The sequence below is a fragment of the Rhinichthys klamathensis genome, unplaced genomic scaffold (assembly GCF_029890125.1).
Source record: "Rhinichthys klamathensis goyatoka isolate OS25496 unplaced genomic scaffold, OSU_Roscu_1.1 h1tg000486l_1, whole genome shotgun sequence".
Lineage (NCBI taxonomy): Eukaryota > Metazoa > Chordata > Actinopteri > Cypriniformes > Leuciscidae > Rhinichthys > Rhinichthys klamathensis.
In genome coordinates this window covers 252,908-366,241 of record NW_026606973.1, presented here as the reverse complement: position 1 = coordinate 366,241, position 113,334 = coordinate 252,908, and the positions used below count along the sequence as shown (strand labels likewise).

Here is a 113,334-nt window from a genome sequence, read left to right as displayed (position 1 = left end):
AGTCCCTTCATCTCCATCACTAACCTCAGTGAGAAGTCCCTTCATCTCCATCACTAACCTCAGTGAGAAGTCCCTTCATCTCCATCACTAACCTCAGTGAGAAGTCCCTCCATCACTAACTCTAACCTCAGTGAGAAGTCCCTCCATCACTAACTCTTAACCTCAGTGAGCCTATAAGCTCCGCCCCTGACTGCCAGTCTGAGACCATGTGCTTCAGATGGCTGTAGTTAGATCTATTGGGCTTCATAAGAATCATCTAAATACAGAATGTATCTGGAGCCATAGTACAGCAAATGTAACCGGTTTTTACAACACCATTTTATAAAAAATATGAAAAGATATAAATATAAAAAATATAAAAGACAACACAGAAAGGGGTGAAAGTGCACATTTTAAAAACAAATAACCCACTAAATAAACATCTGTAAACACCAGGTGTCATTTTTGTTTAATAGACGTGTGACTTTAACTAGAAAAATCATCCTTGCAATTTTTCAATTGTTCATTCTGACTCCAATTCAATTACTTCCTGTTTCTAAAGTCTCTAAAGTGCGACATGACCACAAATAATCAAACCTTGATTTACAGCTAAAAAAAACCCAAACAAAACACATATCGTACTTTTACCAACAATCCGATGCTGCTTAATGCTACCAAACTACTGAACTAGCACTAACATTTCCATTGCTTACCTGTGAGTGAATATCAGATCTTGTCGTTGATTTCAGAGTTTCTGTAATTGCTGTTTGATGAAGCTGTTCATCTGTTTAGTTTTACTTTCACTGAAGCCTTTTATACACTTGCAGTGATGTCATATAGCTCCGCTCATAATCATAATTATGGAACAGATTGTAATTCATCCCTGCTGAGATTGTAACAGTGTAAGGAACTTTTAGAATATAAAGTTATCACAGTTTACACAATTGCAGCTTGATAGAAACGACACACGCAAAACATGTTTCACAGTAAAATCTTCTGTGATTTCCTGGGTCTTGTACAAAGGTAAAAAAAAACAAAAAATATAGTAACGAGGTTCAGATGTTTTGGAAAGGAGACAGGAACCGGAGAACAGGTTGGGAGGTACAACCGAGATGGCACTCTCACCGACCTGGGTGGGACCGGAAACGGTGGCTGTGGTACCTGGGGGTATGGACAGACGAAGCGAGAGAAAAAGAAAAGACGGAAGCATGAGGAGCGAAAGGGGAGGAAAAAAAAAAAAAAAAAAAAAATCTTGGTCCGGTTCCCTCAACACGCTGCCATTTGGTCCTCCACCAGCTGGGCGATCTTCTCCGCAGTGCCTGGATAGCCCTCGGTGGACGGTTCGACACTCCTCCGCCGCCTGGTGGACGGCGACGGCTCCTCCGGGTTCGGGCAGTCGGCAGGAGTCCCCCGTTCCCTGCTCCTCCCCATCATGGCGGATAGTGTTGTGGCAAATTTAAAGTCTTCAATTCGGGTCTCAAAGAAATCTTTCAAGGGTCGAAGTTCCAGGTTTCAGAAGAAGTAACTTTATTGAAAAGCAACAAAGTGAGACTTGCAATGGTCGAACTTCAGGTCTTATACCTTACCTTATCACTAGGTAGCCAATCAGCTATCAAGCTCAGGTCACATGATTCCCTGCACCTGCAGTGCTCTAGTGCCATCCATAATTTTTAATTAACATTTTTAGTATCATCTTATCAGCTACCTATACACATCTTCTCTCTCTGATCTTGTTAGGTACTTTTCCATCCTTACAGACCCTTTTGACCTGATTTAACCTGATTTAACCTGGTGTCTGTCTGAGATACAGCAATACAGTCTTTTAAATGAGACAAAGGAAAATCTCCAACAATGGCAGCAGGCTCCGGCCCACAGACGGCAGCCGCCCCTCCAGCACCCAGGCGGCCGGCAGCGAACTGGACCGCCAAACCCCACTCCAGCCAACCCCACTCCAGCCAACCCCACTCCAGCCAACCCCACTCCAGCCAACCCCACTCCAGCCAACCCCACTCCAGCCAACCCCACTCCAGCCAACCCCACTCCAGCCAACCTCACTCCAGCCAACCCCACTCCAGCCAACCTCACTCCAGCCAACCTCACTCCAGCCAACCCCACTCCAGCCAACCCCACTCCAGCCAACCCCACTCCAGCCAACCCCACTCCAGCCAACCCCACTCCAGCCAACCCCACTCCAGCCAACCCCACTCCAGCCAACCTCACTCCAGCCAACCTCACTCCAGCCAACCCCACTCCAGCCAACCTCACTCCAGCCAACCTCACTCCAGCCAACCCCACTCCAGCCAACCTCACTCCAGCCAACCCCACTCCAGCCAACCCCACTCCAGCCAACCCCACTCCAGCCAACCCCACTCCAGCCAACCTCACTCCAGCCAACCTCACTCCAGCCAACCCCACTCCAGCCAACCTCACTCCAGCGCACTTTTTTTTGTTAGACCTAAAGTTGTACAAAGATGTTATTTAATTAGGTTCATTGTAGTAGCCTAGTGTTATTATTAAGTGTACTGTTAAGTAAGTTTGTTCTAGTAGACAAATTTAAACACACACGCGAGTCAAACATTGTCCTTTTATTTCAATAAATCTGTTTTTGAACAATATCATATCGTATGGCATCCATTTTTACTTCTTTTGTCTATTGTTACAACTTACCCCAGCATGTGTTACAACCTACCCCAGTAGTGGTAGTAAAAAAGGAACACCGTGTATTTGACATCAATCACGAGGTCTGTGATATTCTTGTAGAGGGTTGAATTGGTTCCATTTGTAGTAAACGAATGTGGGTACTTTGTATAAAAGTTTGAGAACTCAAGCTAAAAAATTCAGCGATTTATAGGTGCTGAAGCAAAAAGTGTTTCAACCATCCCTGGTCTCCCCTACCCTAATGTGTCCTGACCCTGCCCAGTCGTGATCCTGCCTAGTCTTGCTACCTGTCTTTGTCCCGCCGCTTTACATATTTGCCTCACATTCACTCATTCACACACCGACGGCGGTGTCTGCCATACAAGGCGCCATCCAGCTCGTCGGGAGCAGCTGGGGTTAGGTGTCTTGCTCATGGACACCTCGTCAGGTGGAACCGGGGATTGAACCACCATGAACAACCTACATGAACCACTGAGCCACTGCCGCCCCATGTAATCATCTAATAAGATTATTAAGTGTCTATATGTTCTTTTATCAATTGTAAGGGTTTGTTCAAAGCTAAACAGGCCAATAAGAGACTATTAACTACCAATATTCATTTTAATTATACGGTCTAATTAAAATGTCTACAAATATATAAAACTGACCAGAGATCAGGTAAACCCCACAGACACTTCATTGGTACTCTGTCAATCCTCATGATTCATGGGTTGACAGAGATCATCGCCCCCAGCGTTGAACCATTGAAATGTCAAAGTGTTTTGAAACAGTTATGTACAGTAATGTAGTAATGTAACAGTAATGTAGCCTCGTTTACTTAAGTCTCATGACTCTGGCAGTTTGACCACTGATTCGGAACAAAAGATTCAAAAAGGCTTCGAAGCTTAAACAACCCATCATTCCTCACTCCCTCTCTGACCACAACACACCCGTTGCTTATCCTTCCTGTCAATATTACGTTTTTTCTCTTGCAGGTTTAATTTGGCAGCGGTTAATGACAGTGATGTTGGACTGAAAACAGATCTGATAACCATCAACCCAGTCAGATTTGGTCAGTGCTCGCAAACACACACACACACACACACACACACACACATCATTCATAAAAACAGCTTTAATTAACATTTTAATGAAGACATTTCAGATTCAGTTTGTTCAGGTATGAGTTTAGATCTCAGATTCTAGTTTTTATTGAGTGCTATTTCTAAATAACATAATTCTAACTACAGCTTTTTTTCAAAAACACATTCATTGGTCATTACTGGCATCCCATATATACTCAGTTTCCAAATTCAATCAATTACATGTAGGTGCTTTTCAGACTGTATTGTAAATTTGTTAAAGTTGTAATCTGGTTAAATATATTTTATACTTTATGGTTATGATTTGACTTATCCATCAGGTTGTAAAATAAAACAAACAATAAATATAAATGGGAACATTGGGAAACAGATCTGTGCCATCTCGTGTCTCCAAACTATGTTTTGGATTACAGTAATAGTCCTAAAGTATGATTAATTTTCTTTATGCACGATGCATTTCTCTTTGTTTTTCCTTTTACTGATGAGGAGACGTGACCTGACATGTTAGTCCTGTTGTGTGTTTCTGATGACAGCAGGGTTTTACTACGGTATTTCTGCTCATTTGTAAGCATTTAAAACAAGTACATTAATAAATCTGTTCTTTATGTGTATATAAATTGTATTGTGTAAACTCGTTTATTTATCACATTAACAATATGGTCAATCTAGCACTTGTGAAGTAATGTGAGCAGTATTTTATTAATCTTGATTAAAATTAATGGATAAATGTAGGGATGAGCGGGGCACAAACTAACGCGGGCTAGTTTTAACACACATGGTGTAAATACTTCCACACATGCAGCATGACCAAACTTACTGTGTTTACTATTTACTATATCAACACTATATAGAGAAATACTAAATACAAAATTAAAAAAATCTTTGCAAGATATCACTAAACATTTATTTAACCATAAAGATAAATGTCTTACTAAAGTTAATGTTTCATCTCTGTTTTTTGTTTATTTAAAATGAGACAAATGCTGATCTAACCAGCAGAAGACACTCGCCAGGTTTAAATCCCAGTTGTGCCGGTGGGGCATGTTGTCACGCTGCGTTACAATGTGTCCCTATTAGAACTACGCTATTCTATTCTAGACTGTTATTAATTCTATTGAGAAAACATGAGAAAAAGGTGAATAAAGACAGAGTCAATGTTCAGATATTATTAATTATTCTGTATGTTACGATCTTTAAAGGTCTAGGAGATGGAACGCAAGGTTCAGATATCACACTACAGCCGGTAAATTGGATACAGCAGAAAGAACCATGAATAGAATAAACAAAGTGTTGGAAACTTGTTAATTTAATACACAAAGCCGAAGCCACTAGATACAGTGGCTACATAGATACATTTCTGAACAAATAGGCTGTTCCCAGAGTGCTGTATCAAGGCACTTCAGTGGGAAGTCTGTGGGAAGGAAAAAGTGTGGCAAAAAACGCTGCACAACGAAGAAGAGGTGACCGGACCCTGAGGAAGATTGTGGAGAAGGACCGATTCCAGACCTTGGGGGACCTGCGGAAGCAGTGGACTGAGTCTGGAGTAGAAACATCCAGAGCCACCGTGCACAGGCGTGTGCAGGACATGGGCTACAGGTGCCGCATTCCCCAGGTCAAGCCACTTTTGAACCAGAAACAGCGGCAGAAGCGCCTGACCTGGGCTACAGAGAAGCAGCACTGGACTGTTGCTCAGTTTTGCATGTCATTCGGAAATCAAGGTGCCAGAGTCTGGAGGAAGACTGGGGAGAAGGAAATGCCAAAATGCCTGAAGTCCAGTGTCAAGTACCCACAGTCAGTGATGGTCTGGGGTGCCATGTCAGCTGCTGGTGTTGGTGCACTGGGTTTTATCAAGGGCAGGGTCAATGCAGCTAGCTATCAGGAGATTTTGGAGCACTTCATGCTTCCATCTGCTGAAAAGCTTTATGGAGATGAAGATTTCATTTTTCAGCACGACCTGGCACCTGCTCACAGTGCCAAAACCACTGGTAAATGGTTTACTGACCATGGTATTACTGTGCTCAATTGGCCTGCCAGCTCTCCTGACCTGAACCCCATAGAGAATCTGTGGGATATTGTGAAGAGAAAGTTGAGAGACGCAAGACCCAACACTCTGGATGAGCTTAAGGCCGCTGTCGAAGCATCCTGGGCCTCCATAACACCTCAGCAGTGCCACAGGCTGATTACCTCCATGCCACGCCGCATTGAAGCAGTCATTTCTGCAAAAGGATTCCCGACCAAGTATTGACTATTGAGTGCATAACTGAACATAATTATTTGAAGGTTGACTTTTTTTTTTGTATTAAAAACACTTCTTTTATTGGTCGGATGAAATATGCTAATTCTTTGAGACAGGAATTTTGGGTTTTCAAGAGCTGTATGCCAAAATCATCAGTATTAAAACAATAAAAGACCTGAAATATTTCAGTTGGTGTGCAATGAATCTAAAATATATAAAAGTTTAATTTTTATCATTAGATTATGGCAATAATGAACTTCATCACAATATGCTAATTTTTTGAGAAGGACCTGTAAATGAGTGACCCCAAAACATTCTTGGCTACCTTAAGTAATATGTTTATCTCTGTAAAGCTGCTTTGAAACAATCCATTGTTAAAAGCGCTATATAAATGAAGATGACTTGACTTGACTAATAACTTTGACATCCTTAAAAGCTTTTCCATAAATTTATAGTAATTTTGTTGATCTGGACTGTTTTGATTTTTCCCTTTAGATGCAGTCGTCAATGCACACAACACAACCAGTACAAAAGTAATGGAGAGGAGACCATGTCCAAATATTTAAAATATGCACCAGAGAGGATGGGTGGTGGTGGCCGTAAGAAGACTCTTCCTTGAAGACACTTTTTTTTTTTTTTTACAAACTTTCCTTACTTTTACTTGGATTCTTTTTCACTTAAAGGAGAACTCCGGTCAATTTTAACATTGAGCTCATTTTTTTGTAAATTTGGAGTGCTGTCAGTACAGATAACAACGACAAAAATTGGTGTTTTCTTACACCGTTTTCTCCTCTTTTTAAAATTTGCACCCTGTTGACTTAAACGGGGCAAGTTTTAAACCTGCTTTTAGCATCTTAACAACCTTAATGTGTCATTACAAGTGCACAGCCATGTGAGTGACTTTATTCGGAGTGAACACGGTGAATCTGACTGCAGTAAATGTGAAAGATATGAATAAAAATTGTTTATTCAGCCAGCTCACATACCCGTATTTACTTCCTGTTTTCGGCCGAAGTCCACAGTAGTCGATTGTCGAGTTCGCGCGCGCGATCAAACCTCCTCCGTGTGTTCAACATCTGATTCGGATGAACTATCCATTTGAGCTGATATTCTCAGAACAGCACACAGCACCGTCATCGGCTGACAGCTGACAGTCTGAGTCTCCACTGTTGCTTAGTTACCAATGATCGCACGCACGCGACAATCGACTACTGTGGACTTCGACCGAAAACAGGAAGAAAATAGGGGTACGTGAGCTGGCTGAATAAACAATTTTTATTCATATCTTTCACATTTACTGCAGTCAGATTCACCGTGTTCACTCACATGGCTGTGCACTTGTAATGACACATTAAGGTTGTTAAGAGGCTAAAAGCAGGTTTAAAACTTGCCCCGTTTAAGTCAACAGGGTGCAAACTTTAAAAAGAGGATAACACGGTGTAGGCAACACCGATTTTTGTCGTTATCCGTACTGACGGCACTCCAAATTTACAAAAAAATTAGCTCAATGTTAAAATTGACCGGAGTTCTCCTTTAATTGTTGAGATTTTAGAATGTTACGAAATGAGTACATATGTTTGTTACGAAATGAGTACATATGTTGGTCACACGTTTGGAAATGGTAAGATTTTAGTGTTTGTCAGTGTTACGATTTATGTATTTTTGGTCAAAAAGACTTGAGCAAGTTTCCAAACCATATTTGTAATTTTTTATATATAGGCTATTGTGTGAATATTTGCATTGTGTATGAAATTAGAATTAAAAGCTTTTTCCCTCTGTATTCTGATATCATTAAACCCTTAAGAAAGTGCTTTGTTGTTGTCACGAGAATTTTTTCAATACATTATGTTAAAGTGTAAATGTACAATATAGATGTATTTAAATTCTAAGAAAATTATTTTTCCATTTGGTGTAATTGTTAAACTTTTTCTTTAGAAAATGAAGCATCTCATCCCTGCACTGCAGATTTATGAACATCTAATTGTTAGAATGTTCTTTTTCTTTTTATGCCATCCAATTGCAAATCATGTACAAGTTTTATTAGTTGCTGAAAATACTTAATATGCACCGAAAATCATAGTTTACATTTCAGTGTTGAAGTTTAAGCAAAATTACAGGTAGGCTACGCCGGGTACAGGGTTAAAATATCAACGTTGATTCAATTTGCAAAATCGAAAGGTGATTCAACGTCGACAGAAGACCATAACCCGAAAGGTAAGAGTGAAACGACGTCGCGATTTCAACGGTGAATCAACGTTGTTTCTTCCGCGGTGAAACAACGTCACAATATCAACGTTGATCCGTTTAGTAAAAATCGAAAGGTAATTTACCGTTGATTCAACCATGGTACCTGACGTTGTTTCAACGGTGAATCAACGTTGAAATGCCGGCTGGGTAATTTCCTGTAAACAATCTATAGACGTTCAAATCAAGAGAAACGAAGCAACACTTATTTTTGTATGTGACAGTAACAATCGAATCACACACACTCTAACATATCACCGATTTACACACGTGCATAAATTATGCTAACGACCCATTAACAGCTTCAAATGATAACGAAACAAACACTTTAGTCTCTCAATTTAGTATACAACATAAAATTAAAACGGTACCTGTGCCCTTCGTCAGCCATGAGCTAAGAGGTATAATAAACCTTTTTAAAGCTGTATTTTCACACACAGTTTGGAAAACTCATCTCACTTTTCTGGAAGCTCTAATCAGAAAGACGCGTCACATAGAAAGTGCGCCAACATACACACAGCGCGCCACTGCACTTCCTTACACGGACTTCAAAATAAAAGCATGTGTGGTAAGTGACAGACACTCTTGTAAAACAAAATAGAAAATACAGTGTGAACATTTTGTCTTCAGCAAAAAACATTAATAAACTAAAATATAAACAAATAGAGTTTTTTAGTTCAGGTTTAATAAGAGTCCCTTTTTTGTGAAAACCTTTAGTTATTCCATGACCACACCGCCCTCTATGGCTGCAGTCTGAACTCGGCATTAATTAGGGGTGTGCAGCACGGATAGACTCATAGAAGTCGCGCTATCCCCAGATAGCACAAGTCTATTTGATGTGATATTTACATCTGGAAGACGTATTTTTAAGAGTGTTTGCTCATCTACAAGACGTCTATAGGACGTTTCCTGTCAGATGTCAAATAGACGTTTAGAAGATGTCTTTAAGATGTAATGATTTAGAATGCATGTTAAACTGACATCTTCTAAACGTCTATTTGACATCTGACAGGAAACGTCCTATAGACGTATTGCAGATGAGCAAACACTCTTAAAAATACGTCTTCCAGATGTAAATATCACATCAAATAGACTTGTGCTATCTGGGTCATGATAGAATGCTACGTAATGCCGAGGTCAGACTGCACGATTTTCAAAATAATCGGGTCACTGTTGTTTTCACACTGCATGACTATCTGGGGTAACATTCAGTTGGAATGTTCAGTTGGAATGTGCAATATTCTGTTGGAACATATAAGAATCACAGGTGTTTTTAGCAAACCTTTTCCATATCTGCCTGGTCCACAAACTACGCTTCACAACCAAACAAACGCGAGAAGTGATAGGAAATTAGGGATGGCTGCCGCGAAACAGTCGTTCCGAAGCTTTGCGAGATCCCGAAGCGCAGATGTTTCGAAACACTGATTCGAAGCGTGATTCAAAACACCCATGTCACGTGACTATGGCCAAACGAAGCCTCGAAGAGTGTTTCATCAGGTGTGATCCGCCGAATCAGCGTTTGATTGACACGGTCGGGAACAACAGACCACACAATCGCACATCTGTATAAAAGTGAAATCAACGCATATTGACCTCGTGGGTTTTTGTGAGAGGAGTTTGATTTTGAGATAGCGGATTTTTGGTGATAGTGACATTTATAGTGCGATTTGTTTAGTTATATTTAGGCTTATGTACACAACACATTGACTGATAGGCTAGAGACACAGAGTAGCCTATAGTGACACATTAATAGATACATAGATATAAATATAGACAGCTAGATTAATAGATAGATAGATACAGATAGATTAAAGATAGGCTACATAATATAAATACATTGATAGATTATAGATACATATTATACATATCTAATTACATAGATAGATTAGAGATACATATCTAGATAGATTTGGATAGATAGATAAAATGGAGGCTCCCCAGAAGAGATGCCGTACATCTGTGGTGTGGGAGCATTTCCATTTAGAAACCCCAAATAAAGTGAGATGTGTGTATTGTGATCGGCAGCTCGCCTGCAACAATACATCATCCAGTAGAAACACAGGACAGTTTATGGGAACTTTTTGATACTCGTATCATCAAACCCAGATGATACACAATGCTACAGCTGATGCCACAGTGGAAGTGAAAAAATACATCAACGATGCGTATTTGCCCACAACTCATGATCCACTAACTTACTGGAAAGAGAGAGCAGTAATCTTTCCTCATTTGTATGTATTAGCTAAAAAATATCTTTGCATGCCAGCAACAAGTGTCCCTTGTGAGAGGATTTTTTCAAAGGCTGGAGAAATTATCTGTAAAAAAACTAGGCTAAGTAAATAAAAATATGTAAAAAAGTGAGACATTGTGGCTTGATTTATTTTATTAATATTCATTTTGTAGGACCAAAATAACATTATGCACAATGAGGAGTCTATAGGTTACAAGATTCACATATTAGAAAAGTAAAAAAAAAAAAAAATAAAAAAAAAAATTCATGGCTTGTCAAGGTTGTTTCAGATCAACACCTGCAAGTGACAACTAGGTGTCACCGTGGAGACGGGTGTCAGATTGATTCGAAGCCTCGAAACAATATGAACCATTTGATTCAACTGTTTCATTGCTTCACGAAGCCTCGATCTGCCCATCACTATAGGAAATAACGGAAGATCACGCGTGCGTGAGACCGGAGTTCTCGCGCGACACTGAATTTGTTATTAAAAATGATAGCCTACAAATTGTCTGTGCACTGATTTGTAGCGAAAATGAAAAAAAATAATAAACAGTTTATGCAGGAAGTGGTTGGGAAGACGAGGGGAGCAAGGACTGTGTTTTGCAAAGAGAGTTGGGGGTAAATAAATAATTTTGCAAATGTCCTGCTGTTGCTGCTGGTCATGAAAATGTTTTTGCTTTGTTTCTGTTTGATATAATTGTAAATATAGGCCTATCTATTAAAATACTGATATTCTGGTCTATAACTACTCCTCCTCCTCCCTGTATCTTGCTCTCTCATTGGCTGTCGGTCATCGCCGATGTAGTTTTCAGTCAGAACACATTCACACAGCAGGATTGTGAATCGCCGACAGGTCCAGATATTTAGCATGCCAAATATCTCACGGGCGTCGGCGACTCGTCGGCGATTCTCTCAGATCGCGTCTTTGCTCATTCACACTGCGTGATTGACACTCGCGTGAACGAGCACCGATTTGCCTGTGATTTCGGGCATTTGTCGGCGATTTCTCAAAACCTGTCGGCGAGCCAAAATCGGGGCTAAAATCGTGCAGTCTGAACTCTGCATTAGCAAGTCACTGAATGTGAATTATGCCGAGTTCAGACTGCACGATTTTAGCCCCGATTTTGGCTCGCCGACAGGTTTTGAGAAATCGCCGACAAATGCCCGAAATCACAGGCAAATCGGTGCTCGTTCACGCGAGTGACAATCACGCAGTGTGAATGAGCAAAGACGCGATCTGAGAGAATCGCCGACGCCCGTGAGATATTTGGCATGCTAAATATCTGGACCTGTCGGCGATTCACAATCCTGCTGTGTGAATGTGTTCTGACTGAAAACTACATCGGCGATGACCGACAGCCAATGAGAGAGCAAGATACAGGGAGGAGGAGGAGTAGTTATAGACCAGAATGTCAGTATTTTAATAGATAGGCCTATATTTACAATTATATCAAACAGAAACAAAGCACAAACGTTTGCATGACCAGCATCAACAGCAGGACATTTGCAAAATTATTTATTTACCCCCAACTCTCTTTGCAAAACACAGTCCTTGCTCCCCTCGTCTTCCCAACCATTTCCTGCATAAACTTTTTTTTTTTTTTTTTTTTTTTTTTTCGCTACAAATCAGTGCACAGACAATTTGTAGGCTATCATTTTTAATAACAAATTCAGTGTCGCGCGAGAACTCCGGTCTCACGCACGCGTGATCTTCCATTATTTCCTATCACTTCTCGCGTTTGTTTGGTTGTGAAACGTAGTTTGCGGACCAGGCAGCCCCATATGGAAAAGGTTTGCTAAAAACACCTGTGATTCTTATATGTTCCAACAGAATATTGTAAGGGACATATATGCTGCAAAATCCACATATATAAATTGCATAATATTAATGTATTTTTAATCATATATGTCATATACTTTATGTCCTACGTACAAAAGCCATATAGATTTTATTGATTTAAAAACGTAGGAAAATAATGCTAATTTAATATTCATGTCCAGCATATATCTTAAAGTATTAAAGTATTAGCTCACTTTCAAACTCACCCTGATGTCATCCAAGATATCCATGTCTCTCTTTCTTAAATTTTTTATACACAGAATGGACTTCAATGGCAACCAACTATTCAAATGTTCAAAGAAGTTTCAAAAGTTTCAAATGTAGATATATATATTTATTTTTTAGAAAATGACCGATCGTTTCACTAGATAAGACCCTTATTTCTCGACTGGGATCGTGTCGAGACTTTGAAGCTACATTGAGACATTTGAACCTTCTTTGAACATTTGAATATTTGGTTACCATTGAAGTCCATTCTGTGTAGAAAAATCCTGGAATGTTTTCCTCAAAAACCGTAATTTATTTTCGACTGAAGAAAGAAAGACATGGATATCTTTGATGACATCAGGGTGAGTAAATTATCTGAATTAAAATTTTTTTTTTTTTTTTGAAAGTGAACTAATAAAACACAGTGCAGTTTACCAATCAGTGTAAGGCTGCAGTTCACTCATGCTCTTGCTCTTATCTTGTGGAGCCCTAAGAGGAGCCCTATGCCTAGTCAATCATGGTCATACTGTATAATTCAACATTAGATGAAACACAATATTTAAAACTACACACACAAGCACACATTTTAATTACAAAAAATATTTATTAGAGTGTATTCTACAAGATACCGTTGAATATTTTACATATCAATAGGTTTTTATTTTAAATTCTGCATCACCAGATTTCATTTTCATTTGTGACAATTTCTCTAAACTTAATCACAGTACTATACTATTCTTAACCCAAACATAAAACTTTCCTTAATGTCGAAGTGATTCTTATTCATATCACCACCAGAGTTCATGTCACATATACAAAAATATATTCCAGCCAATTTTCAACATTTTATTCACTGTTCTAGAAACATATTTGACTCAACTTTGTTAATTTGCCGCACCCTCTGATCTAAATAACACTGTGATGAGTCACATCCGGGACATTTACGCGCTGAGCGCGACGAAACGAGCAGAGACTTTTTTCACAGACGCCATTTTCTTTGATTCGCGATGCAAGGCATACGATGAGGGAAAACGCATGGATTAAGTGTTTTATCGCATTTATATATGCATTTTATAACGACTTATTGTTTTATAACAATGTGTATGTGCTGTGCACGGCTAAACCGCTCTCAGGGGGGCATTTCCGTTGACGCGCGATGCAGATCAGACCAGGATGAGTTTGCTTTTTAACAGGAAAACGGCGAAAGTAAGTGTTTTATCTAATTTACAATATGTATTTTATAATATATTGATTTATAGCGATATTTAAATGCTTTGCGCGCTTAAACGAGCCGAAACTTTTCTCAAAGGCGACGATCTTCTTTGACTCAAGACGGAGCCGACGACGAGGAGGTTTGCTTGTAACGTTAACAGGAAAAACACCGAAAGTAAGTGTTTTTAACCTAATTTACAACATGTATTTCATGGCATTATATTGTTTTGTAACGATATGTATGTGATGTGCGCACCTAAACCTTTCTCACAGACTAGGCCCACAGACGATTAGGCCTGCATCTTCTTTGAGTCGTGACGCAGTGCTGACACGGAGTTCTCTTACGAGAGGTTCTCTCGTATTGCGTAAGCTAGCTTACGCTGCGGAAAAGATTCATCTTTGCTGAGATATTGAAGCCAAAAAATTATTTCATAATTTGTATCCATACACAACGCAGTTCCTCTGCGGCAGACCTAGAGCAGGCTAGCTAGCAGCTCATTGGTTCGCTCAGAGAGAACTGCTTAAGCCTATGGGAGAGCGGGGCTGAACCCGCTTCCAATGAGAGGCGCCCGCGCGCTCATTGCGTCATGGCCCGCCAGAATGGGCGTGGTCATGGTGTATATAACAGTCTCTCCCAGGCTTATATGTTGATTCATTTCATCTTCAGCAAGCTGCACGCTTCTGCTGTCCTGAGAAAAGCCGTCGCCGTCGAGAAGGCATCTCTCTAGCGAGCTCCCGGACCCTGAAGAAGCCGGCCGTCTTCGCCACCTTCAGCCGCCCTGCAAGCTAGCGCCATCCGACGACTGTATCCTTCTCTTTTCTCTATTATATCTAAAAGAGCCGAGCGTCTTTTTAAAGATGTCTCGTTTTTCCTGCGGCTCTTGCCGCGCTCGTCTCGAGGACGGAGACCGCCATGTCATCTGCGCTCTCTGCCTGGGACTCGAGCACGCAGAACTCGCCCTCGCGGATGGAAGATGCGACTTCTGTGAGAGCCTGCCGTTGTCGTCCCTGCGGGCACGACTTCTGGCAGCAAAATCCGCTCCCGCGCCGCCTTCCTCTTCGCCGCGTAAGAAGAAACGCCGCTCCCAGAGGCCGCCGGAGCCCCCAGCGGAACAATGCGGGCCGCCGCCGCCGCCTCCCGCTTCCCGCTCTCCCTCCCCGCCCCTGCCGGACATACAGTTGCCGCCGAGTGGCCGCTCTGTCGCTTCCGATGACGCCGCGGAGGAGAAGGACTCCTGTTCACTGCTCGCATCAGACAGTGAAGAATGGTAATCTCTCGGATCCACGAGAGAGTCGGCGGGGATCCGCGCCGGGATAGAGGAGGAACTAATGCGCCTCCTCTCACAGGCCGTCGAACGCCTCGGTCTCGAGTGGTCTCCTCCACCCGAGCAGGCCCCGAACCGGATGGACGGCAGCTTTTTTCATCGGCGCTCGACCCCCGCGTGCAACCGGGCCGCTCCATTCCTGCCTGAACTTCACGCAGAGCTGACGAAGTCCTGGAATGCCCCGCTCTCGGCTAGAAACCGCTCTGATATATCCGCCTCGCTGCGCTCGGTGGACGGAGCCGCCGAAAAAGGCTACTCAGCCATGCCGCCCGTCGAGGACTTGGTCGCCGCACACCTCTGCCCGCCCTCTGCTAGATGGCGCTCTTCCCCCACGCTTCCTTCGATAGCTTGCAGAGCGACCTCGAGCTTTCATGCTCGCGCCTACGCCGCCGCCGGTCAGGCCGCCGCAGCGCTACATTCTATGTCTGTCCTCCAAGTATTACAGAGCGATATTCTCCGTGAGTGGGCCGAAGGCGGTAGAAACCCCTCCCCCGCTGTCACGGATCTGAGAAGTGCTACGGACCTCGCCCTTCGCGCCACTAACGCCGCCGCACAAGCTCTGGGGAGATGCATGGCCAGCCTTTGTGTTGCCGAGAGACACTTATGGCTCACGCTCGCCGACATGGGAGATTCTGAGCGCGCCGCGTTTCTTAACGCGCCCCTCTCCCCGACGGGCCTTTTTGGATCTGCTGTCACGGGAATCGTCGATCGCTTTTCTGAGGTTCAGAAAGCTACTCAGGCGATGAATTTGTTTCTGCCCCGCCGCGCTAGCTCTTCCGCGGGCCGCTCTCGCGAGCCTCCTGCCAGAGCTCCACCACAGCGCCCCCTCCGCAGACTCAAACAGCCCAGCGCAGACAGGGCGGCCGCCCTCGCTCTCGCTCTGACAGCCGCCGCAGACCGCCGCCCCCACGAGGCCCGCGACCTAAGATCACGCTGAAGCCTGATCATCAGAAGTCTGCCTAGCAAAGTCAAGAAAACGACGGTGCTCTCCCGCTGCGGCCGGACCGCCGTCAAAGCTTCGCCCTCTGCCAGTCCCCGTTATTTCGCCGACTACTGTAGTGTTGACCGCCACAAACAAGCCGGTGTCCCAGCCCGCTTGCGAGCGACAAAAAGCCGTTTTTACGGCTACCCAGAGAAATCTCAAAAAGAGAAAATTTGCCAGTTGTGTAGAAAATGTGCCCACAATCATGTGCTCACCCATACACACAAGCATAACATATCCCGTGTCTCTATCAGAGCCCCATCACATGAAACGGGCACAGCCCGCTCTAATATCAGAGAACATAAACACGCCCACGAGCTCGTGCGCGTGTCCCCTCTCTGCTCGCTCTGTTTCACGGCCCATAGACTCCTCTCTGAGTGCAAATCCCGTTGCCACACACATTCAAAGCGCGCCCACACACTGTGTCCAGCCCGCTATGTGCAGCAATCAGGGCGATATAGCCATTCGGCCACTAGCCGCATGCTCCAAAGCGTGGGAAGCCATTCCAGGCATTTCCCCGTGGGTACTAAGCATTATAAAGAACGGCTGTCTGTTACAGTTTCGCCGCCGCCCGCCTCGTGCGCGCGCGCGGCTCGAATCTACTGTCAGCCCACTGGCCGCCGGCACGCTCCGCTCAGAAATTGCGACGCTGTTGCAAAAGGGCGCCATAGAGAGAGTCCCACCATCTATGACCGAGTCGGGGTTTTACGGCCGTTATTTTCTGGTTCCCAAGAAAGACGGCGGCCTCAGACCGATTTTAGATCTCAGGTCTTTGAACAAAGTGCTCATGAAGAGACCGTTCAAGATGCTCACTACCAGGAAACTCCTCGCGCAGGTGCGCCAGGGGGACTGGTTCATCTCTCTAGACCTGAAAGACGCCTATTTTCAGATCCAGATAAATCCCTGTCACAGGCCATTCTTACGTTTCGCCTTCGAGGGTCATGTTTATCAATACGCCGTTCTCCCGTTCGGCTTATCTCTGGCGCCCCGCACATTTACGAAGTGCATGGATGCGGCGCTCGCCCCCCTGCGGAGCCAGGGGCTGCGCTTATTGAATTATCTGGACGACTGGCTGATTTTGGCCCAATCACAGACGGAGCTTCTGTCGCACCGCGCAGTTCTCCTCGACCATCTGAAAACGCTGGGCCTCTCTGTCAACTGGACAAAGAGCTCCCTTCAACCCAGTCAATCGATTTCCTTTCTAGGAATAGATTTGAACTCGGTCACGATGACGGCTCGCCTGTCTACGCAGCGCGCGCGCAGTGTACAGCGACTGGCCGCCTCGTTTCAGATGGGCACCCGCTCACCTCTGAAAACTTTTCAGAGGATGCTGGGTTACATGGCCTCAGCCTCCGCTGTACTTCAGCTGGGCCTTCTGCACATGCGTCCGCTTCAGCTTTGGTTAAACAGCCGTGTACCCCACCGCGCGTGGAACACGGGCCGCCAGCTGATCAGAGTTACGCAGACATGTCTCACGGCGCTGCAGCCATGGACAGTAGCAGAATGGTTTCGACAGGGCGTCACGATGGGGACCTTTTCTCGCCGAAAAGTCATCTCGACGGGTTGGGGTGCAGTCTGCGAGGGCTCACCGGCCTTCGGCCATTGGTCGAAACAGGAAAGCCCTTTACACATAAACTGTCTGGAAATGCTTGCGGTCGAGAACGCGCTTTCGCGCTTCCTCTCGCTCATTCGGGGACACCAGGTCCTGATCCGTTCGGACAACATGGCTGTGGTCTCCTATCTCAACCGTCAGGGCGGTGTCAGGTCCAGGAATCTCTTCCTACTGACACACCGCATTTTAGTTTGGTCTCAGAGCCGCCTGCTCTCGCTCAGAGCGACGCATGTGCCGGGCCATCTGAACGACGGTCCAGACATACTGTCCAGGAACCTCATCTCCTCAGGAGAATGGTCCCTGAACACACAAACGGTCCAAATACTGTGGCGGCTATTCGGCAGAGCAGAGGTGGACCTCTTCGCGTCAGAAGAGAACGCTCACTGCCCAATATTTTTCTCAAGGAGCGAGGACGCGCTAGCCCAGGAATGGCCTCGCCGCCCGCTCTATGCATTCCCTCCGATCGCTCTGCTACCACAGGTAATTCAGAGGATCAGGGACACACGCCACTCGGTGCTCCTCATAGCCCCGCGTTGGGAGAGTCAGAATTGGGTTCCGGAGCTCACTCAGCTGTCGCAGACAGCCCCGTGGCCCATCCCAGTCAGAGCAGATCTCCTCTCTCAGGCTCGCGGCACGATCTGGCACCCCCATCCACGGCGCTGGGCGCTACATGCATGGGTGATCAACGACTATTCGTTGATTTGCCAGAAGGAGTAAGAAACACTATCATAGAGGCTAGAGCACCTTCCACGAGAAGGCTCTATGCGTCTAAATGGTCTGTGTTCTCAAAATGGTGCACCGACAAACATCTGGACCCACGGTCATGCGAGGTGCCGTCTTTGCTTGTTTTCCTTCAAGAGATGCTGGACAAGGGCAGGTCCCCCTCCACTCTCAAGGTTTACGTGGCAGCCGTCGCGGCGTTCTCTGAACCCCGACGCGCTCAGTCCCTGGGCAAAGACGAGTTAGTCATCCGCTTCCTCAGGGGAGCTAAGAGAATGAACCCTCCGCGCCCCCCTTCGGTTCCTATCTGGGATCTTTCTATAGTTCTCGAAGCAATGAAAGCACCCCCGTTCGAACCGCTCGAGTCTGTGGACCTAAAATACCTCTCGCTCAAAACCGTTTTTCTGACGGCTCTGTCCTCAGTAAAACGCGTGGGGGATCTTCACACGCTCTCATCCAGCGCCGCGTGTCTCGAGTTTGGTCCGAATGATTCTGTTGTCATTCTCAAATCTAGACATGGTTATGTCCCGAAGGCGATTGGTACCCCGTTCAGGGCTCAGATTATTTCCCTATCGGCTCTGCCTTCATCCGATAGTGAGCGCGACGCCAATCTCCTCTGCCCGGTGCGGGCTCTGAGATTGTACACTACGCGCGCTGCCGCGTTCAGACGCGCTGAGCAGCTTTTCGTGTCGTTTGGGGGGCGCACCAAAGGTCCGGCCGCCTCTAAACAGACACTGTCTAGATGGATAGTAGACGCTATCGCCTCTGCTTACGCATCTAAATGCCTGCCCTGCCCTCTGGGCATCAGGGCGCACTCCACTAGAGGCATGGCCTCATCGTGGGCATGGTCCTGTGGAATTTCCATTCATGAAATTTGTGTGGCCGCGGGATGGGCCTCCCCGTCCACTTTTGTCAGATTTTACAACTTGGAAGTTCCCGCCTTGCAGGCAAAATTACTAGCTGTCTAAATGACCAGCTCCCTAAGAAGCTGCATTACTGGGAGTCCCTCACACAACCGGTTCGCCCCTTGTGCTCTCCTTAAATGCTTATACACTTCATGTGCCCGCTCTGCCGGCCTCATACATGCTTATGTATACACTTCATGTGCCCGCTCTGCCGGCCTCATAATACATTCACTCCACGTTAAAAATCCCCCGGTATCACCCTGGGATTCATGAGTGGATTCATAGCGCGCACGGCGTTGACCAGGTGTTCCCGCAGCGTAAGCTAGCTTACGCAATACGAGAGAACCTCTCGTAAGAGAACGAATCAGTTACCTAACGTAACCTCGGTTCTCTCTAGAGAGGGAACGAGTATTGCGTTCCCTGCCGTGCTTGCGCTACTAGCGTTTCGCTTCACGCTGAAATAAATCAACATATAAGCCTGGGAGAGACTGTTATATACACCATGACCACGCCCATTCTGGCGGGCCATGACGCAATGAGCGCGCGGGCGCCTCTCATTGGAAGCGGGTTCAGCCCCGCTCTCCCATAGGCTTAAGCAGTTCTCTCTGAGCGAACCAATGAGCTGCTAGCTAGCCTGCTCTAGGTCTGCCGCAGAGGAACTGCGTTGTGTATGGATACAAATTATGAAATAATTTTTTGGCTTCAATATCTCAGCAAAGATGAATCTTTCCCGCAGCGTAAGCTAGCTTACGCAATACTCGTTCCCTCTTCTAGAGAGAACCGAGGTTACGTTAGGTAACCGATTCGTTTGCTTTTAACAGTAAAAACATATAGTAAGTGTTTTAACTCATTACAACACGTGTTTTATGACAATATTTGTGAAGTGCAAATATTAAAAGTATGTATTTATCCTCAAACTATCTTTTACTCTCGTTTACCAGCACACCTAGTACAAGTTAACTGAAAAACAGAAGAACTCCACAGACTGCAGACCAACAATGCACGTGAAATTGTCACTTTATTTCCTTTTTTGGAGGACCAATTTTCTTAGAATGGGTAACTAATTCTTTCAGATTAAATATTTATGCAAAATGTACTTATCAGAATAACTTTTGATTGATGTTTGGTGGTTATGCTTTCATGTTTAAATGTATTGATTTAGCTATTTGTGTTTGCTAGGAGCATTTCTATGATGCACTGAGTGGCTAAGGCTAAACCAGGCTTGGTGTTTAAAGACTGTACAGACTAGAACCTGGTGATATTAAGATTTAACAGATAACATGAGAGAATCATGGGCACAAACATAAAAAATAATCATAGCTTTGTTGCTATTTGGTATAACTAGATTTTCTGTGTTTCTTAACACTCATTTTGAATTTGTCCAGTCAAATTACTTTACAAAAGTCATTTTTATTTTTATTTTGTACTTAAAATTAGTTTTCAAACCAATTGTTTTCATGATTTAACAGGTAGATGTTTTCTTGCTGTTTAATTTTAGACTCCACTGATTGGGAAATATCTGCCCATCACCTGTCCAACATCATAGCCACAAAAAGGGAACACAGATTCTTCCGGCGGCTGACTATTAGTGAGATTTCTTAAGGTGGGTGTCTTAATTTATTCTTAAAGGGTAACTAAACCCCTGGTCAGAGCCTGACTCCACCCACTGGCAATATTTGAAAAATGCTGGAAAAGTGGGCAGAGCCCAGCAGAGATAGAGGGGACGAGCCGAGGGCGGGGCTGAGCGGGGGGCGTGCACCTGAGACCCGCAGTGACGGATTGATTGACAGCTGCTGTCAGACTCTAAAATGGAGAGTGACTGGAGTGACGCAAGTAGCTTTGCAACAGAGCGGTCATTTGAAGTCGAGGACTTTTCTCCCCCAGCTTCACCTGAAGTGGAGGAGGGTGAATTGTCTGTGGACACAGGGCCATATCAATTCGAGCCGCTGGCTCAAACTGCGGTCTTGACTCCCGCATCGCGATCGGCCTCTGATGAGTTTTGTCGAGTTGATGTCAATAGCGTGCGCTCTCTGTAGGCATATTCATATTCTGTCGCTATGTGAAAAAATGCGCCATCGCGTTTGTCGACCAGAGGATTAACTTGAGCCTAACCATAAATTGTGATTAAAACATACATGCTCACTCACATCAAGACGCGACTGCGGTGGTGGAGTCCGTGCAGGAGGAGCAGCGTTTCGCTTTTCAGCGCCAGCTGTGTGGAGAAGCCCATGTCCACCTCTACTGCATTACCATCCTGACCACTGTACTAAATACAGATAAATCTAACGTTACGCTAACTTGAAGCTATCCTAACTGATGCAATACTATACTACTAACTAACTATGCTTCTAACGATACTACACTAACAACTATGCTAATTAACTACATAGGCTACACGAAATAATCTAAATAACTTTATAAATGCTATGCTAAATAGATGCTAAAACACTCTATCCTGATCGTTTTAAATACTCGCAATTCCAGCTCCTGACTCACAGTGGTTTTGACGAAACAAGATGGTTTTTATACTGCCAAGGGCGTGGTAGCTCGTACCAAGGGCGTGGTGAGCTGGAACCTGCTTACGTCACCAACAACCGCTTACGTCACGAACCACCGCAAACATCCAATAGGAAAATTCAACTGAATCAAAAATTCAAATTCAAATCTGAGAGCTTCCTGCCCCTCCATTGACAGTCTATGCAACTACCACTTTCAAGCCCTATAAAGGTACATCATTATGCTGCGTTCACATCAGGCGCGAATAGCTCGTCAAATTCGCGCCTACCGCGTCTAGTTAAACGCTTGATGATTGATGTTAGATGTTTGAACTTTTTCCAACATAAACTTGCTGTATTTATAAAACACAAATTGTATTAATTGTAATCGGTCTGATTTTGTGTTGTGTTGTCTAGAGAACCAGCACTCCAGGATTTTTCGAGAAAGTTGGATCTGCGCAGCCATTCCTGCTCTATGAAACTCTACTGTTAGCAACTGGACACAACTGATCCACTCGTGTCCTGCAACTGATCCACTCGTATCCTGCAACTGATCCACTCGTATCCTGCAACTGATCCACTCGTATCCTGCAACTGATCCACTCGTATCCTGCAACTGATCCACTCGTATCCTGCAACTGTTCTTCATCTGCTGAATGTTGTTGACTCGAGCACTGCTGTACTGTTGCAGAGTCAAAGGTACTGAATCAACTTCACTGACACAGGACTTACATTCACTGACATGTTCAGGATTTGAAGTATTACAGACCATTTGATAAGCAGCTTTCATATAATTCTGATGACAGAAATGCCTAAAGTGTGCATTCATTGTTTATTTTAAAGGTTAACCTATGATGTAAAGGGGCTTGTTCGTTAATAAAATAAATAGTTTGTTAAAACCACTGTTTGCATTTTGCCTTTATTTTTTACTTTACAATGAACAGAATTCTGCTATAATCCCAGACTAAGGTTACAATTCAACTTTCTGGATTGTTTTGAAATAAAGTTTTGAAAGAGTAATATAGAGTGATGTGTTTATTTCAAAGTGAATTTATTCTTTTCAGATTAAATGATTTGTCAGTTTATTTTACAGTTCTTTAAAGTAGGTAATGCAGAACCCTAATAAGAAAAACTGGTAACTCCTTTAGTGTTGTTTTTCTTTGTAAAAAGGTGTTCAAACACCAGGATGGTGTAATACTCGACTCCTAAGGCTGAGAAGAATTCCATGATGATTTTCATCTTCTTTTAAAGTGTTAGGTCGACACCAGAACAGTGTAGAATTGTAACTCTGCCAGTGTTTGCCACAAAGCTGCACCCAGCTCTGCAACAGTGTTGTTGTTGTCTGCATTGGTGGTCATATTTTACTCTTAGTGTTCATATTGTAACACTGTGTCAGTGTTGCGAGAGGAAACACTTTTGAAAGTGTTGAGATTTCCAGATTTAAAATTTACTGTCCAAATCCTGAAGGAAAATGACCAGTCCTCATAAAGGTCAGAGATATTTTGACACTACATCCTCCCACCAGCTTCTGCACTGTACAATTTCCAAACTTCATATAAGTGATGTAGGTCATCTAAACATGTAATCTGTATGACACACTTTATATAACACGTATAAAAAAATGACACAAAATGTGTATAAATCCTATAGGACTTTAATTTGACTAGCATATGATTCAATATAAGAACTTTAAATGATTTGTATATGAATTTAAGTTATTTTCTACTAATACCATATACGATTGCATATGTTTGTCATGTAAAACTCATATGATTCAATATAAGAACTTTAAATGATTTGTATATGAATATCGGGTGTTTTCTACTAATACCATACACCATTGCATACTTTTGTCATGTACAATTCATATAAGACTTTTAACAGTATTCATATATGACGCAAAAATCCCCTATAAGTTGTATGTGTGCTATTTAGTATGAAAGGGGCCATAATCGGTCTGATTTTGTATAAGACATGTATTGGTCTTACATGAAGATATATGGTTGCTGTATATGAACCATGCAGGTTTTTTTCATATGGGAGAAGTTGTCGGCGATTCTTTCTATTGTAAAGTCATGCAGTGTGAAACCTCCTGTCGCCGATACATCGTGCAGTGTGAACACAGCAGCAACTGAATGTTACCCCAGATAGTCATGCAGTGTGAAAACAACAGTGACCCGATTATTTTGAAAATCGTGCAGTCTGAACTCGGCATTAGCCTACCTTAACTTAGAATCACTTGCAGTCATAAACAGTGGATCATCTGAGACATTTTTCGTTTCTACATTCTGTTTATGTAATGTATTTGTGAGTGTAGCCTACTTGCTAGACACATGTGCTGGAAAAACACGTTGGCAATGTTAAAAAGGCAAAAGTTAACACTGTTGGTTATTCAAATATAATGAATCATCCCCGTCCCCGTCCCCCACCAAAGCTGAGACCAAACCTACGCCCATGTTTACAACATAAGTATCGTATCGGATATGATGACATTACAGTATTAGAGTGAGACCTTAATAAAGTTTTATTATAAATAATAAGTTATTTTTATTTGGGGGTTGTTTTTCCCCAATGAAACATAGAGGGATTGGGAATGCAGAGCGTCAGAAAGATCCTGTATGTGTTTCACAGCAGTTTTAATTTCAGCTGTGACGTGTTCATGCACTGTAGATATGCTTAAAAACATAAATTGTACTGCATTAAATATGATATTTAAAGAGTGAAGCTTCCAGAGAGTTGATATTGTGTTTGTGTCTGTCAGTGATGTGGAGAAGCTTGCGACGGTTACTCTGATGGAGAAGTTTGTTCCCACCGCCTCCGGCTCTCAGAAGCTCCTGGCATCGATGGACTGCCGTCAGCTCACTCAGGTGCACGGATTCGCTGATATTGTGGTCAAAGCAAAGCATGCCTGTCAAGTTTTGGATTTGAAAATAAGGGAAATTTTCCGGCGCCCACCGCGAGCAGTCCCACCACCCCGACCAAGCTCCAGTATCCCTTACATTTTAAGACAGGTGTTATAGCCTAAATGAAAACACACACACACACACACATATATATATATATATATATATATATATATATATATATATATATATGTGTGTGTGTGTGTGTGTGTTTTTTTCATTTAGGCTATAACACCGGTCTTAATAGGCCTATGTATGGTAACGTTATAGGGTATTAAGAGCGTTTATTTGAAGGCTTATTTGCATATTTTCTGTTCATTTAACATTGCTTGTCTTTACATTTACATTTTATTTTCATTCCACACATTTTCATTTCATATTGCTTTTCTTTTACAGTTTTCCTTTTCATTTGCAGTTTTTCTTTTTATTTCACATAACTTTTCTTTACTCTTTTAGTGAGTTATTGAAAAAAAATTGTTGCAGACTTTGTATTAACTGTTTTGGAAGGAGTGTATTTGTGGACTGGGCCAGAGTGGTTAATTTTACATGAGAGTAGACTAGAGCAAACAGTTCTGTGTTGTCTAACGTCATCCTATTCTGTGTAACAATCTTTCGTACCATATAAAACACCCTTTCTCGTGCTGATCGAGATACATTCCTTCCCCGTGTGAGATGCTAAAGTCGCAGTTACAAAACTTACAAAACGCGTGACTGTCCCCCCCCCGCTGCTCCTCTTCAGAAAAGAAAATTCGCTATCCCATTGATCGCGGTATTTAGTACATGCGGGTTTTGGTTTTTTGGCAGGAGTGCCTTGCTCTGTCATAGCGTCCATCATCCGTCTCTGTTTTTGTTTGTTTTTTGTTTCCCCCGCGTTGTCACTCATCATCTGACCTCACACTAACATCGCGACAACTGCCACCTACAGTACCTGGAACGTTAGTTATCGCGAGGCTAGTGACAGAGCTCAGATTGGGAATGTTTTTTTTTGTTTTTGTTTTACTCCGCCCAGGGTATTATTATTTTTCAATCACGCAGGTTAAAATACGGGAGATTTATGGGAAAATCCTAATACGGGAGGACGGCGGGAAAGAAGGGTTAAATACGGGACTTTCCCGGCCAAAACGGGATACTTGACAGGTATGAAGCAAAGTGAAAAACACTGTCATTGTAAAGCCTTCTAATGCTCTCGCTTCTCTTGAAGAATGTACTAGATTTAAGGATCATGTGCATTAAATAATTTAGTATTTTCATTCACAACTGATGTAAGGCAACATTAAAGATCCTCCGTTTTATTCATATCTTGTCTGTATGTTGTAATGTTTATGTGAGCAGATGTTCATTGTTCTACAATGTGTATTTGCATAACAATTAGAGAACGTTTTTTGGTTTACAAGATATATCAGTTACAGAATTGAACCATTTCAGATGATGCGGTTATTAAAATATAAACCAAAGACCACAATAATAGTAATTCAATGTTAACAGCTGGAGAGGAGAGAGATAAAATGGTTTCAGAGATTTCCTTACAAAATAACATGTAGAAACCCTCTGGAAATTTAGCATATTATGTAGAAATTCAACATATATATTTAATCATATAAAATTTTAAAGCAGATTTAAAAAATAAAATAAAAAGCATTATTATTAATAACTATTATTAATAAGTATTAATGACTGACAAAAGCAAGTCATTGTGTTGACTAGAAAAATAGACTCATAACAAATCGGCCATTCCAATGTACATATAACTATAATATTTTATTAAAGGTCATGTTTTATTTTTTCTGGGGGTTTTTTCCATTTTAACTGACAGGAGTGATGATCAGTGGGTTTGAGTTTTTACATTCCCCATTATCGCATTCACATGGGCTGAAATATTGATATAGTTTGTCAGTGAAAGTCTGACCAGTGAAAGAGTAGATATGAGATCTGGACTCCACGTCATAAAAAGAGACCAGACCCTCCTCATAATCCACAAACACACCAACCTTCTCAGGTTTCACTCTGAGAGAGATAATAACCGCTGGATTCACAAGAACTACATTTTGATCATCAATTAGCAGCATCAGAACCCAGTATCCATTCTCAGGACTCGGGATACTGTTAATGTCCCCCTCCCTGTAAATGGATTCTCTGGTCACTCCTAACCACCACTGAGTCTTTCCCTTCACCTGCACCTCATAGTAAAATCTCCCTGAACTGAATCCCTCCTTTGCCAGAACACAACAATCCTCATCAAATCTCTTTGGGTTTTCTGGGACGTCCTGCTTAACGTCTCCATGACTGACTTGTTTTCCATCATCAGACAGGATGAGATGTGGATCCGCTGTATCAGGATCCAGAGTCACATCCACTGAGAGAGATCAGACATTATCAATCAACCTCAGAACAAACATTTTCAGATTTACAGTATATAATACAGAATAACAAAGTATTGTAAGTGTATTGAAGAAAATTGCATCAATCACACTTTACCTGCAAACTTCTGCACAAACTTCAACCCTGTGGACACAGAGGACAATATAATGATGAATTATTTATAGAAATAATTTAAGATTAACAATGAGTTTCTCTCCACTGGCAGCATCATGTAAATGTTGCTCGTCCCTTTGTTTGTAAAACAAAATGCAGAATGTGTCTACAGTAAATATACATACAATGGAGGTTTATGGGAAAAACATGAGGAGGATTTAGGAGAAGAAATTTGAAGCGTGTATTTTTTTAATCAATACTCTATTATTAACAATTCAGTAAAATGTGTCATTTTAGTTTGTACACAGATAGTTACACATTCAGTTCTAATATTCCAAGTAATACTGCTTTAAATGGTTATGACATGAGTTAAAGTTGATATATGACAGGGTTAGTTGGGCAATGATTATATTTTTGAAATAGTGTGATCCCTTACAAACTGAGACTACATATAGTTTTGCTGATCACCAGCATGACACAGATGGTTAAAATGGATTTAACCAAGAATATTCCTTGAAAGGAAATATTTTCATAGTTACTGACAAAAAAATCTATACAGTGTTGTGGCGAAGGGGGCTTGGTTCAGCGAGGTCTCCAGCAGGAGAGAGAGTCGGGAGATGAGCATTGAAGTGTGCAAAATGACAAACACCTGTTACCCCTTTTCCACCAAGGCAGTGGTGGTGCTGGTTCGGAGCCAGAGCCTAGTTTCAAATTGGTTCTTTGTTTTTCGACACCCAAAGCACCAGCTCTGAACCAGTAAAAGTGGTTCTTAAGTAGCACCAAAACATTGCTGGGCTAGAAGTAAGAACCGCTTGCATCAGGGGCTGCGGACGGTGTTACCGTGACCAACAAGATGAACAGAAACTTGTGACAGCCATTTTGCTAATAGCAGCTCGATTGTAATCTCCGTCTATGCAAGTTATGGCGAGCTACACGAGCGCGTTGGATTCTGCGTGTTTTCGATGCCGATGTAGGTTCGCAATGCCATGAGCATCAATTGTAACGCTACGACCGCCATTGTTGATGGAAGGCTTGTTCGAGGTGCATCGGAGCGGCGCGGACCGATCGGAGCAGCGGGAGTGTTTGGAGAGCTTTCGCAGTGCTTTGATGTCATGCGCCGATCGGTCTGCGAGAAGCCGAACCATCTCAAACAAGCCTGGTGTGTTTGTGTTTGGCGCTGCCAAACATGAGATGTTTACAGTGACGAAAGATCTGGCTGTGGTGGCTCTCTGGCCTGTGGAAAGACAAACCGGTTCTTAGAAAGCTCGTCAGTCGAACCAACTCCCAACTGGCAATAGCTCTGGCTCTGAACTAGCACCCGGTTCTTGCTGGTGGAAAAGTGGGTATGTGTCTTGACATGTCTCGTGACAGGAGGACCGCGAGCTGTTCTGGAGCTGGATGGACAGGGAGGTTCAGGCTGCAGACGTCGCTGGACCTGGCCATTCAACATTCAACCAGATGGTGGCATCCCCTGGGGTTGGTGAATCCTTACCATCTCTCTCACCCCTCCCCTGTGATTTCTCCTTCTCTCTCTTCCTCTAGACTTGTCCCTTTCCCCTAGGTCCCGTTTGAATGTCCCTCCTCAAGCTTATGAACATCCAGCTGTCTAGAAAATACCACCCAGGGGGTGGCCAGTGCTGGGCAAAGCGTCAGCTCCTGGACCTCCACTCTCTCCACATCAATCCCTTGACCCACTTCCTGCCACTACGGCGGCGTGGAGGTCTGGCCTGTCCTGCTGGTGTTACTGGGACCCGGGACATTTTATCGATCGGAGCAGCGGGAGTGTTTGGAGAGCTTTCGCAGTGCTTTGATGTTATGCACTGATCGGTCTGCGATCACAAGCCTAGTGTGTTTGGCGCTGCCAAACATGAGATGTTTACAGTGACGTAAGATCTGGCTGTGGTGGCTCTCTGGCCTGTGGAAAGACAAACCGGTTCTTAGAAAGCTCGTCAGTCGAACCAACTCCCAACTGGCAATAGCTCTGACTCTGAACTAGCACCCGGTTCTTGCTGGTGGAAAGTGGGTATGTGTCTTGACATGTCTCGTGACAGGAGGATCGCGAGCTGTTCTGGAGCTGGATGGACAGGGAGGTTCAGGCTGCAGACGTCGCTGGACCTGGCCATTCAACATTCAACCAGATGGTGGCCCCCTGGGGTTGGTGAATCCTTACCATCTCTCTCACCCCTCCCCTGTGATTTCTCCTTCTCTCTCTTCCTCTAGACTTGTCCCTTTCCCCTAGGTCCCGTTTGAATGTCCCTCCTCAAGCTCATGAACATCCAGCTGTCCAGAAAATACCACCCAGGGGGTGGCCAGTGCTGGGCAAAGCGTCAGCTCCTGGACCTCCACTCTCTCCACATCAATCCCTTGACCCACTTCCACTACGGCGGCGGGGAGGTCTGGGCTGTACAGTAATGGAAGTGGGGACCCTAATTCGAGTCCTGGACACACCACAGGTTGCCTCTGATCAAGCTGGATTGTACCAAATACCTGTGAGTATTAAGAGGGGTACTTATCAGGCTATGGTGGATTCGGGATGTAACCAAACCTTGATCCATCAGAGCCTGATTCAACCCAAGGCATTGGATAAGAGCTGCATGGTTCAGGTGCGGTGTGTGCACAGGGATGTGGTGAAATATCCAATGTCTGCTGTTGTTCAATTTCGGGGGGAAAAGCATACTGTAGAGGTCGCAGCTGGCCAGCTTTTAATCATTTATTGGGGTATTTGTGTGTAGATGTCTCTTGGGAGAACAGAAAGCGTGGAAGGAGGGTGGTCGCTCAGTTGGGAGAAGCTGAACCGGGACAGATGGGACCTGAGTCAGGGGACCAGGGGCCGGTTTCACAAAGCTATTTTAGACCGGTCTATAGTGTTAGACAAGTCTGAAATTAGCTCATAGACTAGTCTAATGCAAGTTAGACTGTTTCAAAAAAATAAAGACTGACTTAATTTAGACCAAAAACATTAGACACCTTTCCCCCAGGCTAACTTAGGTCTAAGACTCTGTTACCTTGGCAACCAGCAGTAACAATCAGTTACATTACAAACAGCCGAGAGAAAAGGGAAAATGGCTCAAAATTTGTGGTTTGCTGACGACGTTATGGAGAGAGCAATGAGAAGGGAAAGGGTTTTTAGGGACCACAGTAACCTACTGGAAATATATTTTTGTATCTTTTCTGTACGTCTTTAACGCTCCGCTCAACGGTCGGATTAACGCTGTCAACTGTCTGTGGCGAGCAGGACGAGGTCGAGGGACGTGAGAGCGGCGCGAGGCCGGTGGCGTGAATGATAAAGAGCGACACCTGTGAGACGCACCGGTCTCGTATCTCTCACGGAGGAGCGGAAGCATAAAGGAGGAGCGACGACTGTGAAGATACGAGACCGGTGCGTCTCGCAGCCGCAGGTGTCACTCATTATCAATCACGCCACCGGCCTCGCGCCGCTCTCACGTCCCTCGACCTCGTCCTGCTCGCCACACTGTCGTAGCAATCTTTGTCCAAATTAAACTTTTCTTCTTGTTACTACATTCTCCGCTAAATTTCCCAAGTAAAATGTCCTTGTAACTGTTATACTCCTCCAACAAACACATATTTTCCGCTGGAGTAAACTGCACTGAGCGGTTGAATGCGCTTACTCCATCCGGCATGTTTTTTGTTTTGAAAAGTGTCTTATTTTACCCAGAATGCATTGCAGTGTAGTCCAACTTAAGATAGTCAGAGTCTTAAGTGCTTTGTGCAACGGTCTGATTTAGATGTCTATCTGAAGTCAGACTATCTACTATATCTAAGCCATAGTCAAAGTCTATCTTTGTGAAACCGGCCCCAGAGCGCTATTGAGAGGCTAATCCTCATGAGTGTGATGATATTCCCCTGGATCAGTCCCAGGATGAGACATTAAAAATGCTTTTGAACAGGTCTGTTCTATCGATGGGCAGCTCGGCTGCTCTCCTATCCATATTTCGCTATTTTAAAAGATAGGTTGTATCGAGTAACCCAAGCCGCTCAGACAAAGCCAATACAACCCAATAATAAGTACCTAAAAGCCATCGGGAAATGCTTTTAATCCTACGGCTGTAATCCTATGGCAGGACATTTAGGGCAATCAACGACACTAAATCATCTCATGACCCGATTTTTGATGAGAATGTGCGCAGGTGGTGTGCGGGTTTTCATGAAAGCCAGTTGGTGAATCCACCGGCCTCTCCTAAAGCGCCTTTGCGTCTTTTTCCTCTAATGCAGGTCCCCTTCAAGAGAATTAGTATGGACTTCATCGGGCCATTAGAACGAGCCGCACGTGGGCATTGCTTTGCATTAGTGCTTGTGGACTATGCAACATGATACCTCAAGGCAGTTGCACTCCGCAGTATTTCCACAGAAAGCACAGCGGACGCACTGTTCCATTTAATTTCCTGAGTGGGAATCCAAAAGAGATCCTCAGTGATCTGGGCACAGCGTTCATGTCACGGACATTACCCCAAACTTATGAGTTTGTTGGGCATTTAATTGCCCAACAATGGTACGATAAAACCATGATTCAAAAGTTCTTTCATGAAGACAACAAAAATTGGGACAAATCGCTGGAGCCCCTCTTGAGCCCATCCTTAGAAAAACTTGGAAGGACGGACCTTTCGATAGCAGAAACGAAATTCAGTATGTGCTGGACCTGTAAAATAGGGGCTCCAGACTACGTGAATTTACACCGGCAGATAAAGTACTTGTATTGCTCCCTACGTCTAGTTCCAAATTAAGTCCCAAGTGGCAATGGCCCTTTGAAGTCACACGGCGAGGTACACCCTAACCCTAATCTCAATTATGAGAATTCAGAAGTGAGCACCAAAATCCAATCTCTCGCTCTGGCCCCAGGAGGAGATCACCTCCTGCCCTCTCAGTTCACTGATGTAGCCAGGTTACAAGTCGAATTTACAGACGTGTTCTCGCCCCTGCCTGGTCGAATGAACCTGATTCAGCACCATATCGAGACCGAGCCGGGCGTGGTGATAGGCATAGCGTCTACCTGAACACAAAAAAGCTGGTTCAGACTGAATTAGAGGCAGTAATTGGCATGGGGAGACCGGATAAGAGCCAAAGGGAAACTGGAAGTAATGAGAGAACCTGGACTTAGGACTCGTGCTGTTTGAACCTGCGATACTGCTTGAGAAACTGGTGTCACTTTGTTCAGAAGTTTGTTGAGAGCGCAGAGAGCTCATTTGTTTTATTTGTGGAAATAATAAAAGGCATGAGCCTCAGTAAGCAAACCCTGCCTTCTTCCTCACTCTGAACTTTATCACGACTGTATTTAAAATTCACATACCAGTTTGACTGAGTTTTTCATTCAGTGTCTCTTGAGTTTTTTTCAGTTCAGTCAGAGCTCTATACAGAGAGTTCAGAGTCACATCAGAGTCAATCCTGATCTCAGTCCAGTTCTTGGTGCGTGGACAACTGTCCACGGATGAGCTCATCTATAGCAGGAGAGACAAGACAGTTGAATACTTTTTTTTAATTATTATTATTCAAGTTAAATATTTTTTCTAATTTGACAAATAATACTGTTTCGTTCTGTTTAATTTCTAAAGACCTCTCCTGTAATATTGTACATATTGACTGAGAGATGTTGACAGACCTGTATGAGATGGAGATGATCTTCAGTGTGTGAGAGCTGCTCCAGCTCAGTGTTTCTCCTCTTCAGCTCAGTGATTTCCTGATGTATCTCTTTAATGAGATCTTCAGCCTGTTTCTCTGCTGCTTTCTGCTGTTCCTCCATCATCTTCATCAGATCAGACTGACATCTCTCAATGGAGCGGATCAAATCAGTGAAGAGCTCCACACTGGCTGATCTCTCTTTATCTGTGTTTCTCTATAAAATAAATAAGCAGATTCATTTCTCTTACAAAAAATAAGTATACTTCAAGTTAATTTTATTAAGTATCCTTAAGGCCCTGTGTCCACTAAAGCATTTTTTCACGCGGCTGGCGTATTTTTCCAATTGTTTTCAATGGGAACACCGCGTTTTTAAAACGCCATGAGCGTAACGAGGTGCTGAGCGTCTATTTCACGCTGAAGTGTTTTACCGGTCGCCGAGAGTTGAAGAATGTCCAACTTTGGGTAAAACGCAGCGTTCATCACTGTCACTTTTTACCCAACCATCCAATCACAGTGGAGGAGGGGCGGGACAAATAACACACCGACCAACCATCACATTCTGCTTGTACAACGTCAACAGATGACAACAACAAGCATAATAACAGAACAAAATCATTTCAAACAAGAGCCAGAGCAAATACTTTATAATCTATCGTCATTTTTTATATAGAAACAAACGATCTGTGAAATGAGATACTAGTAACTAGTTTTCAGCTGGTTAAAAACGCTTTGGTGGACACGTGGCCAGTAAAGTTCAAGTATATTTAAAGTATACTTTATGTAGTAAGTATACTAATATCACTGTTCTAGAAGTATTAATACTTCAGACTGTAATAATTAATAATTATTTTAAGCGTACTGTTTCAAAACTACTTGGGAATAAACTGACCCACTTTTTACATTTTTCGTTTGTACTGCAACTATACTACAAGTGAACTTATAGGTCAAATACATGTAGCACATTTTTTAGTTTATGAAAGTACACTTTGAATACTCTCAGTAAACTACTTGTTGTTACAGGTGTGGTGCAGGTTGAAGGAGAAGCAGCAGTCAACAGGTCCAATTCAAATATACTTTACTCAATAACAAAACAAGGATCACGGGGGACAGTAACACACCATACACAAACGAGAACCGACAAGGAGTGAAGGAGAACACAGGGTTTACATACACAGAGAACAGATAGGGGAAACAAGGCACAGCTGGGGCAAATTAACCAGACACAGGTGAAGGAACTGAACACAAACGAGGAGCGGGAAAACGAACACAGGACTAAACCAAATACACAATGAACGGGGGGAAACTCAGGACACACATGTAACATAACGCCCCCTCCAAAAAGGCGCGTCCTCGCGCCGTATAACTTCAATAGGGGTGGGGGGGCAGGCGCCCTGGAGGCTGACGAGGGCGTGGCCTACCCTGAGCAGGAAGCCTCCAGGGCGGAGCAGGCTGGTCAGGGGGCCATGGCGGAGTAGGAGACCACCCCTCGGGCGGTCCTGGCGGAGAATCCCCTTCGGGCGGCCATGGCGGAGAATCCCCTTCGGGCGGCCATGGCGGAGAATCCCCTTCGGGCGGCCATGGCGGAGAATCCCCTTCGGGCGGCCATGGCGGAGACGCACCTACGGGCGGCCATGGCGGAGACGCACCTTCGGGCGGCCATGGCGGAGAATCCCCTTCAGGTGGCCATGGCGGAGACGCACCTTCGGGCGGCCATGGCGGAGAATCCCCTTGGGGTGGCCATGGCGGAGACGCACCTTCAGGTGGCCTATATCCCCCCCCCAAAACTTTCTTGGGGGGAATCACAGGCTCTGGGACAGGCTCTGGGACGTGGAAAGTCTCTGGCTGGGCTAGCGGTGAAGGCCCGGCTATGCTGGATGGAACCAGTGGTGAAGGCTCAGAAGGGCTGGACGGGACCAGCGGTGAAGGCTCAGAAGGGCTGGACGGGACCAGCGGAGAAGGCTCTGAAGGGCTGGACGGGACCAGCGGAGAAGGCTCTGGCTCGGCAGGCGTGACGAGAAACTCTGGCTCGGCAGGCGTGCAGGTAAGCTCAGGCTCGGCAGGCGTGCAGGTAAGCTCAGGCTCGGCAGGCGTGCAGGGAAGCTCAGGCTCGGCAGGGCTGGACGGAACCAGCGGTGCGGGCTCGGCTGGGCTGGACGGAACAAGCGGTGAGGGCTTGGCTGGGCTGGACGGAACCAGCGGTGCGGGCTTGGCTGGGCTGGACGGAACCAGCGATGCGGGCTTGGCTGGACGGAACCAGCGGTGCGGGCTTGGGTGGGCTGGACGGAACCAGCGGTGCGGGCTTGGGTGGGCTGGACGGAACCAGCGGTGAGGGGTTGGCTGGGCTGGACGGAACCAGCGATGAAGGGTCGGCTGGGCTGGACAGAACCAGCGGTGCGGGCTTGGCTGGGCTGGACGGAACCAGCGGTGAGGGCTTGGCTGGGCTGGACGGAACCAGCGATGAAGGGTCGGCTGGGCTGGACGGAACCAGCGGTGCGGGCTTGGCTGGGCTGGACGGAACCAGCGGTGAGGGCTTGGCTGGGCTGGACGGAACCAGCGATGAAGGGTCGGCTGGGCTGGACGGAACCAGCGGTGAGGGCTTGGCTGGGCTGGCTGGGATCAGTGGCGGAAGCTCTGTGTCCCAGTCAATAAGCTCCTCCTCTTCCCCTGGACCGATGGTGAAGGGAGAGCCACAGCTCGCCAATACCCACTCAACAAAGGCAGCGAAGTTCCCCCGAGGCCCATCTCCGGGCAGGCATGCTTTGGTCTCAGCGTTGAGGCCTGCCCAGAAGAACACACAGAGGCTGGTGTCATCAAAATGAACTAGAGGTACCAAGTCCAAATACCTCTGTGTGTGGGCCTCGAGGGACTGATCCTCCTGGGACAGGAGAAGGATTTGGACTGCTGCATCCATCGATGTTATGGTCGGTTCTTCTGTTACGGGTGTGGTGCAGGTTGAAGGAGAAGCAGCAGTCAACAGGTCCAATTCAAATATACTTTACTCAATAACAAAACAAGGATCACGGGGGACAGTAACACACCATACACAAACGAGAACCAACAAGGAGTGAAGGAGAACACAGGGTTTACATACACAGAGAACAGATAGGGGAAACAAGGCACAGCTGGGGCAAATTAACCAGACACAGGTGAAGGAACTGAACACAAACGAGGAGCGGGAAAACGAACACAGGACTAAACCAAATACACAATGAACGGGGGGAAACTCAGGACACACATGTAACACTTGTTTAGTAGTTTTATACCGCAAGTATACATGTAAGGTTTCTTTAAGTGAACATAACATCATACTTATAGTTCATTATTTATATATTATTTGTGCACTTTTAAGTATACTACTATGTTCCCATTTAGGTATTAATTTTTTATACTTGAAATATATATTTTACTGTACTTCAACTCTTTCCATTTAAAAAACATTTTGTATAAAACATGCATCCTTTTTTAATCAACACTTGAATGTGGGTAAGTTTAATTTTTTTAAAGCACCATTTTTAACAAAAAGCTGAGAAAATCGTGTTTTTTTCCCCCAAAGACTTTGTCCGGATGAGATTCAGAACGATGATCAAAACAAAGATTGAGTGGATCGAGTCCATCAACACCCTCAAAGCTTCAGTCGTTTTCTCTTCATGGGTTCGACATTTCATTCGGTAACGTTAGGCAGTTTTGATTTATGCTGTTTAATGTTTGCGTTATTTTACATTTGCGTAAACAATCTTCTATCGCTTGTTTCTGCCTCTTCTTCACCTGTGTTTTGATCAGGAGATTCAGTACTCTTTCAGAAGATGCCTACAGCGCCCCCTACCGTATAACAGAGGAAAACACGGATATCTGGAGAATTCAGTCAGTGATGGGAAAGAGTAAAGTAGATTTGAAGTAATTGCTTCTGTACACTACCAATAGTCAGAATAAGGAAACATTTTCTTTATAAATCAATATTTTCAAATAATTTAAGTTCATATGACAGTATGTAAAACTATTTGGATAGGATAATCAATCAAAAGAGTAAACACAACTACAAGCCAAATGTACTTGGAAAAATTAGTTGTAAGTATATCTCGATCAAAAGATTGAGTACAGATATTGGCCAAATATACTTTTCTGTCAGTACAAGTCATTTATTTGTAATTTTAGTTATATTTAGTTATATTAAGTACATAAAAAGTAGACTGAAAGTATACTTTCTTATTTTTTAGTTTAAAATAAATATACTAATAGCAGACTTGAATAAACTTATTTTCCTCAAGGGTTATTATGTATTTGCATGTTTAAAGGAATAGTTTACTAAAAAAAAAATAGAAATTCTCTCTTCATCTACTGGCCTCATGTCACTTAAAAGTTGTTTATATTTATTTAATTGAGAACCTTTATTAAGCAGATTGAAATGTTATAATGCAATATTAATTTAGCATGTTTACTTCCACTCACTTTTCTCAGCTCTACTGAGTTCTGGATCTCTTGAATCTTCTTCATTCTGTCCTGGATCATCTGATGAACGTCTGTCTGTGTCTGAACCAGCTGATTCTACATACAGAGAAACACACAGATAGCTTACATATTAATTCCATATTAGTCATTTAAATAATTATTTTGAAAACCATTTAATGACTTCAACATTTAGTTTGGTGGCTTTTAGTCCATGTCTCTAAGCTGTGTACTCTTGAAAGTTGACAACATTAACCTTTGGCATATAAACAAATTAAATATGTTAATCTTTCTTTTCTGTAAAACACTATTTCAAGACTCATCTTGCACCGCTTGTCCAATCAAACTGGCTGAAATAAAAGTTACGAGCCCTTCAATATGACCTACACCAACATCAACATGTGTCAAAGTGTGTTTAAGGTGTTTAGTTTGTAACTCTTTACCTTCTTCTCTCGACTCTCCTCCTCTATGGGAACAGTGTTGTGAGTCCTGTGATCAGCAGAGGACGCCATGGCTGACAAAACAATGAAGAGAAGCAAGAGAGCAGTTTTGATAATACTAATACTCAAAGATTTTATGTATTATTTCTCCACTGACGGCCCTTTAAAAGTAGCTGAGAAAATATTTTATCTTCAAGTGACATAAATCACACATTTCACAGTAACTTATCTGACATCCACGGCTCATGCAGCAATAGTTAAGAAAAGTGTTTGGAAATCTCTCTTTCCAATTCAAAGTGTTTGAAAAACTCTTTCAGATCCAGTTATGTGTGGAGTTGTATTATGTCAAATCCAAACATAAAATGATCTTGTTTTGTTGGCTTTATGGACAAGAATTTATTAGAATTTCAGGTTTTTGAAGGGGAAATACACAAGTTAGACCAGTTTACAAGACTTCTCACTTTTAGGTATTAACTATGACTTTCGCCTCAACAAACTCCAAATTACTGCTTATTAATAGTTAGTAAGGTAATGTTGTAATTATGGGATGTAGAATATAGTCATGCAGAATAAGGCATTATTATGTCCTTAATAAGTAAGCTACTAATAAACAGCCAATATCCTAGTTGTCACGGGGTGGTTCAGGAAGGACAGAAGAAGGAATAAATCCAAAACGAGTTTTATTCTCAAGACAGGCAAACGGGTGTAACAGCGTGTCAAACACAAACAATACCAGACACTGAACTGAAGACAGGCAGGAACTAAATACACAGATGATTGATACAAATGACAGGCAGCTGTGAGGGAGGTAATCAGTGTCCATGGATACAGATTGGTGGCGGGAAACTCAGACAGGGGAACACACGTGGAAATCAAAACAAACTAAAAGTCCAAAGAGCCTAATGGTGACATAACGCCCCCCTCCGGCCAGGTGCGTCCTCGCACCGTAACGCAACAACGAAGGGAGGACCGGAGGAGGTTCTGGTGGTGGACGAGGTGATGGTGAAGTGCAGAAACGAGGCTGGAGTGACAGGATAGTGAAGGGATGACGACGATCCCCTGACGGCATGGATGGAGATGGCCTGGTGGCGCAGACCCAGAGCCGTCCAGTACCGACAGCCCACGGCAGAGTAGAAGGAGGGAAGAGACCAGGTGGCGAGGAGGCTGACGGTAGCTGGGGGATGACCGACGGAGACTCGGCGGCAGGATCCATCGGCGCAGACGGAGAGCCGGTGGACTCAAACGACGTCGCTGGACTGGGAGACCTAGGCGACATCGCGGCGACGAGCGCTGAAGGTGGAGCCAAAGTACCCGAGAGCAGAGGCGAAGTCGGTGTGAGGGAGGACAGAGGTGACGCCGAGGGGAAGGAGGAGCCCGCTGTAGCCGAAGGGGTGGAGGGACGGAGCGTAGCGGACAGACCGTAAGTCCGTGGCGAAGGCAGAGTGACGACTGACCAAGGGGGAGCCGGCAGGACGAGGGAACCCGATGTAGCCGATGGTTCGAGGGTCTCTGGTGGAGGCGCAGGTGGAAGGAGCCAAGACGGAGCCGGCAGGTCGACAGGCTGAGATGGAGTGCAGAGGACCAAGGCTGGAGGCGGAGCCAGGGGATCCTCATGCCCGAGTGCTGTGGATGGATGGCTGACCTGCGACTCGACGTCAGGGGCCTTCCCCAGAGATGAAGCAGGGCTGCTAACATCCAGCAGCGGTGGGGCTGGAGGACTGGCTGAGCTTAGATGAGAAGAGGTATTAGACAGGTTGATGACAGGGTAGATACAGTCACTGGATAGTTCTGAAGACAACGAAGATGCAGATGACGGGTGGGATAGGGTGGGAAACGGTGTTTCCTCTGAGGAATTTTTCAGCCAGTCCTCGTGATCCGTCGATTGGGTTCCCTCGCCCGCAGATGTCGTGGGCTCACACCCCTGGTCAGACTCTTGTTGGAGCTCCTCCTCCGGGGCGAGGGTCAGCTCTGTCCTCTTTGTCTCGGGCTCAGGCTGGCGCGTCGCGGCGGGTGGTAGCTCTCTGTTTGCGGGGGGCTTTTGCTGGACGGTCTCTGGCTGGACGGTCTCTGGCTGGACGGTCTCTGGCTGGACGGTCTCTGGCTGGACGTGGCTGGACGGGACCAGCGGCGAAGGAAGCTCGGGGCTGGACGGGACCAGTGGTGAAACGGTCTCGGCGGGATGAGACTCAGGATGGGTGCTAGCGAGATCCTCTTCTCCTAGGCCGACGGTGAAGAGAGAATTGCAACTCACCAGCACCCACTCCACATACTCCGCAAAGTTCCCCCGAGGCCCATCTCCGGGCAGGCGTGCTTTGGTCTCAGCGTTGAGACCTGCCCAGAAGAACACACAGAGGCTGGTGTCATCATAATGAACATGGGGTACTAAGTTCAAATACCTCTGTGTGTGGGCCTCGAGGGACTGGTTCTCCTGGGAGAGAAGGAGGATCTCCATTGCTGCAAAATCCATTTTCTTTTTTGGGTCTGGTATTCTGTCACGGGGTGGTTCAGGAAGGACAGAAGAATGAATAAATCCAAAACGAGTTTTATTCTCAAGACAGGCAAACAGGCAAACGGGTGTAACAGCGTGTCAAACACAAACAATACCAGACACTGAACTGAAGACAGGCAGGAACTAAATACACAGATGATTGATACAAATGACAGGCAGCTGTGAGGGAGGTAATCAGTGTCCATGGATACAGATTGGTGGCGGGAAACTCAGACAGGGGAACACACGTGGAAATCAAAACAAACTGAAAGTCCAAAGAGCCTAATGGTGACACTAGTAATAGGCATGCTAATAAGCAATTAGTTAACAGTGAGATTTGGACTTAAGTGTGACTAAAGTGTTACCATACATAAATATACATATAAATAAACGTTTCAGACTCTTTCACACAGCAGACTGATCACAGGTAAGTTAAACGATACACTATCAGACTTCTCTATGACATAAGTAAAAATTATTTAGAAACTGAACATTTACTTGAAATGCAATAGTTAGACATTAAAGCATTTGAGTAACAGTTTTTTTCCACTGAAATGTGATGATTTTACTAACCTTTAGCACTAAATGAGTGTGAGATAAACAAGAGTATTTTTGAAGTTCTGCTCTGTGTTTGAGGATGCGCCACAGTCGTCATGGTAACTCTCAAACTCTCTACTGCCAATCAGAATTTAGAAAATGCAGCTTAATTCCCTGCAATAAACACTCATTAAAACACCTTATAAAATACAAGTAATTAATAATTCCCACACACAAACTACAAATAATATACTGTATATACAGTGGTTAAATTGGGATTTGTGAGGGAACCCTCACATTTTGGTCAACAGGGGAAAATGACTCACCGTGGGACAACATATTTGTGATATATAGCAATACTTTTTGGGACAAGAGTGTCACCAAGTATTATACTTATTTACTTGATATAATGGTTTTATTTTGTTCCATCTACATCTACACTGATATAATGACAATACTATGTTAAAATTGCTGAACACCATAATATGGAACACAACCTTGTTTTTCACAACGTAAATTTAATCATAAAAATGGGAAGTCCAAAACGGACTCAAATTTAACACACCAAAATGGCTGAAGACAACTATAACAGTAAGAAAACAATACAGTAGTTAAGAAAAGTGTTTGGAAAACTCTTTTTCCAATTCAAAGTGTTTGAAAAACTCTTTCAGATCCAATTATGTCTGGAGTTGTATTATGTCAACTCTAATCATAAAATGATCTTGTTTTGTTTGGTTTTATGGACAAGGATTTATTTGAATTTCAGGTTTTTGAAGGGGAAATGCACAAGTTACCAGTTTACAAGACTTCTCGCTTTTAACTGAATATTAACTCATGCGTTATGTCATATAAAAAAAATTTGTTTTTTAGTTTTCATACATCCGGTCTGCCAACAGTTTATTATTCTTCAAAATAGTCTCCTTCAGAATGTAATGTCGCTGAATTCTGTGTTCCTCAGGAGCTGAAGAGGTTTGAGTGTGTGTGACTGATGGACAGGATTCAGTGGAGCGTCAGAGATCAACTCTCTGAACACACACAGATACAGGACTCACTTTACTGACGCTCAGGAGAGTGTGTGTGTGTGACAGTCATGGATCCACCGATCAAACCTGCACAGAGTCTCTGGGTTCAGAGACTGTAAAGCTGGAGAACAGTGAATGGGTAAGACATTCAGTGTTTAACAGCAGTTTAATTTCAGCTGTGACGTGTTCATGCACGATATGCTTCAAAACATAAATTTTATTGCATTAAATATGATATTTAAAGAGTGAAGCTTCCAGAGAGTTGATGTTGTCTTTGTCTGTCAGTGATGTGGAGAAGCTTGCAACGCTAATGTAACCCTGTAAAATTTAACAAATTAATTATAAAAGGGAATTAATTAATTCGAGTTGTTAAAATAACCAGAATTAGTAAAAAGTGTAAGAAAAATTATAAAATCAAAAAGAAATGCATGTCAGTGTGATGATTGACATTTTTATGATTGTCCAATTACGGGGGTTTATGTTGAAGTCCCTCCCTGTTTAGTTGCTGTATGGGGGAAGCCATTTTCTTTTCTTTGCGTGACTGTGAGACGAGCAGCAGAATAACTTTTGTGTAAAAGTTAAGATCGTCAGAGAGGATCGAAAAGGAGACATTTATATGATCTATTTTCCTTGGATTTGGTGAGTACACATTTTGAAATTGGTAAACTTTCATAAATGTGATTGTGTACTGATGTGTAAATTGGAGAGAGAGTGAAAAGGTATTTTCTTTGTCAGTATGAAATGCTGATAAGATCTGATGCAAAGATCTAAGCAAAAAGTGATGTAATGTGTATGAGTTTGTGATGTTCATATTTTGTTGTTGATCATATTGAACGAGTGATTTTATGTTTAAGTTGCATAATGTTAACTAAGCTGTCGAATTACGATGGAAATGTAGCTGTTATATGTTAAACAGGATAAAAAGTGCTACTATTACTGTTGTTAAACTAAAAGCTGTGAATTTAATGTGTGCTGTGAACTTAATGCTGCCTGTTGCACATGCAGGTCTTTTGGTGCGTTCTATTATTTATCCGTCTCGGAGATCCGAATCGGAAGACAGACGTTGCGTAGCAACACGCCCCCTTTCCTCGGATTTCTCCTCTCGGACGTCGGACAACCGTGAGGACACCGAGCAAGAATTCCGTTTCGGAATTCAAGATGGCTGCGCCCTGTGTGACTTGAAAGTATGAATTGTTTTCATTGTTTTTGAACCGCTTTGGTATTTTAAATGACGATTATAATCACTCGTATTACTGCGTCCCCTGTAGGTATGGGAATCGGTTGTTGTGAGTGCAATTACTACGTTGCTAGCGTTGCTAACAGAAGATTAACATGAAAAACATGAAATAAAGTGAACATTTTCAAGTTCAAGTTCTTCCTCGGTGTTCTGTGAGGTGAAGCACATACTTATTTTGCAGCGCCTGGTACTCAGCCAGTGCTACCATTACAACGGGTGGCGTCCATTTTTTTCTCCGACTCGGACGCCCAAAACATAATAGAACGCTTGAAGTGTGGACGTGACGTCATATCCGAGGTCCGAGTCGGTTCGTTGGCTATAATAGAACGCACCAATAATCCTACCCTGGAACTGCGTTCATTTCAGCGTTGCGATCTAAGATGGCGACCCTTCCCAGCGAGATGAACGTTGATTGATGCGAGATTTGAGTTAAACCAACACCTGTGGAATTGGGTAGGAAAGTTCTGATTGCCTGCTATTTTTTTTTCTAACCTGGACTGAGCTTTGTTTTGGAAAGACTGCTCTGCTCATAGTATTTTGTTTCCCTGCGCAAACAGATATTCTGTGGAACTATAGAATCACGATTTTTAGAATTTTCACGATTCTAAGGAACTTTGAATTCTCTGAACTGGATCAGTGAATCAAATCTTTTGAATCAAATTCTTCCAAACGAATTTGAAGTGAACTTTTCAAACTCAACCTTTTGAACTGAACAGTTCAAACGAGTCTTTTGAACTGATTGTGTGAATTGTTTTCTTCTGAACGGTTGTTTTTGCATTTTGTTCATTTTTTTTTTATGTTTTTGAATGTGATTTAGTGAACTGTCCAATTTTATAATTGTGAACATTTATCAATGTTTATGGGGTTGAATTTTATATTGAAGGTGTAGTATTCTAGGAATCTTTAGCTGTGTCCCAATGTGAAGGCTGCATCCTCCGAAGGCCGTATTTGAAGGCCGATTGGCCACATTTGAAGGCCGATTGCAATACCGCGGCGAGATGAAGGCTGTCCCAATTCAATTCCGCATCCTTCGAAGGCCGTATTCGAAGGCCGGTTGCGTCATCGCGGCGCAACGAAGGCTACCCTGATTCAAAAGCGACGCCAAATGCACCCTTCGTTTCCCCGTGAAAGGAAGGATACATAAATGGATCCTTAGCGGCCTATCCTACCCTGATCCTACCCCATAAGTCATTGCGTGCCGGTGACGACAGCATTTTTAGTGCAGCATTTGGTGTGTAGCCTACAGTTCAAATTCAAATGTTGGTGTTCAACTTTGCATTTTAAAAATTCAACAACCGTTAATTTTTCGTTTTTCAATTATGGGTTAAAAAAGAAAAACGAATGGATGTAAATTCACATGGACTATCAAACTAAAGATAGTTTAGTGATAGTTATCACTATTTTTAGTGACAGTTTTTAGATTAAAGTCTTTGATTTTACTAGTATTTTGATTGACTATCAAACTTTTCTACAAATAGGCCTAGATTATTTTAAATATTTAATAATATAAGGTACTTTTGCGTCCATTCGTTTTTCTTTTTTTAACCTGTAATTGAAAAACAAAAAATGAACGTTTGTTGTATTTTTAAAAGGCAAAGTTGAACACCAAAATTTTAACTGTAGGCTAGCCAAATGCTGCGCAAAAAAAACAAAAAAAAAACTTTTTGCCCCTTTATTAACCCCCTAGGGCCGGCCGTCGTGACGAGCTTGATTTTGACCTTATCAACAATTTCATTTAATTCATTTAAATATAAAGGTTTACTTTATTATTTAAACAGTGTTGTCCTTAGTACACCTCCATAGTCAAACCTACTGGCCTATGGTTAATATTAGTAACAAGTGCAATATTATTTGACACGTGTGCTACACTTACACTGATGAGAGGTTTGTTCCCACCGTCTCCGGCTCTCAGAAGCTCCTGGCGTCGATGGACTACCGTCAGCTCACTCAGGTGTGTACTCAATATACAATATAATATTGAGTGTACTCACTCAATATGTACTAGATTTAAGGATCATCTGCATTGAATAATAATTCAGTATTTTCATTTACAATTAATGTAAGTCAACCATTAAGATCCTCCATGTGTTGATTATATCCTGTTTGTCTGTTGTAATGTTTATCCAACACAATCTCATGAAAGTGTGCATCTATACCACAAATCTTATTTCTCGCAACATTTTAAAAATGTTTTTTGCGTGCACATGCTACGCACTAAAAAATCCCCTTGGTTAGGATTAGGGGTGGGCAGTGCGGGCGTATTACACGCCATAAAGTGCATATCATATGCACGCAAAAACTATTATTGCCGTATAAATGGCACAAGAAATAACTGTATAGATACGCACTTTCATGCGATTGGGCTGTTTATCATGAACTTAAATTATTCTCCAATGTGTATTTGCATAATAATTAGCAAGCTGTTTAGATTATAAACAATATCAGTTATAGAATTGAACACTTGTCTTTATTCAGATGATGCAGTTATTACAATATAAATCAAGAACCTCAATATTTCACAAGTAATTCAATGTTTACAGCTGGAGAGAGAGAAAATGGCTTCAGAGATTTCCTTACAAAATAACATGTAGAAACACCTTTACAGGAAGTGTAGTATATTATGTAAAATTTAACCATATATAATATTAAATCATATGTCAATTTCATAGTATATTTGCAAAGCAAAAGCAAAGTATAAATGAAAGAGAAAAGCAAACAAATATTTGTGTTGATTAGAAATATATAGATTTGTTATAAATAGCCCATTCAAATGTAGCCGTGACAAAATATATTTTAAACATATCTCACAAATATGTCATTATTCACAAATATTTGATTATAGTTGATATTTTGTCAATGATTGATTTTTAAAGGCCTGAAAATACAGGTTTTTTGCACTTGTACACATTTTGTCTATCACATATTAAGTTTTTTATAATTGTAAGTAAAATCGGTAACAATTTAAAATAAGTTTACAGTAATAAAGTATTTACAAATAATTTGCAAACTAGTTAATACATTCATAGACTATATTCAAATAATGAGATCTTCATTCATTGTCATTGTCATTAACAAAGTGTTATTGTTTAATTAGCTCATATATAAAGAGTTAGATTATGCTTTGTTAACAATTTGTTAACCAATTCTCACTTTAGATTAGCCTGGGTTTCCCCATACTGCCTTACCGCAGCGCGATTCAATAGAGGGTATGCGCATGACGTCACCGTCGGCCGGAGTGAATGCGGTCACGCCCACAAGTGGCAAAAAGACTGAGCGGCAGCATTTGTTTTCAGCGTGAACGCCGTGAAAAACACACAAAACACATCTAAAACGGGAAAGAGCTTTGCGATTGACTGTACAACTAGATTTGACCAGAAATCTGAGGTACTGTATATTTTTACAGACTGCAAAAAGCTACAGAACAGACTATATTCTGCATAATTGGGTGTTTTTAAATAAACACTGACAAAAAACTATACAAGTTTTAGGGGCTGGACGATATGATGATATACAGTATAACATTAATGTAAGTGATCACTCGGATTTAGACCTATCTATATTGTATTTATATAAAACGTTTACAGGCAAATTTTCTTCATTTATTTCCCCGGCGTCGAAATCAGGCACATATAAATGTCAGGAAACACGATTCCTGGCTGCATGTCAATATCCATGGATCACTGGATCTTTGATAAGTTGTAAGGAACACTATATCGAGTCCAACTTTTAGTTTAAACTAATAATAGTTTGTTTTACTCGCGTTAACGCAGTTTCCCCTATTAACTCCAGTCTGGCAGCAGCTCTTCTGCCACTCAGTCCCGCTGAGGGGGGCGTGTTCCGGCGGGGAAGTGACGTTAATGCATTCCCTCTATTCACGCTGAAAGGCAGTCTGGATACCATGGCCAGATTTTTCGCCTCATTTAGGGAACCAATCACAGAACGGGGAGGGAGCAGCAAGACGATGACGCGTCTATGCGACACACCGAAGCAGTTTGTTTATACCTATGGATCAAACATGGCAGTAGACGCGAAGTTACCTTTCGATGCAGCCTTGCGGCCGTTTCACATATAGGTTTCACACCGCAAGCGTGAGCGGCATTTGAGCAGCGCGTCAGCGTAACTACATCGTCACTGCAGCTGCAGACGCGCGAGAGTATTCACACTGGAAGCGTTTGTAGACAGTGTCACAACAGCGGCTCCAAAGCTACATATCGTTAGCCTCATAGCATAATTGCTTAAGTCATTTTGTGTTTTTTCTTGTTTTCCAAAGACATTGAAATATGACTTCGGCATTATATATAAGCGAGCAATTCTTTACAAAAACAACTATACATTTGTTTTTAGAAGTTGGTCATTTTATAACATTGATAGTCTTGAAAGTTTGTAATGGGGAGGTGTACAACATTCGCATATAAGTTAAATGTAATACAACAAAACAGCCCAGAAAATGGCTCCAATCTATTAGTTTCAGTCATACTTTCGATGTTTACAAGACCGCAACTCCACGGATAAAAAACAAAACACACAAATAAACCACACACTCGGGTTTGATTTGGGTTGTGCTAGCCTGTAGCTGTCTGCGTGTTAACGTTACATGAACTAAAAGAACGTTTATATATAATATTTTCTGGCTAGTTTACTTTAGTTTTTTTTATTTATATAATACACAACTTTCACCCAAATTGAATAATTAAAAACAAGTTTTTACCGGGTAAATCTTCTATAAATATTTTAGAGTCTTTATTTTCTTTTATTTGCCTACTCAAGTTCTTGTTAAAACTCACTAGACATGCTAATTCTGTGCATTTTGGGCAATTTTTGTGTGAAATCACATTTATTTTTGTCCATCAAAAGTGTGCTTTCACTTTAATTTAGCGTGAGCAATGCAGCAAAAAACAGATTCGAAACCCCCGCTTCACTGCTGCTCACGCGCCGCTCCTGCTCGACGCTCACGCGCTGCTCCCGGTGTGAATGCACTCATTGCTTAACATGCACGCCGAAAAAATACGCGCCGCTCACGCATGCGGTGTGAAACGGCCGTTAGATACACGCCATCGTGTAGGCTACACATAAATCTCTGACCCATCGGCCATCGTCGTCTCCCTCGTCTCATTTCTGTCGCTCTACATACGTCATCTGGTATAATCGAAACGATTGGCTATGAGCTTCGTACAGGCGCATTTGATAGACATTCTTAGCACCCAATAAACGGCTCTGGGCATTCGTAAACCACGCCTCAAATACGAGAAAATAAACATGTGGTTCCCAGACCCAATTCTCAACGAGATTGGGTCTGGCGTTAGCCAGGCTAACTTTAGATTATCTCATTAATTGAGTGCTTTAAACCAATATTTATTAGACATTAAAGGGGTCATGAACTGGATTTTTTTTAAATTATTTTATAATGAGGTGCACTTACAAAAAATTTTAACAATTTAGAAACAAATGGCTGTTTTCTTTCCTGATTTTAGCCTCTGATTTCTGTTTGAAGGGGCGTGTCTGCTATGAGACTTTAGTGTAAACGCCCACTGCTGTGATTGGCTGTGAGATTCAGTGTAAACGCCTGGCTATGAGACTTCAGTGTAAACGCTATGGAAGTAAAATAATGACAAATGTTTTTGAAACAAAAAGCCTGTTGAATTGTACTACTTGAAACAAATATGCATTGCATTAACCCTGCTTGTATTTTAATGCATTGCATTTTCATGGGCTGAAATTTAGCATGGTTGAATATTTAAGCTGTGAATATTTCAATTCAAAATATTTCAAACACATTTTCATTAGTACATTTTCAATAATCTATATTTACCTTTCATATTTCACTTCCAAAATATTCAAACTGATTAAAAATACAACCTATAATATTCAACAGGCGGTTTTCGGTCCATTTTATTTCGCTTTGCAAATTCGCTTCCACAAATTCAGTGGTTCAAATTCGACAGTAAATTCAACGTTGACATCCAGGAACTGCAGGAAAAGCAGTCGATTACCGAGCAAAATCTCCATCTGCTGTGTAGCCTATGCATCTTTCTCTACCGTGAACGAGATTATAATGTTATTCCCCCGATGCGGATGTACAGGTCCAATGTTACATTTGAGTTTGACATATATTTCTATTTGTTGTTTAGTTGCGGTGATTGTGCTGCATACATTACTAGGGTTTCCCTCAATACGTCAGGATTCCCCTGCTGGACAAATAAAACGCTTAATGGACTAATACAGTGATATAAAATGTATTAACTACAGTTTATAAACTATTAATTAACTATAAACGAATAGTTTGTAAATTACTTACAGTAAGTACTTTATTACTGTATTATTATAAAGTGTTATGGTAAAATCTATTTATCTGATTGTGGTTTAGTGCAAAATCTTTTTGGTTTTCATTTACATTTTCTAATCCATTAACGGTGAGACAGGAGTGATGATCAGTTGGTTTGAGTTTTTAGCTTTATCATTAAACCCTGGGCTGAAATATGGATAGAGTTTGTCAGTGAAAGTCTGACCAGTGAAAGAGTAGACATGAGATCTGGACTCCACGTCATAAAAAGAGACCAGACCCTCCTCATAATCCACAAACACACCAACCTTCTCAGGTTTCACTCTCAGAGATAAAGAGACAGATGGATTTTCACAAGCTTCATATTGATTCTTATTCCTCAGAATCACAGTCCAGACTCCATCCTCAGGACTCAGTGTGATATCCCCCTTCCTGTTAATGGATTCTCTGATCACTCCTAAATCCCACTCAGTCTTTCCCTTCACCTGCACCTCATAGTAAAAACTCCCTGAACTGAATCCCTGCTTTGCCAGAACACAATAACTCTCATCAAATCTCTTTGGGTTTTCTGGGACGTCCTGCTTAACATGTCCATGACTGACTTGTTTTCCATCATCAGACAGGATGAGACGTGGATGAGCTGTATCAGGATCCAGAGTCACATCCACTGAGAGAGATCAGACATTATCAATCAACTTCAAAACAAACATTTTCAGAGACAGTATATAATACAGATTAACAATGTATTGCAAGTGTATTAAAGAAAATGGTGTCAGTCACACTGTACCTGCAAACTTCTGCACAAACTTCAACCCTGTGAACACAGATGACAATATAATGATGAATTATTTATAGCAGTAATATTAGGTTAACACTGAGTTTATTTTTAAGGAAATTTAAGAAGTTTTTAGGCTTGAATTGAACCGATTAAGCTGATTAAATTAAGGAAAGAAGGCTACCTATTTATTTTAAGAGCATTAGTTAGATTATGGAGTTTTATTTAGATACACTATTGTTAGTTCCCAGCATGCTTTGCATATGGCTGGGAATGGAGAGTAAATATTGAAATTAAGTGTTATTTTATGTGTTTTTGAGTGAAGGGAAACGTCTCGGTTACATATGGTAACCCTCGTTCCCTATAGGAGGGAACGGAGACACCACGCCGAGCCTGACTAATAGGAAACTCGTTAGAGAGGCCACTCTACTTAGAGTGAAACTAAACAAGCCAGTGCACATTGGCCTGCAATCATTTGCATCAGCTGCTCAGTCACGCAGCGCAGGTAAATAATGAGCAGCAGGTGCGATTGCACTTCAGTTTTTTGCTGAGGAGCCGAGCCGATGAGCTTGCTGCCCCGGTGGGTCACAGCAGATGTGGCGACGGGACGTGGTGTCTCCGGCCCTTTGGTAGGGATTCCTATTCGTTGGTCTCGACGTGGCGTCAACTGACCGACTGAAGAGGAACGTCTCCGCTACATATGATAACACGGAGACGTTCCTCTTCAGTCGGTCAGTTGACGCCACATCGAGACCAACGAATAGGAATCCCTACCAAAGGGCCACAGCTGCTGCACCCCATCCAGCGCCCTGTGCAAGCCTCTACCCCTTTTTGCATAGAAGGACGATAGGAGAAGCCTTACACAGAGTGTATCTGTCACTGTTGTTCCGTGATAACCCACCTGCACCTGCGTGGTAACCCACCTGCTCCTGCAGACCTGCTCCTCGTCCTCCCTGACTTTGCACAGTGTCTGCGCAAGTAGGCTCACTGGGGGAAACGCATATTTGCGGAGGCCCCGGGGCCAGCTGTGTGCCAGTGCATCCGTGCCGTGTTCCCTTGGTCAGAGAGTAAAACAACTAGCAGTGTGAGGTCTCTGAGGAGGCAAACAGGTCTACCTGAGCCTCCCCAAACTCTCTCTAGATCAGCTGAACCTCCTGGGGGTGGAGTCGCCATTCTCCCAGAAGCACAGCTTGTGATAGCTTGTTGGCCACACAGTTGAGCACACCGGGGACATACATGGCTCGAAGCGATCTCAGATGCTTCTGACTCTAGAGGAGGAGATGGCGGGCAAGTTGCCCGCCATCAAGGGCATGCGACAGGAGCATAGACTACCTTGTCGGTTGATGTACGCAACGGTCGCAGTGTTGTCCGTACTCACCAGCACGTCCCTGCCCTGTAGCGGCCTTTTCAAGCGGCTCAGAGCGAGACGTACTGCTAGCAGCTCGAGGCAGATGATGTGCCAAAGCAGTTGGGGGCCCATCCACACCCCTGAGACTGCATGCCCTTTGTACGTGGCACCCCACCTGGTGGCAGAGGCATCTGTGAATACCCCAGCATGCCTGGACACTTGTTCCAAGGGGACTCCTGCCCGTATGAACGAGTGGTCTGACCACGGGCTGAAGGTATGGCGGCACGCCGGTGTGATTGCCACCTGGTGAGTGCCGTGATGCCACGCCCATCTCGGGACTCGGCCGTGAAGCCAGTGCTGCAGCGGTCTCATATAAAGCAGGCCGAGCGGGGTTACCACTGCTGCCGCTGCCATATGCCCCAGGAGCCTCTGAAAGAATTTCAGTGGGACCGCCATCCTGCCTTTGAACGTGATTAAGCAGTTCAGCACTGGCTGAGCGCTTTCCTCTGTGAGGTGCGCTGTCTGTACGACCGAATCCATCTCCATACCGAGAAAAGAGATCCTCTGGACGGGGGCGAGTTTGCTCTTTTTCCAGTTGACCTAAAGGCCCAGCTGGGCTCGAGGTCCCTGTGTTTGCATAACTGATCTCGAAAGTGTGCTAGTATGAGCCAGTCGTCGAGATGCGAACACCCTGTTCTCTCTTTCGTGAAGACACGGGGGGACAGGGACAGCCTGAAGGGCAGGACCTTGTACTGATATGTTCGACCCTCGAACGCAAAGCGTAGAAACGGCCTGTGTCAAGGAAGAATCGAGACATGAAAGTATGCATCCTTCAGGTCGATCGCTGCAAACCAATCTCGGGGACGAATGCATTCGAAAATGTGTTTCTGCGTGAGCATTTTGAACGGTAGTTTGTGGAGACTCGCAGGTCCAAGATCAATCTTAACCCACCTCCTTTCTTGGGTTCGAGGATGTAAGGACTCTAGTAACCTGACCTCATATCGGCTGGACCACAGTCCTACTGGCGAAGGACGCGATAGAGCCGGTCCCCTCTATCGCGTCCTTCGCCAGTAGGACTGTGATCTCCCCCTGCAAGACATGGGCATCAGCTGCTCTCACTGTAGTTGAGCGGATGGGCCAAAACTTGAGGGGACGCCGGGTGAACTGAATCGCATAGCCGAGCCTGATTGTCCGAATGAGCCACCGAGACAGACTGGGAAGCGCTAACCAGGCTCGCAGAGACCGTACAAGCACGGACCAAAGGGATCATAGGCGTACCCGGAGTGGGGCATTGAGGTGGAACACAGGGACGCTCTGAGTGTGCTGTGCAACACCTACCTGGTTCCACAGGGCAGGAGGTGCAAGAGGCGGCTTGGTTGCATTCTCGAAACCTCACACTGCTGCCCACTGGCAATAGAAGAGGCGGATGAGAGTGGTGAGGATTCTCTCCCCCCTCTGCTCTCTGGGCCCTCTTCGGACCCAGAGATGAAAGAAACTGCTCTTTTAATAAAAAAAGTGGGTACAGCTGGTTTTAAGGCCAGCGGTGGAACACAAATAAAAGGGAATAAAGTATTTTCCACCCGGCCCTCTTCCGGGGAGGGAGTGGTGCGGTCACTGTTGCTGCAAACCGCCCGTCACCCCACATTCCCTCATTAGTACCATGTGAAGCTAATCTGCAATCAGTTGTGAGTGCCCAGGCCGGATAAGGCAACGCACCGTTGCTATTGTTTGTGTGCACCGGGAGCTAACGCTACGGCAGACAGCAGCTCTGGCTCGAGTATTAGAGCTTGATGTCTGTTTTGAACACTGCGGGATCGGGTACTCACCAAAGAACTCTGAAGTGACAGCCGTTTTTTTAGCTACATGAATTCTGAAATAAATGGATGGAAATAATTCACAAGGCCTAATCATTGAGTGGAATCCAGTTTATAACTTCAAATAATCTCTTTCAAGTGTGGGGAAATGCACAGTCAAACAAACGTGATGACAGTAAAAAATCGCAGCCAGGATTGGAGGACCTTGAAACTCACCTGGAGGCCTGGAAAAAGAAAGGTTAACTGCCGTAGCATCATCCCAAAGTGTGCATTATTATTCCTTTGTTCCAACCAGAGGATATGACGGAGACAAAGTCGTTGGAGCAGCTTAAAGCTGAAAGAATCAGCGCAAAAATACACTTTTCTCGGCTCGCCAATTCTGTTTCTAGGACACATATGGACATGTGTGAGGAAGAGTTCAAAGAAAGCTTCAAAAATCTTTTACTACAAGCCACAAAAGTCATGGAAGCAAATGAGGATGTGGAGGCTGCTTTGATCGCAGAGGTTGAGGCTGAGCTGGATGCAGAGGACGTGCCAGCATTAAATTCGCAACAAAAGGCTGACCTAGAGAAGATGGCAAGAGAATGTGACCATAGACTAAAGGAGGGTAAAGATCTAATTTTGAAGACTCTCTGGCCTAGTTTTGGGGTAATGTCCCTGGCTTTTCAAGTGGCAGAGGCGGAGTTTGACCGGGTCTTTTCTGTTCAACCTTGTGCGAACCTGGAAGCATATGACTTCATGTTGAGCCACCTGGGAGGCTTGGTTAAAGCTGTAAGAGAAGCGCATGTCCGGTGGAATTGTTGGGCACCTTCTGCTGAGCAAAAAGACTTTAAAAGCCGTCTGAGGGAGCTTGAGGTTTGTCTCCCAAAGTTGGTTTCCAGAAAGGCTGAATTTATTCAGGCAAAAATCGAACAGGATTCTGAGAGAGCTGTTACAGCCCATAGTTCTTCAAGCCCAGCCTTCAAGTTGAAGCCTACTTCCCTTCCCAAGTTTGCTGGAAGTAAACGTGATTTTCATCGCTGGAGGAAGGAATGGGAAGCTCTGCAGAAGGAAGGCAAACCAACCGGATCAAAATAGATGAAACAATTTCAGCTGCTGGACAGTCTCGATGATAAAGTGGCCAGAGTGTTTCGATTTGCAGCTTATAATACAGCAGAAGAAATATTCCGTGTACTGAAGAATCGCTTTGGAAATAGAGCTGCTATAGGCTTTATGCACAGTTTCACTACTTCCTGAACTTCAGCCAGCCCTTTGTATCCTGTCTGTCATTATTGGACAAACTGATTAATCCAGGTGTGCCTGATTATTGTTACTGAGGCCAGGCACACCTGGATTAATCAGTTTGTCCAATAATGACAGACAGGAAACAAAGGGCTGGCTGAAGTTCAGGAAGTAGTGAAGCTGTGCATAAAGCCAATTGCTTTGGAAATTGTGGAAGAGTTGCAAGCAATGCCACCAGTAAGTGGTCACCAAGCCAGGAAAATAGTGGAGCTGATTCAAATGATTGAAAAAGCCCTTTACGACCTAGGTGAGCTTGGAGACACCGGCGCCATGAAGAATCCATTGGTGACTTTGCACCACAAACTCGTTTCGACAAGCTCCTCGAATTCCTCAAAACCCTGGAGCAGTTAAGAGAAGATGAGCCCAGCAGGAAGGAGACCAGGTCTGACCCAAGGCATGCCAGAACAAGAGCCACCAAATTGAGCACTGACCCAGCAGGTTGTATTGTCTGTGGAGACAGCAAACACAAGAAGAAGCTGTATTTATGCAAGAAATTTAGGACCCTGAAACCTTCAGAGAGAGAGAATGCGGTGAGGAGGCTTAGAGCATGCAAGAGATGTCTGGAAATCCATGATGGAGGCGCATACTGTAAAGCCACTTACTTGTGCAGGAATCTGGAATGCAAAGACGAACAAACCCCCGAGCACCATTATTACCTGTGTCCATATGCTGAAACCAAAAATACACCCCAGAGAAGAACAAAACCTGCTTCGGTGGGAGGTGGAAAGTGCACAGAGTCTCAGGAGGAGTTCCTCTCCAAACTGTTAACTGAGTTGGCTCAGCAATGTCAAGATACATTCTGCAATTCAGCATCCTGGACCTTCAACTCCAGGGCAATTGAGCAGGGGCTTCTAATAGAAAGTGGTTTGCAAGAATTTGAAGGTTCCAAGAAAAACTTGGAACCTTGATTGACCTGGCCTCAGATACGAACTACATAACTCATGAAGATGCAAATGAATTAAACCTTCGAAGTGAAGACGTCACTCTGGTGGTCCATGGAGTCGGCGGGATGAAGGTATCAGTTGAAACCAAGCGATACCTGCTGAAGATCAGAGTTAGCACCCCCCTAGGCACTCTTAAGTCAAGGTTGAGCGTTAGTGTGTTATGGACTCGAAAGTATTGCAGAGATCCATCGGCATGTGACAGCCAAGAAGCTGCAAAGAATATTCCCTGACGTTCCACTGCATGAGCTGGTAAGACCCAAAGAAATCCAACTCCTGATAAGCCACAAGGAAGGACAGCTGGTGCCCCAGAAGATTCGTACAGTTGGAGATCTTGTCCTCTGGGAGGGCCCTCTGGGGAAAACTATTGGAGGTAGTCACCCTGTCCTTTTTGAAGAGCTTGCTACAACTGCACTGTCAAAAAATCATTTTGCACGCTCAATGTGGACTGCAGCAGTTAAGTACAAAGAATTCACCTGTAAAAGTCCAGCTACTGGATTCCCACCGTGAATGATGCATGGTTGTTGTTTAAAGATCTTCTTACTGCTGTGATCATCAAACATGCCCCAAACAAAAAGATACGCATAAAAAACCGCAACAGCTTGGATTAATCGTGATCTAGTTGTTCTGCTTCAGCAAAAAAATACAGCCTGGCACAGAGCACGCAAGTCACATTCTGCCAAAGACAACCTTTTATTTCGTCAAATCAGGAACAAGGCCACACAAGCGGTGAGGGTGGCTAAAGCTGGCTTCTTTAAAGAACAGTTCACACTTTGTGGTGCGAATCCGAAAGCATTTTGGAATACAGGAAAAAAAAACTTGAAAACAAACCCCAGAACATACCATTGTCCCTAAAAGTGGATGACATAGTTGTTACTAATAAAAACTCCATGGCTGAAGCATTCAATCACCACTTCATAAATTCTGGCTTGGTTTCCAAGGCATTAAACCTTATTGCTACAGCCCCTGCAGTCTCTAATACCTGCAGCCTTTTAGCACCTCCTCACAGTTTTCCATCTGGCCTATTTTAGTGGGGGAAGCCCTGACGGCTGGATCAGATTATCTTGCCGCTTTTTTCATTAAAATTGCTGCCCCGGTTATTGCGGCTCCTCTAACAGCCCTCATTAATCTATCCTTCCATACAGCCGAGATTCCACCTGCTTGGAAAGAAGCGGTTGTGCTTCCTCTGTAAAAGGGTGGTGATCAGGCTGACTTAAACAATTACAGGCCAATCTCCATCTTGCCTTGTGTGTCTAAAATTATGGAAAAACTTGTTAATAAACAACTAATCAATCATCTTAACCCTCTGGGGTCGGCGGTATCGCCGGCGATACCAGCTCACTTTTTTCCTTATCAGTGCAAAAGAGACTCAAATTACTCTGTTGATTGTGATCTTACATATAAGTGTTATACATCATTCGATCCTGTTAAGTTTGTATTTTTTTTGTGGAACCTCACAATAAAAACAAAGTGTTGTGCTTTTCGCCAAATAAAGAAAAATAAACATGATGCGCGTTCTGCGTTCTCTCTGTCAGTGAAGTCCATTCTGAAACGCGTCCGAAAAATGAACTGTAACTAAGTCAATACTTGCCACAGAGACACGAGAGATGTGTCTTTTTAAAGCTTGTATTCTCTTCTTTTAAATGAAGTAATTTATTAAATAAATAAATATTTCCAGTTTATGTAATCCGTTTGAAACCAAGGAGAGGTACAGTTTTTTCGGTCTCCCTTCATTATTTTTAATGAGCCGAGGCCGCCACGCCCCCAGCGCTTTTCACATGGTAAATAGGTGATCTAACGTTATGCATAGCACACGCCCAGCGATCAATGGCATAAAAACACGAAGTTTCTTCACTGATGGATTCATTGCGTTTTGAGGATGGCACGGTGCTCCGACAAAGAGGCCCTTCAGATGATTCTGGACAGCGAGGAAGAATTCACTTTTCCTCAGAGGAAGATTAGCCTATAACTCGGACGAGGAACGGCTGCATTTTGAAGAACGAATTGATCCCGCGCCGAGGATAGGCCTACAAGTTCGGAGTAAGTTGTTTAGTGTTTTAGAATTTCTTTTCTGATCGTATAGAGCTCAAATGAATTTTCTGACTATATTTTGCCTAGCTTTTGACATCTTACAGAAAAGATTGCCTCACAATATCCCTAACATTCGCTCGTGTAAACTTTTTAAATGTGATATTACTCTCTAAACATATTTGTATATTAAATATATAGTTTTGATTAGCTTATGACACTGATTATCATGCTAAAATACTGCCTTATGCGTTATGTATTTTGTTTGCGAATAACTGCATGTATAGTACTATACCTAAGTATAGCCTATTGATTTAGTGAAATATAGTTCAGCCTCCGGTAAAATATGTGATACTGTCTAAATACAATATATTTTTTATATAATTAAATGTTCAGTTTTAGTTATGACACTATATCATGCGTAAATAACTGAATACAGGTGTAAATGTTTGAAATGTAGTGATGTCGTTCGCGAACGATCCGTTCATTGCGTGTAGTCCTATCACTAAATGTGTGTGGTCTATATGGCCCATCAACAGATATTTCTCCGTCCCATGGCCCATCAACAGATATATACATACATTGTGCATCCATACCCATTAATTGTCCATCAGTTTACTTTGGATAATGTATGCTAACAGTTTTTTTTTTAGGAATGTGTCTGCATCATGCTCTCCTTCGCCAGCACCTCGCAGAGGGACACGCAGGTGTCGTTCAGTTCTCAGTGCGATCGAGAATCCTACTGAGTAAGTGCACAGACGTAATATTTTACAGATGAAATTTAGCCTAATTGTGTTTACATCGTCATAATGTAGGCTACCTATTCTTGTGTGAAATTACAATACAAAAAAAATACAAAACTGTTTTTACACATTTGCAGATTACTTCCTGTGAATTTGTGGGTCATGTTACATTTGTAAGTTCCTTTTTACACATTTGTGGAATTTTGTCCAATGTGTACTGCGGAGATCTGTAAATAAACATATACACAAATATTTCACGATTTGCAAATACACACAATTAAATCTGTACAAATATCTTTTTATTTCACATACAAAGTGTGATTTACGCTTTTGTGGATCCATTTCTACACACAAAACTGTTTTTACGCATTTGTGGATTTTTGTCCACTTTGTCCCGCTGCGATCTGCAAAAAAAGATTTGTAAGGCGTACGTGTGAGAGCGGTTAATTAGCCACACCAGCAGGTGGCGGTGCAAGCACGGTCCGTGTACAATCCGTGTGTCATTCGTTCAGTCGTTTTTTAATTTAATATTGAAAGTAGAAAAATGAGAAAACAGGTCCTTTTTTCGTTTTTTAATTTTTACCAAAAAACGAAAAACAAGATTTCAGCTTGATTTTTCGTTTTTCGTTCTGGGGTAGAAAAATTAATAAAATTAATAAACAGCTGGAATATTCGATATCCACATGTGGGCGGGAATGAAACACCCCTTTCCTCTGATTTGTCAGCCGAAGATCAAACTGTTCCGTCATCAGCTCTTCCTCAGGTCCGCACGCAGAATAAGAGTCCTCCGCTGCTGCAGCTGATGTGCGGATTCTTAACGCGTTTATTGCAACTACATTTCATCTTTTTCTCATCAAACAACCAGACTAATGGCTTGACACAACCCGTACAGGGGAATAGAATAGAAAGGGCTTTCTTCTGTGTAGACCAGGAGTTCTCAAGTGCCAGGGGGTCCGTGAAATAATTTGTAGGATTGTTCCTATTTTCCGGACTGTAAAGTCACGTATTTTTTTTATCATGAAGCACGATGTGATTTATTAATAAGTGACTTAGGTCTATATAATGCATTTTACTTCAAATAATCTAAATATTAACTTTCAAAAGTAGGCGCACCAAGATGGCTATTTCGCTGTATATTTTGGTTCATTTTTGGTGTGCGCCAGAAAGATGTTCAAGGAGACAAAACAAAGACGCAGCGCATCATGTTGTTTTCCTTATTTTTCAAAGGCATGACAATTTGTAGTATGAATATACACAATATATATATATATAGGCTACATGTTACTGTTTTGAATGACAGAGTATTAAACAACAAAGTAAGTTATTTCCCCTGCTGAGCAATAAATCCAAGTGATGGCGTCGGCGCATCGCTCGCTCACACAAGATATGAGTTCACTTCTAGCATTGCTAACTTGACATTGCAGCCTGTTCATTATTAAAATAAAACACAGTCAACCAAGCCTATACAAAGTTATTCTGCTTAATTTAATTGCTCTGTTTTACACAGCTGTTATTCCAAACTCATTTCCCTTGCTGTGAAGATGCTGATTTAGCATACGTGTAAATTGGGACTCGACTGAAGTACGAAGCCTTCTTTACATTAATAGCATCCAAATGTTACATTCCAAATATGGAAACTTTGGACCGAATGAGAGATGCACAAAACCAACGTCGGTACATTTTCAGTTTCGATTCAAATAAATTCGTTTAGGCTTGGCGTTTAAAATAGGCTAAACTTTGTTTATAATAAAGGGCACAATAAGCTATTTAATATGTTATTGCATTTTTATTATACTTATTTTTCATTATTGTTGTTTTCTGAATTGCCTACCATTCTTTTAAGGAGGATTTGACATAGGCTACAGTAAGGGAAAGTAACATAGCCTATATGTTATTAATAGTGCTTAAATGTTAATTTTGTATTTTATTTACCGGTCTTTTACACTCTCTGAATAGGCTACTAATAAAATGCGGGTTTTTTTACAGCGATGTGACGCGCTTGTTTCCCTCTCAACATGACCCGGTGCGCCGCGCACAAGCGCGCTTCCTTGGGATATAAATTATAATACATTTTAATAAAACACAAGGCCTACATGATACATCATAAAACTCAGAAGAGTTGTTGTTAGATAGTCAATCTGAATGATAGTTAATATAGGCCTATTATATAGTCAATGTATTATTCTTTTCTTTTTGTATTAGTGTCACAATATTTAATTTACAACTAATTCTATTGATTTATATCTTAAAAAAAATGTTTTTAATTTTTTTTTATTACTGGGCGAGGGTGACCGCATGGCTAGCAGCCGTCCTTTACCCTGCATACCCAGCTGATGCAAAGCGTAGGTGAATGTATATCTACACAGAAGAAAGCCCTTTCTATTCTATTCCCCTGTACGGGTTGTGTCAAGCCATTAGTCTGGTTGTTTGATGAGAAAAAGATGAAATGTAGTTGCAATAAACGCGTTAAGAATCCGCACATCAGCTGCAGCAGCGGAGGACTCTTATTCTGCGTGCGGACCTGAGGAAGAGCTGATGACGGAACAGTTTGATCTTCGGCTGACAAATCAGAGGAATGGGGTGTTTCATTCCCGCCCATACGTGGATATCGAATATTCCAGCTGTTTATTAATTTTTCTACCCCAGAACGAAAAACGAAAAATCAAGCTGAAATCTTGTTTTTCGTTTTTTGGTAAAAATTAAAAAACGAAAAAGGACCTGTTTTCTCATTTTTCTACTTTCAATATTAAATTAAAAAACGACTGAACGAATGACACACGGATTGTACACGGACCGTGCTTGCACCGCCACCTGCTGGTGTGGCTAATTAACCGCTCTCACACGTACGCCTTACAAATCTCTTTTTGGAGATCGCAGCGGGACAAAGTGGACAAAAATCCACAAATGCGTAAAAAGGAGTTGCAAATGTCACGTGACCTGCAAATTGCCCGGAAGCAATCCACAAATGCGTAAAAACAGTTTTGTGTGTAGAAATGGATCCACAAAAGCGTAAATCACACTTTGTATGTGAAATAAAAAGATATTTGTACAGATTAAATTGTGTGTATTTACAAATCACACATTATTTTTGTGAATATGATTTTACACAACACAAATGTAAAAATACATTTTTTAGGTTGTGAGATATTTGTGTATATGTTTATTTACAGATCTCCGCAGTACACATTGGACAAAATTCCACAAATGTGTAAAAAGGAACTTACAAATGTAACGTGACCCACAAATTCACAGGAAGTAATTTGCAAATGTGTAAAAACAGTTTTGTGTGTAGAAATTGATCCACAAATGCGTAAATCACAATTTGTATGTGAAATAAAAAGATATTTGTACAGATTTAATTGTGTGTATTTGCAAATAGTGAGATATTTGTGTATATGTTTATTTACAGATCTCCGCAGTACACATTGGACAAAATTCCACAAATGTGTAAAAAGGAACTTACAAATGTAACATGACCCACAAATTCACAGGAAGTAATCTGCAAATGTGTAAAAACAGTTTTGTGTTGTACACATCACCCTGTATTTTTGTGGATATGATTTTACGTATCACAAATGTAACTATACACATTTGCAGATAGTGAAATATTCGCGCATCATTGTACACATTTGTAGATTGTCTTCTGTGGGTTACAAATATTAAAGTCCAATTAATTCTTCCATACAAACGGGGCTACCATAATATGTGAGCAACATGTATGTACATGTTTGTATTTTTGAGAGAATATTGTATATGCATGGTTATTGAAAAAACTAAAAATTAAAGCTTCTGAAATAATGCCACAAAACACATACTAAATATGTGTCCACAAGACTTTTGACTAATGGAAGTTGTCGCCTAGAGTTTTTGCTTCAAAATGATCTGGAAATCATCCTGCCTAATCATTCACATTACACAATAGATTGATTAAAATTGTGAAAAACATTTTTTTTTTTTTGCCAAGGCAATATGCGAATGGGCGTCAACGGCCCAACCCCCTTGTGAATAATTAGTTGGTTCACACCTGAGAAGACAAAGACCCTGCATAGTAATGAGCCTTTCATTCAGGTGTGAGAAAGAATGCAAGGACAATATATATATATATATATATATATATATACATACATACACACACACATACATACATACATACATACACATATATATATATATAATATAAATATAAATGAAAGTCAAAAGCACATTTTTTGTCATACCTGGAAACAAATCCTGTTCAAATAGGTTATATGGGCCATTTTACAGGATTGGTTCAAAGTTAGAGTTGGAAACATCTTGAAAAGAAAATTGTCTTTTTCCATAAATGTCTTAGTAGGCCAATACATTTGATCATACATATTTCAAAGTTAAGGATTCATTATTTTGATATAGCTTGCATTGGAACAAACACTATAACATCTTAGTTGATTAGTTTATTGACAAAACATACTATATATTTAACATATGAGCAGAAACTGCTAACAAAAGCTTATTTGATGTCTATTTTAGAGTAAAAACTGTATAATCTATCCAAAACTAGTCAACGAAATGTTGTCTTTTATTTCGTCTGTAACAGTGCGCATCTGTGCGCATTCATTCATTCATTCACACACACACACACACACACACGCGTGCACACACGCTATTTTTGCGTTTACAGACACTAACGTTATTCTATATCGCGATTAGAACAAAGCACAAGAATAAAACACTTACACACTTTTCAGCTGGATCCTTCTCGCTCCTCGAAGGTGAAAATAAACGAGCACTTGTTCTGAGGTAAATGTCCCAGGATTATTCCACAGCCGCGCAAGAGGACAGTACATTAATCTGACTAAATATAGTGTGTTCACAGAGTTTATATGGGCGTTTACGCATCTCAATGTGTTGCTTCAGATCATTAGAGTTTGAATAGCGCGTGCTCTCCGTGGGCGTGTCACATTAGGAAAATAATGAGCTGAGAGAAAGATAATTAGAACGGCTGACACCTCTCTCTTTTTATATAGATTACATAAACGGAGAATATTTATTTTAGTTTTGAATCAGATCATTTAAAAGTACAAACTAACATGATTTAAAAGATATATTGCTTATGGCTGGGTGAATAGTATTCGCTGAGTTTTGTTTAAGTTTAGAGACGTGCTCCAGAAAAAGAGTTCACGGCGAGGCAGAACGCACACCCTGTTTATTTTCTTTATTTTACAAAAGCACAATATTTTATTTCGATTGTATGTGGGCACATAAAAAAGTAGACATTTAACAGTTTATTTTCTCATATTCCTTAACTCTGTATGACCAGAAATGATGGTAGTACTTTGGTAGTACTCTATTTTTCTGCTATGAGAAAAAAATCTGCCAAAACGCGCCGGCGCGTTTTTGGTCCCCAGAGGGTTAATAACATTCCCCAGGCAGTTGGTAATTCACTCATTCACTTATATGCTGATGATACAATCCTTTATGCCACGGGTTCCTCCCCTGATGCTGTTCAAGCTACCTTGCAAGATAGCTTTTTCCAACTACAGCAATCCTTTACACAACTCAAACTCATTCTTAATACCTTCAAAACAAAAAACATGTGGTTTTACCGTAAGGGTACTACGCCTACTCCAGCCCTTAAAATCACCGATTGCAAGGGGGCTATTCTAGAACAAGTCACTGCATATAAATACTTGGGCATCTGATTGGAAACTTCACTTTCTTTCTCCATCCACATATCAAAGCTGCAATCTAAGGTGAAGGCCAAGCTTGGTTACCTTTACAGAAACCGCTCTTCCTTCACCACTTCTGCCAAACTTACTCTTATTCAAATGACCATTCTACCCATGTTAGACTATGGAGACACTATATACAGGGTTGCTTGCAAGTCCACTCTATCAACTCTTGACACTCTTTGACATTCAGCTATCAGGTTTGCCATAAATGCTCCTTTCAATACACACCACTAGGCGCTTTCTATTCATCTGTCAACTGGCCCTCCCTTCACAATCGCCGCAAAATTCACTGGTTCACTTTCATTTATAAGACCCTTCTCGGCCACTCACCTCCTTACTTGGGTCACCTGCTGCAGCCAAAGCCTGTCACATACAACACCTGGTCCTCACTTCGTCTTCAATTATTCATTCCCAAAACTAACTCTGCATTTGGTCTTGCTTCTTTTCAATCTGCTGCCGCTCGCGACTGGAATTCTCTGCAAAATATTCTCAAACTAGATACACTAATATCAATTTCATCTTTTAAAACTATTATATCAGCCTTGTTCACGGACACATGCAGTTGCCTCTCTACATAATAATTTTGTGTTGTCTACTGTGTTGTTTTTTAAATTGTATTTAATGTAATTGTTAACCTGTATTTTTTTCTAATGTACTGTATTTATTTTAGCCCCATTTCCTTTCCTAAAGTGGTTTTTCCACTTGTCAGGCCGCCATTGTAAATAAGAACTTGCTCTTAATGACTTGCCTGTAAAAAAATAAATATAATAAAATACTCAGTCTCCCGTGTATCCTGCCGCTCAATCTAGCACTGCAGCCCTCAAGCAAGACTTCCTGGAGTGGTGGAAGTGGGACAGCATTGGAGCCGCTTGTGAGCCCAAATGTGGTGGTTGTCGCTGCGGGAATTGCCAGCCAGGGGGCAAAGAAATGACACTCGCTGAAGAAAGAGAAATGGTGAAAAAAAGGCTTAACATATGTGAATGGAGATGAGCACTGTGAGGAACCACACTGGCATGCTAAATATCCATGGATCGAGGATCCAGTTTCCCTGCCAAACAACAGAAGGGCTGTTGAAGCAACATTCCTCAAGAAAGAAAAACAGCTGGCAAAGGAACCAGAATGGAAAGTTGCCAAACGCAGCGCAAGTGCATGACATGGTCCATCGCAAAGCTGCAGTAAAGTTGTCAAATGAGGTGATAGAGAGCTGGACCGGGCCAGTGTGGTACATCAGTCACCTAATCGCTCCAAATCCTCACTCAGTCACAACCCCAGTGAGGCTCGTCTGGAACAGCAGCCAAAAGTTTAGAGGCTTGAGCTTGAATGACCTGCTGTTCAAAGGTCCTGACGTGCTCAACCCCATTTGTGCTGTCCTGTTGAGGTTCTGAGCTGGAGTCTTCGCTGCCTTGGGCGACATACTGAAAATGTATAACTCTGTCTGGCTGGAAGACCGAGAAGTCCATCTGCACAGATTCCTCTTTAATGATTCTGGAGGAGAGGAAATTGAAGAATATGCTATAACAAGGGTAAATATTGGAGACAAACCAGCAGGCTGCATTGCTCAACTGGCCATGCGAGAGACCGCAAATTTACCCATATTCAGTCACCTCAAGGAAGAGCGACGTGTGCTGCAAGAAGATGCTTATGTCGACGACATCCTGACTTCCCACAACAGCATGGATCAACTGAGTCATCACGTCTAATGTCGAGCAGATCCTAAAAGTTGGAGGTTTCCACATAAAGCCCTGGGTATACTCCGATCAAAGTGGGAGGAAAGAGTCCAGAGATAAGGGGACTGAGCCATAGACTATGATCTTACCAAATCAGCTGAAAGAAGATGACAATAAAGCCCTTGGCCTGGGATCACTGATCTATATAGCATGACTGGATAGCTCATGACGTCATAAACAGTGAAGCCACCGCGCCGCCATATTGGTATTCCCTAGTGAGCTCGCGCGTTCTATTGAATCAATAGGAAATTTTATGATTTGACTGAGAAAACATTGCCTAACGAGACACCGTTTTAAAATCTAAAGTCTCCCTGAACATTCTTACAACGCAAACATCCTTAGCATTTAAATGGGTATTTGTTTAAAGTCCGAAATTTTTCCTGTTTTATTAAAAAAATGCTTTAATACTGGGGAGAGGAGCTTGGAGAGTGTCTGTAGGCTAACAGCTGGTGGCATGAAGTGTTTTATTTTGGGATTTGTCCTTTGAGAAGAAGCTTACCTCCTTGTTAAAATACGTTTAAAATATGATATTTAATTTGATAGTCTATATAAAGTGTAAATAAAACAATGAAAGATTTGTCACTGAAGAAAAAATCCTTTTTATATGTGTAGCCTACTAAAAATATAGCTCTTTCAGATTGTGTTCTATAGATCAGTAGTTACTTTCTTCAAATAAGAAAGTTTATTTGAATTTAATAAAGTCTCTCAGATGATCTTTTAAAAGTTTGTGGTCAAACTGAACCAAACCGTTTGGTTCGTGGTCAAACTGAACACGGATTGAAATCAAATTATGGTAAATAAATGCATTTAATTAAATTATACTTCTTTTTTCACAGTCATTTTCTTTTTAACTTTTAAGCCCGGGGTAATTAAAGCAAGAAAACACACTCAACAAGGACATACTGGATGTAGCCTACTCGTCTCTTGGGTGGAAAAACAAGTTCTTAAATTGTGGCCCACAATATTTCTTGTAAAAAAAGATTTAAATGCAAAAGAAAAGGTATGATAGAGCTGTTTTTGTCAATTGTATGTTTTAAATCAAGTCAAGTAAAATGTTTGCGATGTTAACATAAGGCCTGCATGTTTAAATGTTTTGCCACTTGCTTGAGCAACTTAATATATAACGTTAAATCTATATAGAAGTAATGCATTGAATAATAGCTACTTGTTTTAGTTTGAATTTAAACGTGAATACGTCTGTGAAAGAGTGTACAAATAGAATCGCAATGTTGAAACTTTTAGGCTATATATTATTTTATAAAAGACGCTGATAATAAAAAATAGTTATTTGAAATAAAAAATAAAGAATAAATGTTGTGTTTGTGGTTCAGCCGTAGATCAGTTGCGCACTGCAACGCAGCATGTGAAAGCACAAGCGCGTGCTGCTCCTGCGCCACGGAGTATGTGTGAAACAGGCGTTAGTAACGGTAAACGGACACTGCACAAAGCTCTTTTGAAGCTTTCAAATGGTGTCGCTATTGGAAACTTAATTGTGATTATTGCTGGTTTCTTAATGGCTACTGTTGACTGTTTTATCGTTTTTTTGTTGGTTTTTTTGAAGAAGCATTTCTCTTGCCTCGGAGAAAACAACACGGGAATAGCGACAATTATGCATATAAATGATTACTTATAAAGCTTGAATTACAACCTGTGGGCAGTTTTTCTACATCCTTTTGTGAACGTCATTTTACACTTGTATGCTGCACAGCGGGTCATCTTAAAAGTGCCGTCGGAGCTACCAATCTCTGTATAACGGCCGTTGGAGCCCTCTGCTGGTAGGGAATCGTAAGATGGCCGCTCGAACACTTCCGGTGGCTTCACTGCCTGATGGCAGTTTAGAACGTCATGAGCTATCCAGTCATTATATAGATCAGTGCCTGGGATACACGGTACAAGGTACAAGATGATAAGCTCCATGTCATGATTGCTGTAAACTTCTCAAAGAAGAAAAAGATGAGACTTGGCCAAGATTTGTCAAAGGAGGAAGTGAGATCACAAGCGCCGAATCCACTCACCAGAAGAGAACTTCTAAGTCAAGTCCCAGGCCTGTATGATCCACTAGGCTTGGTGGCTCCTGCAAAGCAAAAAGGTGCAATTCTGGTGCGAAGAGCCTTTCAAGAGGCAAAAGAATCCAAGACCAAACTGACCCGCCTCGACCATGAGGGCGATGCCGTAAAAGCGGAGATATGCGGAGCTGTCTTTGCTGCCCGGTTAAAAAAATACTTCCAAAGGCATTGCAGGATCCAAATTGATAAGTGGTACCATCTTGATGACAGCCAGACCATCTTAGGAGCAATACAGCGTGAAAGTTATGGTTACCAAACCTTCTTTGCGAATCGAATTGGAGAAATTCAAAGCAGCACTAATGTCCAGGATTGGTGGTGGGTTCCAGGGCCAATGAATATTGCAGACATCATCACGAGAGGGGCTGGCCCTAAATATTTGGATGAAGACTCTGAGTGGCAGTCAGGTCCAAAGTTCCTCAGTCTACCAGTAAATGAGTGGCCAATTAAATCTGCTAAAGATGTTGCTGCTGCAGCCAGAGAAAACGTCACCAAGATCCAAAAGAAAATGTTTGTTGCTGCACTTACCAGAGCTCAGTTGAAGAAACAAGAGCCGGAAGAAAACCAGAGTTCAACCCGGATGGAGCCAAGTAGACCATCTGGTGGAATAACAGTTCAAATGTTAATTGATGTGAAGAGATTCAGCAATCTAACACGGCTGATCAAGACGGTGGCATTGGTCTGGAGAGCGGCAAAGAAGTTCCGTCAAGTTAAGACAATGGACAAACCAAAGTGGGAGGTGGTATCATCAGCTGGTATTATCACTCTCCAAGAAAGAAGAGATGCATTCAGGGACCTCTGCCTAGTAGTTCAAGAAGGTGTGATCTTCTCAAACACCACAATAGATCGACTGGTTGTCTACAGAGACATGGCAACTGGACTTTTGGTGTGTGGTGGCAGAGTTCAAGTCTTTCATGAGGACCTCAAAGCTGTTCCCCTCTTGCCATTTGATGCCTGGATTGCAACCTTGTTGGCTCGTGAAGCTCATGATGAGGGACGTGATGGAGTGGCGGGCACCTTGCTGAGGATGAGAAGGAAAGCTTGGGTTTTGAGAGGAAGAAGAGTTGCTCAAAGAGTCGTTGACTGATGCGTCTCCTGCAAAAAAGCAAAAGCTAGAGCATGTCAACAAGTAATGGGTAAACTGCCTGAAGAGAGAACGAGTCCTGCTGCACCATTTGAGTTCACCGCCATTGATCTGTTTGGACCTTACCAAGTAAAGGACGATGTCAAGAGAAAAGCATCAATGAAAGTTTGGGGAGCTGTCTTCTGCTGTATGGCAAGTAGAGCTATTCATGCAGAGCTGGCTAACACTCTATCTACAGAGAGCTTCCTATTGGCATACCAGAGGTTTACTGCACTCAGAGGCTATCCCCGAAAGGTCTGGTCAGACCCAGGAACCAATTTCATTGGTGCAGAACCTGTACTGAAGGATCTGTATGGTTTCCTGGAAAGTCAAGATAAAGCAACCCTGGAGGAGTATGCAGTTAAGAATGGAACACAGTTTGCCTGGAAAGTACATCCAGCCGATTCACCACATCGAAATGGGGCTGCGGAAGCTGCAGTGCGTATTACAAAGAGAGCTCTCCAGAGTCTTAGAAAAGGGTCAGACCTCACTTTCAGCGAGTTCTTAACAGCACTTCAACTAGCAGCCAATCTTGCAAACGAACGCCCCATTGATGCAAGAGTTCAGAGCCGGGAGGGCTGCGTACAATATGTCACGCCAAACACACTACTGCTTGGTCGAGCCACACAGACAGGGGACTACAAGACATTCGACTTTGCTAGCTACCCCTATAAAAGGTTGCAAGAGATACAAACTCCAGTCAAATGTTTTTGGAGATCCTGGAGCCAACTTGCTGGTCCAAACCTGTTTGTGAGGAACAAGTGGCATACAGCAGAGAGGAACGTCGCCATTGGAGACATCGTCTGGCTATGCGATCAAAATGCATTAAGGGGGCAGTTTAAGCTCAGAAGAGTCATCAGTATAAACTCTGACCCAAGGGGCATCGTAAGGGACGTAAATGTTCGAGTTTCTCCAAACCATTGTGTCCCTGTCCAGAAGTCAACGGTCAAAAAATCTGCATATTGTTATAGGAAGAGGGTCTGTAAAGGTACTGTGCTGCACAGGGACCTTAGTGGCCTTGTTGTTCTTCTCCCGGTTGAAGAGCAGATGGAGAAAGAGTAAAGGCTACAAACGGCATGGTTGCCAAGCTGTACGATCTTCAGAGAGGACTATGAAAGATTGAGTGGGAGGTGTTGCGGCAAACTGCCCGTCACCCTACATTCCCTCATTAGTACCAGGTGAAGCTAATCCGCAATCAGTTGCGCGTGCCCTGGCCGGTAGAGATGCGCGGTTGGCGGTTACAGCCGCGGACTCCGCGGATAAACCGCGGATCGGGCGGATGACGTGACGAAAAAAAATATTTTAATTAAATTCGGGCGGGTGGCGGGCGGTTTCTAGTCTCGCGGCTGTCATCAGCAGCACCTTGTATCAGCGGATGGCGGGCGGGTGCGGTTTTGAAAATTGGTCAAAAACGTTGGTGCGGATGGATGGCGGACGGATGATGAGTTATGTGATGCGGTTGCGGATGAAATAATAGCCCATCCGCGCATCTCTACTGGCTGGATAAGGCAACGCACCGTTGCTATTGTTTGTGTCACTGGGAGCTGACGCTACGGCAGACAGCAGCGCTGGCTCGAGTATTAGAGCTTGATGTCTGTTTTGAACACTGTGTGGGATTGGGTACTCACCAAAGAACTCTGAAGTGACAGCCGGTTTTTTAGCTACATGAATTCTGAAATAAATGGATGGAAATAATTCACAAGGCCTAATCATTGAGTGGAATCCAGTTTATAACTTCAAATAGTGAGAACCTATCTCTTTCAAGTGTGGGCAAACGCACAGTCAAACAAACGCTTGACAGTCACCATCTCCTGGAGAGCAGTCCCATCCCTCTCAGTCGGGGCGGCCTGCCTGCAACTGGCTCCTCTGTGCCGCTTAGGTGGAGGCTGCTGCTGCGGCGCGGGAGCAGGTGCAGATGCAGGAGGACAAGGTCCGTTGCGGCACGAAGTTCTTGGAGAACTTGAGGATCATGACCACCCTCGTGCAGGTCCTTCAGTGCCTTGGCCTGATGGACCTGCAACAACGCCATGGCGTGTATGGCAGAGGCAGCTTCCCCATAGGACTTGTAAGCTTTGCCGGTTAGGTCCGACGAGTACTTACAGAAACGGTTCTCCGCACCAAGTGGATGCACCGGCTCTAGTGCATGCATAGCACCGGCTCTACTGGCTGTGGAGCGTGAGAGAGATGAGGGTTCCTAGGGGTTTGGTTCCCCTAAGAGAGTGCGCTCACTGTAATCCTCAGGTCAGCCACACCAGTGCCTGAAGTAACCCTCTGAGGAGGGTTAGATCTCGGCAGGGGCGCAGAGTCTCTGCCCCTTTGCAGGCATGAGAGTCTCGACTGAAGCTTCGAGATGGTCATCTTCCCACAATGGGTACATGACTCATCCACGAATGCTGCCTCAGCAAGTTCAATGCCCAGACACGCGATGCAGCGTTCGTGACCATCCGTCCATACGTCTCTGAAGTAAAGGCTGGACTACAATAGAGCAGATGGTGAACAGTGTTTTCTCTGTGACATGGTAAGTCCCTTTTGTGGCGGAGCTGGAACATTACACAAACAAATTAAACAATTAAATCAAGTTTGTCCCCGCCCATTTCCGTTGCTAAGTGGGGGAAAAGGAAATGAGTTTAGCACATAAAAGGAGGGATTTACACTGAAGAAAAAAAAAAGGAGAAAGTGTTAAAAAGACGTGAAATTTGTTAAGAGTGAGAATTATCGAGATGAGAACCAGAAAGCCTCAATAACAGTTGAACGCCAAACTGAAAGTAACCACGTGAACTGAACGAACTGTTGGTAGTTGGACGGTGGAATAAGAACGAAAAGGAAGGTGTTGTTTTCACTTACCTGGGAGGCGGCGACCAAATCGTCAGCGGGTAAAACGCTGTGCCTCTGCTGGAGCGGATGCGGGAGAGAAAAAAACGCTCTCCATTACGATGTCCTCAGCGCGGAGCGTGTAAAAGAACCCCAAGCGAGCTGTGTTAAGGACCGTCTGGATTCTGGGTTGTTTCCATCTCCCATCCAACAGATCTTCACCATTGCAAAAGGTTACGGCGTGGCTGGATTCACGGCTGGTTTTCCCAAACACTCACACAAATTCACCTCTGCACTTTCCACATCCGGGTTATTCCGATTCCCCCACAAACTAAGTTAGTGAGTAAATCCTTTTTTTTTTATTTTGGCTCGGTTTGTTTTGGCTTTTGAGGTTTTTTCTTTTCTTTATTTTTTTGCTTGAAAACAAAATTGACATTTTTTGATATTGTTTTTTTGTTGAGAAGATCTGTTTCTGTGCCTGGATAAACTGTTGAATCTGTGGTCTTTGAACAGATGATCTGACTGACAATTTAAAGTGGTTGCATATTGTTTTTTGTTTTGTTCTTTTTTGTGTGAAATACAGACATTTCTAAACTAAATCTGAACTGCCCTTTGATTTATTTTTTTTGATTTCGTGTATGTAACTGGTGGCATCCAAGCTATCTGGGTTATTCTAAAAAATATTGACAGGATTACTCCTGTCTGGCGCCCGAACGAACTTACCTCATTTGTGAACTTATTATCGGGCGAGCCACCGTTACACTTTGGACTTTGGACTTTGGGCTTTTTCACTTTGTAAAACTATAACATGCTCAAAAAAAGATATATAACAATAAAATAAAATTCCCGCTCCTCCGTGAGAGATGCGAGACCGGTGCGTCTCACAGCTGTCACTCATCAGTAATCACTCGCATCGTTCTCCCGCGGCCCTCAGTCTCGTCCTGCTCGCCACAGTAAACGTAATGAATGGCGACTGTAGAACGCAAAAGCCAAATCCTGGACATTTTTGGCGATCTCGAAATCCCGGGCAGACTTGTCACGGAGACTCACTAGTAGATAGCCTTGTTTTTTAACTGCACTCTCTTACCGGTAGGGCGTTGCTTGGGAATGGCAAATTCAAAAATAATTTCACATTTCTACTACATAAATGACGCATTTTAAATGCACATTCATCTTTACAGAGGTGAAGTATCCCTTTAAGTAAAAATCTATCTACCTTTACCGTTTTAACCTATAAAAACAAATGCCAAAGAACATCGCAACTTTCATCGCAACTTTTTAGAAAAGTGGCCGCAACATCAGGCATTTTAGGCCGCAACAATCACAAAAAAGGCCCGCGAAATCCTGGAGAGACTGATGATTGCACGCCAATGTGCATTGGCTCGTTTAGTTTCACTCAAAGTAGATTGGCCTCTCTGCGAGATTCCTATTCGTCTGTCTCGACGTGGCATCGACTGACCAACTGAAGAGGAACATCTGTTAATGTTTAATGTTCAGTTATGTTTGACATGTGAAAGAGTTTCTGTTATGTTGATGCTTTGGTCGTTACCATTGTGCAGAAGAGTAGAGCTTATGGATAGGTTGTGAATAACTGCATGTACTAATATGTTGGTTTGTTTAATAAGTAATAATTGATTAACTCCCTGGAGTTATGTTGAGTATTTTTATCATGGATGGATGTACTTTTTTGGGCTTAAAAAAACAGCCATTCACTGCCATTATAAAGCTTGGAAGAGCCAGGACATGTTTTAAGATAACTCAGATTGTATACGTCTGAAAAAAGAATGCCATTTACACCTAGGATAGCTTTAGAGTGTACACTATTTGATATTTACATACCAGTTTGACTAAGTTTCAGTTTTTCATTTAGTGTCTCATCTAGAGTTTTCTTCAGTTGAATCAGAGCTCTTTTCAGAGAGTTCACATCAGAGTCAATCCTGATCTCAGTCCAGTTCTTGGTGTGTTGACGACTGTACGGGGATGAGCACATCTACAGCAGGAGAGAGAAGACTGTTAAATATGATCATTATTATTAAAGCAGTAAATATGTTTAATTAAATAAATGCAATATGTTTTACACAGGAGCTTTCTAACACAGTTGAGGCAAAACCTCTGTATGTATACAGATGGAAATCACCGTACTTCCCCTATAGTTAATTGATCACTTTACAAATTGCTAATATATTTTGTATTAAAACCTTTCTGAAATATTTAAATATGCAACTGAGTTAAAGGTTTTTACTGAGGGGATTTTTGATTTCTCTTTTTCTCACTCAATAAATCAGAAAATACTGTCAATAGACAGGAAAAAATATTTTTCACCATGTTTTTAGGAATATAAACCAGGTGAATGATAAACAAACATACCCCTCAGTTAAAACCTTCAGAATATAGACAGGAATATAACTGGGAGTATAAATACACAGGAAAACTTAAAGACAGACAGCTGAATGTAATCAGTAACAAGGAGACTATAACTAATCTAATGGACTATAGCCATTAGATGGCGATGAAACACTATAGATTGAACACGTAATACGCATGTGAATGATGTCATCGTCTTCAGAGATTCACGTTTTTGTTGTTTATACGAAGACCGGTTTTAAAAACTTGCACTTAAAAACGTTGTGCTTTCAGGCACCCAAAACGCTTTTATCATGTACTCTAAACGAACGGCCAAAACGGCTAAAAAGTTTTACGGTTTTAGTTGAAAACGGTGTCGTGTAAACAGCCCCTAACACTAAACTGAAGCACAAGAAATAAACACAGAGGAATGAAACCAACACAAAGATACGTTGATCTCCTGAGATATAGATAATACAAACACATACAGGCAGGGGTGCTGGTTTTAAATGCAATGCAATTTTTGTTCATTTACATTTACTCATTTTTTGCAATTTAGTCATTTATTTGTAATAAATACTTTAAGTGGGCTATTAAAAAAGGCAGGCACTAGGAATATTTTTTTGTTTCATTGTATATGACAGTGTAAACCGCTCAAACACCCTTTTATTTAAAGGCTTAATTTATGTCCCGTAGACTAGAGCCCTGCGTGGGACTGTTTTTTTTTATCCCGCTCCCGCTGAATTTCTGACCATTACTGCCCACTCCCGCCCGCAATATGTGTCCGCTCCTGCCCGCGCCCGTAAATATTGTTACAGCTTGTAGAAACTGTCAAAAAATTACACACACTTTAGGACTATATGTTAAACGTTTAGAACAGCAGACATAAAACATTGTTGAACTAAAAGTAATGCTAGCACCACACATGACAAATTCGTACAGTTTTTTTATTACTTATACAGTTCTATCAACTGTTAAAACAACTAGCCCAAAAACACATTTAAACATACGTAACAACACGCACACAAACCTAAAACAAAACATTTAGAATAGTTCACCCTAAAATGAAAATGTATACACCCTGGTCTGGTGTTCCAATGCTGTTTGTGTGATAGATGGAAATAATGTCAGTCAGTCATTCATAGCAAGCATTTGAGTAAGCAGTAGAGTAACAGTTGAGTTCATAGTAAGGTAATTTTGCAATTCTCATAGAATATCATATGTTATTATTAAGTTGTTATTGTTAGTTGCAGCAGTTACAGTACAGTACTTTGCTTATTTTTCATGTGCAAATGTCATTCTAACGACATCAGCAGTAAGTGTGAACAAGAGTGTTGTAGTTACAAGAGGGCTCCAACAGGGGGAACGTTTGAGCTATGTTACGGTGCACCTCGTGTTTTCCCTTTAGTCATTATACACATGATCTGAGGAAAGTTTGTGCATCTTTCATTCAATTATTCCCCTTTTCAGGTATGAATCTTTTATAATATTGGTTATTGTTTACCAGAGTATTATGTGAATGTGTACATGTGTCGAGGAGAGTGTTTTTAGCATAGTTTGTCGAACACTGTGAAGTTAGGACGTTAATTACATGACGACGAGTAAGCTAGCCAAATGAGCCTTAGCAATGTTAACCACGACATCGTGGATGAAAGAACGGCACTTAGTAGCTATGGAGTGACATTGTACTTGTAGCTTTGTTCTGTACACGGTTATAAAATATACTGAGTATTATTAGTGGTATAAAGTGTTATTTAGCCTATGTATGGATGTTATCAGCATAATTGTGTTCCCTTTCGAGGGAACTCCAACTGCGTCGAATGACACTTTGGGGGAACGCCCCTCAGCGTAGCGCCTCTGAAGTATGAATGAAACTGAGCCGATCTCTGATTGGTGCAACGTCATGACGTAATGTGTGACGGCACATAGGCGGAAGCTATAAAGGCAGCCGGCACACATAAGATGTCAGCTTTTTGTTCTTCAGCAAGCGCTCTGTGTCAAAATGTCAGTCTTATTTGGTGTTGTTTGTCCCATAAGAATTGTCCTAAATTATTGCAATATGGAATCTAGTGGCTCGGATCTCGCGTTTGCCGAGGCAGCGTGTAGATTACGGGTCTACTTTGCAATTAGATACTGTGACTGGGATCTCGCGTTTGCCGAGGCAGCGCGTAGATTAAAGGTCTGCATTGCAATTCAGAATCTAGTGGCTCGGATCTCGCGTTTGCCGAGGCAGCGTGTAGATTACGAGTCTACTTTGCAATTAGATTCTGTGACTGGGATCTCGCGTTTGCCGAGGCAGCGCGTAGATTTAAGGTCTGCATTGCAATAAACAATCTATAGTGACTCGGATCTCGCGTTTGTCGAGGCAGCGCGTAGATTCGGTCTACTCTGCAATAAAGATTCTATGACTGGGATCTCGCGTTTGCCGAGGCAGCGCGTAGATTTTAGGTCTGCATTGCAATAAAGAATCTATAGTGACTCGGATCTCGCGTTTGTCGAGGCAGCGCGTAGATTCGGTCTACTCTGCAATAAAGATTCTGTGACTGGGATCTCGCGTTTGCCGAGGCAGCGCGTAGATTTAAGGTCTGCATTGCAATAAAGAATCTATAGTGACTCGGATCTCGCGTTTGTCGAGGCAGCGCGTAGATTCGGTCTACTCTGCAATAAAGATTCTATGACTGGGATCTCGCGTTTGCCGAGGCAGCGCGTAGATTTAAGGTCTGCATTGCAATAAAGAATCTATGGTGACTCGGATCTCGCGTTTGTCGAGACAGCGCGTAGATTCGGTCTACTCTGCAATAAAGATTCTGTGTGGGTGCGAGGCATGCACAGTCAGCTCCTGAGGGCGCTGGCTGTGTTCATTGAGAAATATCTCGACGCACACACAGCCGTGTGTTCGGGTGTTTCAGCCTCGCGCCCATTGACTTTCTTCTCGAGAGATGAAAGCCAAATATATTGTGAATGACTCGAATCTCGCCGTTGCCGAGGCAGCGCGTAGATTACGAGTCTACAATAATAGGGACACACAATCTGGGAAATAATACTGTTTTGTGCGAGGCATTCACAGTCAGCTCCTGAGGGTGCTGGCAGTGTTCATTGAGAAATATCTCGACGCGTGGGCCTACAAAATTAACCATGCGCTGTCGGATGTTTCAGCCTCACACCTGTTGACTTTCTTCTCGAGGGATGAAAACCAAATATATTGTTACCGCTCGATTCTCGCGTTTGCCGAGGCAGCGTGTAGATTACGAGACTGTAATAATATTAAAACAGTATTTTTTGGTGAAAGAGTACCGCTTCTAGAGCCCCTCCTCAAGGAGCTTGGGGGCATAGACGGCACTCTCAGGCGAAGCCTCAGCCTAAACAGGGCGACCTGAGGGTCGTCCTGCAGGGTTAAGAAGGCTTCCTCAAAGAGGTCCTAGCCAGCCTAGGTTCTCTGCGGGCGGCCCCACCCGTGGTGGAGCGACCGAGGTCGTCTCTTTCGCGGAGCCCGCAGGAAATCGATGTTGCTCTCCCGCCGTTAAACACGCTTCGGGACACATCGGTATCCAGCGAACGCAGGCTGCACTGTCCGCCCCACAGGCTTGCGGTCAGGCAGCATTCGCGTCCGCCCATCGAGAATCGTTTTCGGTTCAGCCCTGCCGGGAATCCGCTTCAGGGGGCCGAGAACGAATCCTGGTTCCCTTGGTAAAATATTTAGAGGCAGGGAAAAATCTGACGAATATTTCTCCTTGGGCCCTGCGCACCATTCAAAATGGGTACAGGCTGCAGTTCAGTTCCCGCCCACCCAGATTTAACGGGGTGGTCTGGACTGTAGTCGACCCAGTGCAGGGTCGGGTATTGGAACAGGAAGTAAACTCCCTTCTGGCAAAGGAGGCTATAAATCGTATTCCTCCACCGGAAAGGGAGTCCGGGTTTTACAGCCGCTACTTCATAGTTCCCAAGAAGGATGGGGGGTTGCGTCCAATAATAGATCTCAGGCACCTGAACCGTTCTCTGAGGAGATTCAGGTTCAGGATGCTCACTATTCCCATTATCGCGAGTCAAATTCAATCCGAGGATTGGTTTGTCACGATAGATCTAAAGGACACATACTTCCACATATCCATCCTTCCATCTCACAGGAAGTTCCTGAGGTTCGCTTTCGGGGGCGAAGCTTACCAATATCGGGTTCTTCCGTTCGGCCTAGCTCTCTCCCCTCGCACATTTACCAAATGTATGGATGCGGCTCTGGCACCGCTGAGGCTTCAGGGCATCAGGGTGCTCAATGATATCGACGACTGGCTGATTTTAGCACAGTCACAAGAGCTGGCGGTTCGGCATCGAGATGTCGTCCTCGCCCACATCCAAAGCCTGGGGTTGAGACTCAACACGAAAAAGAACGTGTTGACACCAGCCCAGAGAACCACGTTCCTGGGAGTGGTGTGGGACTCGGTCACGATGCGGGCACAATTGTCTCCCGCACGGATCGAGTCCATCCTGACCACAGTGTCCGGGATAAAGCTAGGCCAAGCCATCACTGTAGAGCACTTCCAGAGAGTGTTGGGGCTCATGGCAGCAGCGTCCAGTATCATTCCATTCGGCCTGCTGCACATGAGGGCCCTTCAGTGGTGGTTAAAAACCAAGGGGTTCTCCTCGAGGGGAAACCCGTTCCGCATGATCAGGGTTACGCGCAGATGCCTTCGTTCCCTATCTATGTGGAAGAAAGCTTGGTTTCTGTCCCAAGGGCCAGTGTTGGGAGCGTCATGTCGCCGGAGAACCGTTTCGACAGACGCCTCCCTCACGGGCTGGGGCGCGGTCATGGACGGCCGCTTTACGACAGGCCTATGGCAGGACCATCATGCCTCCTGGCACATAAACTGCCTGGAGATGTTGGCGGTGTTCCGAGCTCTGAGGAGCTTCCTGCCGGACCTCAAAGGTCATCATGTCCTTGTGAGGTCAGACAATATGTCGGTAGTGGCCTATATAAACCATCAGGGGGGTCTGAGGTCTCGCCCTCTATGCAGACTGGCGCATCAGATCCTCCTGTGGTCCCAGGGGAAGTTGTTGTCTCTAAGAGCAACATTCATCCCGGGGAGTCAAAATCAGGGAGCAGACATCCTGTCGAGCCAGGGGCTGAGGCCCGGGGAGTGGAGACTCCACCCCGAGGTGGTGGAGTCAATATCTCAGAGGTTCAGCCCAGTGGAAGTGGACTTGTTCGCGTCTCGAGAGACGACCCACTGTCCACTGTGGTTTTCCCTCTCCCATCCAGCCCCGCTGGGGTTGGATGCCATGGTGCAGACGTGGCCGAGGCTACGTCTGTACGCATTTCCCCCGATCGCTCTGCTCCCGGGAGTTCTAGAAAGAGTCCGTCGCGACGGGATCAGTCTACTGTTGGTAGCCCCGTTGTGGCCGGCCCGAGTATGGTTCTCCGACATAATTTTGCTCCTGGACGGCCCTCCTTGGGAGATTCCCCTCAGGAGGGACCTGCTGACACAGGCAGAGGGCTCAATATTTCACCCTCGGCCCGAGTTATGGAAACTGTGGGTCTGGCCCCTGAGGGGGCACAGTACCTAGAGGCCGGCCTATCAGCTGGAGTAGTGGAGACCATACTCAGCTCTAGAGCTCCATCCACAAGTAAATTGTACGGCTTAAAGTGGAACGTCTTCACCGTTTGGTGTAGGGAGCGTGAGGTGGACCCAGTTAACTGCCCAGTGGCTTCAGTGCTGGAGTTCCTCCAAGATCGCTTCTCCACTGGTCTTACCCCGTCCACACTCAAGGTGTACGTGGGTGCCATTGCGGCTTTCCACGCTCCTCTGGGTGATGGGCCTCTGGGGAGACACCAATCGGTCGTACGTTTCCTCCGTGGGGCTTGGAGGATGCCAGGGTTCCCACTCGGGACCTGGCAGTGGTTCTCGAAGGGCTGGCCGAGGCCCCCTTCGAGCCGCTGGAGTCGGCTGAGGCCAAGAACCTTTCGTTGAAGGTGGTCTTTTTGTTGGCTATTACTTCTCTGAGGAGGGTAGGAGATCTCCAGGCGCTCTCCATATCTAACGAGTGCCTGGAGTTTGCTCCAGGCAACATGAAGGCCATTCTTCACCCTAGGTTCGGCTATTTGCCTAAGGTGCCGTCCAGTGCGGCACGGCCTACGGTTCTGCAGGCTTTTCATCCTCCACCTCACGTGACGGCGGATGAAGAGAGACTTCACATGGTCTGCCCTGCAGAGCACTGAGTATTTACATTCAGAGGTCCTCTTCATGGCGGAAGTCGGACCAGTTGCTGGTGTGTTTCGGGTCGCGCAGGAAGGGGCTTCCCGCCTCAAAGCAGACCATCAGCAACTGGATTGTCCATGCGATTTCCACGGCCTATCAGGTGCGCGGTATGCCTTCACCTTTGGCCGTGAGGGCTCATTCTACCAGAGGCATGGCGTCCTCTAGAGCCCTTCTCGCGGGGGCCCCCATCCAGGAGGTCTGCGATGCAGCAGGATGGGCTACCCCTCATACCTTTATTAGGTTTTATAGTCTGGACATTCCGTCAACACCCGGCTCTGTTGTGCTCGCGTCCTAGTGTGCCTGTGAGCAGCTACACACTAGGGCAGGCAGGGTACGTTGGTGGCGTAGTGGGCACTCGTTCCCCCAAAGTGTCATTCGACGCAGTTGGAGTTCCCTCGAAAGGGAACGTCCTCGGGTTACGACTGTAACCCTTGTTCCCTGAGAAGGGAACGAGAACTGCGTCCCTTGGCCATGCCTTCCCCTGCCTGGGAGCGCTTGCTTCATCACAGAAGCTGACATCTTATGTGTGCCGGCTGCCTTTATAGCTTCCGCCTATGTGCCGTCACACATTACGTCATGACGTTGCACCAATCAGAGATCGGCTCAGTTTCATTCATACTGGCGCTACGCTGAGGGGCGTTCCCCCAAAGTGTCATTCGACGCAGTTCTCGTTCCCTTCTCAGGGAACAAGGGTTACAGTCGTAACCCGAGGACGTTTTGTATCTCTTGTGTATTGCCGTATTTACTCTGTAGTTAAAAGTGGGAAATGCTTTACAGGTATAATTGCTGACTAGAGATAGAATTGTATGTATAACGCATGTAATATTATTTTGTATATATAAACTGTACTGACGTTGCATATGGTTTTTGATATTCAGTCATTATACACATGATCTGAGGAAAGTTTGTATCCGTGTATCTTTCATTCAATTATTCCCATTTTCAGGGCTTTTACATTTGCCCTTCTTTGTTTTATAAACACAAAAGCAGAATTTTTTGGAGATATTTAAGAGGAAATATCCTAAAAACCCTTTCCCTTCTCATAGCTCTTTCCTTAACATCGTCAGCAAACCACAAATTATGAGCCATTTTCCCTTTTCTTTTGGCTGTTTGTAGTGTAACTGATTGTTACTGCTGGTTACCAAGGTAACACAGAGTCTTAGACCCAAGTTAGCCTGGAGGAAAGGTGTCTAATTTTTTTTGGTCTAAATTAAGTCAGTCTATATTTTTGTGAAATAGTCTAAATTGCATTAGACTAGTCTATAAGCACATTTTAGACTTGTCTAACACTATAGACCGGTCTAAAATAGCTTTGTGAAACCGGCCCCAGGCCTGTTCTTATCTGCACAGTCGTCGCTCCTCCTTTTATGCTTCCGCTCCTCCATGAGAGACTCAAGACCGGTGCGTCTCACAGGTGTCGTTCATCATTAATCACGCCACCTTCCTCGCGCCGTTCTCTCACGTCCCTTGACCTTGTCCTGCTCGCCACAGTATTATTTAATGAAAATCCTGACCTTGCTTGATGGTCTGTCCTCAAGTGTAAATAGTCAATTTTGTTGGCAAAGGCCATTTCCTCTATAACTCTATATGTGATCCGACGGGATGGCACATTGCCTGCGGCACGTGGAGCTCATGTTGTTAAGCCCAAAGTATAATTCATTTTTGACATGAATAGCGTATGCTTACAGACAAACACATACCCTTTAGTATAGTCCATATATAACCAGATAATACCGTGGATGCTTTCCTGGACCTTCAAGGACGGATTTACTGATCAGCAGATTCAGTATAATTAGGGTTAGGGATAGGTGTAGGGATTGGGAAAAGTAAGGTCCCAATAATACAGCATCCATTTATAATTGTAATAAATATAATCATATAGGCTACACTGAATCTTTTGTACTGAATTTTTTTGTAAAAATGTACTACAATACATTAGTGCAAATAGTATTTGTGTAAATAGAATTAAATAGCATGTAGTGTTTGTTGTGTATTTGGTTAACACTGTTTAGTTAACTAAACATTTTCCATAATGCACATTATTACGTGGGTTTCCGGAAAATGTTCCAGTGTTACGTTGCCTAGCCTACTACAGAATGCTATAGAGAAAGAGTTACTGATCGACCGCATGTACTTAATTTGTTGACTCCTTTCTTGTTACAATATATACGGCACATCGCGGGATTGCGGGACTACGCGATCCGCGCTGTATTTTTTTGAATGCCCACTCCCGCCCACTGCAAAGAGATTTGCGTTAGGACCCGCGGGAGCCCAATCCCAATGCAGCCCTCTACCGTAGACTGTTCCGTTGCATTACGAATGAAAGCATTGTCAATAATGTGATGGCTCAGTGAGTAGTTGTGTGTTTGTCCCCGAGTTTCAGGTGATTGCTAGAGGGCGTGGCTTTACACCTGAATGTGGTCATGGTACTTTAAAAGACACTGGGTCAAACAGAGATGGAGAAAACTACTGTTCGCTGCTGCCATTGCTGCCCATGAGGCTACTGGAGAGCTGACGGGATGTGTGGGTTACGGGAGACCACAGACGCATTGGAGCTCTCATTTGATCCATCTTCCCCTATTATGATGTTTTGATTTGAACCTTTCGCTGTTTGTTTGGTTGGACTAATGTCACTTGAACTTGCTACTTACATTTACATGCTGACACACTGACTAACAATTGCACTACACAATTTCTTACTTTAGTTAAATAAATCTTCTTGTTTATGCAGCGGTTATGTGGCGTCTCCCTTACTTTGTTGGGATCTAAGAATAGAATCGTAACAGTAATGACAAAAATGTGATTTGCAGTCAAATGAGTGTTCTCGCCCATACACTTGTTGTGTTTCGCAGAGATTTGACAAGTTTTATAGACTTGATATTGTTTCTTATTCAAAAGTAGTGAACACACACCACTCTCAGCCACACCACTGGACACTAGGGGTGGAACGGTACACAGAAGTCACGGTTCGGTTCATACCTCGGTTCAGACATCACGGTTCGGTACGATTTCGGTACAATGGAGGGAAAAGCAAAACAAAAATGCAGAAGGCATTGTATTTTTTAAATAAGTTTTATTAATAAAGGCATAGAACCAGTTTATTTGTAGTGCACTGACAATAGTTTTATATAATTCGTTTATTAATTAAATTAATAAAAAGACAAAAAGACCTTGCGATATGTCTGGTAATTGTACCTGAATTTAAAATTAATTTGCTATATTTCAGATAAATATATTTGTTTTCCTTAATTTGAATTAACATTATTAATTAACAATGTAACATTATTCTCATCTGAATTATAAATAATTGATTTCTGTATAAAATAATACTACCATTAAAAACGCATTCGATTTTCTTTTTTAATCAATGTAGAATGTGTAAGATTAGTGCTCAGAGGACAAGAAATGAAAACCAATGCGATATGATGAATGTCCAAAAGATGGGACCCACAGACTGTTTTGAAATGGAGTTGAATAAATATGTTTTGCTTTTAAAACAGTGTGTGTGTGTGTGTGATTTTGGTTGGGTGACAGTTGTAGGTTACAGTTTGACAAGAGTTTACAGTGTGACAAAAGCACAATGTTGTGTTTTATTGCGAGTGTACACAAATATAAGTAAACACTTTGCAGGTTTAATGATCTGTATGAACAAAATGACGGAGTATGTTTTTTATGTTTCCACTGTTCGATCGCGGCCGCGTCTCTCTCTCTCTCACACACACACACACACACACACACACACACACACACACACACTCCAGCATTGCAATCTTGACATCGCAGCCTGTTCATTATGTGGTCACACCAAACGCGAATAGAGCGTTAAATTCGCGTCTATCGCGTCTAGTTCGACGCTAGTCCAAAGCGAATAGGACGCGCGTATAAGCCAACGTTTGAAGTGAACGCGCGTTCAGAGCTAAGCCGATGGTACAGATTATGTGTCCCTAAAGAACCCGCGTATCTAACAGTAGTTCCGCATTACATTAATTAATTTCCACGCGAGTTTTATTTATTTTTATACCGTGTATTCTCCGTGTAAATTCGTGCACCGAACCGTGACGCCCGTACCGTTTCGGTTCGGTACGAATACATGTACCGTTCCACCCCTACTGGACACCGTTGTTGGGTCAATTGGGTTGACCTTACAGAACAGACAGTTTGTCCTGTAATATTGTACATGATGACTGAGAGAGATGTTGACAGACCTGTATGAGATGGAGATGATCTTCAGTGTGTGAGAGCTGCTCCAGCTCAGTGTTTCTCCTCTTCAGCTCAGTGATTTCCTGATGTATCTCTTTAATGGTATCTTCAGCCTGTTTCTCTGCTGCTTTCTGCTGTTCCTCCATCATCTTCAGCAATTTAGACTGAGATCTCTCAATGGAGCGGATCAGATCAGTGAAGATCTCAACACTGGAGGATTTCTCTTCCTCTGTGTTTCTCTGATGAATGAGAACAGTTATATTTGTTAATCTATTCCAGATTCACATATTATTTACAGGGATATTTCACCCCAAAAATTTTAAACGAAAATTCTATCATCTTTAATAAACCATATGTCACATAAAATGTGTGATTTTTAGTGGAACACAAAATAAACGTTTTGCATGTTCCCCATTGCTCTTGAGGATTAGCTGTCGAAGCACTCCGATAGAACTCCATACAAGAGAATTGTGTTCTATTGGAAAAAATCATGTGTTTGGAGCAACATGAGGGTTACTAGATGATGGCAGAACTCAAAATAGATTGAACTATTATGATGCATATCATTTTTTGAAATGTATTTTTTTGCTAGGATAGTTAGAGAGTGAACAGAAAGTGAAAGTGAAAGGGGGATCGGAAATGACCATGAGTCTCAGGATATGAACTCGGGTTGATCGAAGCACAAACCTTTCTCAGCTCTACTGAGTGCTGGATCTCTTGAATCTTCTTCATTCTGTCCTGGATCATCTGATGAATGTCTATCTGTGTTTGAACCAGCTGATTCTACAGAGAAAAACAGACACATTTATCACTGAATATAGCTTTCCATCTTCTTACAGTCTTTTTTTTTTAAACCATTTACTGTAAAGATCAAATTAATTCAAAATTATAGTTTGAATCTTTTAGTCCATGTCTGACTGTTTTGAGAGTGACAAAACGCCCTGGTTGCATATGCAAACCACCGTTCCCTGAAGGAGGGAACAGAGGACATAGTCTACGTCGACTGAAATAGGATCATGCCAGGGAGCCTATTGTCTTCGAGTACTATTGAACGAGATATGCATCTCACATTCCGCCCCGCGGCGCGGGTATAAATATGGAAGGCAAGGCAAGGCAAGGCAATTTTATTTGTATAGCGCATTTCATACATAGCAGCAATACAATGCGCTTCACACAATATGGCATAAATAGTTAAAATGATATATATATATAAAACACCAGCAAAAGACATTAAAAAGATTAATACACAAAAATATTAAATAATGAACCAACATTCATATACATACATATACACACATATACATATACATACACATACACACATGCATTCATTATGCATTAACTACAAAAAGCATCGGAAGTAGATGCACGAACCATTTGCTTTTCACTCACGGTGTTAACTGGCTTCTATGTGAAGAGAGCACACGGGAAGCAACCAACTCGACACGTAGACTATAGAATCTAGCGAACGTATTAGGTGTCGCCCAGCCCGCAGTTCTACAGACATCTGTCAGCAAAGCACCCTGTGCCAACGCCCAGGAGGCGGCTACACTTCTTGTGGAGTGAGCTTGCAGTCTGGGGGGACAGGCTTCACCTTGGGACTCATACGCCAAGATGATGGCATCCACTATCCAGTGGGTCAACCTCTGCTTGGAGACAGCCTTTCCCTTCTGCTGGCCTCCGTAACAGATGAAGAGCTGATCTAAGGTCCTGAGGCTTAGAGTTCTGTCCACGTAACGTAGAGGACGGGAAAGAGAAAAGCCAGGGCTGGGTCTGCCTCCTCCAGTGGCAGCGCTTGCAGGTTCACTTCCTCGTCCCGAAAGGGAGTGGTAGGAAACTTGGGCACATATCCAGGCCGGGGTCTCAGGACAACGTGAGAGTTAGCCGGCACGAATTCCAGGCACGATTTGCTGACCGAAAATGCGTGCAGGTCCCCGACCCTCTTGATGGAGGCCAAAGCAAGCAGGAGAACTGTCTTTTGAGATAGAATTTTTAACTCTGCTAATCTCTAGCACCAGAGATAAGTCCCAAGAGGGTATAGAGGGGGATTTAGTCTCCTTGCTCCCCTCAGGAACCCGATGATCAGATCGTGCCTTCCCAAGGACTTTCCATACACTTTGAGGGTGGAGGGAGACAGCCCTGCAGGAACTGATCGAGCATCATCAGGGGTCTTCTCAGCGAGAAGAGCACCACTCAACGAACAGGTTCCACTTCAGGGTGTAAGCATGCCTTGTAGAGGGTGCTCTCGCAGAAATGATGGTGTCTATGACTGACTGTGGTAGATCACCTATAACCTCCGCATCCCGTCCAGTTTCCAACAGTCTGAGTGCCACACGTTGCCTAATCCCTGAGAGAGGAGGTCCTCCCTCAGAGGAATAGGCCAGGGAGGGGCTGTCGAGAGGAGCATTAGTTCAGGGAACCAGGTCTGGTTGGGCCAATAAGGGGCAACTAGCAAGACCTGCTCCTCTTCCTCCCTAAATTTGCACAGTAGCTGTGCACAGTAGCAGTTCCGCGCGCATGACAGGAGCAGATTCGCTCGACACCGAAGTGTGGCGAACGCAGTTGTACTTGGACGAATGCCGGCAGAACTGAATTGTGTAGGCCCAAAGCGGGGTCTGAGTGGGCAGTTCCGCACTTACCTTTCTCCACGGAGCAGCAGGGAATGTGTGAGAAGGCGGATTACCGGGTCCTCGAACGCATCGTGCTGCTGGAGAACAAGAGGGTGCTGAGGGGTGCAAGGCTGATTCACAGGGTCGCACACCGTCAGCCGGCACCTGCTCTTGGGACCTAGGATTGGAGAATTTCACTCTTTTGACAATTCGGGTACTACTGGACTCCGGGGAGCCAGTGGTGGAACAGTAACCATCTGAAGAGCTCCTGGACCACTAAGGTGGACATCGCCCGCCAGACCGACCGCGCACGCTGCGACACTCGTGCCCCGGAGGGCGAGGTCAGTAGCAGTGCAGAGCTCACTCATGAGCGCAGGGTCTAGACTACCTTAGTGCATGTCCATGAGTGTCTTGGCTTGGTAGACCTGCAACAATGCCAAGGCATGCAAAGAGGAGGCGGCTTGCCCGCAAGCTTTGTAAGCTCTGACCGTCAATCCTGATGCGAACTCACAGGCCTGCGAGGGGAGACAAGGATCCCCCGCCCAGGATGTAGCGGCCGTTGGATACAGGTGTGTCGCAGCAGACCACTCCACTGGAGGGATAGCCTCATAACCCTTCACCGCTCCTCCGACAAGTGTAGCGAGGGGGGAAGAGCCACTCAGGCAGTTTAAGACAGTAAAAGGTGCCGCCCACGACCAAGTAAGCTCTCCATGCACTTCGGGATAAAAGGGTACTGGGGCAGCGGGCTGAGAACCAGCACGGCCCGCCCCGAGATACCAATCATCCAACCAAGACCGAGCAGGACACGGTGGAGGGTTCCATTCGAGCCCGACAGCCTCTGCAGCCCGTTTCAGCATAGCTGACAATTCTGGATCTGGCTCGAGCAACATTGTACTCCCGGAGGAAGACAACGCAGTCGAGTCATCATCTCTAGAGGCCAGCTCACCCTCTGATGCTGCAATCGGCGTCCTGTCCTCTGGGGGAGCCCCAGGTGAAATGGCTGGCCCACCCATTACAGATGGACCAGCACGCACCACGGGGGGCTCCAGCGGTTGCAGTGGAAGGGAGTGAGGAGCCCACAGGGAATGGTTACAGGGCGAGACCTCCAACACTACCCTCCTATCACCCATAGCACGCGGCACCCGAGGGCAGGGCGCGGTAATGGGGACTCGCGCTTTGCGGACGCGAGTCCCCATTTCAACACTGCGACAGGCATATTCCCACGATGGAAACATGAATTGTCCACAAAAGCTGCTTCAGCGTGCTGTAAGCTCAAACACGTGATGCAACAATTGTGACCGTCAAAGAGAGACAGGGAATGACCGCATCCAGAAGCGCACGGGCGGAATGACATCTTGAAAAAGACGCAAACGCACCCGTGTTGCTCTTTCAGGAAGTGAAAACTCTCACCAGTGCCGGAGCACACAGGGGAATGACCGCAGCAACACTGATACAGGAATGGTGCAGCCTGTATCAGTAGAGCACTCACTTTCTCATCCTCAACCGGCCGTCAGACAAACAAACACAAACAGAAATTTGGTTGCTGTGGAAACAGCAGTTGAGAGCTCGGAAGCTCGCGATCACCGCTGCACTCGCGCTGTAAACACCAACACCAGGAGAGACTTGAAGGAAGGAACGTTTGGACTGAACTGATGTATTGCGATCTCGCATTAGAGCCCAATCACCTTTGAGTGGTAACAGAACAAGCCAATGTGAGATTTGCATTGCAGTCCACTCCCTGCTTCCAGGTACATAAGGCAGCATGCAAACTCTGACATTAAGTTTTCTACCGAGGAGCTGAGACGGGGTCTCAGCCGTTTCAGCAGAGGTACAGGCGTTGTGTAGCCTAGAAATCTAGACGCACCCTAGCGGCAGCAAAATGTATTTTGCAGCCAGTGTAGTCTAGCAACTTTCCGTTGGCTTTCGAGCTGGAAAAACCAAACTCTAGTCAGGCCAATCACATTGTGTATACAGTTGGTGGGCGGGCTTAACATAATGACGGCAGAGATTTGACGGTTCCGTGTGAATTCCCTGCTACTTGAAAACAAAGATGACCACTGCTGCTGGCGAGCAGCGGTCTTTCGAATCGGCTTTGGCCGCGACTCTGGAGGACTTGGAGTTAAGAGAACGTCACTTAAGTCATTCTTAAAAAATGAAGATGTGTTCGGAGTTTGGACGACTGGATACCCTGGTTGGAAAACGCATGGGACTCACTCATCCACAACCGTGCGTTGCTCTGGTTGGTTAGCGCTATCCTATTGCGTGCAGAGGGATTTTGAAAGACAACTGTTTATCCTACCCCTCGGATTGAGGTATGCCAATGATGAGTTTCCAGACCTAACATCTTGATGTAGGTCTGGCTTGCCAGGCTAGGCGTTGTGTACAGGCGACTAGGTTACATTAGTAACCTAGATGTTCCCAATCAGTCAGTCATGTTCGGCGTTCCCAGTCATCCAGCCGCGAGACATGGTTAGAGGATTCCACTCGACATCCGGTCCTCTGCAGGAGCCTTAAATGAGAGGCCGGGTCCCCCATGGGACCGCAGGGATTCACCCGGCAGGAGAATCACACCAACAAAGGTACAACTCACTCACTGAACGATGATTGAAGAGCAGAGTGAAACAACATCTGCTCTGCTCCGAAGCAAAAGCTAAACGTGTGAGTTTGCCGCTGCCTTATATAACTGGAAGCGGGAAGTGGATCTCTTTCGCCACTGTGCATTGGCTTGTTCTGTTACCACTCAAAGGTGATTGGGCTGTCAGGCGAGTTCCCTATATGTCAGTTCAGTCCGATGTAAAGTCGAATGTGACTGACTGATAGGGAACTGAATTTCATGGGGTGTTTAAAATGCTTTTTTTGTGTAACTCTTTACCTTCTTCTCTAGACTCTCCTCCTCTATAGGAACAGTGTTGTGAGTCCTGTGTTCTCCTTCAGTGCAGAACAGACAAACACACGTGTGATCATCTCTACAGAAAAGCTCCAGAAGTCTCTCGTGTTTCTGGCATATATATTTCTCCAGTTTTTCCACAGCATTGATCAGTGTGTGTTCATTTAGACATGGGAGACTGAGATGGGGCTCCAGATGAGTCTCACAGTAAGAGCTTTGACACGTCAGACAGGTCTTCACAGCTTTCTGCTTTCTTTCAGCGCAGAAGTCACAGAACACCTCAGATTCTCCTAGATTGAGCTTCTCCTTAAAGTGTTTCACAACCTCTCTGAGTGTTGTATTAATCTTGAGATTAGGTCTTCTGCTGTATTTTTCTTTACAGAGTGGACAGAAGCAGGTCTTTGTGTTCGGCCAGCACCGGCTCAAGCAGGTTCTACAGAAGTTGTGTCCACATGGAGTGGTGACTGGATCAGTGAACACTTCCATACAGATGGAGCACTGGAGCTCTTCATTTAGTAATGGACCACTGGAGGATGCCATGGCTGAAAAGATAAGTAATGACAACAATATATCATGCATTGCTGAAGAGAGCAACTTTCATAATACAAGTAATGTTCACTGAGTAAATTAGTTTGTGTTCTAAAATCTATGTTGCATGGTTAAAAATGATAATAACTAAAATCTGTACTATGAACCACTGTCAAGCAGTCAAAGCAGCCATACGTGCCATAAACTGGCGTATATGAGACAGCAGTTTCTGACAGGAAGTCCCTCCATCACTAACTCTAACCTCACTGAGCCTATAAGCTCCACCTCTAACTGCCAGTCTGAGACCCTGTGCTTCAGATGAATGTAGTTAGATCTATTGGGCTGCAGAAGAATCATCTAAATACAGAAACTAAATGTGTCGCTGGGAGCCATAGTACAATAAAAGACAACACAGAAATGGGTGAAAGTGTATTTTTTCAAACAAATAACCCACTAAATAATCATCTGTAAATACCACGTGTCAGTTTTGTTACCCTCTACTGCACACATTTCTATGGTACATGATAAAAATTTGTTCCACATCATTTCTTGGTTCATTTGGGAACATTTTATTGATCAAAAATTTTTCGTTGCCTAGTGATTAATTGACATATTACAAGAAAATGGTCAGAGAGCAATACAAAATCACAAATCTTTTTTAAAAATGTCAATAAATCTACAAACTATATTTAGAGTTTATATTGTGCACTAATACGTGATAATATGTGATAACGTCCAAACACATTGTTAGCAAAGACATCCTTGGAAAGTACCCCTCAACACACAACTTTGCCCTCAAGCAATGAAAGGAAAAACTAAATGAACTGAACATGCAAAATAAGTAATAAAACTTCATAAAACCTTCTCTACACCTTCATTCACACACACATACATTTTTTAATGTACAGTTCATGTCATTTAAATAAGATTACTAAGCAAATAATCGTACTTTCTTCTCACACCATGTGCTCCGGTGACCATGTGTCAGAAAAGGAAATCCCCGCTTTCAAATAGTGCTCGACTCCCACACCTTATTAGACTGTTCTTCGATTATTTTTTTGACCATTCTAATTAGTTGAAATATTTTATAGAAACATACAGTACTGAACATAGGGCTTAAGAAAACTTTAAACACTGTGTTGTAGAGGGTTAATATACATGTGACTTTTACTAGAAAAGTCATCATTCTGATTTTTTATTTTTCTGTTCTTTTACTGTTTAAGAAAACTTTAAACACTGTGCTGTAGAGGGTTAATAGACATGTGACTTTTACTTGAACTTTTACTGTTTTTCCATTTTTTTTTCCATTCTGCCACCAATTCAAGTACTTCCTGTTTCTAAAGTCACTTAAGTGTGACATGACCACAAATAAACAAACTTTAATTTACATCCAAAAAAAAAGGACATACAGTACTTTTACCAACAATCTGATGAATCTACTGAACTAGCTCTTACATTTCCATCACTTACCTGTGAGTGAATATCAGATCTGGTCGTTGATTTCAGAGTTTCTGAAATTAAATGATGTATGATGAAGCCTCCTGTTCATGTTTAGTTTCACTTTCACTGAAGTCTTTACACACTTGCAGTGATGCTATAGCTCCGCCCATAATCATGAATATGGAACAGTTCTGCTGAGACTGTAATAGAGTAAGAACGTTTTAGAATATCAAGTTTATGTTCTCATTTTATCATATTTATGAATCAGTTTACACAATTGCAGCTTGATAGAAACAACACGCTAAACATGTTTTACAGTGAAAACTTCTGTTCCCTTTCAGTCGGTCACTCCCAACGTCACGTTGGGTTAGAACGATAAAATTGGGATTACAGCATATTGCATATTGGTGCCAATATGGCAAGCCAAACATGCCTAAATCTGCAGAAACGTTTTGAACTGGTGGTCCAGAAGTGCCCCCTGGCGAAACCTTGCAGTGGTGCGAGAAATTGCCATCGTTTGCTTTCACGATGTTCCCATCTCACAAGGTAGCACCTTTTCGGCAACACTGTTGAGGACTGTGCCCAGCCGTTCTCCGCAGTTCAGAAGCAGGCTAATGTAACCAAGAACTTGCCCTGATGTGCTAATAGAGTCACTCGTGGTCAGCTCTTCAGTCTATTCATTGCCAAGAGTGTCAGTTCCCTGAGAAAAATAAATAAATTTCTGCCTCAGCCAGCTCTACTGTGACGTCGAGCCTTTGCCGGAAGAGGCACCCCCCTCTCAGCAGCCCTTAGACGGGCGACCCGGAGTTGAACACAGCTGCTCTTCCCTGGATGGCTCAGTATCTTCTGCTGAATAAAAATTCTGTTCCACCTCTGGCGTCTCAGCTAGCAGTACCCAAATTCTCAGTAAAAGAGTAGCTTCCTCTATCTCTGGCTCCTAAGATGACAGTGTGCAACACGACGCCTCGCCACTCTCATCCCTCTCCAGTCGCCAACGGGCGTCTGAGTGACTCCACGGTCTCTACCCTCCACCTTTCTTTGACTAGTCATAATCAAATATATAAGATATCTTTAATTCATAATTTTTAAAGATATCCAAAATACATTTGTAGATATCTGAAAGTAATTTATTATTAGTCAAAATACAATTGTAGATATCTTGAATTGGATTTTTGACTAGGCAAAACATAAGAGATATCTCGAATTGGAGTTATTTCTAGTCAAATCTCATTTAAAGATATCTCCAATTTAATTATGGATATCTCAAACTGATTTTTGACTAGGAATACCTTTCTTTGGAGATCTTTCTTTGCATTTAGCTTTGTGACTAGAATTTTAATGTAGATGTCTAGAATTGACATTCTGACTAGTCAAAATCCCTTTATAGATATCTAACATTCATGCAAATAAACATTTGCTAAGCCACACCTTAAATATTTTATTAACCAATCCTAGCTTGGAAACTGTTGTCATCCACCATTTTGTCTAAGTATTCAGACTGATCTCATGAAATGGCGTATGTATGACACGCCAATTCGTATTTCCATTTTTGGCGTGCTATCAACACGCATAATCGCTTTTCAGCGTGTTTATCAACGCCTTTGACTTAACGTTATATTACTGTATTATGTATGTATAAATATATGACCTACCCCAACCCCGTCCCTAAACCTACCCGTCAATGGGGTTAATACCATTTATGAGTCTTCTCCTACCATCCTAGGAAAAGAAATATCGCTCCACAGATGTAGATATAGATTTTGCTTCGTTTCGCTCGGACATTTAACGGCGTACACATACACGCGGAATCACTCGGACATTTAATGGCGTAGACATACACGCAAAAGATTTCGGCGTGGACATACACGCGGATAGCTCAAAATGCGTATAGATAACACGCCACTTGACTTGAAAGTGGCGTGTATGTTTACGCAAAGTCATGATGTCATGTTGAAGTATTGTATAAAAAAGGTCCTGAGTCTTTGGGTCATTTTAAACGGCTTTATACAGTCGTGATTCAAAAGTATGAAAATAAAAATGTAACTGGGACACGTGTAAAAGTGACATAAGATATGCAAAGAAGACTCGAGAAGGTTTTTTTTTTCCCTATTCTATATAATTAAAGTCAGATAATGTTGTGCATGCTGTGGATTAAATGAAGCCTTAAATCCCAATCAAACACATTTAAAATCCGTAAGCATTTGTACAGGCCTCATGTCTGGTGCAACATTTGCTATAATTTTAAAATAACTTTTTAATGCACTGGCGCTCATCACCGAACACAGCAAAATATCACCATCTCGGATCTCTTGGTATAATAAATTACAATACAATAAAACACTCCCACCTTGTGGGTTATTACCATATGACACGAGTAAACATGCATCAACACAGAAAGCACAATCCATACATAACAATGTACTAATCAATGTCATTAATGCCAGTTAAACTTCGATTAACTTTTAATCTTTTTCAAATCAGCCTTCACCTTTTTCCACTGGGTCTGCCTTGATTCTGATTTCTGAAGCTTTCTTGACCATCACACGTTTATTTGTACTATTTTTCACGTTCTGGTGTATAATTACATTGTTCTTCACCCATGTCTTATTCAAAATTTATAATAAATTAATTCAGACAAGTAGGTTACGATTCTCTGTTTTTATTGAACATTGCTCTCCAGTTGGTCCGTTTTACAACATAATTAAATTAAAATAACAGCGCTATGGACATACATACAAGCTGGAGAACTTTTACCACATCAAGGCATCCAGATATTATTTAGTAATCCCTGAAGTAATTCATCCAGCAGCTTTTCTCTCCTTAATAACAAAAGCAGACTACAGTTGTTAGCAGTTAGCACTAAGCGTTAGCCAGGGAGTTGCTCTGGTGAGGGGGAGGAGTTAAGTCAATTTAGTCTCACATCTAATTGTGACCAGTCGAAACTGAATTAGAGATATCTCTAATTACCTTTGCGTATGTGTGATGTGTCAATTGTAGATATCTATGATGTCATTACAGATATCTTCAATGGAGTTTTGACTAGTCATAAAGTATTTAGAGATATCTCGAATCACATTTCTTATAGTGCAATTATTACTGCAGTTATCTCTAATTATCATTCTGACTAGTCAAATTATAATTATGACTCGTCAAAATACAATTGTAGGTATCCAAAATATATTTATGGATAGTCAAAACGTAATTTTATTAGTCAAAACGTAATTTTATTTGCCAAAACGGCTTGCCATTGCAGTCTTTAGCATCAGTCGCTAGAGAGCCTCTTGAGATCAGGGGAGTGAGGTTTATGCGAGTTTACACGGCACGATTTTAGCCGACAGGTTTTGTGGGATTATCGACAAATGCCCGAAATCATAGGCAAATCGGTGCTCGTTCACGTGAGTGACAATCACACAATGTGAATTATCAAAGACGTGATCTGAGAGAATCTCGAGTCGCCGACGCCCGTGAGATATTTGACATGCTGAATATCTGGACCTGTCGGCGAATCAAAATCCTGCCATGTGAATGTGTTCTGTGAAATGTGTAATTTTAAAAGATATATTTGCAATTATATCAAACAGAAAAAAGCACAAACATTTGCTTGACCAGCAACAACAGCAGCACATTGTAAAATTATATATTTACCCCCAACTCTCTTTGCAGAAACACAATCTTTGCTCCCCTCGTCTCCCCAACCATTAACTCCTGCATAATCTGTTTATTTTCTCCTTTTCGCTGCACATCAGCGCACAGACAATTTGGACCGCAACATTTTTAATAACAGTTTCAGTCTCACGCACGCGTGATCTTGCATTATTTCCTTGTCACTTGTCGCGTGGACCAGACAGAAGTTGTCTGCGATTCATTCTTTTGTAAAGTCTACGTCTGTTACACTAACATCTTTGCATATGAAATAAGTATTAATTGTGGAACCCTCTCGAATACTTTTATAAGTTTTTACTATTACAGCTGTCGAGATTAATGAATGGTGAAAAGTGTTGCTTATAGCATTATATTTAGACCTGTTCCCATCACATGAAAGGTTGCAGTGAAGCGCATTGAGCGGATGACGGAAAGTCTGTAGATCGCGTGAATGAAGTGATCTCATCATTGCAACGTTATTTCTGCACTCTCACGGATGTTTTCACCATTAATAACAATGCAAACACGATGTAAGAGCTTTATTGTGCAGTGTAACAGCGTCATTAATTACATAACGGGAGCTTTGGCAAGTGTCCAGATAAACACTGTTTGATTGACAGCTCCAGAGATTGTAATGGGAGCGTTCTTTGATCTCTTTCTGAATATATTTAAACACAATTTAAACAACAGATTATTTTCATGCTACTGTAAAGTCCGACTCGATTGGTCCAAATGCGGCATCCAATCAGCGGAAGAAGGTTACTCTGCGTATTTCTTGCCTTTCCTTTCACGCAACACAACAAGATTAAATGCAATAAATTTTCTCAGATGTATTGACTCGTTAATTCATCTGACTCCATAAAATGAATAGGTTTTAATGATATCCGTGCATCATTAAACGTTAGCGAATGTTTGATTATTCTTTTCAACACTGATTTTAGTTTATCCGCAATCAGGAAACTATATCGCTCAGCAGTCCTTCTCCAAAGGCCGCACGACACACTCCCGTCAGTTCCAATAACCAATTCAGAGGTAATTTGACTAAATATCTAGGATCTGCCGTATTCACACGTACAATCAAAGATATATATACAAGTCCCCTTGAACGCCTCCTCTAGAAATTTAATTAATGTGTTACTTTAGTAGGGACGATTGACCACCATAAAAGGAAACAGTTCATCAACTCAACTTCTCTTAAGATGGCTTCAGGTCAAGCCCGTGGTCTGTAAACCACGCACGTTTATCCAAAGTAATCACTAACTTAAAACAGTGTATATGGACACACCCGAACCTAGGTTGATAAAAACAGCGTTGATTCAAACAGTGCTGATTCTAGTCGGAAATAACTTGCCCCCTCGTTCAAGTACACGTAAAATGGTATCGGAATATTAGCCGTCACTAAACTGACGCGAAAGATGTGGAAATATACGAATCCAATAATCTAGGGAATAAACAGTCTTTCAGAGTCACTCAGAATAAAATCAAACGTTTACAATTTATTGATCAGGTAATGAAGCAATAATTCAAAATCCAATTAAAAAGGATAAAATCGTCAGTTAAAACATTTCCTCACAATGATTCCGAGATCACAGAATTTGTAGTAATTATTACCTGTCAATAGAGTTACACACAGCGATTGTGCGGGCAGTCAACCTACAGACTCCCCGAACTTTTCTGCTCTTTTTCCTTATATACCCAGATAATTCAATTGTTACCAAATGGTGATGTCTGTCATTATAATTAGATTTTGGTTGTCTATTCAGGGGCTCACACTGTGAGGTCTGCCTGATTTTACATACAGGAGGTAGTTTGAATGAGGCTATTATGGGACACATCACTTTTCTCACATTTCATAACTTCTTTTAGCTTTTCATCATAGTTGGGAGAATGAGACCATGTCACCAGGCGCATTGTAACACTTTAAAAGACACCAAACATGAGTAGTTACATTTTCGTACACACATAACATTGGATAAGGTTTCAGTGTATTTCAGGTGAGGATGAGGGGGATGTGGGGAAGATAGTGTGGGTGAAGTGTGAACTGCACTGTGTGCTGCGTCTCCAAAGTTCCTGTTACATATGCAAGAGGGAGTTACATATTCAAGAGATAGTTCAAGTGTTAATTCCCAGGAGGGCCTTTTGTCACATTGAGGGGTCGATCAGACATACCGGCACCAGCCTTACACTACTAAGAGAAACAATGTGAAGTTGATCGTTTAGTCACTGGCTTGATTTACTGATGCATAAACAGTATTGAATGATTTTGAGACAAAGAACATCTGTCTGAACTTGAATAATTACACATCAGAAATCACTGATCAGAGATTAGACATTAGAATAAACATGGTTACTTACATGTTTGTGGCTTTGGTGTGTGTGAGAGTGAGTGTGTGTGTGTTTGTCAGTGTGTAAGTATTGTTGTGTGTATGAGAGTGTGTGTCTGCGTGTGTTTGTGTGTGTGTGTTTCTGTGTGTGTGTGTATATAATTTTCGCAAACATTTTAATACTCTTAATACTAATGTAATTAATCTCCAATAAGAGCTGGATTAAAACATTTAATTAATAACTTTTTCTGTGACCTAATTTAAAGTGAGCACTATTTATATATTTTATTTTATTATATAAACTTTTTATATATGAGCGAATTAAACAATAACACTTTGTAAATTACAGTGACAATGAATGATGATTAATGTATTAACTACAGTTTATAAACTATTAATTAACTATAAACTAATAGTTTGTAAATGACTTAAGTGCTTTATTACTGTATTATGTTCGTGCAAAATCTTTTTTGGTTTTCATTTACATATTCTAATCCATTAACGGTGAGACAGGAGTGATGATCAGTGGGTTTTTACCTTCATCATCATCAAACCATGGGCTGAAATATGGATAGAGTTTGTCAGTGAAAGTCTGAGCAGTGAAAGAGTAGAGATGAGATCTGGACTCCACGTCATAAAAAGAGACCAGACCCTCCTCATAATCCACAAACACACCAACCTTCTCAGGTTTCACTGTCAGAGATAAAGAGACAGGTGGACTATCACAAGCTTCATATTCATCCTCATTCCTCAGAATCACAGTCCAGAATCCATCCTCAGGACTCAGTGTGATCTCCCCCTTCCTGTTAATGGATTCTCTGATCACTCCTAAATCCCACTCAGTCTTTCCCTTCACCTGCACCTCATAGTAAAATCTCCCTGAACTGAATCCCTGCTTTGCCAGAACACAAAGACCCACATCAAATCTCTTTGGGTTTTCTGGGACGTCTTGCTCAATGTCTCCATCACTGACTTGTTTTCCATCATCAGACAGGATGAGATATGGATTCGCTGTATCAGGATCCAGAGTCACATCCACTGAGAGAGATCAGACATTATCAATCAACTTCAGAACACACATTTTCAGATACAGTATATAATACAGATTATAAACAATGTATTGTAAGTGTATTAAAGAAAATGCTGTCAGTCACACTGTACCTGCAAACTTCTGCACAAACTTCAACCCTGTGGACACAGATGACAATATAATGATGAATTATTTATAGCAGTAATTTCAGGTTAACAGTGAGTTTCTCTACTGGCAGCATCAGTGGCATGAGGACATTTCACTCATAAAACCAAGAGATTTTACACTTTCCTCATTTTTAAGGAAACTTAAACAGTTTTGAGGCTTGAATTGAGGAACCGATTAAGCTGATTAAATTAAGGAAAGAAGGATACCTATTTATTTGAAGAGAATTAGTTCAGTTATGCAGTTTTATTTAGAGACCGCATGCTTTGCATATGTCTGGAAATGGAGAGTAAATATTAAAAATGAAGTGTTATTTTATGTGTTTTTGAGTGAAGGGAAACATCTGTTAATGTTTAATGTTCAGTTGTGTTTGACATGTGAAAGAGTTTCTGTTATGTTGAAGTTTTGATCGTCACCATTGTGCAGAAGAGTAGAGCTTATAGGTTGTGAATAACTGCATGTACTAATAATATGTTGCTTTGTTCAATAGCTTTGCTGATGCCAGTGCAGTAACACGTTTGTTTCTTATACTGTGCTGAGCATCACAGTCTTTTACTTGTACAACATAACTTAAAGTCAAGTCACCTTTATATAGCGCTTATTACAGTATAGATTGAATCAAAGCAGCTTTACAGAGATAACAGGAAAATAATGCAACAAAGTTTGTTTCTAGAAGAAAATATCGTCACAGTCCAGCTTAAGTAAGTTCAGAAATGGTTCATTTTTGCTGTAAAAAGTTATTATTTTAGCTAATTTATATATAGCCGCTCTGGAGAAAACAGTGATATCATCGTCCAGCTCAGTTCAGTTCTCATATAATGGTGTCAATGCAGGAGATCAATAATATTGTTGAATATTAAATGTCCCCAACTAAGCAAGTCAAAAGCCAAAGGCGACAAAGACGGGAAAGCCGACAGTGGCGATGAACCAAAACTCCATCAGTGACAGAATGGAGAGAGAAAAGCCTTTGGAGAAACCAGACTCACTGTCAAATACAACACAAGTCCAATTCAAACACGTCATTTCCGTTCACTAAAATCACACACTTCTGAGAGTCAACTTAAATTAAAAAAGCACATCTCACAAAGAAAATATTAAATTCATTGTGTCATACATTAAATAATTTTAGGAGATTTTACATTATTTATTCAGGTAGATTTCATTTAAGAAATCAAGCCTTAAAAGCTACTCAAAAATATCATGTGTAATATTTTTACCATCATTTTTTGTAAATATCATGTAACCATTTTTTACAGTGATATATCAGTGTTTGTTCATGAATAGTTACATCATAACACTGACATGTCTCTAAAGTAAGTTAAAGTTATACTGCAATAACTGGTTATAACAGTTAAAGTTTGGATATAACTTTACATATGTTTAGTGAGTGTTTTATCATACCAGTCTAATGCTAACATGGCAAGTGTAAGTTATGTTATGATTATATTTTTCAAACAGTGATCTTTTGCAGACTGAGATAAAATAATTGTGGTGATCACCAACTTTTTATTCAACCCATAATATTCCTTGAAAAACGTCATTTCTAAGTTAATAAAAGAAACAATCTATACACTGTATTTGATATTCACATACCAGTTTGACTGAGTTTTTCATTGAGAGTCTCATCTAGAGTTTTCTTCAGTTCAGTCAGAGCTCTTTCCAGAGAGTTCACATCAGAGTCAATCCTGATCTCAGTCCAGTTCTTGGTATGTGGACGAGTGTACAGGGATGAGCTCATCTACAGCAGGAGAGAGAGAAGACTGTTAAATATGAGCATTATTATTAAAGCAGTAAATTCAATATGTTTTACACAGGAGCTTTCTAACACAGTTGAGGCAAAACCTCTGTATGGATACGGATGGATATCACCGTAGTTGATTGATTACATGAAGAATTGCTTAAATTTTCTCTATTAAAACGTTTCTGAAATATTTGTATATGCAAATGAAATGAAACATTGTCTAATTGAATATGCACTGATTTGATTAAATATCCAGAACAGAAATCTGAATATTAAATAAAGCCAGCGTAATGACAGACAGCTGAACATAATCAGTTTCCAATGAGACTAACTAGGATGCAATTAAGACTAAACTGAACTCAGGGTCTGTTTAGATGACACCATTTTCAGCTAAAAATGTTAAAAAATTATTTGTTTTGGCCGTTCATTTACACAATGACGGCGTTTTGGGTTCCTGAAAACGCAAACTTTTGAAAACGGGTTTCAAAGTACACATTTTTAAAAACGATGTGGGGGAAAAGAAAAAATGTGGGAAAGCTTCTTTCACTCTTGTCCTTCCTTCACAAGTTATTCCTTCCCTTCACCCATTCTTCCCTTCACTCAGTTCAATCAGAATGATTACATGAAAAATACAATGTTCTGTCAATGCAAGTGAATTGCAGTGTTGGGGTAGTTACTCAAAAAAAGTAATTAGTTACTAGTTACTAGTTACTTCTGTAAATTGTAATGAGATTACTTTACTAGTTACTGCGTTTGAAAAGTAACTTCACTACTTATTACTTTACTTTCCCGTTTCTTAATTTACCATGTAGATATATGGACAAATATCATAGCCCTATCATCACTTAGCCTGTCTGCATAGTGTTTATTGTATAAATCTATACAAAATGGCATGTAAAACCATATGAAAGAACAATATCCCTGTCTGCACAAAGAAATATATCTCACCGTAAAATCCACAAACAAGGCTATGGTGCGGTCATTTTAAAATGGGGTCAACACACAAGTTTTAAAACACAGGCTTTGGGAAACATGAGAATAAAACTCTTCTCCTGATAACAAAACCATATTTTTATTCGACTCATGGCAATAAAAACAAAAAATGAAGTGGTCAATGAAAAATAATAAAATAAAGGTCACTTTTAAATTTTTAATCTTAATTTAAAATGCATTTTTCTTGGCGATTCAATGGTCGGCAGGGGAAGTATGTCGAACCCTGCAACAAGCCTGTTCATTTCGTTTTGTGTTACCTGCTGTCCTCCTCCAAGACTTGAGAAAAATTTTTTGTAACAGCGCGCGCGTCGCCGAATCCGAGGATGAACGACTTCAAGCCGAATCTGCCCGAGCATGTGCGTCTGACCGCACCGACACACAGTTTGCGCGTGTAAATCAGTTGCTTATGTTTACAAAATGAGCCTACAATAGCATAAGCCTTTTTAATAAAAAGATCCATGTTTTATAAAATGTCCACGAAACTTAATGAAATGTTTAGTGAAATTAGAAAATATTTAAGAGATCGTTGATTTAGTTCTAGTCTACATACATGTTTTTATATCCACATATTTTGTTCTAATGTCACAAGTAATAATCTCAGGGTTTACTAGATTTTACGTACACGATTCTTTTTGTAGTGTTATTGGTGGTGATATAGCCTACTAAAATAAACATTGTCACGTGTGGACCGTTCTTCTCACCGTTGATTCCTGATGGTTAAGAGGACAATTACTCGCGTCGCCCCGTCGACGTTTCACAGAATAGTACAACGGCGAGCGCGTCGAGTATAAACGCCTCGTCCGTTTGGGGAGGTGCGCGCTGCAGAGACCCCCTGTCTCCGTCTCCATTTCCCTCTCTCCTTCGCACCGGCAGCTATGTCACTCAAATCGATCTCTATGGCAACAGTGCGCACGCACCACTAGACAGAACTTTACACACAGGCAAACACGGGTAACGCAGGAAAGCGCGTTCCTATAGTATAGTAAAGTAGTGTAGTTACCGATATTTTTAGTGTAATGCGTTACTTTACTTCGTTACCCAAAAAAGTAATATCGTTACTGTAATCCGTTACTTTGTAACTCGTTACCCCCAACACTGGTGAATTGACAGCATTGTTTGGTAAATGTCTCAGTGTGATTGGTGCAATGGTCTCATGTCCAGAGAAATAGACCAAAAGCTACAAGTTAGAGAGTTTAGAAATACTTTGCTTACTGTGGAGGGAGAGCCTTTACCAGGGTCTTTCATGCAAATGACCTTCTGTCCTCAATAAGGTCTAAACTACCCAAGTCTGGGATCTTGATTAATGCAAATTCCAATTGTTAGTTCGTGTCTCCATTTGGAGGATATTTTATCTTGTTCTGAGTATTTAAAGAAATGTTACCAATGTTAAATGTTGTAAAAGGCTCAGGGTGATTCTGTATCTGATCAGCTCGTAATGCTGAAGCTCTTCTATACACTCAGCATTATGTATCTTTCAGATCTCAGGTATGCATATTTTACTGTTTATTTCTGAGCATTTTGTATTGTTTTTGTATTGATTATCTTTGACATAATTATGTAATTGGCATTATAGATTTACCTGAGATTATTGAATCTAGTAGATTATGTTGTATCCATGTTTCCGCTAATCTGTGTCCAGGCTTGAGTTTTACTAGATCTCAGGTTAGACTGAGCATGAAGCACATCAGGCGAGATGTCTGACGAACTGCTTGACTTTAGTTAAGTTGTTATATAGTTGCATTCACTATAGGGGGCTATAAAAATGCAATTGAAATAATAGCAAGCATGGGGTGGCATTACTTTATAGTATTAGCCATAAACTCTGGTTATTGTTTGAGCTGTAACTAAGTTGTTATAGAGGCGACTGTAGGGACCAAACGGATTTACTATTTTAAAAATGGCAAGCATGGGCGGCCTATTAAATATGATTAGTCATAACCTCTGCTCTGACTAATAATCAGACTGGCGAGTTTGTGACCGTGAGATTCATGTTAACGGCCGGCGTGAGCCTCTGAGCAACATTGGAATCCGAATGAACAAGTACAATCTAAAGTAAAGAGTTAAACAGAATAATAACACATATAGATAAATATAAATTACCAATAATCCATTGGCATTCCAAACTAAATTCAAGGTCAAGATAAAATTGAGTCCGATAAAAGTGTAATTGACATTAAATCACTCAAGTGCCCAACACACAGGAGACCTTCAGACACACCACTGGACACCGGCGTTGGGTCAATTTGGTGGACCTTAAAGAACAGAGTGTTTGTCCTGTAATATTGTACATATTGACTGAGAGATGTTGACAGACCTGTATGAGATGGAGATAATCTTCAGTGTGTGAGAGCTGCTCCAGCTCAGTGTTTCTCCTCTTCAGCTCAGTGATTTCCTGATGTATCTCTTTAATGAGATCTTCAGCCTGTTTCTCTGCTGCTTTCTGCTGTTCCTCCATCATCTTCAGCTGCTCAGACTGACATCTCTCAATGGAGCGGATCAGATCAGTGAAGATCTCAACACTGGAGGATCTCTCTTTATCTGTGTTTCTCTGATGAATGAGAACAGTTATATTTGTTAATCTATTCCATATTCACATATTATTTAAAGGGATTGTTCACCACAAAATGAAATCATCTCTGTATATTTAAGTTCCTTCCTTGGTTCTGTTCATTTGTCGGTTAGTATTTGTGCACAGCACACTGTCTCGCATATTGGCTGTTCATTTAGAGTATCATATTAAATATTATGTTATTGCATCATCGTCTTCTTCTTCTGTGGAACTAATGTTCACACTGAACAATTTTAGCCCCGTTTTTCGCTCGTCGACAGGTTTTGTGAGATCCCCGACAAATGCCCGAAATCATAGGCAAATCGGTGCTCGTTCACGTGAGTGACAATCACACAGTGTGAATTATCAAAGACGCGATCTGAGAGAATCTCGAGTCGCCGATGCCCGTGAGATATTTGACATGCTGAATATCTGGACCTGTCGGCGAATCAAAATCCTGCTGTGTGAATGTGTTCTGACTGAAAACTACATCGGCGAAGACCCACAGCCAATGAGAGAGCAAGAAACAGGACAGCGGGAAGTTCAGGGAGGAATTATAAACCAGGAAATTATTTTAATAGATATATTTGCAATTATATCAAACAGAAAAAAAAAGCACAAACATTTGCTTAAACAGCAGCACATTGTAAAATTATTAGAACTTCAGTCTCATGCACACGTGATCTTGCGTTATTTCCTTCTCGCTTCTCGCGTGTGTTTGGTTGTGAAACGTAGTTTGCGGACCAGACAGAAGTTGTCAATGATTCATTCTTTTGTAAAGTCATGCAGTGTGAAACCCCCTTTCGCCGAAAAACCGTACAGTGTGAATACACCAGCAACTGAATGATATCCCAGATAGTCGTGCAGTGTGAAAAGAACAGTGACCCGAATACTTTGAAAATCGTGCAGTGTGAACTCGACATAAGCATTACACACGAGGGGACTAGATGATGGCAGAACTCACAATTTAATAACTAACTAATTTAATAAAATGCCTTTATTAATTAGATTAAAAAATTATGATGCATATCATTTTTGGAAATGTATTTTTTGCTAGGATAGTTAGAGAGTGAACAGAAAGTGAAATGGCAGAGCGGGATCGGAAACGACCATGAGTGAAACGACCATTTGAATTTGGGTTGATCGAAGCACAAACCTTTCTCAGCTCTACTGAGTGTTGGATCTCTTGAATCTTCTTCATTCTGTCCTGGATCATCTGATGAACGTCTATCTGTGTCTGAACCAGCTGATTCTACATACAGAGAAAAACATAGACACATTTATCACTGAATATAGCTTTCCATCTTCTGACTGTCCTATTTAAAAAAAATGAAAAAACATTTAAAGTTATAGTTTTGAATCTTTTAATTTATGAGCTAATTCTGATAAAAATTAGCTTTTTATGCTTTTTTAAGATGTAATGAAAGACTATTGAATTAAGCTTTTTTTTTTTTTTTTAAAGGAACAGGTTCGTAATGGACACAGGAAAGAAAACATCTAGGTAACTAATGTAACCCCCATTCCCTAAAGGAGGGAACAGAGACTTTGTGTTGGACTGAACTGATGTATTGGGATCTCGCCTGAGAGCCTTTGAGTGGTAACAGAACAGGTCAATGCACAATGCGAAAGAGATTTGCATTGCAAGCCAGTCCCCGTTTCCGGGTATATAAGGCAGCGTACAAACTCATACATTAAGTTTGAGTTTCGCTTCGCTGACCAAAAATTTCTGCAGGTCCCCCTTAATGGATGTGAACGAAGTCAGGAGAACTGTCTTCAGAGACAGGATCTTGATCACTAGTGACTGCAAGGGCTCAAAAGATGCTCTCTGTAGGGCCGTTAAGACCAGAGAGACGTCTCAAGAGGGGAAGAGGTCTGGCTGAGGAGGATTCAAACTCCTGGCGCCTCTTAGGAACCTGATGACCAAGTCGTGTTTCCCCAGAGACTTACTGTCTACTGCATTGTGATGTGCGGCGATAGCGGCAACACTTTCAGAGTGGAGGGAGACAGCCTTCACTCCAACCCTTTTTGCAGGGCATCTACGGGGGTCTTCCCTGCGAGAAGAACACCATTCAACAAAGAGCATAAGCACGCTTTATAGAGGGGGCTCTAGCTGAAGTGATAGTGTCAACTACTGTTCGAGGTAGGCCACTTAAGTCCTCCGCGTCCTGTCCAGAGACTACAAGTGGAGGTTCCAGAAGTCTGGATGCGGGTTCCCCGTCCCTAAGAAAGCAGGTCCTTCCTCAGGAGGATCCGCCAAGGAGGGGCTGTTTTGAGGAGCATGAGTTCTGGGAACCAGTTCCGGGTGGACCAGTAAGGTGCAACCTGCTCCTCATCCTCCCTGACCTTGCACAGTGTCTGTGCGAGTAGGCGCACCGGGTAAAACGGTTACTTGTGTAGGCTCCGGGGCCAGCTGTGTACCAGTGTGTCCATGCCGAGGGTCCCCCGGTCAGGGAATAAAACAACTGGCATTGGGTTGTCTCTGGAGATGCAAACAGATCGACCTGAGTGACCCGAAGCGTTCCCAAATCAGCTGGACCATCCGGGGATGGAGTCTCCACTCTTCCCTGGACGTGTGCTGTCGTGAGACAATTGCGGCATGAATGAGCACAGGGATGTGAATGGCACAAAGCACCCTGAGTCACTTCTGACTCCATAGGAGGATATGATGGGTAAGTTGGAATGGGATCTGTCAGAAAAAGGTGCCTTCCATGACTTAGTGACCTCCTCGTGCTCTTCCAGGAAGAAAGGGACCGGAGTGGGAAGCTGCGGTTCACCATGCACCGCTCGCCAATGTGCATTGGCTTGTTCTGTTACTAATCAAAGGTGATTGGGCTCTCAGGCGAGATCCCTATACATCAGTTCAGTCCGATGTAACGTTGAACGTGACTGACTGATAGGAAGCTGAATTTCATGGGGTGTTTAAAGTGCTTTATTTGCAACTCTTACCTTCTTCTCTCGACTCTCCTCCTCTATAGGAACAGTGTTGTGAGTCCTGTGTTCTCCTTCCGTGCAGGACAGACAAACACACGTCTGATCATCTCTACAGAACAGCTCTAGAGGTCTCTCGTGTTTCTGGCATATATAATCCTCCAGATTTTCAACAGCGTTGATGAGTTTGTGTTTCTTTAGACGTGGGACCCTGAGATGAGGCTCCAGATGAGTCTCACAATAAGAGCTTGGACACGTGAGGCAGGTCTTCACAGCTTTCTGCTTTCTTTCATCACAGATGTCACAGAACACCTCAGATTCTCCTAGATTGAGCTTCTCCTTAAAGTGTTGCACAACTTCTCTGAGTGTTGTATTAATCTTGAGATCAGGTGTTTTGCTGTATTTTTCTTTACAGAGTGGACAGAAGCAGGTCTGTGTGTTCGTCCAGCACTTGATCAAGCAGGTTCTGCAGAAGTTGTGTCCACATGGAGTGGTGACTGGATCAGTGAACACTTCCAGACAGATGGAGCACTGGAGCTCCTCATTTAGTGATGGACCACTGGAGGATGCCATGGCTGAAAAGATAAGTAATGTCAATATATCTTCTACATTGCTGAAGAGAGCAATTTTTATAATTATATATACTGAGTAAGTTGGATGTTGATTGTTAAATACTATTATAACTTACAACAATAAATTATGTATCACTGTTTATATCAAAGTCAAAAATGACTAACTCGCCTCCAACACTAACCCTAACCACACTGAGCCAACTTCTGGTCTGAGACTGCTGGTCTGTCCTTTCAGATGGGCTCTGTGACACTGCAGGTACTATTGAGTGTTAGAAAAAACCCTGAAGAAACTAAATACAGAACCTAACAGAAACTATAGGAGCCACAGAAGGCTAGAGCAAATGAAACAGGTTTTTACAACAACATTCATAAGATCAATAGATAAGACAAAATAGAAAATTAGTGAAACTGTATTTTTTTTCAAACAAATAACTTACTAAATAAACATCTGTAAAAAAGTGGCATTTCTGTTTAATGGAGTTATGATTTTCACTGTACTTCGTTTATTCTGTCTGCAGTTCAAGTACTTCCTGATTCTGATATGTGACATGAACACTAATATTTTACCAACATTCATGCTATTAAACTAGTGTACTTACATTTCCATCGCTTACCTGTGAATGAATATCAGATTTGATCGTTATTTCAGGGTTTCTGCAATGTTGTTTTGAAGAAGCTGCCAGTTCATCTGTTCAGTTTCACTTTCCCTGAAGTCTTTACACACATGCAGTGATGTCATATAATGTAGCTCCGCCCATAATCATAAATATGAAACGGTTCCTAATCCATCCATGCTGAGTGAGTAAACAATGTAAGAAACTTTTAGAATATACGTGCAGTTTTCTTTAGTTTCTTAATTTTTGATTTTTGAATAGAGCAGTGGCAAATATCAAGTTACCGTTTATAGCCTACAATTGAAATTTGTTTGGAAAAGGCACACACTAAACATATGATTCAGTGCAATTTGCTTTCATTTCCTGCACCGTGTAGCTAAAAAATGATGAAGGCGTGGTAAAAAAAAAACCCAAATAAATAAGGATTGTCAGTTGTTTTTAAAATCAGCCCCACAGAGATCAAATGCTGTCTGTTGTCTGGCCACTGCACGAGTGCACACGCAGGGCCGGCGCTCCGCACACGCACATCACGCGCTGCGCGTAGGGCACCAAGTGCTTGGTGGGGCACCAAAAAATCTGGGTCGTGAAAAATCATCACAATAGGCTACTAGTATAAATAACAAATAAAATATATGTCTAACGCATGTTAATATACAAAAGCAATACAAAAGTAATATAGGCCTTGACCAAATTAGTCGAGAAAAAGGTGAATCTCCTTTTTCGTCTCCCTCTGGTGCCCCCCCTTCCCCACCTCCCAGTGGTCTGTTCGATTATGCCTCAATCAATGTCAAATTTGGCAATGATCTCAGACATGGCCTCGGAAAGGCACCAAGAGTCGGGGGCGAAAAAAGAATAGACAGCGGGATGATACTCGCGCGTCGCTTTGCAGGTAAGACAATGGTTTAAATAAAAATGTTAGTTTTGTAGCGCGGGCGCCCTTGCGTCGTGTATGCACGTCCAGGGGGCGTCGCTAGTAGTGCAAATGAAATGATCCGGGGCTTTTTTAGCCCTGCATGTTGAATCTTTTATTTTAACGGGGGTCCGGGGCTTTCTCCCCCGGAAAATTTTGAAACTTGGGCTGTTTAAGATGCAGTTAGTTTGTTTGAGAAGAAAAGGAAGACCGCTTAGATACGTTTTTTCGTTGTTTTATGCGGATAATGCGTTCATTTTCAAGAGGTTCATAGGCCAAGGCCCATGGGCGACATCTGTTGGTGAAACTGCAATTAGAAAAAAAAAAAAAACGCACAATCTCAGTGTTTGTATATTTTCATATTCACAGAGTTGTCAAATTATTAGGGCTGGGAAAAGATTAATCGCATCCAAAATAAAAGTTTGTGTCTACATGATATATGTGTGTGTACTGTGTATAATTATTTTGTATTTATAAATACACACACATATGCACGTATATATTTAAGAAATATTTGCATGTATATACTGTATATATAATTTATATTATATATAAATTTAAATATTTTATATATAAATGTAGAGACCTGGATAAATGTTTGTGTTTCTAAACGTATAACTGTCGTTTTTTTCTTTGAAAAGAGAATTTTATTATTTGTATCTTGGGTCTGAAAACATACACTCAAACAAAGTGTAGATCGACTTTGTTTTTTTTCATGTTTAAATATGAGACATGTTTATAAAAGGTTTTTTTTTCAATATGTGTGTAAGGGAAAACAACTCATAAAATGGCTGCATTTTATTGAGTATTCTGAGAGAGTTTCAGTTGGACAATGAAAACGGTGGACTTTGACCCCTAAATCTCTCGCGAGGTTTTTTTTTTTTTCTCTGGGAAGTTCGACACGAGGAAAGCTGACAGTGGTCGACGCTCACGCAGATTTTTGTTTTAGTGCTAGCTTGGTGACGAGAGTATAGTGTGAACTGAAAAATTCATGGATGAGTTTGCAGCTTGCCGCACGGAAAAGAAATGCGAGAGAGTTCGCTGAAAGACTGCATGCGCACTTAAGTTTCACGTGAGTAAAAGAGATAGAGGATATCTAGCACGAGGATCCCATGTGAGAAAATCTGTGTTTTTTTTCCTATCATCGTTGATTTGTTTTATTAGTTTTACGTGTGAAATCCGGAAGAATATATCCGTGTTTATTTTCTCAAGTTCAGTGTTGCAGTTTGAGATAAGAAGTTGAGTAATTCGTGTGAAATCCGGAAGAATATACCCGTGTTTATTTTGGGTAAAAGTACTGCAGTGGAGTATGTAGTTGGGAATTCATGTCAACTGTGTGTTTATTGTCTTTGACACCGAGTGATTGTCGAAATCGGGAGATCTGTGTGGATTTTCGCGGATGCATCTAACCACCACGAGGGAGGAGTTCATCGAGGCCTACTCAACGTCGTCGTGGGTTGCGTCACGGTTGCTGTTTGTCATCTCGTTGAAGAGTGAGCATTCTGCAATTGGAATTCTTTTTCCTGATTCGTGAGTAGCCTACTCTGGTTTTGCATCAAAGAGCTCCAACTAGCGCGCCATCTGTGTACTGAAAATCCCAGCTGGGTAAATTTATTACATTGACATTTTATTTTATTTTATTTTATTTTATGGTGATTATTGGTTGTGACTTTGTGAATTGAATTATTTGGTCATTCAAAGAGGAAAAAAACAAAGACAACAGAGTACTGAGAATAATAAATGCATGTTTATTGATCTGCCATAATTTTGTGTGATTTCCTGTGGAAAGACTGTTTATTATTAATTATAATTTTTTTTTCCTTTGAGAGATTTGTATTTAAAAAATCTAAAGGTAAACACAATAGTGTTTTTTTTTATTATTATTTCCAAATAGAAAACACAAATCTGACACTATCAGGTGAAGATCTGAGATCTGGGTTATGTGTTGATACTGTAACTGAAGGGAAATGTGCCTCCACCGGGGTAGTGGATAAATTTAAGATCCCCTAGACAGATTCTTACATTGTGAGCCACAATATTCTACCCGGCAGGAGGGCTACATAAATAACAAATATTTCTTAAATACATACATGCAAATGTGTATTTATATATATACAAAATAATTATACACAGTACACACATATATATCATTCATGTAGACTCAAACTTTTATTTTGGATGCGATTAATTGCGATTAATCTTTTCCCAGCCCTACAAATTATGTACAGAATTATTATATTGTGCTTCATCAGACTAAGAAATTCTGAATGGTTGTTATTCCTTGGGTGGGGGGGTGAGGGGCACCACCAAGCATTTGTGCTTAGGGCACCCAAATGGCTAGCGCCGACCCTGTGCACACGTCACGATCTGAACCGCGAATCTCGTCCATTTAAATTTCAACGGATATTTTAGCGGTCCCGTCCGTCTGAGGGAAATCTGATTTTACACGCCGGTAAAATAATTACAGAAATAGCTCACTGGAGAATAAAACATATATATATATAAACATATTTCAAATATATTTGCATATATGCTAACAGTAGCCTATAGTGTGCAGTGCTTTTTGTTTTCTCTGGACGGTGTGCGAGGCTCAGTGTGGATACTGGACGAGCTGAAACGATGACCGAGAGCCCTGATTACTCCAGAGATGACAGTGTTTTCTCTGGTCCATATACTGCCGATAGATGGCGCTAATGCACTGTTTAGTAGTTTAATATCCACTGTAAATGAAACGAAGCAGCAGCAACTCACTTTTGAAAGGAGTTCACACAGTGCTCACAGATTCAGAAGAAACCAGTAGAAGTTTGAGAATAGCATGTTTAAAATGTAAACCTGTTAAATAGAGATAATATCTTTCTGTCCATGCTGGATATTGATAGTTTCATCACAGAAATCTGTCAGCTGAAGAAAGAGAAGGCGTCACACTGGAGGTAAAGATGATGGAGAGAGAAACCAGAAACTAAAGGGATCGAGAGGTTTGTACAGGATAAAGATTCACTTCATCCTTAAATTCCTGAAACTTCCAGCATTCCTGTCAGACATTAGTGTGACGAGAACGACTCCATCGTCTCTACTGCTATTTTGACATATCTAAAAATGTTACATCCAGTCTGCCAACAGTTTATTATTCTTTAAAATAGTCTCCTTCAGAGGAACAGTTGTTATATAAATTGAAAGTCGCTGTGATTCTGTGTTCCTCAGGAGCTGGAAGAGGTTTGAGTGTGTGTGACTGATGGACAGGATTCAGACACCACTGAAGATGATGAAGATGAGGAGAGAAACCACAGCTGAGGAAGAACAGAGCGATGATGATGATGATGATGAGGAGAGAAACCACAGCTGAGGAAGAACAGAGCAATGATGATGATCAATGCGCTGTGCAATCCAAGATGGCGGCATGTATGGTCTGATGTGTGTTTGTCCCCTTTATCTACTCATTTTGTTTGCTTTTATACTCCATATATGGAGTAAAAAAAATTAGCAGACTCTATGATTGAGCCCTTTGGTTTTTAGATGAAATAGTTTTTTTTTTTGGATTATGGACTACTTTGCTGCAGAAAAGCTTCCATCTCCAGGCTCTGCTTGGATCCTGAGGCCCTGTTAGCCTCTCTAGGCCCTAGTAGCCCAGCTACCATCTCCAGGCTCTGCTTGGATATTGAGGCCCTCCTAGTGTGATACAATAATGTAGCCCGACTACGCCACCCAATTGAAGAGCTGGGACTCTATTAAATAAAAATAACTCTTTTACTTGCAAGTTCTTTTAGTTTGGTGGGAGCAACACAACAGAATTACCCAAACAACAAATTCAGTATAAAAGTTTATTTATTACAATCTCTGTTTACGATAGTAAAAGGAAAGCGCGCGCCGTGCACTCACGCACTCTCTCACTCAATTTAAAAACTGGACATTCGAATAAACACATTCACAAATCCGCTTGGAAGTCCGTAGTTGGGCACCCACAGTCCGTAAGCGGTTCCTCCAGCACCAGTCCGTCTCACACCGAACAGCGGCGTCTACACCGCAAGCCACCGGTCACTCACTCGCGCGCATCAGCACAACACTCA

At 42.5% G+C, this 113,334-nt stretch overlaps 2 protein-coding genes across 3 annotated transcripts; both read right to left on the bottom strand.

The window, feature by feature from the left end:
- Nucleotides 1–26,435: 26,435 nt before the first annotated feature.
- Nucleotides 26,436–90,375, bottom strand: LOC130072345 (E3 ubiquitin-protein ligase TRIM39-like). Of its 2 annotated transcripts, none has more exons than XM_056237410.1 (6): nucleotides 89,821–90,375; nucleotides 37,186–37,281; nucleotides 32,720–32,953; nucleotides 32,411–32,558; nucleotides 27,109–27,135; nucleotides 26,436–26,986 (listed from the first exon to the last, which is right to left on the bottom strand). In XM_056237410.1, exons 1-6 carry the CDS (start codon nucleotides 90,373–90,375, stop codon nucleotides 26,436–26,438), a joined length of 1,611 nt encoding a protein of 536 aa, XP_056093385.1. The 2 variants fall into 2 exon arrangements, with proteins under 2 accessions (XP_056093385.1, XP_056093386.1); XM_056237411.1 differs by lacking the exons at nucleotides 26,436–26,986; nucleotides 27,109–27,135; nucleotides 32,411–32,558; nucleotides 32,720–32,953; nucleotides 37,186–37,281 and adding exons at nucleotides 49,287–49,853; nucleotides 49,974–50,000; nucleotides 73,388–73,538; nucleotides 84,345–84,578; nucleotides 85,027–85,122.
- A 7,884-nt stretch (nucleotides 90,376–98,259) lies between these two features.
- LOC130072338 (E3 ubiquitin-protein ligase TRIM39-like) lies at nucleotides 98,260–108,513 on the bottom strand. The gene is made up of 7 exons (XM_056237402.1): nucleotides 108,361–108,513; nucleotides 107,193–107,749; nucleotides 105,403–105,498; nucleotides 104,013–104,246; nucleotides 100,558–100,702; nucleotides 98,931–98,957; nucleotides 98,260–98,807 (listed from the first exon to the last, which is right to left on the bottom strand). Exons 2-7 carry the CDS (start codon nucleotides 107,745–107,747, stop codon nucleotides 98,260–98,262), a joined length of 1,605 nt encoding a protein of 534 aa, XP_056093377.1. The 5' UTR covers nucleotides 107,748–107,749; nucleotides 108,361–108,513.
- Nucleotides 108,514–113,334: the final 4,821 nt, after the last annotated feature.

Bases quoted from the DNA above. Each gene is read 5' to 3' on its own strand.
- LOC130072345 (XM_056237411.1), bottom strand. From the start codon at position 90,375: ATGGCATCCTCCAGTGGTCCATTACTAAATGAAGAGCTCCAGTGCTCC. The intron at 84,579-85,026 runs GTTTGTGCTTCG...CTCATTCATCAG, and splicing joins ACTCAGTAGAGCTGAGAAAG to AGAAACACAGAGGAAGAGAA. The intron at 50,001-73,387 runs GTATGTAAATAT...CTGTGTTCACAG, and splicing joins ACTGAAACTTAGTCAAACTG to GGTTGAAGTTTGTGCAGAAG.
- LOC130072338 (XM_056237402.1), bottom strand. From the start codon at position 107,747: ATGGCATCCTCCAGTGGTCCATCACTAAATGAGGAGCTCCAGTGCTCC. The intron at 98,958-100,557 runs GTATGTGAATAT...CTGTGTCCACAG, and splicing joins TGAAAAACTCAGTCAAACTG to GGTTGAAGTTTGTGCAGAAG. The intron at 98,808-98,930 runs GTACAGTGTGAC...GATCTCTCTCAG, and splicing joins GTTTGTGCAGAAGTTTGCAG to TGGATGTGACTCTGGATCCT.